The sequence below is a fragment of the Gopherus flavomarginatus genome, chromosome 1 (genome assembly GCF_025201925.1).
Source record: "Gopherus flavomarginatus isolate rGopFla2 chromosome 1, rGopFla2.mat.asm, whole genome shotgun sequence".
In the NCBI taxonomy this organism is placed as follows: domain Eukaryota; kingdom Metazoa; phylum Chordata; order Testudines; family Testudinidae; genus Gopherus; species Gopherus flavomarginatus.
This window is the reverse complement of record NC_066617.1, coordinates 272,368,397-272,490,292: the sequence shown is the minus strand read 5'-3', so window position 1 is coordinate 272,490,292 and position 121,896 is coordinate 272,368,397. Positions and strand designations below refer to the sequence as shown.

Genomic DNA, 121,896 nt, shown 5'->3' with positions numbered 1-121,896 from the left:
TGCAGACCACTGAGTCAGATGGTGGGGAGACACCCTCAGTGAGGTAACGTTTCCTGCTAGTTCCTTCTGTTGCTTATCTCTTCCCTTCACCATCACTTCTGTCCTATTATATTGAGTATAAGCCAGCTGTTTCTCATCCAGAGCCATATTTTCTTCGTTGGGACAGCAGGTTTGGGTTGAGGGTGGCCTCTGATGTCTAAACCTTCTGAAGTGATAGTAGCTTATTCCTAGATGGATGCCATCTCACAACTAACCAATTTACTAAACAAATTGGTTCCACTAGCGGTTTCCTTGGGGAACTGGGAACAACAGGAGTAGCCGAAAAAAGAGGTTTTGGTCTCTAGGAGGCAAAACTGGGGAGATAATCTTTTCTCAACTGGCCCGGCCAATCCCCATGGCAGAAAACAAGAAAGCTAAGGCTGTGGAGCGGGAGCAGGTTAGGAACTGGCACAGTGCCCAGAGCCAGTCTCTGCAGGGAGACAGGGAACATGGAGCTCTTTGCCTGCTCAAAGGGATGTATTATGGTGATTGGCAGAAACTGTGGTGGAGTTTAGCAGGTGTAAGACAGATAGGGAGAGAGAAGCAGGGAACAGGAGCAAGGAAGGAGATACAGCTCTGGCTATGGGGGAAATGTTAAAGGGGTGCACTAAAGGGGTCTGGAACACAGAAGCTGGCTTTTAGAGGTTCACTATATTCTGATGGTGAAGGCATTTTCTGCTCTAGGTTATATGTAGGCTCTAAGCCAGTTAGTACAAAAGGCATATTTTTTAAAGAAGGATTTCCATTAATTCAAATGTTTTAATTTTTGATCTTTTTCATTGTTCACAATCATAGCTGCTGTCAAACAACAGACTCTTTATGAGATTTAAAAAAAAAGAAAGAAAAGAAAAGAAAATTCAAGACCTCCTATGATTTAGAACAATGTATTCAGAAGTTATTTAAAGTATATGTTAGTCATGTCCCTTGAATTCCACAGCACTTCCATGCAAGAACATTGTGCGGCCAATTTTAACATATTTTGCAGCTGGGATAATGTGTTTGGGCCTGCAGTTCTGAACCTGCAAAATACACTTAAGCTGAAAATTTCTCAGAGCCTTGCTGTTCTGCAGAATCTGTCATTGACAAAAAAACAGAAGAGTCAGTCTAAGTACTGCCTGTCCACCTGCCTCTCCAAACTTAATGGATGCAGAAACACATACAAGTGGAACATGTTTGTCCCTCTCTTAGAAGGCTATATTTTCATTAATGCAAACATAACTTTTAATATCTACTTTCACAACATTTTAATCATTATGAATGCACTATGTAGAGAATTTAGCAATGAGAAATGGGAAGTAGACTGTGTGATGTTAAGTCATATAGTTCACCTCTCTGTCAATACATGTTTGTGCTATAGTCTTCCTTAAGTAATGAACTAATGTCAGTGGCTTGATGTATTTTTTTTTAACCTCTGATGTCACAGTGCCCTCAACAATCATCCTTCGAGGTGCATTTCCCCAGGTAAAATAGCTTTTGTTAAAATTCAAGCCCTATTGTTCCCCTCCTGTTTTGAACTGGGAAAATAGCCTGAGCACATGAATTGAAGCAGGGACGGGGGCAGGGTTGCAAAAGGGGAGAGTGTGGCCTCCACAGTATGCTACCCTATCTTCTGACTACATGGAATTCTTTTTGCCAAGGTTCTGGGAGGCTTTAGGTCCACCAGTTTGGAGAGGGCAGGAGCCATCCACGTTCTGCCATATTCTCCTTACAAAACTGTGGGACAAAGCACTGCAGATCAGAATCAGCAGAGGTTTATACTGCTGCTTCTTCCACACTTGGAAACCCACTTACACAGGATATGGGCACATATGGCAGTTGCGGGATCCCTTAGTAGCACAGCGCCTGCAGGAGCCAAGCTGTCCAAAGAAAGGTAGGAACCAGTGGGGACAGGGACCAGGACAGAGGCCTGAGGTCTCTGAGAAGATCATATACATGAGTCGCTCCTACGTGCACTTCTTTCTAAATCCTTGCACTAATTCACAGACATTAAGTCAGAAGAGATCATCATGATCATCTAGTTCAGTGATACTCAGACCTCAGTGGTTCAGGAGCCAAATTAGTGATCAACATTTCCCAAAAAGCCACAGTAGTGTGAGTTCATTGTTACATTTACTGTAGTGCTAGGTAGTCATATTTAAACAGTATGATTGGGAAATATTTAGTTTGTGTTTACAGATATATATACACACACACAGAGCAAAATGATTGACCAAGTATTATTTTATCAACTGCAATTGGTCAATAACATAGTAAAAGCATCCTGATTGGTTAATAGCTTAGAATGGTTAACAATTAGATCACACAATGTTTTAACACCATGTGCTGCAAAGAGCCGCAGGAAACACATTGAAGAGCCACTTGCAATTCGCAAGCCCCAGGCTGAGTATCACTGATCTAGTCTGACCTCCTGCACATCACAGGCCACACAACCTCACCCATCACTCCTGTAATAGACCCCAACCTCTGGCTGAGTTCCTGAAGTCCTCACATCATGATTTAAAGCATATCTCATCTTCCTTTGCTAGTGCGGTTATTGGGAAATACCTTTCACTCTTGGTCATAGCTTGGGTTGCAGTCTGTCCTTAGCCTGTTCTTTGTATGTTCATGCTCTTCGTTTACCCTCTGCCGAAGGGCAAAATATCTAGTGTTGGTAACTAGGCTGAAAGTTTTCATAGTTTTTTCCTCACTGCAACACTCCATCTCTTTTCTTGCTCCTCCGTATTTATCTTGACTGTTGTTTCAGTTTGCAGTGTCTCTGGCTGTTTCTGCCATAGGGCACTCTGCCACAGTGACTACAATCAAATCTCTTGCTTCAGGGCTTCAGCCAGTCGCCTGCAGGGGTAAGGAAGGATTTTTTTCCTCCAGTGCACAATTGGCCAGATGTATTCGGAGGGCAGGGGGGGAGGAGGGATTTCATCTGAAGCATCAGAGACTGGCCACAGCTGGAAACACCACACCAGATGGGGTGGTGTCATGTTCCGGGGTGCAGTTCAGACCAGTGAGAGATTGTGTCACTGCCTGTCCCATATCCCTGAGTGCCTCAAAACACTCTGCTGCTGGAACTCCCTTGTCTGGACACTCCCAGACAGCATACGAGCATGTCTGTGGGTTAATCAGCTCTGACTCCGCACATCTCATTCCAGCAGCCTGCTTGTTACACCAGAGCCACACTCTGGCTTCCTGACAAGATGACCCCCAACAACCCTCCATTCCAAAACCATGTACTCTGCAATGTCCTGCCCTCTCCTGGACCACTCAGTGAGATCCTAAGGTTTGTTTCTTTGCAGATACAATACCCAGCAGCTTGCCACATTAACTGGAGTTAACATTCACTTTAAATCAAACACAGCACTGGGCTGGTTTAGATTAAAAGTAAAACAAGTTCATGAACAAAAGGAGATAGGTTCTGAAGTGAGTTCAAGTATAAAGGATAGGGTCAGACATGGTTAGATGCAAATAAAAGTGAAAAAAACTTTCTAGAGGCCAAGAATGAAAACAAGCTGCAGCCTTTGTTCAAGGTAGTTTCCTTACCAATCTACCTTCCAGCAAGATGACTGACCACCCCCTTGGTCAGACTCTCCCACAAAGTCCAAAGTGCTTGGTTCCTTTGTTGTCTTAAGTGACAAATAACTTGGGTTTCTTTGTCCCTCTCTTTTATAGCCACTGCACCATTGAAATGGATCCTTCTGAAGAGTACCCCCCCAAAGTTCTGAAGAAGGTGACATGGAGTGGTTATCTCCTCCCCTTGATGGTCCAGTTTGCCATCTATGTAAATAGCAATCCCATTGTCTCTTAATGTATGCTGGGAATACCTCAAGGTAGCAGAACCGTATTCCTTTGTTGAGGGTGGGTAGCTTTAGCCCTACCTGCACACACACATTGAAAACATAATTTCCAATAAATTTATGATTTTGACTTTGTCCTCCATGTATACACCACACTACACTATTAATAATCAGTATGGTATTGGCTTTCTATTGATATCTCACATTACACCTTTTAGATACAGGTTATGACCACAGTGAGTTGGGGTACACTGAACTGGTCAGGCCAGCTGAAACTTACAATCAGATATCAGTGAGCTGCTTGCATTGGAATACTGTTAGGTCACATTGGACCAGTGCTCTGCGACGGTATAGAGAATCTTCTTTCTCTGGCTGGTGTGTTCAGTCACATGCTCGAGGTCAAACTGATCACCTAACTGGGTCTGAGAAGGAATTTTCCCCTGGGTCAGACTGGCACAGACCTTGGGATTTTTTCCTTCCTCTGCAGCATGGGGTACGGATTGCCTGCTGGAAGAATCTGGGAAAATCTCACCTAATCAATTCCTTGCCAATCCTGTTCTCAGCCAGTGACATACAACATTTAGTCTCCTGAGTAGTGAAATGCTTTAATTTAACTCAACACAGGGATATCTGAGTGAAATGTAATGGCCTATGATATACAGAAGCTCTGGCAAGATGACCTAATGGTCTCTGCTGGCCTTAAAATACATGAAACTTCATTTGAATTGCTCCATTAGTTTCAGTGCCTCTAGCTGTTGGTCAAGTCCCTGGATCTTTCACTTCAGAAGAGGGGAACTGCTGCGGACTTGATACCAATATGGCCCTTCTGGCTTTTGTTCTGGAAAACAAACATTGAGAAAATTCCACATTGGCTCACCTTGGTTCTTTCATTATCTATTCAATATCCCAGCTGTGTTATTTCTTCATAGGAGTCCCCTCACTTGTTGGGACTTGTCAGTGTCTACAAACTTCAGTCTCTTCCTCCCAGAATTCCCTCTGTTGGCTGATCTTCCCTGTTCTTGGCTCACTGTGTTTCCCAAGTCATAGGTCTGTACGTCTTCTTCAGCTCCACCCACTCATTATTATCAACACTGTCTCACTGCTTCAGCTATTCATTCAGCCTCCACACAGAGCTTTCAGACAAAAACCCTAAGTACTCACAACCCTCCAGTTGTTAAATTTTAGCCATGAAATACATTTCTTTTAAGTGTTAGGAAAAGCTCCAGACTGCTTTTATAACATTTCATCCATTTAGAGCTGTACTTTGTATTTATTTCTAAATAAACCTTAAAGGAAAATAAAGGCTGATTTGTTTTTCTTTTTTGGTGATTAGTACTGCCTCCACCTCTGCTTGTACAGCTATTAAATCTATCCAGGCCATCTTGAAGAGGAATTGCTTTGTATTCCTGTTCCACTGCTGTGCATTTTCCATACAGTGTGTGATCTCCACTTGCACTAGGGCCTTTTTCCAAGCAATGTTTGGGTTCATCATTTATATCCTTGAACTTTTTCAATTACTCAGTTATTTGTTACATTTTGCCTTTCAGTTGGAATATGGTTGAATTCCAGTTTTTCCTCCCTTCACTCCCACCCAAGGCAACCACCTCATTGTAATTGGGTAATAATGGTCTGATATTGGGAGAATCTTTGATTCCTGCTTTCCCCAGCAGATGTTTTGAAATAAAGAAAAAAATCTCTGCGCAGTACCCATGAGTGGAATGCGTAGTCACCTTTTTTCCATGCTATGATGTTAATAAGAACAAACTTTCTTCTTACTGGTTTTAACTTTTTAAGGAACCATTTTTCTTCCTGTAGCTCCCCTCTTTTTTGATCTTCCCATCTCAATGTTCTAAACCAGATTAAACTCTTTAATGGACTGTTTTGGAAAAACACTCTGAAACTTCTCAACTATCCTCAGTGGGGATGCGGGCAGAGGGCATCCCTTCCTTTAGACTCAAATTCATCTCTGCTCATCTTAAGGATTCTTTATTTTCATTACTGTAAATTATTGACATTGTGAATTTGATGCTAAGATTAGAGATCTTGTTGTTTATGCTACACTTGTCCCACATCATTTAAAGCTTCTTGTACTATCATTTATTTTGTGGGGGGGTTTGGTTCTGAACCATTGTCCCACACTTAGGGAGGCAGCATCATTCAGTGGATAGACACAGGATGATAAATCTGAAGACTTGTGTTCTGTTCCCTGCTCTACCACTGACTCGCTTGACCTTGAGTAAATCACTTAACGTTGCCATGCTTCAGTTTCCCCATCTGAAAATGAAGCTAATGAAAGTTAAGGTACTTTTCGGAAGCATTTTGAGCTATACAATAGTTCCAGAGCAATATAAGAGCTGACTACAATCTTTTCTCATTTACTTCCTGGAACACACTTTAAATCAAGGCGAGGCAGATGTGTAAACGAGGGCAGAAATGGACCTTTATTATTTATTTGAACATGACAGGTTGAAGGGTACACACACACACTCATCTTTATACAGCTGACCCACAAATTCCAGAGGCCAGACCCTCGGCTGATATAAACTGATTGTAGATTCACTGAAGACAATAGAGCTATGCCAATTTATACCTTCTGAGGTTCTGGCCCCAGGACTTCCTGTTTGGAGGAAATACTACAACTAAGGATATCTTGGGCCTTTTATTTCCCCCCCCCCAAAAAAAAAAATCACATGGTTAAATATAGATTATTTACCCTTCATTGAATGCATGTGTTTGTGTATAGACACACATGCACAAGGGGAAGCACCAACAATGCTGGGAAGACAAAGACTTGAACTGAGGAGACTGGTCCCAGGCTTAAAGGGAATGCCTGTATATTAAGGACTGTAACCTACCTGCAGTATCTAGTGTGATAAGAAAAATTGCTTGATCCAAATACCGCAGTCTAATAAGGTTTAAGATTGAGATTGTGTTCTTACCTTTTATTTTCTTTGGTAACTGTCTCTGACCTTTTGTGGCAATAATCACTTACAATCTATCTTTCTGTAGTTAATAAACCTGTTTTATATTTTACCTAAAACAGTGGGTTTGTTTACAAAGGTTCGTACATGTCCTCTCTCCATTGAGGGAGGGTCAGAGTAAGTAATGAACTTACACTGGTCAGGCTTCTGACCAGGGCAAGACGTATAGTCTAGGTAGGTGCAGGGCTAGGGAGCTTGGGGGAAGTGGGGCGGAATTGGCTGGTGCCTTTCTCTGTGTGATTTGTGAGCATCTCAGGGAGAAGTCATGCAATCTAGCTGGATGTGGGGCTCCACATGCTGTTGTACTGAGTGATAACACGTGGAGGGGTTTGCTGCTTATCACTAGCAAAACACTGTGAGACACAGCCAAGACTGGAAAGTTAAGTGAGCACAGCAGTACCCAGTCCCAGCTTGTACCCCAGGGATCCTGTCACAAATTGGATTACAGCATCCCATAATCCAGGAAGAGTTGCTAGATAAAGGCTCTGCACCCAGAAAGTGCATAGAAGCCCAGAGCTTGATACAGTGACTGGATTCCATCTAGTTTCAGACTGTCCCCAAGTCTGGTCTGTTATAGCAGCCTGATGAGCATCCACAAGACAGAGGTCCTTCATGGTTGTAACAGTGTGAATCAAAACTATTTAACTGTTTCAGTGCAAGTTTGTATGGAAGGCTTTCAATTTGGAATAAAGTGGCTAAAGATCAATAGGCAAATTGATGCTAGCCACTTTTATTCCAAAAGAAGCATTTCCACAAATAGACTTGTCCTGAAATAACTAAATCAGTTTTAGGAAACAATTGAATTAAGTCCATGCAAGTTTGTCTGTAGACCATGTCTGAGAAATTAGGATAATTGTCTGCTTATTTAGGGGGAAAAAATCTATTTGAAAAGCTAATTTAAACTGTGGTTATTTTAGCTCACCTTCTTCTACTTTCCCCAGAACATAACTACTCCAGTCTTTAAAGATCTCACTGCATTAAAACTAAATGATTAAAAAAAAACTGATTGAAGGAGGGGAAATAGGTGCAGTAACTGTGATCTTCTGTTGGCAATGCTTACAAATCCAATTCTTATTAAATGTACAACACTGCTGCTGATAATCTTGTTCTATAAAATAAAGAGTTAAACATTTCCTTTCAAGTCTGACTCAAAAAAATTAGCAGTGTGACTTGCGGTGAAGACTCAGACTGGCAACCTAACGAAACCAGACTATTCATTGTCTCACTTCCTCATAAATCTTGTGTTGAATTGATTTCTTTTGAACATCCAAAGCAAAAAAGCCATGAAGTCACAAATTAGCCATTTTCAGTTTATTTTGTTATGTATCTTTATATACTTTGAAACTGACTTCTTCAGTCCTGAAGCTGCATCTGAATATCAGACTGTGATGCTGAGCCAGTCAGGGTTTAGCAACCAATAGGCTGCTTGACTTGAAAATAACCCTTAAGGACACATTAGAAAAGTATTGACATGGTAAACAGGGCCATTCCTTATAGAGTTAGCAAAGCCATGTTATGTAAACTAGAATTGTTGAAATGCAGGGCCTGTATTGTTAGAGAATTAGATATAGATACTAACTGTATTTGTCTGTGTTTACCTATACTTTGTTAGAAGTTTAACAATGTGATCTAATTAGCTTGTAGATGCTAAACCTTTGTTCCTGTCTATATTTCGTCACTATATTCTATTGATTCAGAGATCAAAAAGGGATATTTACATTTAAATGGAACTTGTGGTGTAATAATATCATTGTCTTTATTTCTCTTTAAAGTTTGTAGTAAACTACCTATGAATTGTTTGAATGATTGTCGTATGCTAATGAATGGAACTAGTTATCAGTGTATGCCTAGGAAATAGAGATTTATTTCAAAGCAACAATGTACATTACCTATTCTTCATCCAAGGAATGCCTGCTGTGGTTATTTGCTGCGAAGAGGTTTATCATCTGAATGTCAACTATAAAGGATCTTGTGGGTCTGATCTTTACTATCTCAGATCTTCTTAAACTTTGTCAGGGACAGTCTATGTTGCAAGACTGAGGTCTCCAGGTCTATTTTGGATTATCCCTACAAATTCTCATGGAAGAATTTGACCAAACTCTGCACATGGGCTGCTTATTGGACTATAACCTATTGACCTGATTCTACAAGGACTTTTACAAATCAGCAGCCTCGCCATCTCTGCTATGAAACTGACCTAAGAACTTTGTATCTGTATGTGCAATGATAGTTTAACTACAGTATCTCTTTCCTTTCTTTTTCAATAAATATTAGATTTAGTTAATAAGGATTGGATGGAAGCATGTATTTAGGTAAGATCTGAAATATTAATTGTCCTGGTAGGCAATGTGTCTGATCTCTTGTGATTGGTAGAACTTAATATAGGGTGAGTAAGATTTTACGTAACCCTCTCTCTGTTAGACTTGTCTGGGAGCCAAAGGCTGCATTGTTTACAGGGGACTGTATTTCTTGATAGCCAGTAAGGTATTATAGAAGCTGTTTGGTTACTGGCTTGGTGAAATTTAATTACAGAATAAACCACCTGTTTGGGGAATCATCTGCCCTATTTGCAGTTTGCCCTGGTTGAGCAGTCTCAGGATACAGACAGCGAACACAGTCATGCAGATATTTAACCTAACTTCGTTGGTAGATAGATACATATTTCTCAGATCAATTAAATATGGAGTGGAAGCTTTTCATTAAAACTATTAACGACTGAGGGTTCTTTCTTGCGTGTATGAGAAACAAAGCTTTGTTGAAAGCACTACACTATATCAGCAACAGACCCTGAAAAAACACTAAAACAACAAAATCAAGTCACTGCCTAATACACTGTATTTTTATCTTCATTTCACTAGAGCTTTGAGAAATGGCACGATCAAATGTTCCTGTGCAGCTAAAAAAGGGGTAATTTCTTTTTTAAATGTAACCGAGGGCTTCAATTAAATACAATGACCTTATCACCTGACATAGATGGGTATTTGACTGGATCAAGGGTTCATATTTTTTTCAAACCATTCTAGTTATTTGAGCTCTGTGATTCCATCCATTACTTGGATATTCTGTAAAATCAAGAGTGAGCATTAATTAGGTGATAACAGAAAGCTTTCCTGATTTGCAACAGTACTAATCTGGTCACCATGTGAAATAAACGATAGGATTAAATCTGAATCGTTTTTCTGACAAGAACACTAAATTATTGCTGAGGGGAAAGTTTCATGTGCCTGCTACTGCTATTATTCTGCACATATTTCAAATTGTACTTCTTAATAATATACAAAAGTTAAGTACTTATTGAATCAAGATAAATAGTAAAGCAAATGAAGGAGTAAGGATTGTGGTGCAGTGCAAGTCTTTACTGGTGACAGGTTTAAGCATCATTCTAGGGGACCCTTTGAGAAACAGCGAGGAACAAAAGAACTCCTTCCCCCGACGCTAACCCACCCATGGCACACCCACTACGCCTGGAGCATAGAGATCAAAAAGGATATTGAAGAACAGGAGGGAGTCAGAAAGCTGTGAATGATTAAGAGCATGGAAAAACTCCTACATGAAGAGAGACTGAAAAGATGTGGATTGCTTACATGAGACTGGAGATGTATAAGACATAAAAATATGTAAAATTAGGAATAGTATAAACACTTTAACACAATACATACATTGGCTGAAATACAACGCCACTACATGCCACTGCTGGCAAGAGCGTTGCAAGACTCAAAAAGGAATTGGACGTTTTCATGGCTAATAAGAATATCCAAAGTTCTAACCGTTAATGCTAAAAAAGGGTATGGGGTGGGGGGAGGGGGGAGAGAAAAACCTGATGCTCAGGGCTTGCACCAATCTTTAATAGGAGTTAGGAACATTATCCCACATCTGCTTACTTTGTGTGATGTATCTGGTGCTGGCCACTGCTGGAGACAGGTTACTGGACTAGATGAACCATGGGCATGGATATGAAATTGTCATGATAAAATTAGGCAAAATTCACAAGTCACGGGAAAAATGTACAAAATCAGGGTATAGTCATGGCAACAACAAAAATGTGTACCAATTTAACAAAGTTTTACAATGTAAGGCAGAAGCATTGACACTGACCCACAAGATGGATGGCCCACTGAGGTGAGGCAGGGAGTGAAGCTGGGGCTCTCTCCCCAAGCCCCGCCCCTGGAGCTGAAGCCCAAACTCATGGACATCTCTTAAAATCACAGAATCTGTGACCTCATCGTAGCCTTAACCATGGGTCTGATCCAGTCTGGCACTTCCTATGTCCCCTTTTACCATTTAGCTGACTTTTTTTTTCTTCTATCCTAAATTCTCTAAAATTAGGATTTACTAATGAAAAACATCAGATTTAAATTTGCTGATAGATATTTTAGGAAATTTAGAAATAAATAGTTTTACTTTAAGCAAAGTGAGCTTATCTTCAATCTTAAATTATACAACAGAGCTTGCCAAATTAGACAGTAAACCAATAAATGCATGGTCCAGTGATTAAAGTTCATGACATGGAGTTGGGAGATGTGGGTTCTTTTCCTGGCACTGCCATATTGGTCACCGCTCTAACCAGCAAACCATAGAGTCACAATTTTTCTGGCCTATTTCAGCTTTAATTATTCCTTTAATTAAAGTGGAACAACTTCAATAGAAGAGATTGAGGAAGACCCCTATCAGAATATTTCATAGTCCAGTGGTTAGGGCACTCACTAAGAGGTGGCAAATCCCTGTTCAAACTTCTTCTCATCATCAGGCATAGGGAGAACTTAAACTGGGAGTCTTCCACATCCTGGGTGAGTACTGTACCCACTAGGCTAACGGATATAAGGGAGAACATCCTCCTCCCCTGCTTCATGTGTTTAATGTGAACTCACCTGAGGGGCCAATCCAGTAGGTGGCCTCTGAGAACCCCTACCAGCATGCAACCTGGCATGCAATTCAGGCAGTGAATGGTTTATCTTCCCTTGGTTTGTGAATTGCGAATAGAAATGGTAATCTCCCTACAACCCAGACTTAGGTGCCTATTTCTGCGAGAGTGTGGGGCTTAGCATACCCCTTTCTGCTCAGCATCTCCCATGCTCTAGTTTAGGTGGCTCACAGCCTAGTGTGCTGGATTTGCAGATCACATTCATAGGTGCCTCTCTCCCCCTTCATTATATAGGAGCCTAGATGCCTAACTCAAGCTTTCTGGATTGCAGGGTTAGTCCTGTGATTTTTCTGGACACTGTCACACTCAACATCCAAGTCCTTTTGTGGATCTGGACCTTAACCTTTCTGTGCCTCAATCTACCCAACAGTAAAATGGGCATACTTATCTATTGCAAGGGATGTTATGAGGCTTAATTCATTACTGTTTAGAAAGTCCTTTGACATCTGCCTGTGCGAGTGCTAACAATTACATTCCTTCATTGCAAATACGGATCCTGATTCTGCCATTAACCCAGGGTAGATGGACTCTTCTGCATGCATGAAGCCCTGTTTACTTTGAAGGGCCTCTACATAGATGCAAGGGTCTACTCACCCAGAACTCATTGTAGCCTTAGGCAGTAGAAAACAAAGCAGAACCGTGCCCTAACGTGTTCATAAAAACAACTGTCTTGTGCTCTTCCTTTTAAAAAGTGTGAGGGAGAAAAAACCCAGTCATCTCTTCTTCCAGCAGCCAGCACCTTAACCTATGGATTAACCGTTATTTTTTTGGATCTAATGAGAATACCAGTGCATTCAACAAAAGGGTTAGAGCAATAATTAAACACCGTTTCCTCTAACAGTGTGAACTAAAGACCTATCTATGCTTCATAATAAAAAACTGTGCTAGTGCATGGCTCAGGGCAATCCACATTATGACAAATTTGATTGCCAGCAGGGACAGAAAAATACAGTTCAGCTGTGTTTTTCCATCCTCGCTGACTAAAAAAATCTACATTATAACCGGGTGGAAAAAAACAGTTTTCTAGCACAATTCTTGTAAAGTAGATGGCCCTTTATTTTATACAATCTGTTGTACTGGTATTAGAGGGACTCTTTCATCCATAGCTATGCAGTTCTTTGCTTTTATTGTTTTCTGTCACAACCTTAATTTTTAATAGTGTAATTTTTGTTGCACGAACAACAAAGCTTGTATGCAGTATGAGCCCAGAGAAATTGATAAAGACTTTGTATAAGGGGAAGAAAATAAGAACCAGATACATTATCTTAGATGAAGATAGCTTGGTATAATATCTAGCAAGAAACTGTGACATTATGTTGTCAGCAGAAGCTAAAAATCAACATTTGTTGAGAAATTATATCGAATCATAAAACTGTGTGGTTAGCCACAGACTGCAGAAACTGGCTTCTGGCTTGAAGTGTGACACTACAAACATAAACCATAAAAGGGAAGAATAAAATGTGAAACAGACTGTAAAACTGCCCAAAATAAGTCCACACAAAACGTTTTTAGCTGTTTGGAAGCTAGCCAAATCCCAATGAGACGGCACCTGAGGATTAGATATCTTCCAACAAGTTGGAGGGGTTAATAGGGATGCTGTGCTGGGGAAGAAAGAGCCTTTCTGCCTGTATGGATGTGTGACAGAGATTTTTGCCTGAAGTCCTGACTGGTGCCACCTCCTCTCTGCCAAGAAAAGTCTCTTCCCCCCTCACTTTGACTCAAATTTCCCTTGCTGCTGGTTGCCAACTACTCCCTGAGACAAGGAATAAAACGGTGCGAGTAATGTGCATGAGCAGCTGAGTCCGGCAGAACTGGCAGAGAGCCCAAGAGGCTCTATATTTATTTATTTCTATAAAGGGAGAGAGAACAGAGTCCTGCTAGGGTAAGGAGAGGCTGAAGACCTAAGAACAGGTCTACTCTTCATTCCCCAAGTGCAGAACACCAAGGCGAATACTTGTTCTTGCTGAGAAGACATTATGCAAATAACTGAACGCTGCATGGCCAGCAATAAGTTGCTGTAACAACTGTCTTTGTTTCCCTCTCTTCTAGGGTATGCTATATTACATGTCCTCCTTCCATTTGTACTAACAGTGGATTTTTTGAGGGGGCCACATAGGAAAGGGTTTCAGTGCTACTACTTTCCTAACACTTGCTGGTGGGGACTCAGCACTTTTGAAAATGAAGCCATTAAAGTGCAGTCTTTTTGTGCAGCCATATTGCAATGCAAACCCATGGAACACAGTGGCGCTCTGATAGCTGATCTCCATTAGTACATTGGAGCTCCAGCTCAACAGGCCATTGGCAGCAATACCTCATTCAGTCATTCCTGGCATAAAGGCATCAAGGCCGTTTGGAGCCACCCTCAAAATACAAGCCAGATTTGTCTACACTACTCAAAAATCGTTCGGGAAATGATAGCCAAGATTGTTAAGTACAGTTTTAGCACCACAAGTGCTGACACTTGTAGAAGTGCCACTGCCCTTCTCAGTGACTGATTTTTTTTATTTGTTGGTCTCTTCAGACCAGAAACATATTATCTGGCCATCTGTCACACTTAGCGACCTCTCTGCTTATTGCTCCACAATGATGCATGGTCTCCAAATGGGCTGAACTCTGCTTCAAAGGGACAAATCTTTCAGAGCTAGGAGAGTCCTGGCTTGTCTCATGTGAGGTAGCAGAGAACCTCTGAATGCTATCTGAACAGAATTTGGCGTATGAGGTATAAGCCACGCTTTGGTATATGGTTTAGACTACTCAGTTCTGATCTGACTGGAAGCCACGATTTGAGCACTCAGACATCTGCCATGTCCAGTTCCCAGGCAGAAGATGCAATGAACATTCTCATTAGCTAGAGATCATTAGTTGGATATCCTTCTGCCATATGAACATCACTAGATGCCAATGAGCAGTCCTCCTCCTTTTTGAGAGATTGGGGTATGACAACCTCCTAAAAGACAAAATGGGATCCTTGAAGCAAAAAGTTTCAGTTCAAAACTGAAGCCACAGAAGAAAGGTGTGAGGAAAAAAAGAATCAAAGAGCCAAAGCAAAGCACTGAGATGAAGCACCAGACATGTAGACATTGAAAGTACAAGAACACCTGACTACTGAGCAAGGGTTCTCCAAGGTCTCCAGAGACCAGACTCCCTGCTTAGCATCAACCACAAGGCATGGAGGCCTAAAAATAAAATGAACAAGGAAACAAAATTGGATTTGTCTGAAAAGTAGAGACACAAACGGATACTCAAAGCTGACTAAAAGCTAGACAGGATGAAAAGCAGAGCTGCACCTAAAGTGAGTTCATTTGCTGACTGCAGTCAGAAAGGAACTAACCAGAAGACTCTTAAGGGTGAAGTCCCTGAAGGCAACCCAGGGAGGGGAAAGTTTTGGGGGGACTGAAAGTGCTCCAGACATTGAAATTCTGGATGGTGGCAGTGTACCAGATCTAAGCTAGCAATTAAGCTCAAAAGTGTCCATGCAGGTTCCCACATCAGTACCCTAAAGTTCAGAGTGGGGAAGGGACCTTGACATGGTGAGCAGCGGTGAGGGATTTTTTTAGGAACCAAAAGCCAGTAGGATTTTTTTCTCTTCTTTCTAGCTGCTTAGAAAGCAGCCTGAAGGCAGAGGTGTTAAGAGGAGGATTCAAGCTGTGAGCAAGCAGTCAGCAAAAGGAATTTACAAGCTGAATAGTTTTCTTTCTTTCTACCTCTCAGGTATAGCTAGTTAGAAAGTTTCTGTTAACCAAGCAGCCCTGAGCTGAGTGCATCCCAGTTTCAGTGAACTGCAGAGGGGTGTGGCCAGCACAAGAAAGCAGGAAAATGAGTACCAGTGGAGCAACTAACAAACTGGAGCCGGCTAGGCTGGAAACAACAGAGAAAGACAACGAACATAAGAGACAGATGGAACTAAAACAATTAGAAATAGCCAGAGAAGAGGCTGCCCACAAAAGAGCTATGGAGATGAAACAAAAAGAGATGGAGGAGAAGGAAAAAAGGAGAGAGAGAAGAGAAAGCCAAAGAGGCTGACCACCGGAGGGCTATGGAGATCCAGAGGGAGGCCCACAAGCAGGCCCTGGAATTAGCCAGGGCTAAGCAGGAGCCTCAGTATCATCACCTGCCTTGTAGGTGGGGAATTTTCTGGGATGGGAAACAGTACCTGGAGAAGGGTTGTTAGGGTTGACTGGAGCATGCTGCCTAGCCTGTGCTAATTCCAGGTCATGCTTTCTCTCTCGTTCCTTCTCTTCCCTCTCTCTTTCTTTTATCTCCAGCTCTCTCCTGTGGGTAGCCTCTCTTTCTCTTTCTCTCAGCTCCATTTCTTTTTGTTTTATTTCTAGTTCTTGTTGTTTCTTTTCCATGTCTCGCCTGTGGTCTGCGGCTTTGATTTGTTCTTCTGCCTCCAGTTCTGCTCGTTCCTGTTTCAGGGTGTCTTTGGTAGTCATGGTTTCTGCTTTCTTGTGTTGGGGCGCCCTCTGCTGTTTACTGCCTGAAATGCTGCTTCTCTGTTGCCTCCTTAGGGTTGCCTACAAGGCAGGTGATGATACTGAGGCCTTCTTTAAAAATTTCGAAAGGGCTTGCCATGGGTACAGCATCCCTACAGACCAGAACATGATAGAGCTGAAGCCACAGCTCAGTGGACCCTTAGCAGAGGGGCGGCTGAAATGCCTAAGGAACACATGAACGATTATAAACTTTTTCAAACCAAGGCCAGAATCAGAATGGGGCTAACACCTGAGCATGCCCGTCGGTGGTTCAGAGCCCTAAGGTGGAAACCAGATGTGTCATTTACCCGACACGCCTACCAAAATGGAAAGAATTGGGAGGCCTGGATATCAGGAGCAAGTGCTAACTCTCTGGAAGAGTTGTCCTTCCTAATGCAAATGGAGCACTTCCTGAGGAAATAGAAAGGTACATCCTAGATGGGAAGCCCAAAACTGTAACCGAGGCGGGGGAGATTGGAGCCAGATGGGTGGAAGTGGCAGAAAAGAAAAAAAACTACTAGCAAGGGGAGCGAATATGAGAGGGGGCAAACCGAAAATAAACCCTATCACCGGGGGCAACCCAAGAACCCACCTACAACCCAAGGAAAGCCACAGACACCCTATTACCAGTGTCGCCAGCAGCCCACCTCAACCCAGTGACCAGTCAGCTGGGCGATGTTTTAAATGTAATGAACTGGGACATATAAAGGCCAACTGCCCCAAGAACCCCAACCGAGTGCAGTTTTTTACACCACAATCACACCAAAGATCCCCAGGCTCAGATGCCTCTCAAATACCCTCGGAGCGAAGGGAAACCTTGAGAGTGGGTGGAAAGAAGGTTATCGCGTGGAGAGACACGGGGGCACAAGTGTCAGCTATCCACCAATCCTTAGTGGACCCCAAATTCATCAACCCAGAGGCCTAAGTGACAATTCACCCATTCATGTCAAAATCTGTAAACTTGCCTACAGCTGAGTTGCCTGTCCAGTACAAGGGCTGGTCAGGAATGTGGACTTTTGCAGTCTATGACAATTATCCCATCCCCATGTTACTGGGGGAAGACTTGGCCAACCATGTGAAGCTGGCCAAGAGGGTGGGAATGGTCACACGCAGCCAGGTCAAACAAGCTTCCACACCCATCTCTGTTCCTGAGCCGTCCACAAGGGCCCTGTCTGTGTTACCAGAGACCCAGACAGAGGTGGTGGAACCGGATCCCCTGCCAATGACTGCAACAACCATAGTGCATCCAGTCCCAGGACCGGAACTGGAAAAGCAACCAGCACCAGAACCATTACCAGTACTGACTCCAGCGCTTGCAAACCCATCTACAACTCCAACGCCAGAGGGTACCAGCGGGCCTGAACTGGCAGGAGCAGCAGACAACCCTACCTAAGAGGCTCAGCCAGAGCCTGAAATATCACATAGTGAACCAGCGGAAAGCGGTTCACCATCAACGAAAACAACCCCATCACCTACATTGCTTCCAGAGGGACCAAGCCCAAGTCCACAGTCTGAGGAACTGATGTCTCCAGCCTCAAGGGAACAGTTCCAGGCTGAGCAGGAAGCAGATGACAGCCTTCAGAAAGCTTGGGCAGCGGCCCAGAGCACTCCACCGCCTCTCAGCTCTTCTAACCGATCCCAGTTTGTTGTAGAACAAGGACTTTTATACAAGGAGACTCTTTCTGGTGGACACCAGGAAGACTGCGTCCTCAAAGACAGTTGGTAGTTCCAACTAAGTACCGGGTAAAGCTCTTGAGCTTATCCCATGATCATCCCAGTGGTTATTCCGGGGTGAACAGAACCAAGGACCAGTTGGGGAAGTCTTTCCACTGGGAGGGAATGGGCAAGGACGTTGTTAATTATATCCGGTCTTGTGAGGTGTGCCAACGAGTGGGAAAGCCCCAAGACCAGGTCAAAGCCCCTCTCCAGCCACTCCCCATAATTGAGGTCCCATTTCAGCAAGTAGCTGTGGATATTCTGGGTCCTTTCCCAAAAAAGACCCCCAGAGGAAAGCAGTACATAATGACTTTCATGGACTTTGCTACCCGATGGCCGGAAGGAGTAGCTCTAAGCAACACCAGGGCTAAAACTGTGTGCCAGGCCTTAGCAGACATTTTTGCCAGGGTAGGTTGGCCCTCCGACATCCTTACAGATTCGGGAACTAATTTCCTGGCAGGGACCATGAAAAATCTGTGGGAAGCTCATGGGGTGAATCACTTGGTTGCCACCCCTTACCACCATCAAACCAATGGCCTGGTGGAGAGGTTTAATGGAACTTTGGGGGCCATGATACGTAAATTCGTCAATGAACACTCCAATGATTGGGATATAGTGTTGCAGCAGTTGCTTTTTGCCTACAGGGCTGTACCACATCCCAGTTTAGGGTTTTCACCATTTGAACTTGTGTATGGCCACGAGGTTAAGGGGCCATTACAGTTGGTGAAGCAGCAATGGGAGGGGATTACGCCTTCTCCAGGAACTAACATTCTAGACTTTGTAAGCAACCTACAAAGCACCGTCTGATACTCTTTAGTCCTTGCTAAAGAAAACCTAAAGGATGCTCAGGAAGAGCAAAAGGCCTGGTATAATAAACATACAAGAGAGCGTTCCTTCAAAGTAGGGGACCAGGTTATGGTCTTCAAAGAGCAACAGGCCCATAAGATGGAAGCGTCATGGGAAGGGCCATTCACGCTCCAAGAGCACCTGGGAGCTGTTAACTATCTCATAGCATTCCCCACCTCCACCCTAAAGCCTAAAGTGTACCATGTTAATTCTCTAAAGCCCTTTTATTCCAGAGAATTAAAGGTTTGTCAGTTTACAGCCCAGGGAGGAGATAACGCTGAGTGGCCTGAAGGTGTCTACTACGAAGGAAAAAGTGACAGTGGCGTGGAAGAGGTGAACCTCTCCGTGACCCTTGGACATCTGCAGCGACAGCAGATCAAGGAGCTGTGCACTAGCTTCGCCGCAATGTTCTCAGCCACCCCAGGACGGACTGAATGGGCATACCACTCCATGGACACAGGTAATGCTCACCCAATTAGAACCCCACCCTACCGGGTGTCTCCTCATGCCTAAGCTGCTATAGAACGGGAGATCCAAAGCATGCTACAGATGGGTATAATCCACCCCCCTAACAGTGCATGGGCATCTCCCGTGGTTCTAGTTCCCAAACAAGATGGGGAAACATGCTTTTGCATGAACTACCGTAAGCTAAATGCTGTAACTCGTCCCAACAACTATCCAATGCCACGCACCGATGAGCTATTGGAGAAATTGGGACGTGCCCAATTCATCTCTACATTAGACTTAACCAAGGGGTACTGGCAAGTACCGCTAGATGAACCCGCCAAAGAAAGGTCAGCCTTCATCACCCATGCAGGGGTGTATGAATTTAATGTGCTTCCTTTCGGGCTGTGAAATGCACCCGCCACCTTCCAAAGACTTGTAGATGGTCTCCTAGCAGGATTGGGAGAATATGCAGTTGCCTACCTTGATGATGTGGCCATTTTTTCTGATTCATGGGCAGAACACCTGGAGCACCTGGAAAAAGTCTTCAAGCGCGTCAGGCAGGCAGGACTAACTGTTAAGGCTAAAAAGTGTCAAATAGGCCAAAACAGAGTGACTTACCTTGGACACCAGGTGGGTCAAGGAACGATAAATCCCCTGCAGGCCAAGGTGGATGTTATTCAAAAGTGGCCTGTCCCAAAGTCAAAGAAACAGGTCCAATCCTTCTTAGGCTTGGCCGGATATTACAGGCAATTTGTACCATACTACAGCCAAATCGCTGCCCCACTAACAGACCTGACCTGACCAGACACAGCCAAATGCAGTTAAGTGGACTGATGAGCGTCAGAAGGCCTTTAACCAGCTTAAGGTAACACTCATGTCTGACCCTGTGCTAAGGGCCCCAGACTTTGACAAACCATTCCTAGTAACCACAGATGTGTCTGAGCATGGTGTAGGAGCAGTTTTAATGCAGGAAGGACCAGATCACAACTTCCATCCTGTCGTGTTTCTCAGCAAGAAACTGTCTGAGAGGGAAAGCCACTGGTCAATCAGTGAAAAAGAATGCTACACCATTGTGTATGCCCTGGAAAAGCTACGCCTATACGTTTGGGGACGGTGTTTCCAGCTAAAAACCGACCATGCTGTGCTAAAGTGGCTTCATACTGCCAAGGGAAATAACAACAAACTTCTTCGATGGAGTTTAGCACTCCAAGATTTTGATTTCCAAATTCAACACATTTCAGGAGCTTCTAACAAAGTAGCTGATGCCCTCTCCTGTAAAAGTTTCCCAAAATCAACTGGTTAAAAATTGTCCTTAAAATGTGAAAAATCTTGTAGTTTTACATAATTAGTAGTATATGTAAAAGTGCATGTGTTTCATTAATCTGTTTATTCTAAAGTTCTAGGAAGAAATCACCACCAGTGTGGTTCCACACTGTCTGAGATTTGGGGGGCGTGTCATAAGCAAATAGTTAAGGGTTAATGTCTCTTTTACCTGTAAAGGGTTAAGAAGCTCAGTAAACCTGGCAGACACCTCACCAGAGGACCAATGTGGGGGACAAGAGACTTTCAAATCTTGGTGGAAGGAAGTCTTTCGTTTGTGCTCTTTGTTTCTGGGAGTTGTTCGCTCTTGGGACTAAGAGGGACCAGATGTCAAGCCAGGCTCTCAAAATCTTTCTGAATCAGTCTCTCACGTTTCAAACTTGTAAGTAATAGCCAGGCAAGGCGTGTTAGTCTTATTTTTGTTTGCTCAACTTGTAAATGTTCCTTTTTTGCTGAGAGGATTTTACCTGTTTGCTGTAACTTTGAACCTAAGGCTAGAGGGGGTTCCTCTGGGCTATATGAATCTGATTACCCAGTAAAGTATTTTCCATCCTGATTTTACAGAGATGATTTTGACTTTTCTTTCTTTAATTAAAAGCTTTCTTTTTAAGAACCTGATTGATTTTTCCTTATTTTAAGATCCAAGCGGATTGGGTCTGGACTCACCAGGGATTGGTGGGGGGGAAAAGAGGGGGGATGGTTAATTTCTCTTTGTTTTAAGATCCAAGGGGTTTGGATCTGTGTTCACCAGGGAATTGGTGAAGTCTCTCAAGGCAACCCAGGGAGGGGAAAGTTTTGGGGGATACAGAAAGTGCTCCAGACACTGAAATTCTGGATGGTGGCAATGTACCAGATCTAAGCTAGTAATTAAGCTCAAAAGTGTCCATGCAGGTTCCCACATCGGTACCCTAAAGTTCAGAGGGGGGGAAGGAACCTTGACACAAGTATTCTCCCTTTCCAGGTATCTCCTTTATTTGGTCTTCCCTGCTTAGCTCTCTTCCTCCAAATGTGCGCATCTGCTAAATCCCAAGTGCAATTTAGTCCTAAACTGGGATTAGAAACAAAGGCAAAGAAACGCATTTTACACCTACAATCCCAAACCTGCACTTAGCAGCGCAGCCCCACCCCACTACAGGCGGCACAAGCCTGCAAGACCCAGGGCAGGATTGTTGTTGGCAGCTTCCTGTTAAATGACAGGGAACACAGCAGGCGCTGCACTGCGGTGGGTCAATGACTTTGGCTGGCTCTCGCAACCCAGCCCCTGCCTACTCGGGCCGCCTGCAGAGCCCGGGTCACCGCACGCAGCAGCGAACCCTGGAGCCCCGGGGAACGGCTACAGCCGCCACCGGCAAAGCCCCCTCGCGCGCAGAACTGCGCCTGCCGCGCTACCAGCGCCAAGGGGCAGCCACCGCGCCTCGCGCCAGCGAACCGCTCCTGCCCTTCGCCGATTGGCTCACTCAGCCGTGCGCGTGACAAACGCCTGGCCTCCGGTTGGCCGTTGGGGAAGCGCATGACCGAAGGAGGGTTGGAGGCGGGTCGCAGTTTCCTAAGCTACAATGGAAGAGGAGGAAACTGGTGGCGGCAGCCTCATGTGCGCCGCTCCCTTGCCCTGTGATTGGCGGGGCAACTTTGCTCCGGGTCACGTGGCGGCGTGGCTCGCGCTGGCTGGTTGGCGGGTTGTTGCCTTGGCGACAGAGGAATAAGGGGCGGGATCTTCTCGCTGCGCCGCCGCCCGTGAGCGCGCGGCACCACCACCGGCAGCACCGCCCAGGAGAAGCTGTCGCGGCGGGAGCGTCCGCCGCCCGGGCGAGAGCGGGGCGGGGGCAGCGCGGGGGCGCGCCCATGGCGGGGGGGTGAGCGGCTCGCGCTGGCGGCGGCGGCGGCGGGAGGATGCGCGAGTACAAGGTGGTGGTGCTGGGCTCGGGCGGGGTGGGGAAGTCGGCGCTCACGGTGCAGTTCGTCACCGGCACCTTCATCGAGAAGTACGACCCCACCATCGAGGATTTCTACCGCAAGGAGATCGAGGTGGACGCGTCGCCCTCGGTGCTGGAGATCCTGGACACGGCCGGCACCGAGCAGTTCGCCTCCATGCGGGACCTCTACATCAAGAACGGGCAGGGCTTCATCCTGGTCTACAGCCTCGTCAACCAGCAGAGCTTCCAGGACATCCGCCCCATGCGCGACCAGATCATCCGCGTCAAGAGGTGACACCCCCTGCCCCGGGCCCCCGCTCTGCAGCCGCCAGCCCAGCTTCCCTGCCCCACCCAGCCCTCTGCCAGCCTCTCCCTGCCTGGCCCGGCTGCTCCCATCCCGCGCCCCCTGCGGCCCCCCGTGGCCTGGTGGGTCCGGGCTGTTAACCGGTGCCTCGCTCATTAGAAATTGCCGGGCGGGGGGTTTCTCGCCGCTTTTCCCCGTGTCGTGGAAACTCTGGTATCGGGGCCTCCAAACCCAGCCGCTTGCACTGGCCGTGGGCTTGGTCCTGAGGGTGGAGGATGGGAGCAGGGCCGGCAGGAGATGTCTGTACCACAAAGCCCCCAGGAGGGTCAGCAAGTTTGCAATTTTCCTGTCTGAAATGTGCCAGGCTGCTCATCGCAGTGCAGACGAGGGGCTGGCCTTAGTATAACCCTGTGGCTGTGAGGGAGGTAGCTGGTACTTGGATGTCACCCACATCATCCTTTCTTTAAAGTACTTTACTAATCAATTATTTGGCAAAGAGGGATCTTCCGATCTGTGCACGCTACATATTATTTAACTGAATACAAAATTTACCTCAACAGATTACCAGAGATTTTACTTACCTTCCCACACCACTTCAAGATACCAGAGCACAAACCCCTTCTTCAGTACAAAAACTCTGTATTTCTTTAAGGAACGCTGTGATGCTTAGGCCTTATCTACACTTTCATTTCCCTTACATCTCTCCTGGCTGTATTGCCCCTGTTGTAGCTTTTGTCGTAATAGCAGTGCTTGGTGAATTAGGGTATATGGGCCATCTGTTTTTAACTACTATATCGCTGAGTTACAGTCTGAGACTGGTTGGGTGACACTGGTTGAAATATAAGTGACCAGTGTACATTAATGCTACCACTAGTTGAGCTGCACTAATGGCAGTACAACCATCTGAAATATTTGAGATGTCAATGTGGATGAGGACATACCTGTGGCCAAACCATCTTATAGCTGGGTTTATTCCTGCCTGTGTAAATGAAAGTAATTTTCTAAGAACCATGTTTAAGCCTAAGTATCAACCAAGGTTAAATCATGGTTCTCCAACATGGACATTTGTTCTCTCTCTCTCTCTCTCTCTCTCTCTCTCTCTCTCTTATTTATATATATATATATATTATTATATATAGTTTTAATATATATATATGAGAGAGAGAAGAAAACTATATAATAGGGCTGCAACTGTATTTCCACCTTCCTTAATGTAGTCAGGGCTTAGCAACAACATTTAATCATGTAAGTGTGTTCATTACATTATACGTGCAAGCTGTCATTTGAGTTTCTAAGGTAGAGGTAAATATTATAATGGGTGACGGGAAATATATTTTGGGGGAAAAAAAATTCTCATTTCAGTCAAGATTTCTAAGTTCCTAGGTAGTAATTCCCTGTACATGTGCTTTATAACTTGTCATAAAAGATTATTTTCTCTTCATTTCATTTGATATAGTAGGGAAGTTTAAAGATTGAGGGTGGAATTTTTATATGAATCAAAGTGATTGAAGAGCACAAGCCCTATTGAAAGTCAGTTAAACTTTATCTGCCTTATGCCAGTCGTTGTTTCCCCACTTAAGGATTTTTTTTAATTTAAATAATTAGCTATTATGAGCTCTCATGTTTATTAAACTCCTATCAGATTTGCTTAGCTAATCAGTCAAAAACTGATCTTACCGTCAGAAATTCAGTTGGGATTGGAAAATTTAACTGACACTTTTTCAGTTTACATTATAATCCGTAACAGAGGTTCTGCAATCAGACCTAAATGTACAATTTGTAGATAGCTAAAGCAGAATAGAACCAGCTTGAACTTCCTTAGTTGACTTCAGTCAGCACTGCTACCAGTAGATCGACACATGCCTCTCCCTTTTTTTTTTTTCTGTTGCCGTCTACATTTGTAATAGATGCACTGTGGGATAGTGGTATGAGCAAGATGTCATAATACTACAGTGCTTTACAGATATTAAAACTAATGCAGGTTTGCAGCTGCTAGTGGAAATACTTTGCCAATCTTTCAACTTTAAACGGGGGCTTGATCTGTGCCTAATAAGGGGGGACACCAACTTTAAATAAAGGCATTTTGTTAAAATATGCTAGCTAAAAGTCATTTGGGGTACTACTGTACTGACTATTAGTCTTGGGGGTACTACTGTACTGACTATTAGTCTTGATGCCACCTTATGCAGTTTTAAGTTACTTTTTTAAATTTTTCATTTAAGTATTTTAACCCTTTTAGGTTTAGTAATCTTAAGTATAGACTTGTAACCATAGTAAGTTTAAAAAAAAAAGTCATTAAATTGAATGTTGAAAGTGACATAAACTAAACCAAAAAAAGACACTGGAATAAGAGTTTACACACAGAGATTATAGTGATATAATTATACCGGTACAGTTGTGGTGGTGAATTTCCCCATGTACACAAGCCTATAAACTCAGTCCTGTTTACATGGGTTAGGGTTTTACGTCCTGACACTGCAAACACTTATACACGTGCTAAATGATGGGGAAACTTTGTGTGTGCAAGAAATATTAGACTTTGTGTGGACACAGCTTCCAGTGGCCCTTGATGGATTCTGTGTTAGTGGGCAAAGAGAAGCAAATACTACCTTTTTGCCATTGAGTAGGAGATACAAAAAAGTTAAGAATGCTTACATTAAATTATACTATTGCACTGAGAATTTTTTCCCACAAAATGAGTGGACAACTGTGGAAACATAATTAACTGTGTGTTGTTTACATTATGTAAATAATCCACTTAATTTCAGAAGGAGCTGGATTGTTGTCTGAAGAAATTTACTTGTTTGGACAAGGCTAAGCTGCTATACCAGTGCTACCAAGAGTCAGGAGTGAGGTAAAAGCACAGCAGTTTTCAATGAAACAAAGATTGAAAGTGACACACCCCAATAGGTTTTTAAGAAAATAAACTAGGGTAACAAAAAAGAACTAGTGAGTGCACAAGCCAAGAAATGTTCCTTTTGTTGAGCGGGATTAGATAAATTCTAACATTAGTAGGTAAAATATTGCATGATTCAAAAGCATTTACAGAGAAAGTGTTAAAATGCAGCTCCCACAGTTTATATATGTTCCTATGCTGCAGTGTGTACCCGTGTTCTGTCTAGAATATGTCCACATACATGCTAGCCAAGCCAGCCTCTGAGTGTCCACAGTGCACAGACTCTCATAACCCTTGCCTTAAAGCCATGTTCACACAGACGCTGCAGTTATGTGGGTTTGATGCTATGGTTTTTGGACACGTATCCCAGATTTCTTAATGCCTCGCTATTTGGAGCTACTCTGGGAATCAGAGTGTGATATATTTTCTGTCCTTCCTGGGCCTCTGTGCAGAAGTGATTTTAACCCATCAGCTTACTTGGTTGAAGCACTTCCAACTCTGCACGCTTCTCAATTCTGTCTGTTCCAGCTGAGCCCATGTCATGGATCCAGTCAGGTTTTAAATCATGATTTAAATCACTAGTCAGGAAGACTCGATGTAATCAAGGATTTTTACATAAAAGTGCATTCTTTTTGGTTGTTATAACCTTAATACATATTCTTCAACTCAGAGATAGATGGAGGTTTCATTTTTAGAAGATACCCACTATACATTTTTAAACTGATTTATTTTGAAAACTTTTCAGATTAGTTTTACAGCGATATCAGAAATTGAATGATTGTTTGGTTATTTCATTTACCAAAGGTAATTGAAGCAGATAGTTCACCTCCCAGTGACCGACTTCATAAATATCTTCAATTCAACAGGTTTATTATTATTTGGAGGATTTTCTTACCATGCTGTATTAGGAAAAGAACATCACCAGACATTTATTTAAACTAAAACAACACTGTTATGTATTCTGGATTTTTTTTTCAACAGCAAACATATAATATTTTTTAATTTAGCTAAACATTCAAGTTTTTTAAAATCAAGTTTGTTTTTGTTAAAATTGTTTTTAACTAAAATAGTTTAAATGAAATATTTAAAAAAATTAATCAACTACGTCAGCCAAGTCAACACGAGAAACTTAAAATATTGGCTTCTGCAGCTAACTCAGTCATCTTCACCTTCGTTTTCCTGTTTGTTCATAATCTGGAAAAGAAAAACAAGCTTTCGTGCTTTTTCAGGTCCCAAACGATTTCTCAATTTCGAATGAATTAGTCCAAAGGAAGAAAATATTCTTTCTACACTGGCAGAAGAAGCTACTGCTGTTAAAAGTGAGATTATCACTTCAACATTCTCTCAAACCAAGTGCTTAAGTGACTTCCACCAGTTCGCTGGTGTGACTTTCTTTAAAACACCATCAGCAAACATATATTTCTGGTTCACCCTTAGCTCTGAAGTTTATTATAGTTGGCATTATGGAGGGATGATTGCTGGATGTCCATGTCATAGCCAAACTCCTGTTCTTCAGCAGTTAAGGTTTGACCCTGGTACTGAGTATTGAGAATATTTTCAAGAAATGAGCTGGAGATAGTGCTTGTCACATTGGTTTTTTAATGCTTGTAATTTAACTCTGGAATTGCTCTTTTTAAGATCTGACTCAGTTCCTTTCAAATTTCAACAGAGTCAGCAATAAAATAGCTATTTCCCTTCATTTTGTTCACAGCTACAGAAATAGGCTTCAAGGTACTTAGCATGTGTTCAACATTTCTCTTAAGCTGAATGTTGAGAACTTTGGCAGTGACAGTGCCATCTATTTTGTTCACGAACATCTGCTCTGTTGGGTAGACTGTATCCTGGTCTTAATTACTGAACCATGTATGGGTTCTCAGTCATATGGAAAGGAGAGTTCGTTGCATAAACAAGCTGGGCATTTTTAATCAATTACTACTTTTTGTAATCTGCTGGTTCTTATCACAAACTTATCTACGGTTGTTTCTAGATGATGGAGATTTTTTTTTCTTTTTGCCATAGAAAGTGATGGTGATCTTGAAGGTGGATAGTCTTCAGAATCCTGCATGTTGAGGATAGATTCTCTTAAACAAAATAAATCAATGCAGTTATTTAATTATTACCATACTACTCATTTTGTATTACACATTGCATTCGCTGACACTCAATACTACTTTAAAGGTGAAATTGTAAAAGGAAGATCTGCCTATTTCAGCTATTTATTTTTATCACAACTACATCTAAAATGATAGTACCATAGAGTAACAACTATATTTTTTGCTCAAACATGAGAATTCAAGAATAGTCCATAAGGAAGACAGGCAGTCCTTAGGAAAGAAGCATGAAATAAAAAAGTTTACCAACCTGCCTGAAGATCCTGCATGTTCAGACATGTTCCTTTCATCATCTTCAATGCAGCTTCCTCCTGAGAAGGAACACTTCTCATGATGTTTCATTCGGGCAACCAGACCTTTCATTTCTTTGTTGCACTCTTTGCATTTTGCACGCATGCCTGTCTTACCCTACGTAGAGAAACTTCACTAAATATTCCCAAAGTGGGTCTCTCTTACAGCCTGCTACCATTATAGGTTTTCACTTCTAGTGAAAGAATGGTATTGTAGATCTCAAATCAATGAAGGCTACACTCAGACCCAAGACTTCTGGAATATGCTGCTCTCAAACAGTTTCACTTTTGTTTCTACTGCCTGTCCCTCTCTTCTCACATTTATCTCCAGACTTCTTCTGCTTGTCCAGATCTATTCCGCCCCCAATGATCTTCTGTTCATTGAATTTAACTTTGCACTTTTAGAGAGAGGTGAGGGACTGACTCTGCATACACAAATTTGCAGAGGGACAATAGGGTTGAGGTCTGTTATTTCTCACCTCTATATATTTATTTTAAAGTTATTTTGTTGTTAACAAGCATGTTATCTCTGGAGACACAAATCCACAGTTTGAGAACTGCAAAACTAAGCATCTCTGATGGTATCTTCTGGACTGAGCACTGAATCCCATTGGGTAGAGAGAAAGATTAACCTAAATAATCTATACAGTAGCCTCTGGAACCACATAAGATTGGGTCCCTAATCCATGAACTATTGGAACTCATTTACAAAACTTTTCTTAAACATTCCTTGAATATATTGTCTCATACTATAGAATTAGAATCTTTATAATCTGTATTCCATGGTACATTATAGCTCAAAGATATCTCATCTTTATCTTTAGATAAGGTTTTTCCTCAAAAAGCATTTAATCAAAAAAAATCAGATTGTTTTATTTTAATTTTTTTTTAAATCATTGATTTATTTATTTTAATCCACCTGGGAGCCAGTGTTGGTGGAAGAGCTGCCCCTACTTGTGGCTGAACTGTCCATGCAGTAGGGAAGAGGTTCTACCAAATGCTGGATGGAATTTCAGCAGCAGTTTCTGAATGGTGGAGGACACAGTACATGGAAGGGAACTCATTCAAGGCAGTCTGGAGACACCTGTCCCTTGCTGCAGTTGCTGCAGGTTCCTCATGTGTTGACTGATCCTGTTGTACAAGACAGTTAGCATAGCATGATTGGATCACATTGTTATGCAGACCTGAGACAACCACCAGTGGCTTCAGAACTTTTGCATGTGGAAGCAGACCTTCTTAGAACCATATAGGGAGCTTTCCCTGACCCTTTGGTGCCAGGACATGCAAATGAGGGAGGCCATACCTGGGACTTCATCCCTGTTCAGAAGCATGTTGTGCAAGGCTGTGCGCTCTGCCCTGTGGTTGGAGCAGTGATGAGCACTCACTCAAACTCCTTATAATAAGGACAGATAGCGGGTGAGTTGCTGGACTTGCAGGCATCATCCTTAGTGTTGCGCTAGAGGGTCTTAAGGTGTTTTGATGCACTCCCTCCAGTGTACACCAGTCCAGTTGATCTCTCTCCTCCACCAGCTTCTCAGAGATCTCAAGGAATTGTGGATATTGGGTGCCTCTCCCAAAATCATGCTCCTTCCTGTAATAAAATGTTAACAGGAACCCTGGCGTGCACCTCTAGTTAACGAGCAATACACTGAATATGCATCTTGTAATGCTGTTTGACAGAGCTGTGTGGAAAATAGAACAGCCTATGTTTAAATTAAGCGTTAAATGCAGAGCAGGGATATATTGGCTGGCAGGTAGCTTTCGGTGCAGAGGGGTGAGTGGGAAGTGAGTAGATCGGACTGGGGCAAAGGAGTTGAGTGGGAAGTGAGCAGGTAGAAGGACTGGAACAAACAGGCTCCAGGAATTGTGAGGCAATGTGGAAGTGATACTTAACCACATGCTCTTTTGCAATTATATTGTCTTAAATTTCTCTGGGCTTGTCTAGACACACAAATTGCACTGGTTTAACTAAATTGTTTTTTACAATATTTCAGTTAAATCGTGCAAATCCAATGTGGACACTCAAATAAGTTTACCCCTGGCTTATGCAGACTGACTTAAAACAACATAAGTCAGATCCACACCAATTTAAAAGTGATGTAAATTCCTAATAAGGGCAGTTTACCTCAAATCAGTTATTTAAACGATTTCGCTAAACCAGTGCAACTTTTGTGTGAAGACATGGCCTCAATCAGTTCAGTTGTCTTAATAATTGGAGGAAGTTCAAGTTAAAATATTACCAGCTAATATGATTTTAAATGTGTAATTGTGTACCTTAAAGACATGCTCACAGAACTGGTTACATGGTGGTATAGTATGTTGTGATAAAAGATGAACTGGTTAACTTCTCCATGGAGCCAAAAGGGGTATGGCATAATATAGACTAAAGATGTGCTGAATTGCCTTGGTATGAATAGTAATTCATGCAGGGACTGTATCAATCTATTTCAGATTTCTGGAATGAAATCTGTACTCTAGGAACTGTATCCATAGTGCTGGAACTGAATTATACTGCTATGAGAGAAAGCATGTCAACGGAGGGTTGTCCTTCTGCAAAGTTTTTATTAACCACTTGGGAGATGTTTTACTAACTTGAAGTACGTTAAGCTTTGTTCAGAGATGACTAAGATAACACACGACTCTCTGGATATGTCTGCACTACAGTTGGGAGTGAACCTCCCTGCCTGGATGGTCAGACTCATGCTAGGTGGGCTTGAGCAAGTGTGCTAGAAGTAGTGTGGATATTACAAATCTGACAGAGAGACAGACTAGCCACCCACGCTCAGACATGGGGCATCAGGTGTGCTTGAGAACCCCAGTCACTACCCGAGCTGCAATGTCTGAGTTGCTATTTTTCATATGCCAGCTCGAGCCCTTCTAGGGTGAGTGAGTCTGCCTGGGCTAGGAGGCTCACTCTGAGCTGCAGTGTATGCATAGCTCCTACTACTTTAGACAAGAAGCTCTTAGTTTTCTGCCAAGGCATAAAAACCAAATGATATGCCTCCAGACTCCTGTGTGGGTGTTGGTGGAGAGCAAAACTTCTGCAAGCTTGAATGACTCTTAAACCATTATTTTTAATTTTTTTTTCTTTCAGATTTTTGGTGTCTTAAAGCTAGTGTCATTGCAAAGGGGCTGATACTTTTTAAAAAAAAAAAGGAGGGGGGCAAAAGCAACCCCTGAAATGCAGTACTTTCTCTCTATAGCATCTAGTTCTGCAATCCAGTGAGTGGCAACCAAGTTCCCAGGGGTGGACATGGTAACGCAGTCTTGCATATATTTGTGAGGGAATCTGTGTAAATACTCTTAGGAGCCGAGATACTTCCCTCTCCTTTTTTGGTAGATGTCATCTCCATGTTGAAAAGAACCTGAATACTCTTATTCTAAATAGTTCTAATTTAATGATATGACACTGAAGTTCCTAAATTATAATCTTTTATAAGACAGGTGTTGCCGCTAAGTAGGTTTTGAATTAATGGTCGGGTCTGTGCTTAAAGATTGTAAAAGTGTAATTTTAATGAGCTAGAGAAAATCCTATTACAACAGTTTAAAATGAGTTTTGTAGTGGGAGTGACTTTTTCAGTGTGTATAACTTGGTTAAAGGAGCATGAGAACATTTTCACTTTGAAGTTTGAGACGGTCTTACAATACAGTCTGCTGGCCTTTCATGTAATTGCTTTTTAAACAAGCTTAAGCATTTGAATATTTGTTTCTGGAGAACACTTTTTTCTATTTTGCTTATTAATCAATATTTTTCCTTTAGTTTATCCCAATTTATTCAAGCCATAAAATAATAAAGATGAAAATAGTTGTTAACTAAAGCTCAATGCTTAAATTAATTCTGTTAAATCTGGTCAGTTCACACCAGTGTGTAGAAGGGACTCCTGTCTGGGAGTGTGTGAGCCACTTGCACACACTAGTGCAACCAGGGACAGATACTGGTGAGTCTGAGCAAGTCTCTGTACCTCAGCCTCCCACCTATTGTCAGAACTTTCTCCGTGACTCTCATCAGTATTGTACAAAATACAACACACACCTCTTATCTGAAACAAGTTTTGTTCAAGACATAAGACAACACTATCTAGTTTTGAGATGCTCAACTACATGCTCCACTGTCATTCTGCAACTATGGAGAAAATAGTTAAACAGTTCCCTTCTTCATCCTGTAAATAGCTTCATTAGCTGGGGAAGCAGAGGATAAGCTGGGTCTTCAAGGATGATCAGAGGAATCTCTACACAATTGATGTCCACAGTGATCCTGGGGGCAAACACCATTATTCATTAAGGTAAGCAGGTGTGAATTCCAAACGATCCAGGCATGGTGGACCTTTCCAGATCACCTGGCATTTGTATTTGTAAACCTACCTCAGTGGTCAACCAGACCGAGGAGCACCTGTTTATAAACTCCAAGGCCTGATGAGAGAGGCAACTGATAGGTGCACATGGGTTCCATCAGTTGCCCAGTACCGTTCAGGAGCCCCCTACATCCCATGCCATCAATAATCTGAGCATTACTAAGCTTTAGAACCCAGTTCACTGTTACCTTGGTTCACTTTCACCAGTATGGCAGCACAGAGCTGCATGACAGTGGCCCGCACAGTAAATCTCTGCATACTGAATTGGTTGTCGATGGGCTGGTAACAGTTGTGGGTGGTCAGCTTCCAGATAGCAATGATGAACTGCTTCTTAGTGGTTATGGGACATTGCGTGCTGGTTGCTGTCACTGCAGTAACAGGATCAGTTCAGCACAAATATCAAAGAAAGATGCCTTTGCCATCCTGAAAGTGTCTCGCAACTGCTGATCTGTGCAGATCTGCAGAACAGTCCTCTTGCATCAATCAGTTCTGGTTTCCTGAGCCCAGAAACAATTCTGCATTGTGTGAACCTGCTTCAAGAAGATCTCACAGAGTAACCATTCTTTGATGGTGGTGTCCTCATTCATCTGCTGCTGGAGAAGCCACTGTTGTAGCCACATCTGCTTGGTGCTGCAGCAGTCAGTCTGAAACAGAAGCCACTCAATGCTGAGAGCTCTTATCAAGCACAAATAGCCTGTACAGCTGTAGCTGCTAGCATGGGATGCGTAGCAGTCTTGCACCGATATTGGCCGATAGCAGTTCAAAAATGGTTGCTAGCCCATCCAGAAACAGAGGAAGGATGGGATAGAGAAGGAGTGGAATCATGGGATCTTTGGGTGTTTGACACCCTTCCCCCTCCAATCCTGAAATTCCCAGGCTTCTGCTATGCATTCCCACAGTACTCCATTGAGAAAAATCCCAGAATGCACATAGCAGAGCAAAGGACCATGGAATACCTGCCTGATACACTGAATGTTTAGTGCACTCCAAGCTCCCACTGTATATACACAGTGATGCAAGTGGAAAGAGGATATTGTTGTCCAATCTGCATGCTCTTAATGTGGTTTACATACTGCATATCAACTCAGTGTGAGCTAAGGCTCCCATTTAGACAAGCCCTGAGTGACTTGGTATAGGTCACATGAAGGCTGGGACAAAGCAGGGAATCAAACCTAGATCTCCATGTCCCCAGTTAATACCCTATTAATAGGACCACTCTTCTTCTCCTGTGGGTTCTGTGCTCTAGTGAGGTTATGGGCTAACATTTGAGCCTAAGTGAGAGTGATTATAAAAATTAAAAGGAATTTGAAAAATGTACTTATGAGACTTTTTGAAAAATGTAACTAAAAAACAAAAATGCTGAATTTTTAGGTGGTATGCAGCTTGTAAATTTGGTAGGCAACGACTAGCTTTGCAGCTGTCCTGATTGTGCAATCAACTAAGTGCACAAAACTGTATTAATGTGACATTAAGATTGCCCAGTTAACATTTTTAAATGTTTGCATTGTTTCCTGATCTTTAAAACCTAATTTTTAAACCTGGGTCCCAAAGTTAGGCATTTTAATGAGCAGCTTAATTTTTCAGAGGTGCTGAGCCTTCCTGTTTTCAGCAGCATTTATTGGTGTTCAGCAACTCCAGAAATCAAGCTACTTCTTTAGGTGCCTGATTCTAGACACCCAAGTTTAAAATTTTTGGCCAAACATTCTATAGCAATAAAACCACAGTGCGCGCACAACTTCTGTTCATGCTTTTCTTTGTAAATGTGTTTAATAGACTTCTTGTAAAATATATATAAGTAAAGTATATTCCGTATGAAGAGTGGCTAAATTTTATGGTGCTATAAAAACCTTTGCTTTTGTGTTTCCTCCCTTTAAGTCTGCAACCCTAGTGTTGCACTGAAAGCAGATTTGTGGATCTCACTGAAGGAAATTCAAGTGAAACCGAAGGTTTGCCTTGAGTTCTAAATGTGGTGAGGTCTGTGGTCATTGTTTCTTGAGAGTTCTCTAGTATCTAGGTACAATTTATTTAAAAACTTCTGTATGTCACTCACTGGTCAACAGTTTCATGGTTCCAGTGGAACCTAGCTGTCATAGGAGGTCATGGTTGCAGAAGGAGAGGGATCTCTCAAGAATGAGGGCCAGGCCCATGGAGGGTTTTGAATATCTAAATCAAGATCTTGAATGAGATTTAGTGGAGAGAAATTGCAAAGATCAGAATGCTGCATTTATGTGTTCACAGTGACCCTTGTTGCTAAACAATTAGACTGTATCTTTTGGAGCTGTTCCAGAGTGTATAACTTTATTTTTAAATTAGATGAAATAGCCAAGTCTAAAGGTCACGAATGCATGCATTACAGGGGCCAGGACTGAGTCAGGGAAAGGTGTAGTCTTGAAGATGGAACAGGAGTACTTGATGGTCCTTGGTATCATGAATATGGATGCATTTCTCCTGTCTGTAGACAGGCTGAGTTCATCCTCAAGAGCTAAAAGTATTCTCTGCATCGTGGCCTACCCTGAAGCCTGACTGAAAGGGATCTTGAATACTGGCAACTAAAACATGACATTGGGGATAGTGTAGTTTTTTGGTGGTTTGCTAGCTTGCTGAGAAAAGACCTGCAACCTCACTAGGATTGAGCAATGATTTAGTGTTGGCTAGACCATTGAATGTTAGAGTAGCTATTGGACTCCTTATCAAAGGAGGTGCTAGCAATTCATTAGTAAGTGTCCAGGTATTCCCTGCTCTCTTACTATCTAAGACGGACAGTGGTTAGTCTCTTGTGGTGACTCTAATTCCAGTCAGTGCTTCTATGACTGTATGAACAAGGTTGCATTTTTGGAAGGAAGGTGGTGTTTCTGGTTCTGTGCTTGGCTTGTTTTTGGTAGCACATGAGGTCATCCCAGATGTGGGTGATTTTCTCAAAAATGAGAAATTTTAGGGAGGTGAGTCCAGTCCTGAGGTAACTGGAAATAGTCTCATATTATGCAGTTCATAGTCTTTGAAAGTTCTGTAAAGAGTAACTTTACTACGTTTTACTACTGAAGACATGTATGAGCTCTTTGCTGCCATTGCACAATGGCATAAGTTTGTAGTAATTCCTTGTTCAAGGCTGTGTATCGAATCCTGTCCTCCACCAGGGCCATTTGAATGTTTTTCCTTTCCATATTTTCTGTTGTAGACTGTTCAAAAACATGATGACTTAAGAGTGCTTATAGCAGCAGTTGGGGAGTGACTGTAATGCATCACTAACTTTTCTGTTCCATTGCCTCTTGGTTGGAAGAGTTCCTATAGAGTTTACTTTCCATGCCTGGGCACTGTATTTATTATGCGCTTGCCAACAGTGTGCATACAAAATTGCAGCTAGTTCTGCCATTGCTTGGCCCAGCAACCCAACTGAAAACAAAAATATATTGGCTATAATCAATCCTGATTTAGTATGAAATAAATAAAACTGAATTTGTCCTATATTTAATTTAGGACCACACACAATTAGGTGGCTGTATATGCTTACTCTTCAAAAAAGATTTGTAGTAGTCTGTCATAGTTCTTGAAGTAACTGCACCTCTGACCCCCTCATAGCCTCCTTGAGGGAGCCCCACATAGGTTTCTGGCAGGTCCTGCGATCCTTTCTGTCCAGACTTAGGCTGGACTTCACAGTAGTTATTTCAGCAAGTCTGACCTCCGCTTAGCACCTGCTGTCCTATTTTCTGCAGAGCAGTGACAGGTTTAACCAGTGATGAGCCAGCTTGCATAAAGCAAAGTACTATTTATTCAGAATAAAATCATTACGAAGAACATATCTGAAAACAATAAACAGCTGACTTTGCAGGTCAAGTGTGGTGGTGATCCATCTTCCAGATGGGAACCTTGGCAGGCTCCAAAGTACTTCAGGGCCTTTTCATAAGTTCATGTCAGTTTGTGGATTGGGTGAGGGTGACTTACGACAGAGTTGTCACTTTATATAGTTTTTGTTTACTAGGCCTCTTGAACCAGGTCAAACCAGTTTATGCACTTCCCAGGAGAGGGAGAGAAACTTCTCTAGACTTGTAAAAGCAGCAAAGAATCCTGTGGCACCTTATAGACTAACAGATGTTTTGGAGCATGAGCTTTTGTGGGTGTATACCCACTTCGTCAGATGCATCGAAGTGGGTATTCACCCACGAAAGCTCATGCTCCAAAACGTCTGTTAGTCTATAAGGTGCCACAGGATTCTTTACTGCTTTTACAGATCCAGACTGACACGGCTACCCTTCTGATACTTCTCTAGACTTGTTACTTTCCTTCAGGATTTATTAATTATCTCCCAGTGACTTTAGTTCATAGAATCATAGATTTTTAAGGTCAGAAGGAACTATTATGATCGTCTAGTCTGACATCCTGCACAACGCAGGCCGCAGAATCTCACCCACCCACTCCTGTATCAAACTCCTAACCTAAGTCTGAGCTATTGAAGTCCTCAAATTGTGGTTTAAAGACTTCAAGGTGCAGAGAATCCTCCAGCAAGTGACCCGTGACCCATGCCCCATGCTGAAGAGGAAGGTGAAAAGCCCCCAGGGCCTCTGCCAATCTGTCCCAGAGGAAAATTCCTTCCCGACCCCAGATATGGTGATCAGCTAAACCCTGAGCATGTGGGCAAGACTCACCAGCCAGACACCCAGGAAAGAATTCTCTGTAGTAACTCAGATCCCACTCCATCTAACATCTCATCACAGGCCATTGGGCATATTTACCACTAATAGTCAAAGACCAATTAATTGCCAAAATTAGGCTATCCCATCATACCATCCCTTCCATAAATTTATCAAGCTTAGTCTTGAAGCCAGATATGTCTTTTGCCCCCACTGTTCCCCTTGGAAAGGTGTTCCAGAACATCACTCCTCTGATGGTTAGAAACCTTCATCTAATTTCAAGTCTGAACTTCCTGATGGCCAGTTTATCTCCATTTGTTCTTGTGTCCACATTGGTACTGAGCTTAAATAATTCCTCTCCCTCCCTGGTATTTATTCCTCTGATATATTTATAGAGAGCAATCATATCTCTCTCCTCAGCCTTCTTTTGGTTAGGCTGAACAAGCCAAGCACTTTGAGTCTCCTTTCATAAGACAGGTTTTCCATTCCTCGGATAATCCTAGTAGCCCTTCTCTATACCTGTTCCAGTTTGAATTCATCCTTCTTAAACATGGGAGACCAGAACTGCAAACAGTATTCAAGATGAGGTCTCACCAGTGTCTTGTATAACGGTACTAACACCTCCTTATCTCTACTGTAAATACCTCGCCTGATGACCACATTAGCTTTTTTCATGACTGTATCACGTTGACGGCTCATAGTCATCTTGTGATCAGCCAATACACCGAGGTCATTCTCCTCTGTTACTTCCAACTGATGCATCCCCAGCTTATAACAAAAATTCTTATTAGTGCCTAAATGCATGACCTTGCACTTTTCACTATTAAATTTCATCGTATGACACTTACTCCAGTTTAGAAGGTCATCCAGATCTTCCTGTATGATACCCCAGTCCTTCTCTGTATTGACAATACCTCCCAGCTTTGTGTCATCCACAAACTTTATTAGCACATTCCCACTTTCTTTGCCAAGGTCAATAATAAAAAAATTAAATAATCTGAAATAATTCCTGCAGGAATCCTGTAGTTTCCCCATTGAGTCAATACAGTGACTAGCCTATAACATTTATCACTTATAAAATTGCTACAATAGTCTGAATATTCCATGTCTGTAGCATCTCTTGGTCTGTTCTTACAAGAGCGTGGTCTGTTCGTCACTTAATATATGTATAGTGCTTTTATTCTTTAGATTGCTTTGCAGATGTTAAATATTCAACATCCTGTGAAGCAGGTAAGTACTATTAGCCTCTCTTTACAGATGGGTAAACTGAGGCCCATAGAGAATATGACGTTCCTAAGGCTGCATAAGGAATTCATTTTAGAGCCTGGATTAAAATGCAAGGAATGTTTTTTGGTTCCCAATCCCTCGCTTAGAGAATGCTTCATTCTCTAGAGCAGGGGACTAGGAATCAGAACTCCAGAATTATCTTCGTAATTCTGCCATTGAGTTGCTATGGGACTCTGGGTAAGCAACTTAACCACTCCAGGCCTTGTTTTACTCCTGTGGGAATTCTGCACCAAAAAATTAAAAATTCTGCTCACAATATTTTATAATTCTGCATATTTTATTTGTCAAAATAACACAATATAATAATTCCAGTTTCAGTTCTTTTGGTAATGTGTGTAAACTACAATACAATAGATGGAGAATGGCAGTGGGGAGCGTTGGAGGAAATCTCCAAACCTTGATTGTGTAATAGTAATGTAGCTATGTTTTATCCTTTATTTCTAGTTATTAGTCAACAAATACAGGCAGCCATATGCTAAATATTGCATTATAGGCAAATAACAAGCAAGTGAGGGCTAGGAAATCAAACTCACAATTTATATTGGCTACTGACTATCTCCAGAAACGTCAGTAGCACACAGTTCATGGAGCACGTTTTGATAGGAAATTTTTTTAGTCCAAAAATTTAGACCAGTTCTCACTAAGGTACCATGCTCAAATAAATTGGTTAGTCTCTAAAGTGCCACAAGTACTTCTGTTCTTTTTGCTGATACCGACTAACACAGCTGCTACTCTGAAACCTGTCATAAGGTACCATAAGCATTTATAACGCCATACTGTCATTTACAATAAAGCTCCTTTACAGTTACACCACTCTAGCAGTGTAAAGGAGCTTTAAAACTTTTATACATGTTTTATTCTCCTGGGGGAGTTGTCTAAGAATGGGAACAATTCACTAACAATGAAAACAACTAAGCAGGCAGGCTGCTACATTGTGCTCTGTCTGAGGGGCAGAGCCTGCCTCACGCCAAACACCTCGAAGCCCTGTCCCTCCATGTTTGGCATGCCACAATAGCGAGCCAGAGGGACCGTCAGTCTCTCTCTCTCTTGCTTGCATGCCAAGCCCCACATGGCTGGTGTTGATTGATATCTTCCCATGCATGCATGCTCACCCTCCTCTCCCCCTGCACAAGTGGAGAGGGGCAAGTGACTGCTTTTGGGGGTTCCCTTTGCTTCCCCTCAGAAGTCATTTTTCCTTGGGAAAGCAAAGAAATCTGTGAACAACATGAATTCTGCGCCCACACAGTGGCGCAGAATTCTCCCACAACTATATTTTACCTACCTATAGAATGACTTTAAAAATTCCTGTATTACACCCATATGAGGATTGCTTAATGAAGTGTTGCTCCATTTTTATGCAATCTAACAGCTTCCAGGACTGTTGAAAATTAAATGCATGTGATTGGTAAACTGGAATGAATTACTAGCATCACAATGTCTTTTTACAAGTGTTCTTTTTTTAGTTACTTTAGAGCTAGAATAACTTCTGTGGTTTGGGCAACTAAGACACTTAAAAGCTATGCAGGAATCTAGGTGTTTTAAAATGTGGAGACATCTTCAGTTGGTATAAATCTGTATAGCTAAGTGGAAGATAATGGAACTGCGCTTTTTTTTATACATGATGAGGATCTAGCTCTCAGTGTTAAAATTGTGACGCTAACAAAATATAGAAAATTTTAAGTTGAGGGAAAATGTTTTTTCCTTGCCTAAGCTTCCCAAAGTGATAGAAGCAGGGATGCATTCTGCTAGTTAATAGATTCCAAAACCAGAAGAGCCAATTGTGTTCAGCATCCACTCTGACCTCCTGTCCAGCACAAGCCATAGAATTTCCCAAAAATAATTCTTAGAGCATATCTTTTTTAGAAAAATATCCAATCTTGATTTAAAAATTGCCAGTGTTGAAGAATCTACCATGAGCCATGGTAAATTGTTCCAGTGATTTAATTACTCTCACTGTTAAAAATATATACCTTATTTTTGGTCTAAACTCATTTGAAGAATTCTGTGGGACAAATAGTCTAGCGCACACAGTGTTCTCTACCTTGAGGATTTTACGTTTTAAAACCTTCCACAGAATGCTAGAAATGGATGTAAGGAAAATCTTGCTGGGTTTAAAAGTAGAGTATCTTGCTTTTCTGGAGTCTACCATCATATTCAAGCTATGGCAAAGTTCCTGTCTTGACAGGCTAAATTACTAAATTGCATTCTAAGTGGCATAATTTATAATGAACTACTCTGTGTTTCCTTATAGACTAACAGACGTTTTGGAGCATGAGCTTTCATAGGTGAATACCCACTTCGTCAGATCCAGACTAACACAGCTACCCCTCTGATACTCTGTGTTTGGCTTTGGCAATCTGAAGTTACCATTTGATCACTTAAGATATCGTATCATGTAATCTAGTTTACTTAGCTAGGCTTTGATAGGATTCTTGCCACTAAAGTTGCAGAAGTCTAAAATGGAGATAAATACTTTCTCTAACCAAGATCTATCTGCAGACCTCATTTATAGTATCACTGTCTCTAATATCTGTAGTCCTTTACAGCTCCTGAGTACAGGGAACTCATAGTAACAGGAGGAAAGAATAAACTTTAGAGTCTGAAATAACAAGCTAAAGAAGGGTTACAAGTACAAAACTTTTCTGATTATCATGAACACTACAGTCATTGATGTAAAAGTGGTATTTGAATGATTGTTTATGAATAATGATACAGGGCACCACCAGACATTAAATAACCATAAATTTACCATTTGGCCATTGGATTTAAAGAAAATATTCAGTTGCTTTAAGTGTGCCTAAATAATAAGCAGTTGACTACATCCAGCAGAGTAGCATACATTCATAAGCATATGATCAGTTACTCGCAATGTGCCAGAGAATAGTCCTCTCATCCTGCTTTGCTCCGGCATGATGAGACCAGATTTGATAAAGAACCTTCAGACTCATGGCTCTCTTTATACCTTTCAGCTAAACTATTAGCTCTAGCAAAAACCTAGCCTGAAGCATTTTATCCTTGATATTTTCCTTCCCTCAAGACCATCTTTTCTTTTTTTCTCTCCCTCCGCCCTTGCTTATCAGCAGAACAGTGGAAAGGTTTGTGCTTCTTTCATTTGACAGTTTTTCTTTGCCTTGTTACCACAGTCCTGTATTTTATCGGTTACTTTTAAACCATCCATCCTTCCCACACTACTTCTGATCTTAGCTTTTTCTCACAGTCTTACTTTATTTGCTAATTAGGGCTTTTGCCTACTGACTAGCAAATATCTTATTTTCTTAAGCCAACTGAAGCTAACTTTAGTGTGTGTTTTTTTTTTTTTTTTTTTTAGTTTCATAACTATCCCTACAGGGGATTAATTTCCGTGGATCCAGGATTTAGCACTTAATAAAAGGGCAGATCCCACACTGAACCAGGGCTGGGGAACAGAACAATACAGTAGAACTTCAGAGTTATGAACCCCAGAGTTATGAGCTGACCAGTCAACCACACACCTCATTTGAAACTGGAAGTATGCAATCAGGCAGCATCAGAGACCAAAAAGAGGGGGCAAAGTACAGTATTGTGTTAAATGTAAACTACTAAAACAAAAATTAAAAAAAAAAATTTTTGTCAAAGTAAGGAAACTGTTTTGTGCTTGTTTCATTTAAATTAAGATGGTTAAAAGCAGCATTTTTCTTCTGCATAGTAAAGTTTCAAAGCTATATTAAGTCAATGTTCAGTTGGGAACTTTTGAAAGAACAACCATAACGTTTTGTTCAGAGTTATGAACAACCTTCATTCCTGAGGTGTTTGTAACTCTGAGGTTCTATTGTACTGGGCTAGGGAGGGCATGTTCCTAGTGAAGGAATAGTTTTAAAATGACACTTCTAGCTGAGGAAAAGGGGGTAGCGAGTTGTATGTGGCACTAGGAATTAAGGCTGATGCTGAGAGGTATGTCAGGAGTGACAATGGTTTTGTGAAGACTGCTCTAGTACCATAGACTTGGATTGCCCTCACAGCCAATCCACTATGCTCTTTAGGAGCCGAAAGCCCTAAAAGAGATTGATTGAGCAGGACTAAGGGTACGGTTGCAGCTGCCCAGGTCAGCTGGCTCGGTCTGTCAGAGCTTGGGCTGCGGGGTGTAAAATTGCTGTGTAGACATCTGGCTTGGGCTGGAGCCTAGGCTGTGGGATGGGACCCTGTGAGCATGAATCCTATAAGCCCAAGTCAGCTGACCTGGGCTCTGAGACTTGGTGCTATGGGCTTTTTATTACCGTGTAGACATCCCCAGAAACTGTTGACCCTTCTCTCATGAGGTATGCACACTATCAGTTTTCCTCCTAGGTGAAGGATTCAGTATGTCTTTGCACTCCATGATGTACCGGACACATCCTTTGTCTTTATTCGTGAACAGGACATCCCCATCCTGTTTTTCTTCCTGTAAATTTCCTCCCTTGTAGTTTTTCTCAATCTCTCCATTGCAGTTGGCCCAGTATTCAAATAGGCATACAGTGCAAGGCATACAATACACAAATTGCCAGACAGGGAGATAGGTGTCATTTACCTCCTGCTTGAAAGGAACATCTCTGAGGTATGTCATCTCCTGGCAACCTGCCTGAAGAACATAATTTCCAGTATAGATACATATCTCCTTAAATATGATCTGTACACGCATTTCACAATGATTGACAACCACAGGAATGCTTACTCCCGGGGGAGACCTCACATGCTGCACTTTGAACTATTATGCAACTATCCAAGCAGGGGATCCCTGTGCACCCCGTGTCCTCTGCCAAGTGGCATCAAGGGGGTCACAGAGCTTAACTCCCATCAGTGATAATGTAGGGCTCTATACTTTCCTAGATCAGATTAAACTTCTATGCAGAAATTTTTCTGCATAGCTAGTTGGATGCGTTTGGTTCTGTTTTGAATCATAAGACTGGAAGGGACCTCGAGAGGTCATCTAGTCCTTTTTTTGAAATATGGACAAAAACGAATTCTAGAAAAGCTGAAAGATTTGTCTGCAGTGAATGATAAAACATAAAATTGAGTCAACTCTGTAACAGTTTTTTTGTGATTGATTAGTATTGGGTATTTTCAGAATTTTAAAAAAAATTCTCTTTATTATCAGGCTTCCTGTGTGTCACTCTTATCTCCTGTGAAGAAATTTCATTTCATGTCATCTTTTGACAAGCCAGTTACAACTGTGACCCAAAGACTGAAAAGTAGCTGGATAAAAATGGATTCAGTCACTGGCCAGTGTTTTCTATCTTTGGATGTACCTTTTAGGTTCGGGGGAGAAAAACATAGGCAAGCAGCAGCCATCACCAATTTGGTCAATTTAATGGACCCTCTCTATACACACACCTGATAAATTATTTGAAATCTTATATCTACTTTTAAGATGAGGTAGAATGTGAAGCTGTCAGGTGGTACCGGTACCATTACCATAGCAATGAGGGATAAACTGATACAATCCACATATTAAAGTGACCACTTTGAAATATTTGCATTCATTTCTCTGGAAATAATAGAGAGCCATTAAATTAAGGCACAGAATTGGATTTTTTGTAACATCAAAGCATCAGTACAACAATCTATTGAGTAAAACAAATCTGATAATTTGTACAGGTATCATTGAAATGTAATACCAGTAGTGACATTTCTAGTCAATATCATTATCCTCTTGTTCATCATTATGGCCTCTGTCAATAGTGCATGAGTTACCACAGACTTGATTGCCTTGGCAGCAGAATTAAGTGCAGGGACGTTTGTTCTCACTACAGGCATAATTGATTTTCTCAAGTTCTTCTTGATGGTGAGTCAGTTCTGGATGTGTTCTAGGTTTTTTCAAATGCTGCATAAGACACTTTGATTGCACAGGGAGAGTAGTGACTTTTTTCTTTCCAATTTGTCAGTGATTATTTCTTGTGATGCTGGACTATCTGCAGACTGTGATGGAGTGGTAGTTCAAACCATTGAATGGAAGGTATTCTTTCCTTCATTTTTTGCAGCACTAGTGATGAATTTCTTCAGCTCATCATAATTGTTGCAGAATCCATGAAGGTGTGGTACGTCAATTAAACTGTGAGATCCAGATTCACGGTGTAGCAAGGTATATATGCAGTGGTGTGATAATTTTGGGACTGTTAAATATTGTGCACTCCACAATTGGGAGGCACCTTCTTTGAATGTCTTCTAAAGGATGATACTCGTTGCTGACTGAAGTAGATGCCTCTTTATTAACCAAAAGACCAACTGAGGCAGAAAAGTAACTGACCTCTGTAAAGTTCAATACCTGGCTTTGGATAATATTCTGACGCTCTCCTTTGTCTATTTCAGACCAAAGGATTGAAGTGCCATTACTCAAAACTACTTGTTCATTTCAAAGCTGTTTATCAGGCTCACTTGCCAGAAGAACATCGACAAAACGTTTGGATGACTTAAGTTCCTGCTTCTGATTACTCTCAGCTTGGATAACATCAGCTAATTTTATTGTTCTTCATAGAACAATGGTAGAATTGCCTTGTCCTTGCTGTGCATGTAATGGAATTGCAGAACCATATTTTTTTTTTAATCTTGGCTGTAATTTGCTACTGGAATTCTTGCAGTTTCTACATCTGAGGGATATAGGGTTTTATATCTTTGTAGAAGGTTGGACACAAGAAAAGCCTTCTTGTTATACATAAGATCATTGTCTCTTCAGTCAGCTGATAAAATGCAGTGTCATAAGGTGACTGTATTGTTGCATTGTAACTAGATGGTTTTGCCTTAAGATTTCATTTTACTCAAGTAGGAGGAAAGGCATGTTGAGTGATAAACTGCATCCTTTGCAATGAAGTCTTTCATAGATATTCTGCACAACATGTCCTGTCAATTTCTCTGAAGAGCCAACTCCCTTAAATTGGTGCTCTCCCAAATGTTTCCCTTTTATGAAGTTTGTCTCCTTTTGCGTGTCTTTTCTCAAGCAGACAATGCAAATGGACCAGTTCCTAGAGGACATGCATGCTATAGATGCAGGTGAACATGATGCTCTCTGATCAGTTTAAGAGTTTGTGTTCTTTCCTGGGTTCTCAACAACTCTGACATGTGCCAAATTCTACTTGCTTGTGCATTTTTGAAAGTAGCCCCTGTGACAGAGTATTGGTGGCACATCTAAACTAGAAAATTAATCCAGTGGCCACTAGTACACTTCATCTCTCCTTGTACCTGCTGCCAGCATCACAGAAATCTCTCCAGCACTGGTGGCTGTTGTCATTTTTTTGCATTCTTTTGATTTTCATGACTGCATTTTTCAAAACTTGTTGAGTCTTTTTTTTTTTTCTCTTTGTAAGCTTTAAGGGGCTCGTATCCTCTGTTTTCATACACTCTTTCCTGTGGAGGTAAAATTCCCACAGAATATTGTTAGCATTACCACTGCCACTACCACCATTTTTCATCTTGTGCAAGTATACAGACTTGTGCTAAATTAGATCTCTGTTAGTATCAAACTTGACAGTTTTGTTTAGTGAGCATTTCGATTGAAGCCCACTGTATATTGTCCTCTCTAATACTAATACTGATCTGTGCATAAGTGTCACTGAATTAAAAAGCTAGTTTCTGGAATATTTCAAAGGCTAGTACTGCATGCATGGGTACGGCTATGATTTAGTCATGAGTATTCTTAGTAAAAGTCATGGACAGATCACGGGAAATAAACAGAAATTCACAGCCTGTCCATGACTAAGGCTGCGACTTACTCATGGAGTCCGTGACTTCCGAAGACCTTCATGACTTCATCCCCTGCTGGCTGGGAGCTGCAGCATCCCCTGCCGGCTGGGAGCTGCAGGGTACCCAGAGCTCCCCTGCCACTTCTGGCCATAATGGCTGGCAAGGGGGATCTGCTGCCACAGGTGGCAAGGGGGGATCCCTGCCGCTGCCTGCCCCCTTGGGCAGCTTGGGAGACCTGCGCCACTTCCTGCCCCCGTGGGCGGCTTGGGGGACCCTGACAGCTCCCAGCCACAGCCGGGGGAATGGGACCTTGGAGCTCCCAGTGCTTCCCGCCCCCTCCCCCAGCTGCCAAGGCTACCCATTTTGTCATGGGTATTTTTAGTAAAAGGACAGGTCACGAGGCTTCCATGAATTTTTTTCATTATTGCCTGTGACCTGTCTGACTCTTTCTAAAAATACCTGTGACAAAAACAGCCCTATCCATGACTTATACTGTAAATACCCTTGTCTAAAGCTTGGAGGGGCGCTGCTGGGGGGCAGGCTAGCGGCACCAGCTGCCACCGCTGGGATCACTGCTCAGGCGGTCTCTGGGGCCTGCCACACCAGTCGCTGCTCTGGCGGGCCATTGGGCCACTCCAGTGGCCAGCCAGTGTCTGGTCCCAGGGCCACCGAAGCTGCTTGGGCAGCCTTGGGGTCAGCCACACTGGTCGCTGCAGAAGTCACGGAAAGTCAAAGAATCGATGACTTCCGCAACCTCCGTGACAGACTACGCATGGGCAATTACAAACTCAGACGTTCTACCAGGCAGGCTAGGTGCTATGTTGTAATCTTTTGTACATAGAGATAAAGAAGCATTACATTAGGAATTCACATATATTTATATCTAACTATTATGTGGTACAAACTATGGGCATACAATCTACTGCCACTCTTGCACAATCTTCAGTGTGAGACTGATCTGGTCAGGAAATTTCAGTTGAAAATACAGAAAACTATTATAACAATTTCTGAGATATAGTAATAAAAAATAAGACTATGCAATGTGACAACATTTCATGCAAGTATTTGTAAAATGTTGATATTTGGCATTTTTTGCCACATGCTAAACAGATTCATTTCTGGAAAAAAAAAATATTGCCCATGTAAAACCAATAAAAATCTTTTAAGATATTATTGTTTGGTAGCTGTGACCAACAAACACCGTTACGGTGTTGAAATTAAATTAAAGAGCGAAAACTGTAGTCATAGTCATGTTTGTGTTTCTGGAACTGTGCAAAAAAAGACGTGAAACAATGACTGTCACCTACAGGCATCAAGTATCAGAGAGGTAGCCATGTTAGTCTGGATCTGTAAATAGCGACAGAGTCCTGTGGCACCTTATAGACTAACAGAAGTATTGGAGCATAAGCTTTTGTGGGTGAAGTGGTAGTCACGAAAGCTTATGCTCCAATACTTCTGTTAGTCTATAAGGTACCACAAGACTCTTTGTCGCTACCTACAGGCATGTGGCACCACTTGGCTGCACCATCTCATACTTCATCTAAATTTACACATCCACATCATTTGAAAGCTTATTTCATGTATGATGGGTACATGAAACTCCAAAAATCAGGGCCCTTCTTGGAGAATTGCTGCACCCCTAATAAGCTAACATCTCTGACATTCATACATTTTATACAACATTTTTCATCTGGAAGGATCCTAAAATGACTTTAAAATTCAGTGAACTGGTATTTAAACTATAAACTGAGATCACTTCATGCAAAACTGAAATGCAGTCATGTGAGGTAACAACTGTGCAACAGTGCACAGACATGTTACCCAGCAATGAAGGACAGGAAGTCAAAAACACTTCTTTCATTTGGAACTACAGAAGGAATTTATGTAGAACTTAATTGCCCAAGCTGGAATTCTGTAATGTGTTACTTCCTAATACATGTTCATTTGATTTGTAGCACAAAGCGATATCTATAGAACAGATTAGTTCAGTGTTTTGCTGTCTTAGATGTGTGGGAATGTAACTGGACAGGAGTAAAAGTCCACATAGGGTGAAAATTGAATTAGTATCAATGTCTCTGTTAATTTGGCTACAAAGAGCCTGATCATGTAACATCTGTAGGAGTTGTCAGTACCTCTCAAGATCAAGGTAGAGAGTACACCCATTTTGAGACAAGCTTTAGCATATTGTTCTGCAAAGACTTCACCATGTACACAGTCCTTCTGTAAAATCCTTGGTCCTAAAGTTAATCTAGTAAAGCAAGGCTCTATCTTTGTGCCTTTATCACGTTGTTGTATGGTTAATGTTTGCCCTAAAATATGCATTTCAGTGCATCGTCGTTATAGCGGGAACTGGAAGCAACACCTATATTAATGCTTCTCTAACAGTTTCCATTGTAAAAAATTCTTGCAACCTTCAACCCCTCAAATATTTGCCTCAGGCCTTAGAAATTTGACAGGGGAAAAAGACTGTGTGCCTCTTGCTTCTCCCATCAAACTAGTTTCAATTTTTGGCTGAGTTATAAAATACGGAAAATCACCATTTCCCATCACTGGCTTGGGTCACACTGAATCATTTGGTAACATGCCAAAATCTGAATAGTCTAAGGTTGAACCCCCTGCTGTAGCCGCAGCATGCACAGTACTGGAGACCCTTGGGAGCAGATAGAGCCTGCCTGCTACTAGAGCTGCTGTGGTGGAGATGGGGAGAGTTTGGCCAGGCTCAGCCCTCAGTCTTGGCTTAAGCAAACCCATCCACCTGCCAGGAACACCACATAGGGCAGGAGCCCCTGACCCACAAGAGGGTGTGGAAGAGAGCCAGACTAGGCTCCTCCTAATCACCCCCAGACACAGCATACGGTTCTAGATGTCCATTCTTCTCTTGAGGCAGGAACACCCTCTCCTCTTCCCAGTCTTGAAGAAAACACATGCATCTCTGGGAAAGGAGAACCAAATTGTGCTACCTCTGACCATGTCCTGGGCCCAGGACATGGCCAAACCTTTTAGTTGCACATAATACAGTTGTTCCCTTTTTTTTAGTATGTCACTTCACAGTTTGAAAAAAAACAAATTGTTACACTGAAAAACGGTCCTCAAAAGTTAAGTAATGCAAGAATTTACTTTGCATCGGCAACCTGAATTCATCCCCATGGTGCCTATGCATTATGATAGACTCTTATCACAAGATCGCACTGTTTCTGCAGGACTCAACCTTGTTCCGATTACGTGATGGGCTGTGCTCAGGGATTTGTGTAGTGAATAGGGCTGATATCTGTAAGATCTCCGTTATATGCTATAGAGTCTAGTAATTGGAAGATATGTAATGAATGAAGCTGGGGAATGTAGGAAGTTAAAGGATGGCCTAGTTAAGGCAGGTGAATACAACACAAGAGAACTAGATTCTGTTCCTACCTTTGTTACAGGGTTTGCCTGTTGCTGAGCAAATCAATTAAACCAGACTTTTCACAGCCACCAGTTGTGTTCCTTTTCTCAGCCCCCATGAGGCCCCAGCTGTCTTGACTTTCAGAAGTGCCGGGCACTCATAATTATGTCATTGGGAGCTGTAGATGCTCAATACCTCTGGCAGTAAGGCAGTGTCATCTGATGAATGAGTGCAGGGTTGGGAATCAGGATGTTCTTTGTCTAATTCTGGCTCTCAGTGAATCATTGTATGGCCTCAGGTAAATTGCTCTGAATGTGTTTCCTCATCGGCCATGTCTACATCTAAAATTTTGCAGCGCTGGTTGTTACAGTTGTATTAGTACAGCTGTATAGGGCGAGCGCTGCAGAGTGGCCACACTTGCAGCAACCAGCGCTGCAAGTGGTGTTAGATGTGGCCACACTGCAGCGCTGTTGGGCGGCTTCAAGGGGGGTTCGGGGAACGCGAGAGCAAACCGGGAAAGGAGACCAGCTTCCCCGCGGTTTGCTCTCGCATTCCCCGAACCACCCTGCAAACCGCAGGGAAGGAGACCTGCTTGCTCGGGGGTTCGGGGAACGCGAGAGCAAACCGGGAAAGGAGACCAGCTTCGCCGCGGTTTGCTCTCGCGTTCCCCGAACCACCCTGCAAACCGCAGGGAAGGAGACCTGCTTGCTCGGGGGTTCGGGGAACAAGAGAGCAAACCGGGAAAGGAGACCAGCTTGATTACCAGAGGCTTCCTCAGGTATGCTGGGATACCTGCTTATTCCACGGAGGTCAAGAAAAGCGCTGGTAAGTGTCTATACTTGATTACCAGCGCTGGATCACCAGCGCTGGATCCTCTACACCCGAGACAAAACGGGAGTACGGCCAGCGCTGCAAACAGGGAGTTGCAGCGCTGGTGGTGCCCTGCAGATGTGTACACCTCCTAAGTTGCAGCGCTGTAACTCCCTCACCAGCGCTGCAACTTTCTGATTTAGACAAGCCCATCTATAAAATGAGGCTAATACTCATTACCCAAGGAGTTGTGAAGATAAATTCTCTTATGTTTATGAGGCAACTAAACATAACAAAAAATGACACACAAATGGGTAATGCTGTATTCAGAGCAGGGTTTGGGTGCTGTACAGCAAGTAAACCATGGGCCCCACATTGAATTATGAGGGTGAAAAACACTGAATAGCTGTCTTTCATTGAGCACCATCCATCCAGTCCACTGAGTGTGGTACAGGTCCTGTGGGAAAAATAATTTGCAATTGTGTAGTTAAAGACTGTATCACAATGCATTCACGCCAGGGGGCCGAATTTAAAGTAGCCTGTGCAACCTTATTCTTGCACTTCCTAACATTTGAGTGTTTGACTTTGCAGCTTAAGTAACTCTTTCACAGTGTGTTCTTGTTTTGTCTGAATTTGGGTGACTAGCTTGAGTCTGCTCTGGAACTGTAATGTTCACACTACTATTTTTAGCATACTAGGCCTGAACTCAGCTAGTCTGAATCTGCCTTCCTGGACTCGGAGGCTTGCTCCCAGCTGCAGTGTAGACATAAATTCATTAAAACTGGAGGGAGGCTCAAACTTCCAGCCAATCCCAAATGCTAATCTGGATTGTGTTGGAGTGGGAAGAAATTTTGTTCCACACCGAAAGAGCTAGGGTTGTAAGTGTTCCTCACTGGAGAGAAAATTTAAGAGGAAGACGCATTCATTAGAAAACTCTAAAGGGGGGTGCTGTGACAAACTAGAATGAGAAAAAAGCAAAAGCTTGCATTGCGTTTTGAACTATAAAGTAGGTTTTGATGAATGACAGAATTATTTCTCATGTTATGCACTGTGTGTATGTGAGAAAAATCATCTGTTTTAAGGAATCTTAATTCTTTTTGTTTTAAATTATAGGTATGAGAAGGTGCCAGTAATTTTGGTTGGTAATAAAGTGGACCTGGAAAGTGAGAGGGAAGTATCTTCAAATGAAGGCAGAGCACTGGCTGAAGAATGGGGTTGTCCTTTTATGGAGACCTCTGCTAAAAGTAAAACAATGGTGGATGAGCTCTTTGCAGAAATCGTTAGACAAATGAACTATGCAGCTCAGCCAGACAAAGATGATCCATGCTGTTCTGCATGTAATATTCAATAGCATTAAAAGTGACCTAACCTGGACCTAATTTGCAGAATTTTTGTAAAGTGGAAAAACTGTCTGCCTCAATTACTGGTTTGTAGGTCACTTGGAATAACTCATAAGTGAAGTAACAACTTTAAGTCAGAGCTGAGCATTGAAAGTCAATCACGGTCTCTGAACACAATGGGGTTAAACAACTACACTTTCTCACCCAGTACCCCCTTGTGCACGTACAATTTCATCATACAGTTGATCTACAGGGTGATCTCAGTTGAACTATGTGTTTGCATTATGTCGGACAGCAGCAGCTATTTCATAAATTAGAAAACTCCTGGTGATGAAAATTGAAACCGCTAGAGAAGACCTGTGAAGATGATGTGCAATTAGCGTATCCTATACTGATGAACACAAAAGGAGAGGAAAGCCTTTCAGTTTCGATATACTGCATTTCAGGAGATGTACTTTTGGTTGTGGCCAAGTTTACACAAACAAGTATGCTAATTTCATCTGAACTTCTGATAGTTTTACAGGCCGATATGATCTGCAAGACCTATATAATTCTTTTTTTCCAAAATTGATGCAATTTCTACACTTTATCTCATCTTGTGAAATAGAAAGCGCTGCATCAGTACTTGAAAGAAGAGAGAGAAGATCTGAAAAACTAATAGTTAGTGAAAAAACACGATATGGCATTGGAATGTTTTAAATCTTCCACTTTGCTGCTCAAAAATGGAGGATCACTTCAGGTTTTGGTCAGACAAAAAGCCGAACAAACCCTCTGTTTACAAAGCAGGAAACATCTTTATCATTTTACTGAACCAGGAGGAAGCAACTGTGATGAAAAAAATCGCTTAGCCTTACTAACAAGGAACACTTTAATAGATTAGCTAGTACCATCTTGTAAGGAAAACAAAGCCATGTTGCATCCAGATGTTCCCTTTTGCAGAAACCTCATGGGACAGTATGAATATCCTGCATTTTTAAGTTTGCTAAAGAAGATAATTTCTTTCTTGCCTTTAAGGGCTAGGTTTTTTGGTGTGATCCCTAACTAACCTTTGGAAATCAAGTTTGCTATTTCATAGCTTTAATGTTGGCAACTTTATTAATTGAATAACCATGTGAAATCATTTTGGCTCACAGGAGGAATATAGGTTATGGTTCTTCAGGTGAGAAAGGAAAAAGCTTTTGTGTAATTTCCTGACACACTATTCAGAGATTGCCCTGATTATTAGGGTATCAAGTAGTGGGAGCAAATATTTTGTTTTGCAAGGGTGCTGGATCTCTGACATTCTAGTTTTCCTAGCAGTGAAGTATTTATCATTTGCATGACTAATGGCACAGAAATATCTATTCTGAAGTCTTACAATCAAGTATAGAAAAGTTTTCAATCAAAATGTCTAAGTTTTATATGTTGGAGTGATTGTCTTGAGCTGGACCTTTATAGATAAAATTTGGTCATCAAAATGCAGTATCACTGAGCCTATGGTCTAAATACCATCATGCTCTTATTAGTTTCTCAGTCTTGTGCAGTAACAGTGTAGTTCCTTGTGTGTAAATGAATGAAAACGGGTGCATGTGTTCCGGGGTGTGTGTGTGTATCCCTTAGAAATGCTGTAATTGGAGTTTGGTTCTGACAGATTTATTTCTGTCAGCAGAACTGCTTTAAAAATGCTCTTAACCTTTGAAATGAGAAACTAAAGTATAAAACAGCTTCACAAAGTTTCTTATATAATATAGTAATATTATTAATCTTCTTCAGTGGGTGACAGCTAACGGAAACATTAGTGATGGAAGAGAACTGGCCACCACTGCCCTTTAGTCCTTGAAAAGCTTTTCAAGGAAATAAGGATGTTAAGTCTGATAAATGTGAGGCACTACTATTCAGATTTTTCTAAATCCTTGTAATGTAGATTTTTCCTACCAGCTAATTGCTACAATCTTGGATGTTGTTGCACCTATTTCACCTAATATTAACCATGTGTGTGTGCTGAAGTAAAAATTGAGACTTAACTCAATGGTATCTTCACTTCCTAAAATACCGAAATGGAGGAGGGGTCTAATGAAACCATACAATCTATTAATAAAATAGGCAGCTTGTCAATTTGAGACCTACTGCCTGAGTGCTCAAAAACATCAAATTTGGTATCAGTTTAAAGTTTGGAGTGCATGTTGAGCAGTATTGTATACAAAATGCAAAGATCTTACATAAAGAATTGCTGTGTGACCAATAAAGTGGTATAAATAATATGTATGAAGAGCCTAAGTTGAAGTGTGTAACATAAAACAGATGGGCTTTTAATTTAGGAAAAAGTGCACAAGTAAAATTCTAAACAGAAAATTGTAATAAAAAAGATACTTCCAAGACATGTTTTTCTTACCATTTTACATTTGTAATGACTAAGCAACACGCACATCAACACACAACATTCCGGGGGTATGGTGGGGGTAATGTAAATGCTCTTCTCTTTATTGTGTAATTCTAAGGAGATAGTTGTGCACTATTTGTGTTTCCACTGATATGAATATAGTGGAGCTTGAATCAGTGACAGTTGCATTTGGCTAAGATATTTTTGAAAGCTTAAGGATAGCAAGAGGATAGTTAAATGAGCCACATTCGAGATAGGTGGCCACCTGGAGAAAGTCAGTGGTCTTGGGTCACCTCTTACTTTGTACCCTGATCAGACTACCAATTATATAGTATGTGAGTTTTTTATAACATGCCTTAAAATATTATGGTTTGATCCAAAGACCCATGCTTTCTTTTGCTGTTCTTGTAGAGTTTTGTACTTTTCTACAAAGACAGCATTTTTTAAGTTTTATTGATTTTTTTTTTTAAAGTTGCAACTTTCATTCTTTTTGGCTGTGATAATGATAGTAACTGTTTTCTCCCATTTTTAAAAAGTAGGTAAAATAAATAAACCAGCATCAAATCAAAAGTATTACACATGGGGGTTTTTATTAGAGCATCAAAAGCAGTTTTTGATGACTTTCTCTTCTATTCTGGCCAACAAGTAACTAGCCTCTCTCTAACCCCAGTGCTACCGTTGCCATCACTTTTCTGTGGGAAAACTACTGGTATTTGCTTTTGTGTATAAAGAATATTGCCTAAAGATGTCAGCCATTTGGTTGGGGGTGGGTTGTGCATGTTTGGTTTTCTTTTTACCAGTGTAGAATCAAAATACTGGTTAGGCTTTAATGGTGAAACTCCGCGACAAAGCAAATGTTTGACAACAGTAGGAGGCTTTTATCTGCATTGTTGTGCATCAGGTCTCAAGAATGATTGCAGTGGGTTTTGGAACTAGGCTTAACTATTGATTTGGAGTTTCCCAGAGGTGAATAAATATATTTCACAGTTAATTGTTGAGCTCTAGTACAACTGGCAACCTATAGATGGAGCAACAATTTGTTTTGTAACAATGTCAGTTGTTAAACCTTGATGTTTCAAATAAAAACAAGAATTGTACATAGAACTCAATGCAAACTCAGCAGTTGTATTTGGAGTTAAATTATTTTAACAAATAAATTTATTTAATGAAACCTGCCTTGGATTTCCTTGTATCATACAGTTTGGTTTTGTCAAATAGCTCATCCAAAGCTAATTAGAACTGCTTACTTGTAAACAGCACTAAACAGACCTATTTAGAGTTGAGGAGACGCTCTCCTGTTGAAATGTTCTGTTGATATAAATTGAATGGATGCAAGCAAATACTGGTGTTTTCCATTTTCACATAAACTGTAGCCTCACATACACTGCTACTGGATAAAATATTAAGAGAAAGTGTGCTACAGGAAAAGACTAGTGAATTGGAAGCTTATTACTGTACATCTCATTCTGAAAGGTTGAATAAAGATTGCTATAAAGTGTACTAAAATGATGTAATGAGCTGAACTTGGTCAACCATGAAGATGTAATATCCAGTAATACAGTTACTTTTATTGTATTAAAATTGCAGTGCGTTAACATAAGGATTGATCATCATGTCAACTGTCCTGTTGATGACTGGGCTTTTATTTTGTTTGTGTTTTTACTCTTACATTGCTCTACAGAATACATTGTGTTAGCAAGAATAGCTATATTTGAACAATCATGATGCTAATGTTAACAGGATAGTTCTAGATAATGTTGATTAGCAGTTGCATCTTGGTGCTACTGACATGACTATAATGTATTATTGTGTCTGAACTTCATGGGTATCTGGGGTGCGTGTGTGTTTTGTTTACAGGTCGTGGGTTTTAAGGTGCCAGAAGTTGGAGGCTGGTACTCTGTAAGAACTCTTTATTCTGTGGACAACACTGTGAAGATTGACAAATTATGTTAATTTACACAGCCTTCAGCTGCTCTAGTCACTGATAACTGGCCCATTCATTCAGTAAACCAATTTCCAGTGCATCTTTGGCTAAAACTGGACAACTGCTGGCAACATTCCATTAAATTAGTAGAATCCTTGGGTGGGAGGGGGGTTGTATAAGAGAATAGCCCATGCGGGTTACTGATATTTATTGCACTATTCTAAATAGCTAAAAAACACAGCATGCTGTGGAATGCGGGAACACTTGTTTAGGTTATGATATATGACTTTTAAAAAAAAGGAAACAAAGGAAAAATTCTTATGGTTGCAATGTTCTGCTGGTTCCTTCTGGGAAAACTTTACACTGTTTTTCAATTTTAAAAATATCTGTCACATTTTCTGTTTTCCAGAGATTCTCACTGGGCAAGCACTTGACTTCCATCACTTAGGTCAGGTAGTGATAGCTTGCTCATCTTCAGAGTGCTGAACTATTCTAAAAATGGCCCATGGGAACATCTCTCCTATCCTTTAGGTGCTGTGCTGCTTTGTGTCCTCTCTCTAGTATAAGATCAGTCCCTTTCTGACTACATGTAAAGGAGAAATTCCCACAGTACTAACAGGGCTTTGTGGGCTGCGTGGCTCTCACTGACACCCTAGAACAGGGGTCGGCAACCTCTGGCACGCAGCTTGCCAGGGTAAGCACTCTGGCAGGCCAGGCCAGTTTGTTTACCTGCTGTGTTCACAAGTTCGGCCCATCGTGGCTCCCACTGGGGGCGGCGAGAAGCGGCGTGGGCTGAGGGGTGTGCTAGCTGTGGCTTCCCACTGCTCCTAAGGCCTGGAGCGGCGAACCGCTGCCCTAGAACATAGTAATACCTTGCTATCCCTCTTTGCAACTTCTTTGAGTCTGTTTTAATAAACATACTATTTACATTTCTTATGAGAGGCTTCATTGTATTATACATCCAAGGCAGTAACTGCTCTGGGAGGAAATGAATTTGCAGATGCGTTGAGTTGTTGGGCTCTCTAGCCCCTGTTGTCCATGCTGATATCATGTGATACCTTATGTTGTCAACACATCTGGACTTTGAGCCTCATTGCTCCTCAGCTGAGCTTCTCCTTTGGTTCTGCATGCCTTTGGTGCCACAGTTGTTTTTCTTTTCTTCCTGGAATTGAGGAATGAAGTCACCACTGGCAGCTTCAAGAAGTGCCAAGATTGTAGTTTTCTTTTCTTTTTGTTTCATCTCTGTTTTCATCACTATGGTCTGAATATCTTTCAAGTACAGTTGACTCTGAAAAGTGGCTGCATAATAATTTTATTCAATAGGCCTGTTGCCTGTCTATTCAGAATTATACCTGTATGTATTTTGCTTGATTTTTACTGCTGTTAGTCCTGCAGAACCAGCATAGCTCAGAAATAAGAGCTGGGTTCTATTCTGGCTTAATGTCGCAAGCCTGAGCCAGACAGAACCCAGCTTGACATTGAGTTGTGAAGATGTGTTTGTGGATATGACAGTTATGAAAAAATATTCTCTACATGTAAACTGACTATACTGTGAAACACTGAACCCTAATCCCACTTTAACAAAGCAGACCTCTTAAGCAGAGGCCTCCTTGCTTTGTCTTAAAACTGAACTAAAGAATTGGATTAGTTCTCTGTCTGCCCCAGCTGTTGCGTTGGGGAAAGTGAAGAGCACAGAGCAAACCCCAAAGCATTGGGTCTGCACCTGTGTGGCATCCTGAAAGACCATCTGTCCTCAGCACAGACTTAGAAGTGACATGCTTGGCCTGCAGCAGAAAGGGATCAGGCGTTGCCAAAATTAGTGATGAGCAAGAGAACAGAGGCTGAGCCCTTGTAAAGAAGAATCCCAGCTTTCATATGTGTGTAGAATGTACAGATATGTAAATGTAAACTAATTGCAAAGTTCAAACAGGAGATTCAGCTGGGCTCCACTTCTGCAGCAAGCAGAGGGAACCTGAAGGTGCTTCCATCTCATCTGCCCTTCTGCTCTCATTATGTGAAATGAAATATTTTTGCTCAACCTCCTCACAGTCCTTAGGCTGGCTGTGCATATTGATGTTACCCATGAATAGAAGTTGTCAAATTCTGTAATTCCCCCTGCATGCACACTCCTTAAAAAAACCCACATGCTAAGGTTGGCTTTATTTATTGCCATTTTAGACTTCTCCAAGTGTCTGCTATAGCCACAACTATGGTAACTATTGCAAGGAAAGTTGTCTTCCTGCATTTCCTCACTGGTATGCACATGGGACACACTATATACTCCTCTAGCATCATCTGCTTTAGCAGCCCATGAGATGTGGCCAAAATGCTGTTGCACTGAAAAAGAATCCTCTAGCCACTGCAGTCTGCCCCTCTTTCTGCTTGTGTCTAACTGCCCAGCCTTTGAGTCAGAAAAGCTGGTGCTGGAGAAAGTGTGGTGCTCTATTCCCTAAATACCAGTATGGCAGATGACTCTTCCACCCCTCACACCAGCTAAGGGGAGGGATACCTGCAGATCTCAATAATGGTTAGGAATAAAATACATTGGAAATTTCTTTTGGATATTATTGCAAGTTAATAGCAGATCCATAGTTAAGGTTGAAACTAGCTGCATGTTAAAAGTCCTTTTTTTTTTTTTTTTTTTTTTTTTTTTTTTTTTTTTTTTTTTTTTTTATAAACCTCTCCCCTTCCCCAACACAGCTGCTCCAAAAAGAAACCACTCTTCCTGGAAGTGCTAAGCACTCACCTTTTGAAAATCAGGTGACAAATTCAGGACACAAATTGAGCACCTCAAATTGCTAGCCACTAGGGCTGTGGATTAATCGTAGTTAACTCACTCAAAAAAAAATTAATTGTGATTTAATCCCAGTTTTAATCACACTGTTAAGCAATAGAATACCAAGTGAAATTTATTCACTATTTTTTGATGTTGTTCTACATTTTCAAATATATTGACAAGATGTTTTGTTCCACTCAAAATGAAATATTTCATTTAGTTTTCATTTTTTTAAATCTTTTGATTTTTAGTTAAATCTAGCTACATTTTGAAACAAAAAGTTGAAAACTTTTCTCTTGAAAATGTCCAAAGTCATGTTTCAAATCTTTTGAAATTTTTTTCCATTTTTTTAAGGCAAAACTATTTAGCTGAATTTGCAGACAGTGTTGGTTGACTCAAAACTGCATTTTTTATTCTTTTTGTATTTGGCAAATAAACTACTCACTGAAAATTTTTTACCTAGTTCTAGTTAGGAGGACTCTGAGGCATCTTTCTAATTCTCTTACACTCAATCACCCTTTAAGAGAATAGCCTTCCCTCAGGACACTCAACAGAATTAGTTGTGGACCTTTGTAACTAGTCAAAACAGCCCATAGGTAACAAGGCCTTGAGGGAAAATAAACTGGAAAAAAAAATATTTTAAAGCCGCCTCTTGCTAGTACACTGCATTAATATCATGCTTTCAGGCAAAAAATCTCTAAACATTTGATAAAGTGGGTAAATATTATTTTTCCCCATTTTACAGATGTGGAAACTGAATCACAGAAATATGGTTATTTCCCCAAAGTTGCATGCAAATTTAGTGGCAAAATGGAGAACCAAATCTAGGTCTTCTGACTCCTAGCACCCTCCTCTAATCACCAGACTGCTATTGCCCTATTACAATAACAAAAAATGAGGAAAGCTTTCCTTAAATCTTAGGAACCAAAGAAACGTGAAAAACCGATGTCCTGTCTAGTGGTTCTAAGATCTATTAGTGTGGGAAAAATAAGCACCAGTGGAGATGATAAGGAAGAATGTTATAAACTGCCCTTTTGTATTTGTTTGCTATAATACACTTGTGACCTAAACTATTTTTTTCTTGTTTACAAATTTTTATGAACGAAAAAGCAGCTTTCACAAATCTTGTACTTAAAAACAAAGGGTCTAGAGCTACACAGAAATTCTATGGCAATTAATTTGGCGTTTGTGGAGAAAAATGCAGAAAGTATTTTAAGTGGCCAAATGGGGAATCTCTGGGAAAGAGGCCATTTGCATAGAGCCAGCTACTGTGGTTCCAGGAAAACAGGAAGGTCAGGCTTAATAAATTTGCAAGAATTATTCTAGAAAAGTGCTATTGTGAGAGGCAAGGGGAATGCTGTGGAAATAATCCATGTGTTAAATGGTACTCTCCTCCTACCAATGGTAATGAATCAATTATATATAATACTGCTTGTGGGAGAGGGATTTTTTTCCCTCTGGTTGGTAAATATGACCTAGAAAAGCAAGCAGGTACCAAGTTTCTCTTTCTATATAATCCTTTTTACAGTTTGGATTTATGAGCTCTGAACAGTAATTTTTCCTAATCGATGAAAGGGTGATTGGAAAAAAAATAATCAAACATGAACCGTCGTTTTGTGAATGCAACAATTGAGGTTACATACACAGAGGGAAGGTATCCAGCCTGACAAGCATAGTGAACAAATGAAGAGAACCAACTAGGCACTTTACAGATTTTTGTCCACAGAGACAGATCCTCTTCAGGCCATTAAAAAGTTACACTATAAGTACAATGCACTCTGAGTTCAACAGTACAGAGAGTACCATGTATGCTAGGGGTAGGCAACCTACGGCCCGTGTGCCAAAGGCGGCACGTGAGCTGATTTTCAGTGGTACTCACACTGGCTGGGTCCTGGCCACCGGTCCAGGGGGCTCTTCATTTTAATTTAATTTTAAATGAAGCATCTTAAACATTTTGAAAACCTTATTTACTTTACGTATAATAATAGTTTAGTTATATATTATAGACTTTTAGAAAGAGACCTTCTAAAAACATTAAAATGTATTACTGGCGCGCAGAACCTTAAATTAGCGTGAATAAATGAAGTCTTGGCACCCCACTTCTGAAAGGTTGCTGACCCCTGATATATGCTGTAGGACTGAGAACTATAAATTAATGTAAAATCTAGAAGAAACTTGCGAGAGAGCCAGGTCTATAATTACTTTATTGATAGAGAAATTTCGATGGGAGGCTTACAGCACAGACCAGCCAGTTTGTGAGCTTGCTCTTCAGAAACAACAGCGCCAAAAATAAATATATATATATATATACTAATCCCAAACCACGCTCTAAATATGAAAGGTAAGGAAATAATCTAAATCCTGATTCGCACTATCAAAATTGCCTGATTCTTGAGAGTTTTTACAAGTGGTTCTTGAGAACTGTTTCAAGTGTATAGCTTTACTGATGTGCATGGATAGGAAAGTGCTGCTTATGGGTGCTGAAAATTGTTTTCGAAAAGCTTTTCTGTGCTGCTGCCAGCTGGCACATGCTAGTGAAATCATCTTAACTGAAATGGAACCAGTTCTCAAAATTTCAGGATTGGGGGTCTTTGGTCAGGAGCTACAGGTTTAAATAGAAAGTCAGAGTTTCCAGTACTGCATTAAGGCTTTGATCTCATCAGACCTTTCCATGCAGGTTCTTTAAATGGCTTACTTTTCTTAAGGTTGTTATTCTCCATCCACCATTTGAAGGAATCCATTTAATATAAGTGAAAAAACAGCCGGCTGTGAAAAGAGAAATAATTTCAGCAAACTTCTCATGCTTTCAACACAAAAAAAAGTTGTGGGTCACATACAGGGCTTTGTCATGAATAAAGGGAAGTTTTTATATTCATTACAGCTTTCGAAAGTGGCTCTCCTGGGACTTTCCAAAAGTTAAGATTAGTCTTCAGGAATCCTCAACCAGAATAACTTCCTTCCAATTGTTTTGATCAGAGTTACATTTTCCCACACTTTTGTTAACAGTTAAATTGGAAATGCTGGACATGAAAATATATTTCTGCTGCTTGCATAAATTTCAATTCTACAACTTGTAGATCTTTATTTTATGTTAATGTGAGGGCTCACAAAAGGCACAGAATTAATTGGTACTGGAGACTAATATCTGCTTAGTGATAGAATGAGCATATCAATTTACTGTAACTGTTCAAACTAAAGGTAGTATGTGGTAAGGATAATATTTGTGTTTTCAGGTTGAGGGTGTTATCTGGTCAGTTTGTGTCACATGCACGTACATCTCTTTTTCATAGAATCATAGAAAGGTAGGGCTTGCAGGAACCTCAAAAGGTCAAGTTCAGCCCCCTGCACTGGGTAGGACCAAGTAAACCTAGACCATCCCTAGCAGCTGTTTGTCCAACTTGCTCTTAAAAACCTTCAATTACAGGGATTCCGCAGCCTCTCTTGGAAGCCTGTTCCAGAGGCTTATAGTTGGCAAGTTTTTCCTAATATCTAATTTAAATCTCCCTTGCTGCAGATTAAGCCCATTACTTCTTGTTCTGCCTTCAGTGGACATGGAGAACAATTAAACCCCCTTGTCTTTGTAACAGACCGTAACATATTTGCAGAATGTTATCAAGTTTCCCCCCTCAGTTGTTTTTTCTGAAGACTAAACGTGCCCAGGTTTTTTAACCTTTCTTCATAGGTCAGGTTTTCTAAACTTCTATCATTTTTGTGCTCACCTCTGGATTGTCTCCAATTTATCCACATCTTTCCTCAAATGTGGCACCCCCAGAATCAGGGCTGCCTACCCTGACGCCTCAGCACACCACGTCCAGGAGCGGCCCTGGACAGAGCTAAAGCGGCGCGGCGCAGCTCCCCTGGGGCCTGAGCTCCTCCCTGCTCAGAGCCACATGGTAAGCTAGTGGGGCTGCGAGCTGCGGCTGAAGCTCAGGTACTGTGGAGCCAGGCTGCTACAGCGCTGTCCAGGGCCGCTTCTGGGCATGGCGCACTGGGGCTCCGGGAGAGTGAGGAGGTGGGAGAAAGCAGCATGGTAAGCTCGTCTGAGCCAGACCCCCCCCCCCGCCCTGACCCCCCCCAGCTCTGAGCCCAGCCCGAGCTGGACCCCCCCCCCCCACAGCTCTGATCCCAAGCTCCGAGCCCAGCCCCTCTGAGCTGGGCACCTCCCAACCCCATCCCCCCGCATCCCTGACCTCCAGCTCCGAGCCCAGCCCCTCTGAGTTGGGAACCCCCTGACCCCATCCCCCCCACAGCCCTGACCCCTAGCTCTGAGCACAGCCCCTCTGAGCAGGGCACCCCCCAACCCCATCCCCCCACAACCCTGACCCCCAGCTCTAAGCACAGCCCCTCTGAGCCAGGCACCCCCTGACCCAATCCCCCCATAGCTCTGAACCCAGCCCGCGTGAACTAGGCACCCCCCAACCCAGAGCCCAGCTCCCCACCCAGCCCAGGGCAACAGCAGCACCACCCCCAGGCAGCGACAGCCCATTATGTAATTGCAAATGTATAAATACCATTAAAGCATTTAGTGTTTTTAAATAATGTATTTTGTGTGTTTTCAAATTATTAAAAATTAATTTTTGAAGTTATTTCACTGGTTATTTTTTAAATTTCCAAATACATGTTACTATAGTATTGCAACTTTTTTTAATGGAAGGGGCCCCCAAAATTGCTTTGCCCCAGGCCCCCTGAATCCTCTGGGTGGCCCTGCCCGGAATTGGACACACTGCTCCAGCTGAAGCCTCATCTGTAGTGAGCAGAATGGGACAGTTACGTCCTGTGTCTTACATATGACACTCCTGTGAATACAAGTGAGCATATTAGCAGCCTTTTTTGTAAGTGCATCTTATTGTTTGTTTGTGATTCACTGTAACTCCCAAATCCTTTTCAGCAGTATTGCCACCTAGCGAAGTTGTAGCTGTGCATTTAATTTTTTTCATTCCTAAGAGTAGTACGTTACATTTATTTTTATTGCATTTCATCTTGTTGAATTCAGACCAATTTTCCAATTGTGAAGGTCATTTTGAATTCTAATCTTGTCCTCCAAAGTGCTTGTAACTCCTCCCAGGTTGGTGTCAGGTGCAAATTTTATAATCATGCTCTTCACTCCATTATCCAAGTCACTAATCAAAATATTGAATGGTATTACACCCAAGACTGACCCCTGCAGGACCCCACTAGATATACCCTCCGGGTTTGACAGTAAACTATTCTGAGTATGGGCTTTCAACATGTTGTGCACCCATCTTATAGTAATATCATCTAGACCACATTTCCCTAGTTTGTTCATGGGAATGTCATGTGAGACTGTATCAAAAGCCTTACTAAAATCAAGATATATCACAACTGCTGTTTTTCTTCTATCCACTAGGCCAGTAATACTGTCAAAGAAGGAAATTTAGGTTTGTTTGGCATTGTTCGTTTTTAACAAATCCTTGTTGACTATTCCTTATAACCCTATTATCTTCTAGGTGCTTACAAATTGATTGTTTAATAATTTGTTCCTGTATCTTTCCAGGCACTGAAATTAGGCTGATTGGTCTATAATTCCCTCTATCCTCTTTGTTCCCCTTTTTAAAGATAGGTACTATGTTTCTCCATCTCCAGTCCTCCTCCAAACCTCACCCATCCTTCATGATTTCTCAAACATAATTGCTCATTGTTCCAAGATTGCTTCAGCTAGTTTTTTAAGAATCCTAGGATGAATTTCGTCAGGCCCTGCCTATGTGAATTCATCTAACTTGTCTAAATATTCTTTAATCTGTCATTTCCCTATTTTAGCTTGCATTCCTTTCATCTTGTTGTTAATATTAATTGTGTTGACCATCTGGTCACTATCAGTCTTTCTAGTGAAGACTGAAACAAAATAGGCATTAAAACCTCAAACAGCTTGATTTCATCAGGTATTAGTGCTCCTTCTCCACTAAGTAGCAGACCTACACTTTCCTTCATCTTTCTCTTGCTCCTAATGTATTTAAAGAACATTCTTTTATTGCCTTTTATGTCCCTTGCTAGCTATAACTCATTTTGTGCCTTAGCATTTCTGATTTTTTTTGCTACATGCTTGTGCTATTTCTTTGTACTCCTTTGCAATGTGTCCATGTTTCCACTTTTTGTAGGATTCCTTTCTGATTTCTCAGGTCTCTTTCCTTTTAGTGAAGAGATATCTTACCTCTTTTTAGCTGAGAGATTATACGTAATCTCCTCCTATAAAATGGGCAGAGCCAGGGCTCACCAAGCAGAGCTCAGGTACTGATGGACAGAAATTGGAAGCAGGCAGAAACTTGGCTCTAGCCATAAGTATCTGGCTATATGCTCAGCCGTGCTCCAGTCAATAGAGAATTCCTGAAAATGGACTGTGGTAGCTTGGCTTTGTATTTGCTTCCCTCTCCCCCTTTTAACCTTTTTTTAAATTGAGACACTTTTTTTATAAGCCTTTAGTGAAAGAGAGCCCATCCTTTCACAATTCCACTTAGATTTGTGATGAATAACAGTTCAGGTGACTTCCGCAGTGGCACAATATGCTGTCTTATTTCTCTCATGTGAATGTTTTGTGCTAGTGTATGAATACTTGTTAAAAGTTTGCTGTGACGGCTGCTTGTGGTAATTGAGATTCATGTCACCTTTAAGCTGTGTTGATTGATTGGATACGCGATTACAGGGCATATCACCTATTCTGTTGTTGCATGTAGCATTTAGAATTAACTTAACCTGTGCAAATACTTGTAGTCATTCATTTAAAATACTTTCCATGAATATTCTATAATCATTTAAAAATCATTGTTTCTGTGAACTGCCCTGCTAGTAACCTTTTTGTCTAGAATATTTTCTATATAGGAAATGCTATTCTATATGGGTTCTTATACTGCCAACGTCACCATACCATCTGAGTGCCTTCTAGTAGTGCATTGAGTGATCTGTTACATGGAGTATGCTAAGGAGTCATGAACTCAATCAAGCAAACACATTTAAAATTACTACCAACTATTACTAGATAACTGTCGCGCTATTTCCCCAAGCTGTAGTTGTGGTCAACAACAGTAATATTCTGAAAATGTGAATGAATGCATGTACCTGAGATGCTTATTTTTCACACTACAGAAACCTGTTGATGAGAAATCTGATTCCTGACCAAAAAAACCCCTGGGGAATTGGACTAAATGATCTGCTGTGGCCTCTTTGACTCTAACAATTCTATGACTGTCACCACAACAAAAAAACAAAGCAAAAAACACCAGGCAAAAAATCTAGTTAGCACTGTCAAATAAAAATCTGAGACACACGGTGGGTGAGGTAATATCTTTTATTGCAGCATCTTCTGTTGGTGAAAGAGGGAAGCTTTCTAGATCCACAGAGCTCTTCTCTCTTGTATCCTGAGGTCACCATGGCTACAACAGCACTGCAATAAATAAAAAAAATTAAATAAAATGTCTGCAGCAGGCAAAAGATAATTCTGATTATCAACTAAAACAGGCAGGAGAGATGCTGAAAACAAAGTAGAAAAAGCAGAAAGTTGTTAATGGAGTGAGCAGTTATTCCAAACTTAGATCAGTGATTAGTATGCTCATTAGTGATCTGAGAAAGGGAAAAACAGGGTTATCAGCAGGTTTTGTTACCATACTATCTATTTTGTCAATACGGGGGGAGATTGTGACTAGCAGCTACTCATAAAGGTTCATGTGTGGTAAATGGAGAAGTTTTGGGAATATTCATTTATTTTCATTCAAGGTAAGGCAGAAGGAATGGGTTTGTTCAGGCTGACCCTCTCTAACCTCCTGATATTTTTTCCCTCCCACTCTCACTCAAGAGCACTGCTCTCCCATGGCTTTGTCTTTTCTTACAGCCCCCGTCCTACTTCCTCTCAGCTCTTCCTTAGCCACTTATCCTCTATCTTCTCTTCTCCCTCCTCTCCATCTAAATTCTTTACAAATTCCCCTAGATACCCTTCATCCTGAACTCCTCACCCAACCCATACCCCTATGTCTTAGTAGCCACTGTGTTGTATGCACAGTGAGATGGATCCTCCAGTGAGCACTTATGGCTAACCTGCTTACATGTATTTCTTAGAACATAACATGATTTAATAACCCTATAAAAAGGTGAAAACATCTCACTTAAAGTTGAAATGCTTGTAATCTTCCTCTAGGAAATCCAGCTTACGGAGAGTGAGGCTGAAAAGCTTTACAGTTTTTAGTAATTACTCAGCCAAATCTAAGGGATGTCAATGCTGTTCAGTAAAAAACTGACCACTCAAATCTTATCAATTGATAAAAACACCCAAGGAAGACTCCTAATGGTACAGTTCATATCTCTGATGTACATACATGCTTTTTAGCCTGTTTGCCCCCAGTAAAGATGATCCCTCCTTTTTCAATCAATTATTTTCAAGCTTGATTCCTCCCTAGAAAATTTGATTATAACAGGGGACATAAACAAAGTGTTAGACCCACTTTTAGATCGATTGAGAACACGCCAGCATTCCCAGTCCTCTACTAGGCAGATCATTATTGGCCAGATGCAGGAAGTGGATTTAGAGGACATATGGAGGCTGCAGTACCCTACAGCTAGAAACTATTCCTTTGTCTTAGCCCCACATACTCCCAGATCGATTATTTTTTGGTATCTGGTGGCTTGGAGAGCTCTGTTATTAAAAGTGATTATGATCTCTGATCAGGCATCTCTGGTATCGCAGTGCTCTTATCCTAAAAATCTAGGCACTACCAGAAGATGGAGGTTAAACTCCTCTTTACTACTAGACATGCAATTAAAAAAGTTAGTGGAGGAAGAAATACAAAATTATCTTTGACACCAAAGATAATCCTTTGATCTCCTGAGTACCTTGTGGGAAACTTTCAAGGAGTACTTAAGGGGCAGGATAGTCTACTTCCCCCATAAAAAAGAGAGTCAGGTAGGCTGAGCTGATGAATTTAAGGGGAAGGCTCAAGCAGGCAGATGTCAATTATGCCGATTCCCTGACTTTGGATATACGCCACAAAGTGACCTATCTCAGATATAAAATTTATAAATTAACCTCATCTCAGGCTGAATTTGCTTTGTTTAGACTAAAACAAACACACTGAAAATCCGGTAATAAAACTAAGAAGCTATTAACACATAGACTTCAAGTGAATTCATTAAAAGCTAAAATCCCCTCAGTTTGCTTAAGTCAGGGCCAGATACTTGCTGAAAAAAGTGTCAATGAACAAGACATGCCTCCTCCATGATCAATTACTTGAGGAATATGCCCCAAATCTGCAACTCTCCCAGCTAACAGAAGTACAACAAATTTGACTGGATTCCCCATTAGGTGCCTCTGAAATTATGGCTGCCGTAAGCAACGTGAAGTCAGGTAAGGCCCCAGCCTACGCGGCTTTCCAGATGAACTTTGTACCTAATTCAAAGACTGGCCAAAGTATACACTGCCTTCTTCAATGAATGAAGCCCAAACTCAGTCATGCATAAATCTGACAAAGGTGCCCAAGAAAGTGTGAGCTATCAACCAATATCTTTAATCCATTCTGATACTGAAATATTGTCTAAAATCCTAGCTGGGCAATTAGAAAAAGCAATGCGGCTCAGGTAGGTGACATGAGTTGGGTGACACGGATCAATTTATCAGTGTGCTGTCCTGCTAACAAAACCGATGGCGGTATTGTCTCTGGATGTGGAAAAGGCCTTTTGACAGATTTAATTGGAGGCATTTATTCTCCATTCTACAAAAATTTGGATTTAGTCCGTTTTTCATTTCCTGTATTAGACTTTTGTACTCTAATCCTAGCACCTGGTGGTGTAACTAGGGCTGTCAGGCTATTAAAAAATTAATCTTGAATAATCGTGCAGTTAATTGCGTTAAACAATAATGGAATAGCATTTATTTACATATTTTTTGATGTTATCTACATTTTCAAATATATTGATTTCAATTACAACACAGAATACAAACTGTACAGTGCTCACTTTATATTTATATTTATTACAAATATTTGCACTGTAAAAAAAAATATATTTTTCAATTCAACTCATACGAGTACTTTAGTGCAATCTCTTTACCTTGAAAGTTTAACTTACAACTGTAGAATTATGTACAAAAAATAACTGCATTGAAAAATAAAACAATGTAAAACTTTAGAGCCTACATGTCCACTTAGTCCTACTTCAGCCAATTGCTCAGACAACCAAATTTGGTTGTAATTTACAGGAGATAATGCCCACTTCTTATTTACAGTATCACCGGAAAGTGAGAACAGGCATTCGCATGACAAAGTTGTAGCTGGCGTCATATGTCCCTTCATCTTAACCACCATTCTATAGGACATGCGCCCATGCTGATGATGGGCTCTGCTTGATAACAATCCAAAGAAGCGCGGACTGATGCATATTTATTTTCATAATCTGAGTCAGATGCCACCAGCAGAAGGTTGAGTTTCTTTTTTGGTGATTCGGGTTCTATAGTTTCCGCATTGGAGTGTTGCTCTTTTAAGATTTCTGAAAGCATGCTCCACACCTCATCCCTCTCAAATTTTGGATGGCACTTCAGATTCTTAAACTTTGGGTCTAATGCTGTAGCTATCATTAGAAATCTCACATTGGTACCTTCTTTGTGTTTTGTCAAATTTGCAATGAAAGTGTTCTTAAAATGAACATGTGCTGGGTCATCATCCAAGACAGCTATAACATGAAATATATGGCAGAATGTAGGTAAAAGAGAGCTGAAGACACACAGTTCTTCGAGTGATTGCTCATATCTATTCCAGTTAGGTGTGTGCGCGCCGTGTGCACGTTCGTTGGAAGACTTTTTTACCCTAGCAACACTCGGTAGGTCGGCTGGGCACCCCCTGGAGTGGTGCCGCTATGGCACCGGATATATACCCCAGCCGACCCAGCCACTCTTCAGTTCCTTCTTACCGCCCGTGTCGGGCGTTGGAACAATGGAGTGCGGCTTAGCTGACCTCCATTCCCCTAGCTACTCGTCGTTTCTCGTTCGTTATCATGTATATAGTTATAATTCTTTTATATATATAGAGAGAGAGAGAGTTATATGTTTCTTCCTTAATAGCATAGTTAGTTTAGTACTAGTTAGTGGGGTTCGGAGTAGCCCCTTCCCCGCACCCGGTACCAGAGCCCATGCCTGGCTCACTGGGTTTCAAACCGTGCTCGGCCTGCCACAGGCTGATGCCGACAGGAGATTCAGTCACAAATTTAATTAACACATTATTTTTTAACAAGCCTCATCAGCATGGAAGCATGTCCTCTGGAATGGTGGCTGAAGCATGAAGGGTCATATGGATGTTTAGCATATCTGGCACATAAATACCTTGCAACACTGGCTACAAAAGTGCCATGTGAACACCTGTTCTCATTTTCAGGTGACATTGTAAATAATAAGCAGGCAGCAGCATCTTCTGTAAATGTAAATGAAGTTGTTTGTCTTAGCTGAACAAGAAGTAGGACTGAGTGGACTTGTAGGCTCTAAATTTTTACAGAGTTTTGGTTTTGAATGCAGTTATGTAACAAAAAAAATCTGCATTTGTAAGTTACACTTTCTGGATAATGAAATTGCACTACAGGACTTGTATGAGTTGAATTGAAAAATACTATTTCTTTTGTGTATCATTTTTACAGTGCAAATATTTTTAATAAAAATCATATAAAGTGAGCACTGTACACTTTGTATTCTGTGTTGTAATAGAAATCAATATATCTGAAAATGTAGAAAAACATCCAAAAATATTTAATAAATTTCATTTGGTATTCCATTATTTAGCAGTATGATTAATTGCAATTAATTTTTTAATTGCAATTCTTTTTTTTAGTTAATCGCATGAGTTAACTGCAATTGACAGTCCTAGTTGTAACCTATAATTACGTCTCCCCTCCTTTCAATCTCCATCTCAGTACTTATTCTAAGCTTTCCCCCCCCTCCTATTTGAGTTGTCCATTGAGCTGCTAGCAATACAAATTAGAGCACACTGGGGTATCTAGAACATAAAAATAGGCCCTGAAAAGATAAAATGTGCTTAAAATGTGCTTATATGTTGATCTACTTTTATTCATCACCAACTTCCTCCAGCACATCACCAACATATTAGAACCATTGCATTATTTGGAAAAATCTCATGTTACAAAATTTATTGGCACAAATCAGAGAGTCTCAGTATCTCTCAAGGGGGTTCTTAATGTCACCCTCTTAAATAATACCTTTTATAGGCAGTAGGTCAGGTACTTATGTACTTTAATAGGCAGCAGGTCAGGTACAGCAGGTCAAGTACTCTTTCCTAGGAATATAAAAGAAATAGCATTAATTTAAATCCTCAGTTCACATAGCTTTGGATTTACATGGATGGCAGACCCTCCTTCTATCCCTTTGGGGCAGAGATAATATATTAAACATGAATGTCCTCCTAAAGCTTCTATTTGTCCTTAGCTCCTTGCCAGTTTATATTCCCCCTTCTGTTTTATGGTTGTTGTTTTTTCTCAGAATGAACTGCATTTTCCAAACCTTCTTGTGGGCAACAAGCCCAGATTATCCTTTGAAAAAAAAAAATGCAGCTGCCTATCAAATTAGGAGGCTTTGGTCTACCCAACTTCAGGCACTGCTATAAATCCTCAGGCTTGAGTCAAGAATCACAATGGTTGACCCCTGATAGGATTTCCAGTCTTTCTGTACATGGAGGAAGGCTTTGTAGCCTCACTATCACTAGAATCAGTCCTAAACTCAGATTTCTACAATTTCTCTAAGGAGAAATTGGTCACAATTTTGACCTCGAGGAAAGCCTGGTATTTGGTTGCTTCTAAATGTCTTCCCTTCAGAGTCTTCTCTTTGGACTAACTCCAAAATTTTAATTGCTCCTAAACCCAGTCTGTGGTCTGAATGGACTAAAAAAAAAGAGAGGGGGGAATTTTTGAACATGAACTACATGATTGAAAATGATTCCTTCATGCCCTTCCCTGTCTGGAGGGGGAATTCCAACTGGATCCAAAGAAGGAAAAGCAATACCTTCAATTTAAACATGCTCTGCAATGCAATTTAATCCAGATGCCTTTGCATCACTGCCTCCCCTTCTCCACAGGCTTGGGTCTTTCTGAAAAAGCTACACTGTCGCCCTGGGGTCTTGGCTAGTCTGTATTCCTACCTATCATTGAAATTGGCAATCAGCAGTGACAATGTTAAAAAGAAATGACAAAATGAGCTTTCATTTTCCCTTATCAGCATTCTGTAGAATCAGATTTGTTCCAATGGGCAGCATTGTTCATAAATTTGGGGTTTGGAGGAGGCACTGGACTCCCTGAGGACTTTTGAGATCAGGAGGATTCAGGTCTGACAAATGCTGGTGCTGCAAGACAGCAGGCCTAGCATATACCATGTGCTTTGGGATTGCCCTGTGCCCTGTCTTTTCTGGACAGAGGTAAATATTTGGGCCAATTTATTTTTCTCCACCAAAGCAGAGCTTCAGCCAGGCCACACCTTCCTAAATCTACCTAATCCACCTTGGAAATGGAAATCCTTTGAAAACCTGTGGTTGAGTAGAGCTTTGATCATAGTCAAATGACTAATTCTACAACGATGGAAGTCCCAAATGTGCCCAACAATCAAAAAGTGGTGCTCTAAATTGGGGAGCTTGGCGGCAATGTTTTGCAACAGAAACAAACAAGACACATTTATAGATAGATGGTCCCCATCTTTGGAAGTATCAGACTAATCAGTTAAATTTCCCCATTGGATAACCTAGTTTGCAGTGTGTGTTCCTGTCCAAGACCCTGCACTCCTCCCATCTTCTCAACCCTTCCTTTCCCCCCACCCTACCATCCTTTCCTACCATTTTTACTAAACATTCAGGCTTTTCTTTGGTTCTCTTTTCATTCTTACCACTCCTTTTTCTCTCTGCTTCTCCCTTTTTCTGAAAGGGAATAATTCTGGAGATTAGTTTCTGATCTCATTTCAAAGAACCCCAAACTGAGGCTGAATAACAAAATGACCATTATTATTACATACCTGTACAGAAAGGTATCTTTAACTGTCAAAACTTATCTTTGTTATATTATTTTTTGCCCTTAATAATGAGGGAGTTTCTGTTGTGAAATCAGATATTGTCTCTATTCCAGCTTAGATCTCTTTCTTCTTTTTGGTATTTATGTTAGCTGTATTAATGTAAAAATAAAGAATAAATAAAAAAGACAGCTATATAATCTAGAGAAGATAGAACAGGTGCACTTATTTATTCTCATTATAGACGAACTAAATAATCAGAGGCACCATATTTATAATGAATACAAGGCAATACTTTTACACAACTCACAGTTAACCTTTGGAACTCATTGCCATGTGATAGAGGCCAAGGGATAGATCCACAAAGGGGGTCGTAGGTAGGCTCAGTAGTGTAACTGTAGGTGCCCTGCCACCCTGTGGAAGCCTCAACCCTAACTTTGATGCCCAGGCTCCCTATACAATGTATGGAGCAAGCGCTGTACTTAAGAATGGGATTCACAGAAGCCAACACACTGAGTGGGGAGCCACCAAAATTAGCCAGTAGAGAATGATTAGAAAAAGGGTGGGGTTTAAGCCCCACCTCTCAAAGGGAAATAAGTACTTAAGACTGAGTCAGTAGGAGCTGCCTACCTTTGCTTGGGCTTCACAGCCATGAACCCTTTCCTGGAGTTAGGTGCAAAAAACACTGGTGCTGCAGTCTCCTAGCCCAGCATTTAGAGCACTCACCCAGGATGTGGGAGACCTGGGTTCAAATCCCAGTTCTTCTTGATTCAGAACAGAGACTTGCTCTTGGCTCTTCTGCTTGCCAGGTGAGTGCTCTGACCACTGGGCTGTACAGTGTTCTTGATGGTGCTCTCTCATGTTGAAGATGTTCCACTTTGTATGAAATATCTAAGTACTCAACAGAGCAGGAACTGGAACCTGGGTCTCCCAAGAGAGTGTGCTAACCACTGAAATATAGTCATTCTTACTAGCTCTGGCTCAATTAATATTTAAGTATGATAGGATCAGGAAAAAGATACAACTGTCAACCAGTTATTCCACAATTGTCCACTACAGTGTTTCTTGCAGCATCTTCTGAAATAGCTGATACCAGCTAGTGCTAAAAACAGGATAGCAGACCAGGTGGACCCCAGATCTGATCCCCAAATATATGTCTATGTAGAGTTAGAGTGGAATCCATTTTATATATTGCTGCCAGGACTAGCAGAGCTGACTCTTATATCTACCTTCTGTCTTACAATACTACATATTTAGTCAAACTGGAGAAGATGGGGAGTAATATGAGAAGCAGAAGGTGGGTCAGGAACTGGTCAAAGGGGAAACTTCAATGGGTCATACTGTAGAGTGAAATATCAGGTTGGAGGATGACACAAGGTTGGGAGGTATTGCCTTTATGGAGGAGGACTATAATATCTTACAAGAAGATTTGGCTGACCTTGAAAACTGAAGTAATAGAAATGGGATGAAATTTAATAATGCAAAGTCCAGGGTCAGGCAGTTAAGGACTAACAAACTGGGGACTTATCAGTTGGAAGCAACAAAGGAGGAGAAAGACTTGGGTGTATTGGTTGATCCCAGGATGACAATGAGCCATCAATGTGATGCAGCCGTGAAAAAGGCAAATGCAATCCTAGGATTAATTAGTAGCAGTAGAGATAGGGTTACCATTATACAAGGCACTGGTGAGCCCTCACCTGGAATACTGTGTGCAATTCGGTCTTCTATCTTTAGAAAGATTAATTCAGACTGGAACAAGTGCAGAGAAGGGCTACTGGGATCATCAGAGGCATGGAGAACTTACCTTACATAAAGAGACTTAAGGAGTGTGTCTTGTGTAGCCTAAGAAAACAAAGGCCGGGGGAGGATATGATTGCTTCCTATAAATACATCAGAGGGTTAAACACCAGGGAGGGAAGAGTCATTTAAGGTAAGGACCAATGGTGGCACAAGAACAAATGGTTATAAATTGGCCATCAACTCGTTTAGGTTTGAAATTAGACAAAGGTTTCTAACTATCACAGGAGTGAAGTTTTGGCCTTGCAAGGGGAATGGTGGGAGCAAAAAACACTACTCTATTTCAAGACTGAGCTTGGTAAGTGTATGGAGGGGATGGTATGATGAGGTTGCCTATAATGGCATATGGCCCGTCTATGACTGTTATTAGCAAATACCTTCAACAGCTGGAGATGGGACACTAGATGGAGAGGGCTCTGAGTTACTACAGAGAATTCCTTTCCAGGTGTCTGGCTGGTGCATCTTCCCAACATACGCAGGTCTACCTGGCCACCATATTTGAGGTCAGGAAGGAATTTTCCCCAAGGTCAGATTGGACAAGACCCTGGAGAGGTTTTTGCCTTCTGCTGCAGTGTGGGGCATGGCTCACTTGCTGGTTTGAACTAGAGTAAATGGTGGCTTCTCTGTAACTTGAAGTTTTTAAAGATTTGAGGCCATCAGTAATTCAGCCAGTGATTATGGCCTATTACAGGAGTGGGTGTGTGAGGCTCTGTGGCCTGCAGGATGCAGGAAGTCAGGTGATGACCATGATGGTTCCTTCTGGCTTTAAAGTCTATGAGTTCAGCTATTATCTGAAAATAACAGTGTTCAGTAAGTATGTGAGGGCTAACGTCTTGCTGGAAAATACTATATAAAAGCTAGGTAATTTGGATATTTTAGAAAGTCCATGAGCTCAGTTCAAAGATGGCAAGCTTGAGGGGGCTGACTGGTTCAAGGGGAATGATCAATGCCTTGAATTTGGTCTGCTGATTAGTTATTATTTGGCAACCCACGTAAAATCAATTGGATAAAATTCTGTCCAGTTCCCCCTGGATAGCTATCTTTATCACAGGAGCCACAAACTCATTGCTAATCTCTGTAGAGAAGCCAAATAGTGAATGGACAAGAGTAATGTATACCTGTTAGAGTGAAAAGTTCATTCCTCCAGATCAAGTTTGTGGCATATTTACTGAATACTTCTATTTGTTCTATACTCAGGGCCGGTGCAACCATTTAGGCAACCTAGGTGGTCGCCTAGGGCGCTAGGATTTGGGGGACGCCATTTTGTTCGGCAGCGACCGCGGCGGCCGGATCTTCAGCCGCCCCGGTCACCGCTGGCATTTAGGAGGAGGGAGCTGGGGCAGGGGAGCACGGGGAGGGCCGCCTGCAGCAAATGGGGGGGGCAGCACACAGGGGAACTCCCCACCCCAGCTCACCCCTGCCCCACCTCCTCCCCGAGCATGCCATGGCTGCTTCACTTCTTCTGCCTCCCAGGCTTGCGGCGCCTAAGCTGATTGGCGCCGCAAGCCTGGGAGGCGGGAGAAGTGAAGCAGCGACAGCGTGCTCAGGGAGGAGGTGGGGCAAGGGTAAGCTGCTTCACTTCTCCTGCCTCCCAGGCATGTGACGCCAATCAGCGTAGGTGCCGCAAGCCTGGGAGCAGGAGAAGTGAAGCAGCAATGGTGTGCTTGGGGTGCTCATGCTCAGAGCAGAGGTGAGCCGGGATGGGGGGGGGGGTGCCTCAGGGCGGAGGGTGGGGGATGGGGATCTGCTGCAGGGGGCGAGCCTCAGAGCGGAGGGGGAGCTGCTGCGAGGGGGGCACCTCAGGGCGGAGGGAGGGAGCTGCTGCGGGGGGGGTGTGCCTCAGGGTGGGGGCTCGGGAACGGGGAAGGGTACAAGGTGGAAGTTTTGCCTAGGGTGCGAAACATCCTTGCACCAGCCCTGTCTATACTGGTCCTGTATATGAACAGAAGCCTTGGATTCCCAGGACTATCAAGTTAATACTTCTCTAATAATTCATTCAAATCACTAATTGTTTTATACAGTTGAGTCAGATGTCTTTAATACAGTATGTTTCTATACATTCCTTATGCTGGACTTCTCTTTATGCATTGGCTGGCAATTGCAGGCTATAAAGTACCACAATGAAAGCTCTGGCATTTTTTTTTATTAAATGTTTAGTTTAAATGTTTTTGGGGAGAATGGAATTATGGAGTGTGGAACACATAACAGAAAAAAGCCATTGAAAAAATGGTGACAATGTTAACTTACAGAAGATGACAAAGAAATTACTTACAGTTTAATAAAAGAAAATGCCACTTCATTTGAACCATGGAAAGAATCTCTCAATAGGTTATGGTATGCTGAAAATTTGACAGGTTTTTCCTGAGGACAGATGCTCTGCTTCTGCACTGAGGTCAATGGGAGATGTACAAAGGGAGAAAGCACTAGAGGGAGAAAGTAACCTAAAAAAATACATTTAAGCATCGTATAGACTTCCTGATAGCAAATTCCATAAATCAAATCTGAAACAGCCTCCAAATGCATCTGCTTTTTAAAAAACAGCCTCATAGTGTAGAGGCAATCTGCCTGACTGGTGCTAGTAACACGTGCTGAATACAAAAGGCAAGACTGACCTGGAAATGACCAGAAAGGGCCTGTTTCCACCATCCCATGATCTTGCCCTTAACAGCAAATAAAGAACATTTTCACTGGCTTGTTACTTCTTGCTGTCACCACCCAGTACTGGAGTAGATTCTCTAAGTCAATGGATACATACTGTGATTCAAAACACATTATTTCTGAAATATCTAGCAAGCACTGAATAAACATGATCCTTGGTAAAAGTGAGATGAGGACTCAAAGTTCCTGCTGGGAGAGGGTGCTGAACAATTTTGCTGAGTCATGTAGGCCCTGATTCTAGCACCCTGACTCACAACTGTGTCGTGCCTTACCCTATGTAGCCCAATGTATTTCAGTGGGAGTTGGGTCCAGCAACAGCATACGGTGCTTCTCAGTGTGAATCAGGGTGGCAGAGCCAGGCCATCTGTTGGAGGGCCCATTGAAACTGAGTTGCAGAATGAGGGCTTGGCTACACTGGAGAGTTGCAGCACTGGTGGTGGGTTTACAGCGCTGCAACTTAGTAACTGTCCACACCTGCAAGGCACATCCAGCGCTGCAACTCCCTGGCTGCAGGGCTGGCTGTACACCTGGTCTGCTTGGGGTGTAACGATTGCAGCGCTGGTGATGCAGCGCTGCTCATCAAGTGTGGCCACCAAAAGCGCTGTTATTGGCCTCCAGGGTATTAGGAGGTATCCCAGAATGCCTGCTCACAACAAACCAGAAGAATGGCTGAACTCCGAGCTCCCCCGAGCTGCTTATCTAAAAAACAAACACAGCTTCTGTTTGCTTGATCGAGCGGAGGCAGGCAGAGGAATTGCTTTGGAAGGTTCATAGCTGTTTGCTTGAACAGAGAAGTCACGTGGCGAGGGGGGGAAGTCCGTGTTGAGCAGCTGCTTATGTGGTCTGAAGGCTATTTAGGAGTGCATAATTTGCTTTTAGTGAATAAGAGAGGGGTGGGGGAAGGGCTCGAAACTTTTAAATTGATTGCAGGTTGGTGATGTGTATGTTCCAGTTCTTAGAACTTGCAAGGCAGGGAGCTGACAGATCCAAAAATCCACTCTCTCTCTCTTCCCCACGTTCCCCCTCACCACCCTCTTTTGAAAAGCACGTTGCAGCCACTTGAATGCTGGGATAGCTACCCACAATGCACCACTCCCAACAGCGCTGCAAATGCTGCAAATGTGGCCACACTGCAGCTCTGGTAGCTGTCAGTGTGGCCACACTGCAGCGCTTTCCCTACACAGCTGTACGAAGACAGCTGTAACTCCCAGCCCTGTACAACTGTAAGTGTAGCCATACTGTCAGATCCTTGGTAAGTATAGCTGGGGGAGAGGCAAATACCCGTAGACCAGGGGTTCTCAAATTTCATTGCACTGCGACTCCCTTCTGACAACACAAATTAGTACATGACCCCAGGAGGGGGGATCAAAGCCTGAGCCCTGCTGCCCTGAGTGGCAGGGCCAAAGTCAAAGCCCAAGCCCCACTGCCTGGGGTAGGGGGGCCAAAGCCCCAAAGACTTCAGCCCCAGACAGAGGGCCTGTAACCTGAGCCCCACTGCACACGGCCTAAGCCCTCAGGCTTCGGCTTTGGCCCTGGGCAGTGGGGCTCGGGCTTTAACCCCGGACCCAGACCCCAGCACGTCTAAGTCAGCCCTGGTGACCCCATTAAAATGGGGTCCCGACCCACTTTGGCTCCCAACCACAGTTTGAGAAGCACTGCTGTAGACAGACATCTATACTTCTGTTTTGGCAGAAACTGAAAGCTTTGGTGAATGTCTAACATCTCTAATTGAACTACCACCATTCCAAGGGAAATTCACTTGGAAGATATTTTGGGAGGTTTATATTAGGCAAGTGTACAACTTCTGACTATTGGCTGCTACAGGCACAAATGTGATGCAGCCCAGAGGGTGAATCAGAGTCTGATGCTGACTTCATTTTGACCAACAAGCTGTATCGGTGATTCAGTACACTCTACGGAGCACCAATGGTCGGCCAAGCTTAAAGGGGCACCAGCAACTCAAATTAATTAATTTAAAAATGTGTATGTAGAATCTTTGTCCTGGGCCCCAGCTCTCCCTTTTTTAAAATAAAATGTTATTATTTCACAGACATAGTGAAACATATAGCAAGTATCTAGAACCTTAGCACATAAAGCATTGAGCCGAAGATATAGCAGGACAGCGTCATAATGAGACTAAATTTTCAGAACTGAAATTTGTTTTTTTTAACTCCCCCACCATCTTCCACTTTTAAATCTAAAATAAATGCTACATTAAAAACTCACTCACCACGTGACATTAAAAAGGGTTACAGTGGCTGTCATAAACAGATAGCTAAGGGTTAATGTCTCTTTCACCTGAAGCACCTGACCAGAGGACCAATCAGAAAACCGGATTTTTTCAACTCTGGGTGGAGGGAAGTTTGTGTCTGAGTCTTTTGTCTGTCTGCCTGCTTTCTCTGAGCTTTGGAGAAGTAGTTTCTACTTTCTAGTTTTCTGTTTCTAAGTGTAAGGACAAAGAGATCAGATAGTAAGTTATATGGTTTCTTTTCTTTGGTATTTGCATGAATATAAGTGCTGGAGTGCTTTGATTTGTATTCTTTTTGAATAAGGCTGTTTATTCAATATTTCTTTTAAGCAATTGACCCTGTATTGTATCATCTTAATACAGAGAGACCATTTGTATGTATTTTTCTTTCTTTTTATATAAAGCTTTTTTTTAAGACCTGTTGGAGTTTTTTCTTTACTTCAGGGAAATTGAGTCTGTACTCACCAGGGAATTGGTGGGAGGAAAAAATCAGGGGAGATCTGTGTGTTGAATTTGCTAGCCTGATTTTGCATTCCCTCTGGGGGAATAGGAAAGTGCTTTTGGTTTCCAGGATTGGGAACGGAGAGGGGGAGTCACTCTGTGTAGTTTCACAGAGCTTGTGTCTGTGTATCTCTCCAGGAGCACCTGGAGGGGGGAAGGGAAAAAGGATTATTTCCCTTTGTTGTGAGACTCAAGGGATTTGGGTCTTGGGGTCCCCAGGGAAGGTTTTTCAGAGGGACCAGAGTGCCCCAAAACACTCTAATTTTTTGGGTGGTGGCAGCAAGTACCAGGTCCAAGCTGGTAACTAAGCTTGGAGGTTTTCATGCTAACCCCCATATTTTGGACGCTAAGGTCCAAATCTGGGACTAAGGTTATGACAGTGGCATTCATGCACTTCTGGTGCATTGCATTAGGCCTCTGTGTGAAACCGATGAAAGTTGAGTTATTGACCAAATAAGGAGTCCTGCAGAACTGATTTACTGAATTTATTGATAATGAACAAGACAAGGTTTACCACACAGGCTCTGACCCCCTGATCTACAAGTTTAGTAAAAAGGTTTATGGAGAGGCCACTGACTATAATGTTTAAATGGCTTGTTTAGCACCTTTCAAGAACAGTTAATTAACTTTGAATCAAAAATAAAAATACATTAGAACTTCTGATGTTCAGGCATGACTGGGCAAATTAGCCAATGTTAAGATAATTCGTATTTAAAAACAAAATCTAATTCTAGTTCTTTTACCTCTAATTCCAGCCACTTGTGTTTGATTTGGCCTGTCTGAATAGACAAAACCAGTTATTTTGGTAAATGAATTTTGCAACGGTCAGAACTTTCGTTCCATGGAAAAAAGTGTGAGTGGCAGCACCCGCAGAATCCTCATCCCCTTTTTTGTTACAACATCCATGTTTGTTTTCACTTCCCCCTTTGTTAACACTTTAGACAACTAAAATGAAGCCTTAACCATAGAGCCAGCCTTTGTACCAGTAATGACACAAATTACATTGTTCTCAAAGGCCTGGAACACCCAGCTATTAAATCTAACTACATGAGCTTGGCAAATCTTTTCATAAGCAAGACAGCTGTTTCCTTGTTACTCTCCTGCCTCTCCTCCTCTTTCTTGTTTGTGTGGTGTACATGCACATAACTAAGGTGATATAATACACCTAAACATTCCTATCTAAAGTATCCGGCACAGGTGCTGGAATAATTTGTATAGTTGGGGGTGCTGAGAGCCATTGAACCGAACTACAAACCTTGTATATAATGGAAAACACTTCAAGCCAGCGGGTGCGGCAGCACCCCCCCACACACCCCGTACCCATAGTTCTAGCACCTTTGGTGTCTGGGTTGGGGAGGTATTGAATTATTTATTTATTTATTTATTTGCTTTAAATACACTGCAATGAAATTGGAGAGTGACCCAAACCCCCAAACTTCAAGCCCTGTAAGCTCTATGGATGTCGCAGTCAGACTCCTCTTGTTAAAATCCCAGCTCTGAATAACCATAAACACAGGTGTGTGTTGCAATTGAAATCTGGATCTGAAGTTTGTAACTCAAGGCCTTCCCATATCCAGTGACTCAGGCTTCCGGTGTCTTCTTGTTCAAAACCCTCTTAACGATTCATTTCTTCCCTCAGGCTCACTTCAGTTTCTGTTGCAGTAACAGAAAATAACTCATCATGGGAAAAGCATCATTGTTCATATTTAAGGCCACTGCAGAAAGCATATAAAAAAATCATAAACAAAAACAGCTACCGGGCTCTCCTCACTCCCTCCTTGTGTGGCTGAGTAAATGTCTTCTCCAGTGTGCCAGAGTAAACCAGGAGCAAAGCCAGGGAAGTAAATGGAGTTTACTCTGGCATAAAACTGGTATGGCAAGAGAAGTACATCCATTATAGCTAAGTTCTGTACTAGTTTACCCTCTTGCACAGGGAAAATAAAACTGGCAGAAGTGGGGGGCAGCGAACACTGAGGTCCAATTTTCCCCTGATAAATTATTGTCTATTACTACTAGAATAACTCCAATGAAAAGGACAGATCTTAAGACGGTTTTGTTAAACGATAAACCAAAGTTAAACAGGTTAATTTTTTTAAAGATTCAGATGAACCAGTGTATTTAATTTCTGATGGCAAATAAAAGTTTAGAATGGTAAAGTCTTGGTAACGTTTGTGTTAAACATACCTCCTGGGTCTGCAATATGGACAGATAAGGCTGGTTTTAACTCTTCTTCCAGAAGAAATTAGCAAAAGTATTCACTTGCGGTTCAAAAGGGGAGGGGAGAGGGGAGAGTTGTTGTGACTGGTTAGGAAGCTGGGCCTTGAGACAAAGACTTCAGTGAAATGGTAATAAGGAAGGGACAGCAATGCCTTTCTGAGTTACCTGGGGCTCAGGGATGAATAGATGAGTCAGCCTGCTACTACAAATGGAAGATGAGTCAGGATCATAAAATTACAAAGTATCCTGAATAAAAAAAATGCTTCTGTGAAAGAAAGGAAATCATGAGTAATTTACAGCCACTGTGTCCTCAGCTCAACTTTTTGTGTCTACCTGTGTGTACTGTAGCAGCATGTATGGCTTGTACTGCTGTTCTGAAATCCCCAATCTTCTGCCTGTCTGGGTCTGATGCAATCACCTTGATAGGAGCGGAAGGGAAATGGAGGGTCACACAGAGCCCCCAGCATGGTCGGGGTAGGAGTGAATTGGGGACTCTGGTATGGCAGAGAGGAGCACACCTGTCATCTTTGACCAGGGCTGAGGCTGATGGCTGCCATTAACATCTTCCAGCGTAACAACACAAGCTGAACTATTGGCATAGTGTTTTTCTGTCACAACATTTTCACATCATCATCCCAATTAATTTTACTCTTCTCCGGCTCTCCTTGGAGCATTCCTGTCCCTTCCTGACTTCTCTTCAACCAACCAGGAGGGGTAAGTTTCAGTGGGCTCCTGACGAGTGTCTGTTGTGTCTTTGCAGTCTGTTAGCTGGGGAAGATTTTGCCTTTTCTGCTAAAATGGGGATATCATTACTGTAACAGCTCTTCTAACCTCAGCTACAGGCTCAGTTTGTGGGACCAGCCAAGCTGTGACTCTCCACGCTGGATACCTTCTCAGACAGGCCTTAAACCTGAAAAGCAATGTGCACTGTAACAGTTGGACAACACACAGTGCTTGGCCTCCATGAGCGACAGAGTGTGTGAATCTCTTGTTTATTAACTCGACTAAATAACTAAGCAAAAGAATGAAATATGTATAAATAAATCAAATTAGAAGTAAGTGCAGTATTATGGCATCCCCAAATTAATGTAATTATTGAGGTGACTAAATCGCATCAATAAACCAATAGTTCCTTTTAAGCGCCATGAAATAGTTAGGGAAGGCAGCAGTCTTGTTTAGCTATTAGCCCTTAACAGTAACAGGACATTATCAGTCTCAATGCTGATTGCTATGCTTAGGTTCCAGCCAAATAGCTGTTATAGTGAGCATCAAATTACTCCCGAGTTGAAATGAATGTGGAGACTATATCTCTGGTGCCAATTAAGGCAGCTTGCCCAAATGATTGGTGATTACGTATTAGCCAATCTCCTTTCTCCACACCAACATAATCATCATAGAGTTGCAATGAAGCATTCCAATACAATGCAAGATAATTTACATTTAATATTAAAATGTCAAATGTAGGTGAAAATAACATCATTGCCCAGATTAAACATACAACTCCTAAACCATGAAATGTGTGTGACGGCTATTGGCCAGCAGGCTGTTTAACTAGGGCTGTTTTAGGTAGGTGAGAAACTATCACAGCTGTGCCATTCTCAAGTACATTCTGTGGGCTCTGGCCCCACGCCCTCCTGTGCGTGCTCACACATGCTCACCTGGTGGAGTTAAAAACAAGTGCAAAAATGTTGAGCTAGAGATGTCCTGTCACTAATAAAGTTTAGAATACAAAACCAAAACGTTGATACTTGTGCAGGGTGATTGTTGCAACTCTCTTGTGGCTTCAGTCAGCTTCAGGAAGCTGGTACATGGTTGAAAAGGTCAGCAGTGGTCTTGTTGGCCCTGAGGTTCCTCACTGACAGATTTGCCAGCTGGCTAGAGATTATTTGGAGATGTTGAATCTAGATTTTGTATGTTGCTGAGCTCGTACCCTGCAGTGGCCAGTCAGGAGGGTGGAGGAAGCACAGGCCTCTTTGGCAGGCATAGTGCCATTGCCTAGCCAGAGACCAGCAACTATGTCAGCAGCTTTTGCAGGCAAACAAACCAGCTGCAAGTTCTCTTCTTTTCATTCAGTCTTTGAAGATGGTGACCTGGCTGGTTCTTCCCCTTGGAACTTTCTCAAGAAGCTTTGAGATGAATCAGAATGGGGCACTCGTCTTCTGAGGTCATTGGTATCACCAAACGAGGGTCCATGTACGTCATCTTTATACAAACAAAGAACATCCCTAGCTTTCTAAGCTTCAGGCTTGGAAAGCCCCTGGATCCAAAAATATACCCAGTCAGTGAGTCAGCAGGACGGCAGGTCTTTTGAGACATTTGAAGTTATGGGTCAGTCCACAGGTATAATTTCAACCAGCCTAAAAAGTGCTGACTCAACAATAATTTGAAAAATGCAGAGCTACCAAAAAGTTGGCACTGAAGGCATAGGAAAACACCAATGATACAGTCTCGGCCATATTCCTGTTCTACAGGCAGACACTTATCATTTCCCTTTTATTTTCTGGTACTCAACAGATCATCTTTGAACAGTATTATTCACACAAAAACCTATTGAAAGGTTACAGTTTAACGCTGTCAGAGTAAAAAGCCCTTTCCTCCTAAAAATAGCAATTTGGGGGTTCGATTTATATGTGTGCCTGTCTGCTTCACACAATCTTTATCGAAAACATCCTTGCCTATTGAGGACTCCCCTCCCTCCCACACACAGGTGACTTGCTGAAGTAGTTCTCTGCCTTTGGCCACCTGAGTGACATAAAGGGAGCTGACTAGGGCAGAGAATATGTCCCAAAGTATTGCTTATGGCCCTGCAACCTTTTTGAACTAGCTTGTTCAGCAGAGACTGCTCAAGACAATCTGCTGCCCTAGGCAAAACTTCAGAGTACCGCCTTCCCGCCTACGCTGCCTGCCTGCCTCAACCCTGCAGCTCAGCCACTGCAGTCTCCCTGCCCACTGCAGATTAACAAATTTCATTGCAACATTGCCCTGGAAGAGAGAGGTATATAATGGAACCCCTTACCCCACTCAAGAGCCCGCTGGAATCTGAGGCAATTCATTATCAATCCAGCCTGCACGTCCAAACAGGGAAGAGCCTCTCCTGTGCTCTGAAGTGTATAGCCCAGCCTACCACCATGAGAGTACGTAATTCTGAGTAGAGGTATATTACATAATTTCTCAACAGGGCGCATGCTGCGGGCTCCTCCCAATTAGACCAATCACCGCCTGCACAGGAGCGCAGGCCAGGGAGTCAGTCAGCTCCACTCTCAGCTCTGCCCAGGGCTGGAGCTAGGACTGAGAAGGGCCCAGAGAGAGTAGAATTTGGGGTTTCTCCCAAATGATAGTGGAGCTGAAGACTGAGTTAGACTGACCCCCTTACGGCCTGCTCCCGGGACCAGTTCACCAATGGGGATCTCGCACGTTCCACCAACCCCCTCAATCCTCCCGTTTCCCCTGGCAAACCTTAATCTTTCCTTTACAGCTCATCAGATGGGCTGCTGAGTCTATGGGACTTTTTACTCGTAGGGGAATTCTGTGCCACTGTATGATGCAGAATTTTGCAAAAATTAATATGTGTGCAGAATTTCCTTTCCCCCACAGATGTAGGCTGCAGTGCTCCTGGCCACCACTGGGGCTGCTGGACCCAGCAGAGTCCAGCACGCATATAGAAGACAATGGCTGGGGGCGAGAGGGAGCTAAAGGGTTCCCTGCAGCTGCCATTCCCCACACGCCCTGAGGGAAGAAGGCAATAGCACGCAGGAAACTCCATACAAGGCCAGGACCCAGCATCAGGCTGTTTTCTCCCTCTGGATCCCTGGGCGCTGAGGGCTAGGGGTTCAGGTGTATTGGTGGGGGTATAACTGGTGGTTGGGGGGAAAGGGAGCAAAGAAACAGGAACTGGGTTGTGATAGGGGTTTCTTGAACGCTCTGCTCCTGGGGGAAAATTTGTATGTGTCTGTTTGTTACAGACATAGTTGTGACAGGTATTTTGAAATAAATTGCCAAAATAACTGAAACTGGTAATATTATTGTGACAAATAAAATTTCCAGAATTTTTATTTTTTGGCACAGAATTTTCCCAGGAGTAAGTTTTGCCCTGACCTTGATTTCTGGCTGTGGTACACCCCCTCTGTATTGGGAGAGGGGTCCTGGAGACCGATTGTGCCTGCCAACCACCCACCCCAGCCAGCTCAGCTGGGCTCCAGCTCAGTATGGGGCTCAGGGCAGAAGCAGAGCAATGCTCAGCACATTACTGGCATTTACACAGACTGTGCTCACAGGCTTAGGTGCCTGACAGCTTTATATTTCAGCTTGCTCCACTGGCAGCCTGTGCTCTGCATGCTGGGAATATCTGCCTGCCTGGTTTACAGCATATTCATTTCCAGGAGACATGATGTGCTGCCCGGGGCCCTTCGCCACTGCACCATGGGAGAGCACCAGTCACCAGGGATGAATGGGAAAGCAAGGAACAGCTGCAGGGAGAGGGGAAGCAGAGAGCATGGTGGGGAGGGGGGAAGGGGTGGAGGTGACAGGGAAGGAAGAGAGCTATGGAGAAGCCACAGGGGGAAAAGAATTGGTGGGGAGGTTGAAGAGGGAGCTGGGATTGGCTGAGGGCTCAGGTTGCACAGTTGCTCTGAACTGTGACATATATGGTGGCAGCATGCCTGTGCTCTGTGACAGGGTGAATGGCCATAAGTGCCAACAGCAGTGAAAACAAGTACTGTACCTGGCGAAAACAAAAACAGATTCTCCTAGTCTTTTTGGGAAATGGAACAGCGAAAAGAGAGATGGGGAAATGAATGATGAACAGCTGAAAAAAACTTGGCTGGTTGAGCTATGTAAAGAAAGGCAGCTCAACACGGAGACCCAGACAAGGCTGAAGCTAATTGACTTGGTGTATTCTGACAATCAGAAGAGACATGATGGTCCAGATTTGCAGAGAACATCCTGCTAGCAGAGGGTCCATCAGGCAGGGGATATCTTGGAGCCATCTTCCTGAAGGGAATCACGGAAGAGGCTGACTGAGGCAGCAACCATGTTCTGTCCAGACTAAATGCATCACTGCAACAGGGATCATGGACAGATTCACAGGTGGACCAAGAAAGTATAGCACTGGAGAAGGGCATAGAGCATCTGGAACCCCAGCACAGCACCAGCATGAGGAGACCAGCCTCAGTACAAGTGAGAAAAGAACAAGAACTAGCACCAGCATCAGGAGAGAAATTAAAGGACAAAGCGTGTCAATAGCAGTTCAAGATGGAGAGACTGCATCAGCCGAACTGTAGGCTGGTAGATGAAACTGGACCCCAGATACCTGTCCTGGGGAGTGGCAGAGACTCCAAGTGTTATCCTTGTTGTGTGAATCAAGGGCAGCAGAACTGTACTTGTTACCCCCTGATTGTGGAACTCACCCTCATCTAAACAGCACTCACTAGCAGGGGACCTGGGTTCCAAAGCCCAGTGAGTTGAGAGGGGGAGGGGATAGGTACTTGTACCTGGTGGTATGGGCCCTGCCTAAGGGCATTAGATGCTATTTGACCTATCTTCTCTCTATTGTGTAATAAAAGAACTGATTAACACCAGTGTTCCCTCTAATTTTTCCCACAATGTGCAGAATGCACATTATATCACCTCCATATTGGTGCACATAACAAAATTCATGTGATGGGGATGGGGCTGAGGGGTTTGGAGTGTGGGATGGGGCTCATGGCTGAGACAGTGGGTTGGGGCATGGCAGGTGAGGGATCTAGATGTCAGTGCAGTCTGCCCCAGGGCTACAGCGTGGAGTGAGGATTCCCCCGAGCTCTCTCTTCCCGCAGCAGCACCTGGGCTGGGGCCATGGGATAGGTGCCTCTCCACCAGCTGCGTCAGGTCCAAGCTGAGGCTAGGTTGGGGCCATGGGATAGGCGCCTCTCCCCTGGCCGTGGCAGGTCCAGGCCGGGGCTGGGTTGGGGCTGGGGAGGGACACCTCTCCCCTGGCAGTGGCAGCTTTGAGGCTGGGCTGGGGCCGGCAGGGAGAGGTGCCTCTCCCCAGCCACGGCAGGTCCAGGGCTGGCCTGGGCTGGAGCCGGAGGAGGGGTGCTTTTCCCGCTAGCCGTGGCAGGTCCAGGGCTGGGCTGGGTTTGACGGGAAGAAATGCCTTTCCTTACCACAGCAGGGCTGGGGCTGAGTGCCTCTCTTCCACTCGCAGCAGGTCCAGGGCTGGGCTGGGCTAGGTCTGAGGGAGTGGCCCCTCTCCCTGCTGCAGCAGGTCCAGGGCTGGGCTGGGTTGGGGCCAGGGGTGGGGTGCCTCTCCCCCCAGCTGGGGCAGATCCGGGGCTGGGGGAGAAGCATCTTTCCTCAACACAGACCTGAGCGCCTGCGTGGTGCTTAATAGTCTGCTGTATGGCCGCACAGCTTAGAGGGAACTTAGCTTAAGACTCTATTGAGAGTCTTGTTATGCACCACAGAGCTGAAGTCACTGACACCTAGGTGTGACTGGGATCCCAGTGGGGGCCAGCTGAGGTCACTCAAATAGGGTGAACTGCAAAGAATGAGGCAGACAATCCCCAAAGATGGTGGATATTTCAATACTTAGATTTACCAAGTCAGCACAAAACAGCTTCTTTATTACCTCACTGGTTGCCCAGAAGCAAACAACACAGATCCCTTAAAGTAACCCAGCCTCCATCCAGGTACCCAAGTCAAATATGATGAAGATTTCTGAAAATCTTATTTCATCATAGAAAAGAAAAGGTTCTACCAATCCCAAAGGATCAGACACATTATTTCCGTTAATGAATATGCCAGATCTTATCCAAATATATACTTACAGCCAATTCTTATGAACTAAACTAAAATGTATTAAAAAAAGAAAATAGAGAGAGTATGGTTAAAAGATCGGTATACAAACAGATGTGAGTTCAATTCTTGAGATTCAGATACATAGCAAAGTTGGTGAACTTTGTAGTTCCAAAGAGCTATTTTAGAATTTAGTCCATAGGTTATAGTCCAATGTCCAATATCATATTCAGGGTGTTTCCAGCTGAACTGGGCCCTTAATCTTTCCACTCAAACTTCCCCTGATGAAGCTTAAGCAGATCTGAGATAAAAAGGATTGGTACCCCAGGATCTCTTATACAATTTCAAGCCTTCTTTGGCAAGTTGGATTCCCTTAGGGAACAATCGGTAATTAGGGATACTTTGAAATGGGTCCATCACTGGTACTTAGCTATATGAATTATCGTTAGGCAATTGCCTGTTCCTCCACCATTCACAGATGACTTATTATACATTTCAGAGAGATGAATACAGCGATATTCTGTGTGTACAATTCATTTAAATGCTAGGATGTTCTTTTGATCTCTGAATTATCAGAATGCCGCATAGACAGGGATTGTTGATTACATTATTGACCACAACTCATATACATATTTAAATACAGAAAGAACAAATATTATCTCCCCATAGACCTGTAAGGGTTGAATTTGATTGAATTTCATTCATCCTGCAGGATGTTTAACCCTTTCTGGTCATGCATCACATTAGGTCTAAGTATTAGACCTGCTTTGGGACAGTGTCTCTGATGCTTTGGGACAGTGTGAACCAGCAGTGAGGCTCCCTCATTAACAGCTGAAATCACTGAGAGGTGTGTTAAATGGTGGGGCCTGAAGACATTAAAGGGACTTTTGGTTGCTGGACTTAAGAACCTAAGGGAAAAGGACACTGTCCAATTACTCAGGGTGGAGGGGAAGAGGGACGGGTCTTTTGCTCATGGTTTATGTTTATGAACCCTGTTTACGGCATTTTCCTGAATTAACACCAGGTCACTTCCCTCCTTTTATTAAATATTTCTTTGCTACACTCAGACTCTGGGCTTGCAAGAGGGGAAGTATTGCCTCCTGGAGGTGCCCAGGGATGGTATGTGATTGTCCCAGGTCAATGGATCGATGCTCAAACCAGTTTTGTAGCATCTTGTTGAAAAGGAACCCCTAGATACTGAGCCTGGCCTTTGTTGCTGCCAAATCCTACTGGCAGAAGAGTTACTCACATTAGCAGCTCTTGCAGTGACATAGAGAACAGAGCAGCTTTGGGAAGGGTTTGCAATGCCTCATGGGGCAATTACAGTGTAACATTATGCAGTTTTCTGAATCCCCTTATTCCATGGGCATCCTACTAGATTGCCAGCTGCTTTTCAACTGAAATGGGTGAAGGGGAGGAGGAAAGAGTGTGTGACAAGGAGCGTGTGGGGGGAGGAGAGGCAGAATGTGTTTTGGGGGTGAGTGAATATATCGGCATGCTGTCTCGTAAATTGAGCCAGCTGCCGAAAACAACCAGTGCATAGCTCAGCAGCTAAATTCCCTCTAAGCTGTGTGGCCGCGCAGCAGCTTATTAAGATCTGTGCAGGTGCCCTGGGCTGCGGTGGGGAGAGATGCCTCTCCCCCAGTCCCAGACCTGCTGCAGCACCCGGCCCTGACCCAGCCCAGCCCCCACACTCCATTTCACTTGTGGCTCCTCTCCGGACCCTCCCCCACATTCGTATGGGACCGCCTGGCCCAGAGTTTCTCTCCATGCCTCCTCCCTCGGTTCTCTCAGCCAGTCAGCTGAGGTGGTGGTAGTGGTGGTGGGGGCGCAGAAAGGAGCCCACATCTACTGCCGCTCCTCTGGGCCACCAGTGAGGGATGGTCTGTCGCTTTGGGCTCTCCCAGGGTCTGGAGACTGAATAAGAGGACCGCCACTCGCAGCCTGGACTGCAGATGGAACTGCCACTGCCCGGGGAGAGGCACCCCAACCCAGCCCCCCTGGATCTGCAGCGGATGTGGGGGAGAGGCAACCCTCCCCTGGCCCCAACCCAGCCCAGGCCCTCCAGACCTGCCAAAGATGGGAAAAAGGTACCTATCCCGTGGCTCCAGCCCTGGAGCTGCCGTGACAGGGAGACGTGCCTCTCCCCACCCCCAGACCAGGTGCTGCTGTGGGGAGAGAGAGCTCTGGAGAGTCCTCTCTCCCCACTGATCCCTGGGCAGCCTGCACTCCAATCCCCTCACCCTAGCCGGTGCCCCCAGCTGGAGTCCTCACCCTCTTGTCTCCCAACCCCCTGCCCCAGCCCCCTCCTGCGCTCCAAAGCCCTCATTCCCAGCCCCACCCTAGAGCCCACACCACCATCTGGAGCCCTCACCCCCTCTTTCACCCAACCCTCTGCCTCAGCCCCTCGTCCTTGGCCCCACCCTAGAGCCCACATCCCCAGCTGCAGCCATCACCCCCCTGCACCCCAACCTTCTGCCTCAGCCCTGAGCCCCCTCCCACACTGCAAACCCCTCAGCCCCACCCCTGTCACATGAATTTTGTTTTATGTGCACCAATGTGGAGGTGATGTGTGACACATCACCTCCATATTGGTGCACGTAAAATTACTTCCACATGTGTGGGAAAAATTAGAGGAAACACTGCTCAGTCAGTCTCTCTCTCACTCACACTCACACACAGACACACATCCACACCTGCCTGCCTCTGTGTTCCTAGCGTGGGAGAGAACAGGAACATTCCGCTAATGATTTGCTCTTTGTTGCCCGAGCAGAGCAGCATGCTCAGCTGTCAGAATGGAGCTTTGAAAGGGGAGGGGATCATGTCTGCAGGGCAGCTGAGTTCAAAACAGTGAACAGAATGGTCACTACGGGCATTGTGGGATACTGGGGGAGGCCAGTTCTGACAATATAACAAATGGCAGCATCTACAATGACACTTTGTAAGGGTGAGGGATAGCTCAGTGGTTTGACCATTGGCCTGCTAAACCCAGAGTTCAGCCCTTGAGGGGGCCATTTAGGGATCTGGGGCAAATCAGTACTTGGTCCTGCTAGTGAAGGCAGGGGGCTGGACTCAATGACCTTTCAAGGTTCCTTCCCAGTCTAGGAGATTGAATATCTCCATTATTTTATCTTTGCCACAAAACGCTTTACACTTCTCATTGAGGTGGTTTTATTTTGTCATTGAAACCAAAGAGTTTTGTCACCAGAAGTAGCATTCCACCATGTACACCTCCACTGTTTTGTTGCTGTAATGGGGTGGGACTCACAATTGCGGTGCCTCCTGCTGGCTGTCCTGGTAATTAGCTCTCAGCCCTTCCAGTCCGCCTTCAGCTAATGGTGTCACGCCTGCCATCGCCACTCTTTAGACCTGCATCACTCCCCCAACCGCAGTGTCCTCTTCTGGGCACAGCCCTCCAGCTTTTAACCCCTCCAGCCACTCCGCTTTTAACCCCTTCTTCTCCCTGTATGGGGCAGCCGCCTCACCACAGTTCCCAAAAGCTGCCTTTTAGCAACAAAACTCTGCAGTGTAGACAAGGCCTAAATACTTTTGAAATGGGGTGCACCCTTGTTGGAGTTGGAGGGAGGTGATATCTGGTAAACATGTTAGCATGCGTGTAGGCTCTTAAATATGTTTTCTCTGTAGGGCTTTCGCTGTAGAAAAATGTGGTTGCTCAGAAAGAGCTTTGTATTAATTTGTAACTGCGGGCAATTACATTGTTCATAGTCGTTGAAGAGAAAGCAAAGCATGGATGCTAGCCTATTTTGGCTGTCTGGCTTGCTGGGAATACCACAGTGCAGGCAGGGAACTGTGAAGCCTGGGGAAACCCAGGATATATTATATGCAGGTCTTTCCCTGAAAGAGGTGAAGGCTGAGGAGCTGGATGCCTAGAACTGATGCCCTTGAGGGACCATGGAGGGAAATTACAAATGTAGTACATCTATGTCACAGTTCAGGGAACTGCACCTGTATTTACACACATTAGAGAGAAAACATATTAAAAAAATAAAAGAACCTAGTCAGATGCTAACAAGCTTACCAGAGCTCATCCCCCAGCTCCAACAAGGACTCTGGTAGGTGTCAGTCCGTCAAACCCACCAAGAGGTTTTCCCATGGTTACAAGTTCATAACAGCTTTAGCTTAGAACAAGCACAACTGTGAATAGTTCAGTTTTTCCTTTATACCACTTGAGTGTTTGGTCTTCAGATTCCAGGAACAGGTGATCAGCAAACAATGGTCTTCTCCTCAGAGTGTAGCTTCCAAAAGCTGGGCTTTTGCGTAACTGTAGGTAGGAAATTTTCATTCACCTCTCCCTAGATATGTTCAGGCAAACCACCAGACACTATGTTTTCCCTGAAGGTCCATTCTTGTCTGGCACCCAGTTCAGTGTAGTACTTTGAAGTTCATAACACTTCCCAGGGTTCCCATCCCATCTCCCCACTAGCGAAGTTATATAAAATCCTGGCCCACAATAATACATAAGTTTTGCATATTTAATACAAAGGACTCCAAAGGTACTTAAACTTAATAAGGTTTTTTTCCAAGGATATTGCAGGAAATTGCCATATCTCTCACACGTGGGGCGAGAGTCCCTGGCCCCGCCCAGCAGGCCCTGTCTCATGCAGCAATCAATGCAATATGTCTATAATTGCTCTAGGTTTGTCGTGTTTGGTATCATTGTGTCCATGGGAGAAAGGGCTTCCAAGTGATACTCATCTCAACCTATTTCTGACATTGTTTTCTCAAAATTTCCAACAACTGGAGGCCTGAGAACTGGGGGCGGGGCAGCGACTGGCCCTACCACACCACAGAGGGTGACACCACTAACATTCTGATTCAGTAGATTTTTATGAATCAAAGGGCGTCTCCCTAACCTTTCTATCATTAACTTGCCCAGGAATGACACATGGAATGACTCCCAGACAGTACAAGTCATATGATACAGTTAATGTCTGCTCAACAACCTGTAACTTCCCTGGGGGATTAATCAGCCAGTCCTATCAGCTGTTTAGAAACATAATTGGACACATGCTGATCAAGCAGAGAATATTGATTTATCAAAGTATTGGTGCTGTCAGTCTTTATGGAAAATATTCCAGCTTCTTTCATCTTTATTAGTGGTGAGTATATAGCATCCATCATACTAAGACTTCAGATGCATCTACTGCTATGCAGCTGTTACCATGTCTTTGTCACATATATGTTTATGCAATTGCCTATTATCTTTTAAGTGACTAGCCAGACTTTTAAGGGAACAGTTATGCTCAATGTGCACACCCCTAACTCTCACTGTGCATATCCGAGCTGGGGTTTGCACCATGACACAAAACTGTATGTTTGTTGTATTCAATCAGCCATTCCCTTGCTTTGTCAAGTGGGTAAATAGCACTCAGTGCCGATTTGAATAGCAGCCTCCAAGTAAGTCGTTAGTGTTTCTGCATTCTTTGACCATTTTAAAAGTAAGAAAGTGATTCAGTCATTACTGAAAGAGTTTGTTCTGCTGATATTGAGCTAGGATTGTCTTATATTCCCATGTTCTACCTAATACGGTGGCCAAATTCTCTGCTGGTACAAACCAATGCAGCTCCATTAAAGTTATACAATAAGTAATATTATTAAATCGAAGGAACTGTACCACACATGGCAATTGAAATCAGTGGAGCTGCACCAAATTACACAGACAGAGGATTTGGCCTCCAGACTGTATATATAATATTGACTAGAATGGAGGCTTGTCAAAGCAAACCAATGCTGCAAGAACTGAGAAAATGGCTTTGAACATTATAGGCTGGATGTTATTTTTTCCAAAGAGACAATAATTTTCCTTGTAAATTAAAATCCAGTCTCAGTGGGCTAGATTCTAATTTCAATTACCCTGCTGCCTAAAGGAGAGTCTGTCCAACTCCAGGGACCAGGATGAATCCTACAACCAGCTCACGGGTGAGCTGTCAACAGTGTGGCCGGAACTATTTTTACAGTGGGGGTGCTGAAGGTGGAAACCGTGTGTCTGGGTTATTATTACTACTTCAAGCCAGGAGGTGAGGCAGCACCCCTACTTCCAGCATCTATGCCTTTCAGTGGGCTAAGCAGGGAACGAGTAGCATCTCCTTAGAAGCAAAGTGCAGGGTGCAGCTCAGCTGAATCTTTGGTCTCCAGCTGCCCAGATTTGCCCTGGAGACAGGGCAGGAAACCACCATGGGATAGGTGTTTCTCAGTCATCTTCAGACATGGCAACACAGGCCAGGAAACTTTCCTTCCTCATCCCTTCTCTGCCTTTAGTACCTACTTTCCTCCTTCTGCCTTCCCAGGTCCACCCATGGGTAGAGTTCTGGGACAAAGAGGAAGACAACCCCTCCACATGGAGCATCAGGGAAATTTGATCTCCTGGACTTGCCCCTGGGACAGGCCATTCCCCATCCATTATAACTTGGGGGCCATCCAAATGTGCACTTTTGGCTATGTCCCTGTTCTTCTGAGCCCTATCAAAGCTACAGTTCTAGTAGAAGCAGCCAATGTGGCTTTTAAGAGAAACTTAAGTGAAAATGTTTCTCAGTTTTTTCAGTTTCTATTCCCTACATTCATTCTGAAATTTTGTTTCTGTTCAAAATGCTTTTGGGTGAACCTCCTGGTGCCCCTGGACTATATTAAACATTTTTAATTTTCATTCCATTTTGGTTGTATTGTTTTCCAGAAGGTTTATTTTTCCTACAGTCCAACTGAAAAGCTTGAAAGGTAACAAAAGAGCAAGGAAATATTCCCCAAATGGAGCATTCAGTCAACGTTACAAATATGGTGTCTTTTGGCAAGAAATGGGCTGCACCTTCAGTTACTCTACTGAGGCCTGTTTTAGTCACATGGCAGAAAAAAAACTATTGACCTGCTAGAAGGGAGATTGCACAGAACTACTTTAGATTGCAAGACCTTGTCTCAGAACAACTATAATTTGTTTTACACTCCACCGCATTTATATTAGTGCTGTGCTGAAGTCCAAACTCACCAGAAATCCAGTGGGTTCAGGAATTGTTAAATGTTATGACCTCAATCCCGCAATGACTTACACCCATGCTTATATTTATGTGCTGAATAATCCTAATGACTTCAGTGGGACTACTCGCAGTATGTAAAATTAAGCATGGGCATAACTATTCGTAGGATCAAAGTTTAAAGGACACCTCTATCCCGATATAACGCCACTCGATACAACATGAATTCGAATAAAACTTGGTAAAACAGCACTCCGGGGGGGGGCGGGGCTGCGCGCTCCGGCAGATCAGATCCAGTCCAATATAACGTGGTTTCTCCTATAACGCGGTAAGATTTTTTGGCTCCCGAGGACAGCGTTATATCGAGGTAGAGGTGTATCTTTGGTCCAAAGCTGTGGAGAAAGGTGACAAAAGATACAGCAATAAAAGCATAGATAACAAACACTAATTTACGGAGTGTTTCCAAGAACTGCAGAATATTGAGAGATGCCAGGAGGAAGTGAAGTGACATCAACTCATTAGAAGAAGTAGCATTAAAAGAAGGAAAATACAGTGGTTTTTGAGCAGTTTCAAAACGAAGAGTCAGGAAAATAAAAGATGGAATGGAAGAGAGTTCCAAAGAACTAGAACTAGAAGAGAATAGGAACAATATTTAGAAACATTGGTAAAAGAACACGTCACATTCAGAAGGTTGTGAGATGATGATCAAAGGACATGAACAGAAAAGGAGTGGGTAGATAAAGACATAAAGGTAGGAAAGGTCAGTTAGGGATACCAATTTAAATGTGTGAGTGAGAATTTTAAAGCACTACTCTTGGACTGGTAGCTGAGCTGTGAGGTGAAGGAAAAAGAGGGAAGAGATGTAAGTAGAGAAACAAAACAGAAATTGAGCATGGTGCATAGCATTGATCTAGTTGGAAAGGCTGAAAAGAGGGTTGTGGAGCCCAGCACAGGTAGCATTCCTGAAATTTAGGAGCAAGATCACAAGTGAATCTGAATTTTTGCTGTGGGTATCACGCATGCTAGCCAATCTCCCAAACGCCCAGTACAGCCCATAACCTTCCACAGAGCTGGCCTGTGGACAACATTGTTCCTCACCATTCCCAGGAGCCAAGATCTCCAACAGTAATTTCATTCTTGGAGCTTGGGGAAGGGGGCCAGGGACTGACCCACTTGCTGCATCCTGGGGTCTCACTCCTGCACTGTGCCAACAGATAGGGCCACTGTCCTCTAAGCCTTCAAACCGTGGCCTAGGAAGATAGAAGGCACCTGTCCTTCCCTACAGACAACAGGGCAAGAGAAAACACTCCTGCTGCAGCTGAGGATGCCCTAAGGCTTGGTCTACATTACAGAGTTAGGTTGATGTAAGGCAGTTTACGTCAACCCTACTCAGTAAGAGTCTACATACAATGTTGCTCCAGCCGATGTAAGTCGCTCACTACACCCACCTAACAACTCCACCTCCGTGAGATGCGTAGGACTTAGGTAGATGTAGTTAGGTTGATGCAGTGGCTGTGTAGACACTGCATTGCTTACATCATCTGTTGCTATCTTTGGCAGCCCCAGCTGTCAACCCCACCACCTTGCGTCTGGCCACCGGAGCCCCAACACCCCAGGCTAACTGTCATAGCCTCGCCATCATGGGCTGACAGCAAGGTTCCAGTGGTAATCCCAGGCAGTGGGATTCCAGTGGTCAGTGTGGACATGAACAGCCTATTTAATTACTGTGGTGGCTGTAGGTCAACCTAACTTAAGGTGCCTTAATTTTGTAGTGTAGACATACCCTAAGAGGGAGGGATATAGTAATGTCTAAAAGGTTAGTGTGGTATGTAGGGAACCCACTGGGGTTTTACAGAACCCAGACACCTAAGCAAACCTGCAGGAGTTGGCCAGGGTTATCTATGAGAATAGACTTTGCATGCTAAGGACTGAGTAGCCTGCAGAAACAGCAACCCTGCCAAAGTAGCTCACCTCCACTTTATAGAATGTAAAACAGAAATAATTTCTCTCAGTTAATTCTTGCAATTTTCATGTATTTGAAAAGGACAGGAAAATAAGGAGAATTAAATAGATTTTCACAACTTCCCAGCAAGGGCTGGTCAATGGGATTCCCAGGGACAGCACAAGCACATGACCACCAGCTACCAGCCAATGTGAGCTTTTCTAGGAGCAGACACACATGAGTGCTCATACTAACCCAAGAAATAGAAATAGTCTGGGATCATAGAAATCTAGGGCTGGAAGGAACCTTGGTAAATCATCTAATCCTGTCCACTCTATGGATCAGCATTCACGTTGCACTCCCTGTCAGTACCTCATCCAAGCTGGGGAAACTAATGATTCAACCAGCTGACCAAATTTGGTGATGAATCCTGCTCACGTGCCACCTGAAGCACATCGTGCATACGCTAAGAAGATCCAATTCCCTGCACCGAGGCAGGACTAAGTATTCTCTAGAACAGGGATAAGGAACTTTTGGTATGCAGCCCGTCAGAGAAATCTGCTGGCGGGCTTGAACAGTTTGTTTACCTGCAGTGTCTGCAGGTTTGGCTGATTGCGGCTCCCACTGGCCACAGTTCGCCATTCCAGCACAATGGGGGCTGCGGGAAGCAGCGCAGGCCGAGAGATGTCAACCCTAGAACTTCATCAAACTTTTGAACAAAACATTTAACATAGCTAGGTTGACTTCCCCAAAAGTAATCAAGCACCATCTAGACCCATTAGGTGTTGTTAAAGGCCAAGAAGGGGCAATTTAAAAGCTACAGAATGAGTTTACTCCTATTAGCAACCTATTTGCATATGATGGACTGGAGCTCGTTAATATCATGACAAAAGCAGTCTTCAGTGATGTCAGTCAAATGGATATGTTGGGTCATGACAGTGTATGAAACCTTCAAAACCCTAAGAAATATCCAAGTCTCTGTCAGTCTATTGGCTCCAGTCAAGAAGAATAGACTAAAGCTGTGCTTGAATGCAAAGAGTGAAGGTGGCAGGGACTATTACAGAGCTAATCGCAGATAGGTCATTGTTTTATCAGCTCCTGGTCATGTCCAGATCTCAGCATGTTGTTGAGCTACGTGAGATTTTAGGAAACTATGAGTTCTTTGCAGTACCAAAATTGATGGTTGAATGAGATAGAACAAGGTATATGTGCCAGACAAAAAGCAAACTAATGAACATCGTGCATGGTCTTCCTAAACCCACACCTACTGACAACATGACTGGTATCTTAGACCAGCATAGCAATCATACCTGGTATGGCTGAGGTACGAGATCTTGACAAACCAGAAACTGTTAACACTTGACAAGATTGGCCTGAACACTTCATTATGAGGCTACAGAGAAAATACTGGACCTATGATGAAATCCACCTTATGTTTGATATGCATGCAAAGGAATCCACTAAAAATATTTCCGGAAAGAAGAGAGTCTATGGTGCTGCACCTCTCTGATACAAAACCATTGACTCTACAAACATCTCCAATGTCACAATGAAGAAGCTAATGCCTCTTATTTGTATGAGGGAAGAGTTAACTGAATAACTTTCAGGAAAAATGCTCCAGCATGAGAAGAATTGCTCAAAGAATTTCATTGTTGCATGGCATTACGAAGCTACTGCCTCACGCTGTTCAGTGGGGTTTCTTTGTAGTTCCTATGAAGACGCTGGCATGCAAGATAATTGTAGTGTCATTGTAGTGGGGCAGCTGCCCTTTTCCAGCAGAATGGGGGTTAAAGGCAGCCCTGGAGAGGTTTGTGGCTGGGATAAAAGGAATGAAAGCAGCTGAGGGAGGCTGGCGAGGTCGGTAGCCCCAGGTGGGGCTGGCTTAATCAGGCCACAGCTGGCCCGGATAAAAGAGCTGTGGGGCCAGAAGACAGGAAAGTCTCACTCTAGTCCTGGAGTGGGAAGGGCTAGCTGCCTGGCAGCAGGGTACCTGAAGTTGACCAGTGTTGGGGAAGGGCATAAGGAACTGGGGAGCTCCAGTCTGGTAAACCCCCAGACTTCAGGCCTTGGTGAAGGTCTACAAAGGTACTGGAGCTACAGAGGTGCAGGCAGAGGCAGCTGGTCCTAACCCCTTGCCAATGATGAGTGGCCATTACAGACTGCAGTCTGCCCCAGTGAACGGGGGCTAAATGATGACTGGCGGTAGCTACTGAGGCAGGGTGGGTTTAGAGGGTTGGGGGTTCTCCTGGGAGGGGAAACCCAGAGTAAGGGGGTTTTGCTGGGGGCAGAACCCTGAGAAAAGGGGCACTGCGGTTTGGGAGGGACACAGGGCCAAAGGCGGGAGGGACACTGGCCAGAAGGAAGCACTCTGGAGCTGGAATTGAGCTAATTCCCAAGATGACCAGAAGGAGGTGCCATGCCAGTGAGTCTCAGCCTTGTTACAGTTATCAAAGCCACAGAGATTGGTGCTACTAAGCTCCAGATTTTTGCACAAGGCACAGATGTTCTAGTGATCACTATGAGATGCTATCCAAGACTTGCTCAAGAGTCTGTTTCTGTGCCAGCTGCTGGGAAACAGAATTGCTGTATATCCCTCAGACAGATATTCCTGTCACTAGGACCATTAAGAGCCAGTACATTGCCAGGTTTCCTTGCCCTGCCAGGACATGACACCATGGGAAGGCTGGCTAAAAAGACTAAATTATCTTACTTCAAGGCATTTGATTCATCCTCCAAAGACTGTCCTTGCCCTGAAGATGCTCAGAATGGCTGACGCAGTCACTGTGGTCATAAATGCACTGTAGATGTTCATATGCGGAGTTTACCCTTTGGAGACCAACATTATGACATTTGCAGAGCTACATTTGTGAATATTTTCCAGAAAGCAGCTTAATGGAGGAAAATACCTGCTATGAAAAGGGCAAATTATCAAGCAATGGAATGGCTCTGGGATGACTGAGCAGATCCAAAACTACCTCCCCTACTGGGCATGGGTGGATCTTAGAGGATGGACTGATCACACCAGTCATGTGTGAAATACCAGCCACTCCTGACTCAATCCTTCTGCTAATCAAATGCTCATATACAAAGACCATCCCACAAATGTTTGGCCTACCTAGTACAAAGCTGTGCGAGTGTGGCACAGATGAGGATCAGCGTGACAACATGTCTAACAGTGATGCCCTAGAAGGAGATGACACTGGCGATGACTTTGATGAATAAATGTTTTCAGTCCTGCAAGTTGAGGGTAACTTCCCTAGGATTACCAAAGATCAATGTTGTGGGATATTTTATTTTGTTTTTTATGTAAGCAATGCATCCCTGTGTTAAAGTATAACTTTAAAAAATGTTGGTTTTTTAAAATTTTTTTTGACTATATATCTACATAATTGATCTAGCTTTGTCATGTTTGGTACTATTGCGTTCGTGTGAGAAAGAGCTTTCAAATTATACCCAACTGGACCAATTTCTGATATACTGTATTATCAACATTGTCACCAACTGGAGGACCTGGAGCTGGGAGCCAGCCACACAGCAGAGTGTGACAATTGAAATTATGATTATGTAGATTTTTATGAATCGTTAACTTGCTCATGGAATGAGATTTACTGCAATATGCTCCTGTTTCTGTCCAGGAACATTCTGCAGCAAGAGAAATGAATGCCGCTGCTTGCACTGCTCCTGGGAAGCCTGTTGCTATGCCTTATTAGTCCTCCCCGCTATGCGTATGTGTGCTGCCACTCACGTTACCCATTGCTAGGCAATGCAAGCACTTCTCAATGTCAGATGGCATGATTCTGATTTCATTTGTGTGAAAATTAATATCCATGAATCTATTTCACACAGAAATAAAACAATTACTTCCTATAGAAGCTTCTTCTGTAAGAATCTCCCTCTGAATATATGCACTTGTGGGATGCACCCTGACACTGCAGAACTACAGGAGCCTTCTGGAAAGCTTGCGATCATTAGGACACCAGGAACACCATCTCATGATAGCGACTGTTCAGAACTCAGATTATAAAAGGGTCGTGTAGCTCTAACCGCCTTAATTCCTTCTACAAAAGCCAAGAGCCCAGGAACAGCACACTAAGGATTGCAGAACTGCTCTCTCAAACCAAGCATCAACTCCATATACTAAGATAAGAGAGTAGTGCGGAGTAAATCTGCGATGAGAACTCCACGTAGCAGACCTGCAGGTTTCTAGGATGGAAACTTTCAGAATGCAAGCCAGTGATGCTGCCTTAGCACTGGTAGAGTGAGTTTTAAGTTCCTGAAGTACTGACACAGTAGCTAACATATCCCATAACACATCTCAATGTACAGCCTAATCCACTTGGACAAGCACTGAGCGAAAATGGCATTCTCATTACACTGATCCCCAAAGACTTCCAAATTTAGGTGGCTTATTAGCCCTCTTTTCTTAAAACCTGCTTTTCCCAGCCGAGGATGATATTTTGGGAAAAACATGCGGAGAACTCTCATACTACTTTTGATTTAAACTTGAGATAAGGCCACAGGACAACTTTGCTCCTGTAAAATCCAGTGAAAGGATTCAGTCTTCTTGCAGGTATAACTGTAATTTAAAATGCTGCCTTTACTAAGAGATGGAAATGAGCACTGTCCTAAGGGATCAGCCAGTGAGGCCATCAGCCTTGTCAATAGGCGATTACGATTCTGTGGTATTGGACTGTGATACTGTATGACTGAAATATGACCATGTATATCACTGATATTGCCGCTATTAGACAACTGAAACAAATCTTGGGCAAAGTATGTCATGTAAGGTGTCAATGGAAAAGTTATGATTTGCTAAATAAGATTACAGGTCTGTCGCATCTTACGCTGGGGTTAGGTTCCTCAGTCAACACGTAAAGTGAAAATCGCATATAGTCAAAATGACCCTTGAAAATCCCTTAAATTACCCATAAAGTACAATTTTGTGTATACAACCCTGTACAGTACTATGTATTGTATACAGTTATATACAGTACAGTATAAAATAAAGACTACATATGCAAAATACAATTTTACAGAATTTTTAATAACATAACAGAGAGACTGAAGAATTAAAGAATAAAAAATGAAAACCGTACAGTAAAGTACTGTAAACCTGAACAGTCATCAGTCATCCTGGATATTTTTGCTAGTCTTGTACTGTATAAACTCCAATAATTAGTCTTCCTCTTCCCCTGATAACTCTATAATTGAGTCGTCAGGGCTTGATGTCGATCCAGGAGACGATGGGCCAAGCTTGGGTGACGGAGAGTGATTCGTAGATGAAGTGATTGGTTCTGGTTCAGCTCGAGAAGTTGATTGTGTAGGCTCTGCTTCTGCTGGTTGTTTTTCTTTAAAAACATGGTGATGGTCAACTGTCACTGTTGTCTCTTGAGCTCCTCAAACATTTCTTGGTACAGTCTCAAATCATCCGTAATACTATGTGTGATTTTGAGGCTTCATTCCATAGAAGGATCATATTCAGAAATTAAATCATTCAAGTGTTTCGCTGCTTGGAACACTTCAGAAAATTATGAAGATTCCAAGTTGCTGGCTCTTCCTGTTCATCATCATCTTCGTCTTCTGTAGACGATTTTATCAGTTCCTCTAACTCTTCGTTAGTCGTTATTTCTCTATGGCCCTCAATTAATTCCTCAATTTCTTCCTCGAGGATGTCAATGAAGCCATCACCACCCACTTGCCTGGCCACCTGAACAATGAGTTTCACTTCTTTGTCAATGGTTGGGAAACCCTTAAAACCATTCACACAATCTTCCCATAGTTTTCGCCAACATGCATTGACTGTTTCAGGCTTGATTGCATCCATTGCCTGTCTAATATAAGTGATGCAGTTGGCAATGTTGAAGGACTTCCAACACTCCACCACATTAACATTGCGATCAGCATCCACAGCGGTAAGGAACCATGAGAATGTAAGCCTCGTGTATGTGGCCTTGAAACAGCTAATGACGCCTTGGTCAAGAGGTTGGAGGATGGAGGTGGTATTGGAGGGGAGAAAAATGACTTCAACATTGTTATGCGCAAACCGGAGTGCCACAGCGTGTCCAGGAGCATTGTCTATGATCAGCAACACTTTAAAGTCAAGTCCTTTCTCTTCAAGGTACCGCTTGTCCTCCAGAATGAAACACTTATGGAACCAATCCAGAAATAATGCTGCCATCACCCAAGCCTTTTTATTTGATTGCCTGAACACAGACAGAAGATTTTTTTCTTGTTTTTAGGGCACGGGGATTTGCAGCCCTGTAGAGCAAGCCCGGCTTTATTAAATGTCCAGCCACATTGCCACAAAGCAACACAGTCACATGGTCTTTAGCTGCTTTGAAGCCAGGGCTTGTCTTTCTGATTTTGAAATGTAAATGTAAACACAAGAGGTAGTGAATACAAAATAGAGGGAGAGAGGAATGCCCACTGGTAAGAGCATTGCTCTGGGACTCCAGAGACCCTGCTTCACCTTTAAATTTTACTTGCTAATGGATTGGTGGCAGCATGATTATTGGGTAAGATCTGAGTTATATATTGACCTGGCTATGTGGCTGATCTCTTGAGATCAGAAGACCCCTTTGTTTGATGAAACTGGATTTTAGTAACTACTCATGATAGTCTAGTGTCTGAGTGGTGAAATAAGAGCTGAAATGCCTAACAGGACTGCACTTTTGACTTCTTGTTAACCAGTGTAGTGAGACAGATGTTTACTTTTCTTATTGGCTTGGTATAATCTAATGACAATAACCACCAGCATGGGGTGAGTCTGCCCTACTTCTCAGCAGTTAGTCCTGAATCTCATATTCTCAGCTGTGACCCACTGAGGCAAGGTGGCAGGAACCAGTGGGGAATTTTCAGCACACATCATTATTGCTTGAGCAACTCCCTTAGCTGGCAGCGGTAGAACGCTGCTATCTTCCATGCACTGACCACTAGAGGGAGTATTGACACATTTCACCAGCTTGTCACTTATTCTTCCCATCCTGATAAGGGAATGTCATCTCTGGTCTTCAAGAGTTCCAGACTACTTGGATGCTAATTTTGTCACAACCCCCACAGAGATCATCGGCTGTATTTTAACTTGTTACCTTCAGCATCAGTGCACAGACCTCTTCTACTTGAACAAAAGTAATTCTGTTTAGCTAGAAAGCTGCTATCCTTTAGAAGGGCTAGCCATTAAAGGGGGACGCAACATTCATATTAAGTATGTTACATCCACAAAAGATTGCTCAGAGTTGAGCACAAAATTCTTCTAATAGCTGGCTGTCAGTGAAAATTTCAATGTGGCTTTTCATTTATTTTTCAAGCTTCACTGGTTGAGTTTTATCCCACTAATAAAGTCACATGTTAATTCTTTAAGATTTCTGATTAACTGAATCTACTCCATGTGTGCAGAGGAACCAGGAGAAGCTACTTTGGTTTAATTTCTCAATCCAGTGTGGGAGTTGAGCAGGTATGCTAGCTGATGGTAGCAGGTCATCAGTATTGTTCTTTTCCTAATGAAAAGAAAGCCAGGTAAGGGGTTTGTGGGGAGAGTTAAGCCTTGGCTACACTGGCACTTTAAAGCGCTGCAACTTTCTCGCTCAGGGATGTGAAAAAAAACACACCCCTGAGCGCAGCAAGTTACAGCGCTGCAAAGCGCCAGGGTAAACAGTGCCCCAGCACTGGGAGCGCGGCTCCCAGCACTGCAAGCTAATCCCCATGGGGAGGTGGAGTACCTGCAGCGCTGGGAGAGCTCTCTGTGGCACTGCGACCACACTCGCACCTCAAAGTGCTGCCGCAGGAGCGCTCTCATGGCAGCACTTTGGAGTTTTGGGTGTAGCCAAGCCCTATATCTACATAGACTTTATGAGAGCAGGGGTGGGGTGGAGAGGAAAATCAATGGCAGTGGGACCACTATAGACTTGGGCCTTGGCTACACTTACAGCTGTACAGCGCTGGGAGTTACAGCTGTCTTCGTGCAGCTATGTAGGGAAAGCGCTGCAGTGTGGCCACACTGATAGCTACCAGCACTGCAGTGTGGCCACATTTGCAGCATTTGCAGAGCTGTTCGGAGTGGTGCATTATGGACAGCTATCCCACAGAGCACCTCGTCCCATTTTGGCACCGTGAGTTGTGGGAAGGGGGCAGAGGGTGAGGGTCATTCTGCTTCCTGTCCAAAAGCCCCATGATGCATCGCTTCATATCCCAGCAATCCCTGTTTTTTCATCCACGTTTGGCGCCATCTTGACTCTCTCAATGGTTTCTGTGCAGCGTGATTTCTGTGGGAAATGGAGCCCAAACTGTTGAGGAGTATGCTGATGAGTCTCGCCAGCACATCACGTTTGGCAGTTGAGCTATTCCTTAAGATCCAAAGTGATGAGGAGTCCGACAATGATTGCGAGTCACCTGACACGTACGACACTAAATTGCTTGTGGCAGTAAAGGAAATGCTCAGCACCATGGAACACTGCTTTTGGGCTCGGGAAAGAAGCACTGAGTGGTGGGATCACATCGTCATGGAAGTCTGGGATGACAATCAGTGGCTGCAGAACTTTTGGCTGAGAAAAGCCACTTTCATGGGACTGTGTGCTGAGCTCGCCCCCAACGTGCGGCGCAAGGACACGAGATTGAGAGCTGCCCTGCCAGTGGAGAAGTGGGTGGCTATTGCAATCTGGAAGCTGGCAACTCCAGACAGCTACCAATCGGTCGCAAACCAGTTTGGAGTGGGAAAGTTGACCGTTGGAATAGGTTTGATGCAAGTTTGCAGGGCCATTAATCACATCCTGCTAAAAAGAACCATAACTCTGGGGAACATGCAGGACATTGTGGATGGCTTTGCACAAATGGGTTTCCCTAACTGTGGAGGGGCGATAGATGGGACATATATTCCTATTCTGGCACCACCCCACCTAGCATCCGAGTACGTTAATCAGAAGGGGTATTTCTCTATGGTTCTCCAGGAGCTTGTGGATCACCGTGGGTGTTTCATTGACATTAACACAGGCTGGCCCGGAAGGGTGCATGATGCACGCATCTTTCGGAACACTGGCCTGTTCAGGAAGCTGCAGGCAGGGACTTTTTTCCCAGACCGGAAGATGGCAGTAGGGGACGTTGAAATGCCCATTGTGATCCTTGGAGACCCCGCTTACCCGTTAATGCCTTGGCTCATGAAACTGTATACAGGGAAGCTTGATAGGAGCAAGGAACGGTTCAACTACAGGCTAAGCCGGTGCCGAATGACTGTGGAGTGTGCTTTTGGCCGTTTAAAGGGGCACTGGAGATTTCTGTATGGAAAGCTAGACTTGGGGGAAAGCAGCATCCCTGCGGTTATATCCGCGTGCTGTACCCTCCATAATATTTGTGAAGGGAAGGGTGAAACATTCAGTTAGGCATGGACCTCTGAGGTTCAACACCTGGAGGCTGAATTTGCACAGCCAGAGAGCAGGGCTACTAGAGAGGCCCAGCACAGGGCTTCAAGGATTAGGGATGCCTTGAGGGAGGAATTTGAGGCTGAAAACCAATAGTAATGTTTGGTGCCTTGCACAGGAGTGAAGTGCAGTGGTTACAATGTTAGTAGGAATCTGTTTTTCCTAAGCTGATTTGCAGTGTCTGTTTCTTTCCTGGGCTAAGGTATCTTCTTACTTTCTGCAATAATAAAGACTGTTTCAAAGCCAAGAATTCATTTATTGAAAAGAAAATAACTTTATTGACAGACACACAACATTTAGGGAACCCAAAAAGGCAGCGGGGTGCAGTAGGGAACTGTACATTCACAGGTTTGAATATGTCATGTCTGGAATGCTGTGCAATGACTGCTGCATTTCAGGTTGCCTGTACTGCATGGTGATGGGTTTTGAGTGCAGAGGGTAAGGGTCGGAGTTCTCAGGGCCTGTCGGTGAACGTACAGGTGTTGGAGGCAGCTGGCAGTGGTAAGAACCTGGATGCTGGGGAATGGGGTTTTGAGCTGACATTGGGGCACAAGTGAAAGAGCTTTGGGAAGGGGGGGGCTGGCACGGTAGTGATTGCCTGCATGGCTACGAGCGCCTGGATAGAGTCCGCTTGGCGCTCCAGGATACTTATCAGCTGCTTTGTGCTTTTCTTCCTGGACGCTGCGTTTCTCTGGCGGATCCTGCTTTCCCTTTCCCTCCAGTCCTGCAGTTTTTGATTCTCTCTGGCAGAGTGATCCATAACTGCTTGCAGCAGGTCGTCTTTGCTTTTTCACGGCTTCTTCCGGAGGTTTTGGAGTCTTTCAGCTGTTAATAACACGGACATCCGAGAAGTCAAGGCTGCTTGTAGAAAGGCAAAAAAGGCAACAGTTAACAGAGGCAGCGTTGTTTATATCTCAGACAGTTATTCCCACACAGTGAAGGAGTTTACAGTCTTCACAATAGCATAATTTTCCCATGCCAAACAGAGCGCACAAAACCCACAGGAGTCCCAAAATGGTCTGTAAGGGGGACTGATTGCTTCTGGGCTGTACTGGGGTTTCTGTGCTTTGGGGAAAGCAAACAGCTGCAGGGGGCACCTACACTGAACAGTCTCCCAACATTTTCCACAGGAGTTGATCCTGCAAGATATCTCGCTGCTGCGGGTCACCTGGGAAGAGCAGGAGGGTCTTCTACAGCAATGCAGATTCTGCCCTGGTCCCTATGCAGCTTGCCTGTGTGGAGCAATGGTCCCCCCACCCCTCGCAGCACAGTGGCATGGATGCTTTAGCCTGACTGGGACAAGGACCACAGTGGCTCTCCCAATAAACTTGCACAAGCACATTGCCTACGCTCTGGCTGAAACTTTTGAAGAGATTACCAAGGTCGATTACCGTGACTTGATAGACCACATCAATGGGCTATTCCATATCTCGGGATGCATGCATGCAGCCCTAACCCTTCCTCCTCTCCCGAAACATTTCCATCCTGAAAATACAAGCCGCTTATCAGAAACGCGCTCCGCTGCTTGTCCTTCACCAAGTACCGGCTGCTGCAACTGGCTACCTTCCTCCTGGCTTGAGAAGAGCTCTTGGCTGCATGCTTCCTGGGACTCTGGGGTGTCTCCCCCCACCCCAGTACCCTCACTATCGGTTTCCTCCTCCCCCCTTTTTCTCCTCCCCGCCCCGCTCTGAAGTGTCTATCGTGGTCCTCGGATTGGCGATGGGGTCACCCCCAAGTATCGCGTCCAAGCTCTTTGTAAAAACGGCAGGTCGTGGGGGCAGCACCAGAGCAGCGGTTTCCCTCACGGGCTTTGCAATAGGCACTCCACAGCTCCTTCACTTTAACCCTGCACTGCAGTGTGTCCCAGTCGTGGCCACTTTCCAGCATAGCTCTTGATATCTGCCCATAGGTATCCTAATTCCTACAGCTGGAGCGCAGCTGGGACTGCACAGCTTCCTCCCCCCAAACACTGATGAGGTCCAGCAACTCGCCATTGCTCCATGCTGGGGCTCGTTTGCCGCGTAGAGGCATGGTCACCTGGAAAGATTCACTGATTGCACTCCACACCTGGCTGAGCAAACAGGAAGGGGATTTTTAAAATTCCCGGGACATTTAAAGGGCAGGTCACCTGAGGCCAGGGCAGTAGTGTTCGAACTGATGAGCAGAGTGGCTGAACAGGCATTCTGGGATACTTCCGAATACCTCTGGAGGCCAATAACAACGCTTTTGGTGGCCACACTGGCAGAGCAGAGCTGCATCACCAGAGCTGCAGTTGTTATTCCCCAGGCAGAGGTAGAGTACAACCAGCGCTGTATCCAGGGAAATACAGCACAGGATGTGCCTTGCAAGTGTAGACGGTGTGTGAGTTGCAGCGCTGTAAAGCCACCACCAGCACTGCAACTCTCCACTGTAGCCAAGCGCTTGCGTAGTTCAGATAAGTGTGCAGGCTTCTGAAAGCTTGTCTGAAACCTCTAGAATTTCCATATTCTTATTTGAATGATTATCTTCCCTTTGAGGAAACTGGTTGGTTTACTGGCTGTTTTTTGATGTATAAGAAGGTTGGTTTATACGTAGTTCTTGCTATGGCAATGCTGAGGTTTTCTTTTTTTTCATTTTACTTTTGTGGCTCTAGAAACAGGGCAAGAATTATTTCAGTTTGGACGTTGCAGCTAGGCAAGGCAAATCTGGAAGGTGTCAAACTGTTTTCAAAAACCTCTTCGCATTGTAACAACTTCATTTTTCAGTTGTGCCTTTATATATAATTTTATTGTTATACATCTGGTTTGTCACTTTGTTTTCTAGTACATTATGACATTCTGCTGTGGAATGGCCAGCTTTGCTGCTGCTGTATCTTCCTCGGGAGTTAACAAGTGCCTTTGTCTGTACGGCTGGTGCACCTTTCCACTGTTTTGTTACATTTTTACCATCCACAGTTCTCTGTGTTTTTGCTGTAGTGCACCTTCTGCACCAGTGAGATTCAGTGATGTGTTAGATCCAGATTGAAAGCGCTGGGAAAGGATTGTGGTTGGGGGACCAGTCAGAGATCTATCTCACTTTTCTTGCTTTCTCTCTCAGAGCCTAGATTTATTAACCTTCTTGATGTCATGAAAAGCGTCTCTTTTCTCTCCAGTGTCTGGATACAGGGCAAGTTGAATTTCTTTCAATAGGGCTGTTGAGGCTACCCAATGTGAGAGATAGGATATGCAGATCTAGAGGAATTATGACTGATGGGAATAAATTCTGCAATATATGGCACTTTATGTCAACGTGGTGTTGGTTATATATTTTTTAAATACAATAAAAAGTGCCCAGACTTATTTTGTTCAGTGCTTTTCTTTGTTGTGTATAAAGTAAGCATTTAAAAATACTAATGACAAGACACTGTGCTGTGGTCCTAAGTACAACTGTACTAGGGCCTAACGTTGGAGCCAAGCTTTAGTAGTTTCACATAATAGAATGTGGTGGACGAAATAGACACAGTTGTTTGTTTTGTTGGGGCTTTTTGTGAATAATACATTGTTGAAGATGTTTTGTTTTGGGGTTTTTTGGATTAAAGAAATCATTGTTATGCCATGGCAACCAGAACTCAGGGGTAGCTTACTGCAAGCTGGTCTGACAAAAATATCGCTGAAACCAGCCAGATTGATTAAACGTCCTAAAAATAAACATGATAGTTGTTAGCATAGCATGTTGCACATATTCTACAATTTAGAAACATGAATCATTTCAGTTATGGCTGTTTGTCAAATTTATTGACTCTAAGAGAAGAGCTGAAAAAAGTCTGATGCTGGCGAAATGATTAATACAGTTCACGGGTTTGCAAAACTACTCAACTTGTTTGTTTAAAAACACAAATATTTAAAATTCAAATTTTAAATATAAAGGAATTAGTTCTTATCTGAAAGAAGCGATAAAATCTCATAATGGTAAATGCCCAAACAGTTACAAATACTGAGCTGAAGTTCGCAATAAAGCAACTGAACATAAAGCACTGAATGGAGACCACCTCATTTACAAGCTATTTCCTAGGGCTACACACACCTTAGGCAGAACTCTGTAACTTGAATGGGACTCCATGGAGGTGCAGAGATGTGCCCATGTGAAGCCAGTTGCAGGATCCAGCCTTTCCTTTCTTCCTTCTGGCAAGTGTTAATTATTCTCCTCGCTGACAGCAGCAGCACAGGAGAGGTGTTGCTCGAGCAGCCTTACAGGCAACTTACTTCCTACTAAAGTATTTAAATACAGTGAGCCAGATTTTAGGTGCACTGGAAGATACCAACTCAACTGAACCCCACAGAGCTACGTGGGATTTCCAGTAGAATAACTGAGACAGGAACACCAACTAACTAATCTGTTTTGTCCACAGTGTCTCTGGCAGTGTCTAGAAGCAAGGTGCAAGAAACTACACACAATAGAGTAGACAATCATGGAATAATCTTGTCAATAGGGATAGTTTCTTCCTTAACCTATAAGCATGTGGACCATGTCCTGAAGCATGAGGACTTGTATCCCTTCTTACATTAGATAGGATAGAAACAATATAACTGTCCATATACATGTCTGTTCCTTTTCTGAATCCTGCTTCACTTATGTCTTGTGGCAGTGAGTTCCACAAGGTAATTATTCATTGTGTAAAAATATCTTGATGCTAAACTTGTTGCCTTTCAGCTCCATTGAATGTTCCCTTGTTCCTGTTTTTATGACAGGGTGAATAGAAGCATCCAGTTGACCTTCTCCGTCCAGTTTACATGCTTATACACCTTCTATTGTGTCTCTCATTCTTCAAAGTATTTTGTTTTTCACAACATGCCTGTGACAGGGAAGTACTACTACAGATGGGAAACTGAGACCCAGAGAGACTATATCTACACTTTGAGCTGCAGGTGCAATATTATGCTTGAGGAAACAGACAGGTATTCACATGCTCAAAATAGTAGTGTAGCAACAAACAGCAGGATAGGTTAGATGCCTCAAGTACAATCCCATCTGAAACTATAGGTACATATTCAGATGGCTAAGCCATCATGCTGCCATGTCTCTTCCAGCTGGAATTTATATTTCCAGCATACAGTCTCAGTGCTTTTCCCTGGGAAGGCTGTTGCAGAGCAAGAACTTGAAGCAGGATCTCTGGAGTCCCAGAGCAATGCTCTAACCATTGGACCTTCCTCTCTGCTTCTATTTTGTATTCATTACCTCTCGTGTTTTCAGTTATTATTTTCTCTAAACTAAGCAGTCTCAATCTTAATTTCTCTAAATAGAGAAGTTTCTTGGTACCCTTTAACCACTTTCTTCACCCACTTCTGAATCATTTTTCTTTCTGATGTTGGGTGAACAGAACTCGATAGAGTATTCCAAGAAAGATTTATATAATGACTATATAATATTGTCAGTATTTTCTATCCCAAGCTTTATACGTATTAACTGTGATTTGTCTTGTGACTTCCACTGCACCCAGAGAGAGGTTTTCATTGAGCTGTCCATGAAGACCCCCTGGTCTCTATATTGAGGGGTTAAAGTTAATTTAGAGCCCAACAATAGGTATGAATGGTTCAATTTTTTTCTTTCCCTTGCTTTGGTCAGCAGTGAAACTCATCTGCTATCAGCATGGCCACCTCTTAACTAACCCTGTCAGTTTTCTGTGCCAGCAGTCTGGTTCCACTCTTGATAGAGCCCATCCCTTTTGGTTTAGGTTCTTTCTTTCTCCAAAACATTCCCTGGTTTCTAATAAACTTAAATCCCTCCTTTTTTCTTCTCTCATCTTCTCATCCATGTTTTGGGACCATAAAAGTCTTCCCTTCTAGCTGGACCTGGCCGTGGAAATGGATGCATTTCAGAGAAAGCTACACTAAAGGACCTTAGACTTAAATATTCTTTCCTAGTAACTTCAGACATAATCTATAAAATGTTTAGATCTACCTAAATGCTATTTGCTAAATACCTAATTTGATTAATATTGCCAAGAGTCGTAGAATATTTTATTCTACAAGTTTTTTCTGTACTTAACCAGTTTTGTAGCAGGCCAAATAAGTCATTAAATATATTATTTGATTTAATAATGGCAAGATTCTTTGAATAATTTATTCACTTAACATTTTTTAGTATTTGGCCAGCACTAATACATTTTAAATCAGTGGTTCTCAAACTAGGGCCGCAGCTTGTTCAGGGAAAGCCCTTGGCAGGCCGGGCCGGTTTGTTTACCTGCCGCATCTGCAGGTTTGGCCAATCGCAGCTCCCACTAGCTGCAGTTTGCCATTCCAGGTCAATGGGGGCTGCAGGAAGGGCGTCCAGCATGTCCTTCGGCCCGCGCCACTTCCTGCATCCCCCATTGGCCTGGGTTGGCCGAACCTGTGCACACGGCAGGTAAACAAACCAGCCCAGGCCACCAGGGACTTTCCCTGAACAACCAGCGGCCCTAGTTTGAGAACCACTGTTTTAAATTACATGCACAACACAGCTTGAATGATGAGGTGATACTTTAAAGTCACCTAAAATCTAGTTAACATGGAATGAAAACCTGCCATAACATTTTTTTAAATAAAAAAAAAAATAATCCCAAAACAAGGTTCTTCTCAGATAGGCAAAGGGGTTGAGCATGTCTCCTCCAGAATAGGCCTTGAACATGGGAGCAATGTACTTCTTATATCTTCCTGGTCTTACTCTTTATGCACAAGAAGTGTGAGAAATGTGTACTGATTTGGTTCATCCTTGTTCTTACTTATCTGTAGTTGGTGAATTGCTTTTATGGAGTCTGATGCCAAAAAGCACTGCTAATGAGTTACCAGATTATAAACTCTCTTCCACTGAGTAAACACTTACAAAAGCTGAAAAAAATTATGAGGAACACTAGGATTGAAGAAACATAAGTTAATGCAAAAACTCCGTAAACACCTAGATTTATTATAACAAATGTCTTTGCTGCTTGAAAATGTGCTCGGCACTTTAGGCCGTGGACTGTGTCCTTTTATAAAGAGGTTACAAGCTAAGGGTCTGATCCTGTAACTGGCTTCAGGTGAGTTGCTCCCTACATCTGCATGGAGTTGGTTACAGCCCAATCCTGAAAACACTGCACTTCCAGAAATAGCCCCTGACATCAGTGGGACTTCTGATGGTAATATCTGAAGGATAAGGCCCTAAATTTAGACATGCTTTGAGAGTGGGTAACGAACAGTAGCCTGAATGGCACAAGGGTTACTAAAATAACTAATTATCCACTTTAATCATGTGCATTTCTTGATGGTAAAATCATGGGAGGAGGTAATTATTAATAGGTTGACTCACTACTTGAGGGCATCACAGACAGAAGTTTGGAACTATTTGGACTGGAGTCTGAATTAACTTAAAAACATGTCCACAAAAATAGAGACTTCAGCTGGAAACACAGAAAATAGTCTCTGCCTCCTAAACTTGTCTAGACCTTGTGTAGCAATGATGCAAAATAAGTAGTGTGCTCCTCTATGCGGTGCTATAGGTAAAGCCAGTACATTAGAAAACAAAGTTAAAATTGTGATGATACTGTTCCGCTCACAGGTAAAAACAAAACCCTTCCTTAGAATACTGTGTTGAGTTTTGTTCCCCACTTAGTAACAAACAGCACTGCAGCACTTTACAAAGCTGTAGAGTGAAGCAGCAAGGTGACTTCAAGGACTGTTTGATCTGTAGTATGCAGAAACTAAAACACCTCAGCCTACAGAATATTTCACTCATAAGGTAAAGATTCTAGTACATCTTCGGTTATCTAGCCTATACAGCCAGTCAAGACTCGAGAGAAAAGTAATTGAAACAAACAGAATATCTTAAGTGTGTAAATGATATGGTAAATTGGTATAACCAGTGCTGGGGGAATAACTGTGATAAGCAAAATGCAATGCTGTCTGAGATTGTCATTTCTATTCAGGAAAAAACTATTCTAATTATAACATGGCCACATTTTAAAGTGTTTCATCAAGTATTTTCAAATCCATGAGTATAAGGGCACAGTTTGACAGGCTTATCGTTATACATTTACAAATTTTGACAATCCTGTTAAGTCAGGACATATTCTTCTCACCTCCTGTGATTGGCACCACTGTAAATAGCTTGTTGCTCTAGATTAATCTCCTTGTCTGCAAAACATATTGATCCTCCTACCTACATTCAGGCAACCAGTACTGTGTCCTGGATTCATTTTAGTATGCAGAACATCCTGTGACAGACTGTCAAAATCTCCATAGCTCTCTACACATATATGTAACTGCAGCACTAGAGTATATGCACTTCTTGAATTTAAAGGAGTCACATGGGCACTAAGGGCTTAATCCTGTGAAGTGCTGAACACCCTTCACTCCTGTGGCAGTTAAGGGTGCCCAGCATCTTGCAGGATTCTGTCCTTATTAATTACTATGTCCTAATAGAGTTGTAAAAGCAAAATAAGTTAATGTGTAAATGTATAATTTGTGTATAAAATACACCTCTTGAACAACTCAGTACTTTTTGCTTTGTACTATATAGAAAAAAATATTGGGCATAATAAAATGGATGTTCACATAATTTTAACATTCATTTTTTAAAGATAGAAATGCATATTAACTATTTGACTTGATAAATTCTAATCACCTTTCATGCTTAATGTATATAACAGCAGCGCTCAAGGCTTTAGCAGCTTTGAGATCTTGGATGGAAGGGACTACAAGTGCAAAGTTTTATTAAAAAAGTAAAGCATCAGTTTGTAAATGCCTTACAGTTTCATACTAGTCTCTCCTAGAGATTCCTTGCTGGTAGGCATGAATGTACAATACAAGATATATTTGAAATGGAAAATGTCATCAAGGTCACCATTTTCAAATCTCCTCCTGTTTTCCATTGGAAAAGGAACTTTTTTTTTTATTTCCTAAAACCTTAAAGCAATCTCTTTTTTTAAAAAATGAGCAACTACATGGCAGAGTGAACAAATTAAAATGTCATTATACTATATATTTCAACCTGGAAAATGCAGTAATCACTTTCTCCACCATTGAAAAGCAGCCACCAGTGGGGTGCCACTGTTTAAACGTGTGAAAGTAGCGTAACAGACATCTAGGGCAGGAAATGAAGAATACTATCCCATAACCAGAACATAGTTACTGATGTTGGGATTTGGCTGGGAGACCAGCACTAACATTCTATGTAGCAAAAAGTGCCATATGTTCTTTTTAATCACAAGCAGTCAAGATCTCAGCTTTGTACTTCTCTCTAACAGGAAATGGGACACCTGCAGTAGCAGAGAGTAGAGCTGGGTGGGAAACAGTCCTTCCATCCTGCAAATATTTTTCAAGATTTCTGTTGTCTTACCTCCTGAGAGAGGCAGTCTCTCTCACAGAATATTTAATTATTTCTACAAGATGGGACAGCTTCCCCAAGAGAGACAGAGAAACCTGTCGCGGGTTCACAGGGTCTGGTCTACACCTGGGCCTCTAATCTGTCTCCTGGGAGTACCACTTTTTGTGCTGCACCCTAAGGATCCCCACTATTCCACAGAGGCAGACCTGTGGCCTTTATGGCTTTTAGCTGGGCCTTCAGGCTCTAGCAATCCTTGCATCTTTCCATGGATCCCTCATCAAGTCTAGTGGAGCCAGACTCCTGCAGGAAAGGTTTTGGAGTGGAGTTTCCCCACCCCTTCAGGACACAGTGATCTCAGACACCAAGCTGCCTTTTCAAAACAAGGTAAAAATATAGTAGGCACTTGGCATGCTGAATCTGAAAGTCTTTGGCTTAGAATGAGAGAGACAGGCTAGGATATGGTTCCTGCTGATGGTGAAGCCATGGCTTCCGTTCTCTGCTTCCCCGGAGTCTAGCCTCATCTTTTCCATTGCCTTTGTGTCTCAGTCCCTAGAGAGCCCCGCTGTGTCTGTGTACCCTGCTCTTCTTCACACAGACACAGGATACCTTGAGTCTTTGTTTTTCTTACTCAGCTGCTTCTTCAGCAAGGTGTTTATCTTCAGTCATTAGGGCTTCCATTGTCTCTGTAGGGCCTTCCATTCAAATGAGTTGATTCCAACCCAGGCACTCATATTGGCTCTCTCTCAGATATGTAGGCTGATCTCCGATGTTCCAGGGAGAAAATCAATGATTTACACACATATACACCCAACGGGTAGTGATGCCAAGTAGATAGGTTCAGAGTGATACAGATATTACAAAAAATTCCCACATTCATCACAAGCCACCCCAGAATAGCCATTAGCCTGGTGGTTGTGGAACTCACCTGAGAAGTAGGAGACCCACTGTCAAGTCCCTGCTCTGAATCAGACAACATCTGTCTCTTATTCAACCGGAAATTCCATGTGGACTTGGTAAATCTCCCCAACAACAGTTTTATCAAAACTGATATTCCCATGGAGGGTTTTTTGTTTTGACAATTTGGCATTTTTCTGACCAAAAAAAGCGTTTTCACAAAAAAAAATATTGAGCATCTTATGTAAAAAGCCCCTTTGCAACATGCTGGGGGTTAACTCTGAGTCAGAGCAAAGTTCTGCAACATACTATGGGTTTTCCTTTGAGTATCTAAGTGTGGATCAGGTCCAGTGCTCGTTATCTCGGGCTGTGATCTAATCAGATATCACCCCATGTTGCTTTGTCTGTGAACTTTGTGTTCTGAGATGTATTACAATCTCACTTAGGATCTCAGTAGAATTTTTAGTGATCTGTAGGTAAGTCCCTCTTGCACAACGCTTATCAGTATCACCATGTTTAATATTGTGTTACTGTCTGACAAAAGATCAGGTTGCACTTGTTATAAATGTTTTGCTATGTACTCATGGTTCCTTGATATTTTGTTTTTGTTTTTAATTGAATTACCTTTTAGCATAACACAGGCGGTACTTGTTCTGCTCTACTTGGTACTGGTGAGGCCTCAGCTGAAGAACTGTGTGCTAGCAGTGGGCACCATGCTTTAAGAAAGATATGGGACAAACTGGAGATAGTCCAGAAGAGGGAAACAAAAGCTGTAAAAGGTTTAGAACACCTGAGCTCTGAGGAAAGGTTAAAAAAAAAACTGGGCATGTTTAGTCTTGAGAAAAGAAGACTGAGGAGAGACCTGACAACAATCTTCAAATATATTAAGGGCTGTTATAAAGAGGATTGTGATCAGTTGTTCTCCATGTCCACTGATGGTAGAACAAGAAGTAATGGACTTAATCTTCAGCAAAGATTTTAGGTTAGATATTAGGAAACTTTCTAACTATAAGGATAATTAAGTACTGGAAAAGGCTTCCAAGGGAGGTTGTGGAATCCCTATTTGAGGTTTTTAAGTATAGGTTAGACAAACACCTGTCAGGGATGGCCTGGTATATTTGGTCCTGCCTCAGCTCAGGGGCCTGGATTAGATGACCCTCCAGGTCCCTTCAGTTGTATGGTAATATTTAGCTATGACTTTACAACAAGTAGCTAACTTGACATCAGAATCCAAGGTGGGGTTTTTTGTTTTGTTTTTTTAACAAAGCCAACTCTCTGTTACCTTGTGTCTTTGGCATAATTGCCAAAATCACAAAATACCTGCACATGCTGAATCACATTCACTAACTATAGAATTTAGTAGGCAGAAGGAGAGAACATGACATCCTGTCATCAAGAAAATTATCCCCCAAATTTTTCTTGAGCTATACCAATGTGAGCATAATCTCCCGGGTGCATGCTCGTTTCCTTACAAAAGGTCTGAAAGAGATGGAGTGAAGAGAAAATCAAAAGGCTAGTATTTACCAGTCTGTCTTCCAGGTACTCAACAGAATTATGATCTTCTAGCCTGAAATATAAAGTTGCTCAGAGACAGACCACTGATGGTAATTAACAACTACACTTTGCAGGCTTTCAGTCTAATGAATACACAAATGAAAAATCAATGGAGGAGGCTTCCAAAAAAAGAACACAGCAACAGTCTTAATGATATTCAGGCTGGCTAAAATACAGTTTCTAACCTACTAGAAATCTCTTCTGTTGAACTGGGCCCCTGTCATAAACAGATAGCTAAGGGTTAATGTCTCTTTCACCTGTAAAGGGTTAACAAACAGTGACCTGCAACACCTGACCAGAGGACCAATCAGGAGACAAGATACTTTCAAACCTCGGTGGAGGGAAACCTTTGTGTTTTTGGGTTTGGCTTTGTTCTCTCTGGGACCTGGACGGGACTAGAGGTGCAACCAGGTTTCTGCCAATCTCCCTGCTACAGTCTCTTATCTATTCAGAATAGTGAGTAAGTACAAAGGCGGTTATAGTCTTTTAACTTGTTTTTCTTTATTTGTAGATGTGTACTTGCTGGAAGTAGCTTAAATTGTGTTTCTGCTGGAGAAAGCTTCTTTCTATTGTCTATAAGCTAAAAAACCCATATATTTACCAACTTGATTACAGAGACAATTTTTACGTTTTTCCTTCTTTATTAAAGTTTTCCTTTTTTTTTTTTTTAGAGTCTAATTGATTTTTTGGTTATCTTTTGTAAGACTCCAGGGAAGGGAGTCTGCACTCACCAGGGAATTGGTGGGAGAAAGGAAAGGGAGGAGGGAAGAAAAACCTGCTCTCTGTGTTTATCTCTGTATCTCTCTCCGGGGAGAAGGGAGGGGGAAGGTAACATTCCTCTCGGGGTGGGTCTCCTAGTGTATCCAGGGCAGGAAAGAGCTGGGAGGAAGAAAGGGGGGGGAAGGGAAATGGTTTATTCCTCTTTGTGGTGAGACTCAAGGAATCTGGGTCTTGGGGGTCCCCAGGGAAGGGTTTGGGGGGACCAGAGGGTATCAGGCCCTGGAATTCCTGATTGGTGGCAGCGCTACAGAATCTAAGCTGATAATTAAGCTTAGAGGACTTTAGGCTAGTACCCATAACCTGGACGCTAAAGTCCAGAATTGGGAATTATACTATGACAGCCCCTGTTGCTGGCAGTGCTATAAGACCACATTCTACTATTCATTTATACTACTTTATTATACAGTTTATCATCTGAGGAAGTCATTAATCCTTTTTTAATAAGACAAAGTATATTGATTTTTAATTTGAAAAACATTAAAATAGCTATATCTCCAAAGCTTTTAGTTCAAAAAGATAAGAAATCAAATCCTTCAATGCAGAAAAATTTTCCGCATCATTTGAGGAGATTTGGAAAATCTCCTCAAAATGAAGCAGATGTTGTAAATAACTCTTTAAAGGGGGTGGATTAAGCTCTGTACACCACCAGGCTTAGCTGAAGCTGCAATTCAACATTATAAATTGCCAACTTCATCTCCCTTTAGCTGAAGAAATACAGTATACTTTTTAAGAACAGGAGTACTTGTGGCACCTTAGAGACTAACAAATTTATGTCAGCATAAGCTTTCGTGGGCTACAGCTCACTTCTTCAGATGCACAGAATGGAATACACAGACAGGAGATATACATATTGTCCTTGTTACAAAAAGTTTCTGCAATCTCAGTAGGATATAACAATGGATAGTCACATCCTGAGGGGACCAGAGACACAAGACTTCACTAAGTGTCTAACATCCCATGATGTGATTACCTTTTGGCAATCATGCACCATATATTGCCTAAGCTGACGGTTCTGTGTTAAAGTAGATCTGTACACTGCTAAAACTGTTGTGACTTCTTTACAGTGTCTGATAGCAGCAGAATTTGATCTTGTATAGCAATTAAGTTCAAAGGTCCAGAATCTTGTGAATTACACTGATCAAACACCTCTGCAACCAAGGACTTGCATTGGTGTGTAACTGGAAAGCTTAGCCCAAGGTACCTAAGAGGTCTTCTGCCAAGTGATAACTTAGCTGCCCATGGTACAATGGCAACTACAGCTGCCACTACGTACTCAGCAACAGCTCACATGTCTCGCCTTCCCAGTAACAAAGAAGGGTTTGGAATTTGGATGATCTGGGAGGGAGAGAAATTATTAGATACAGACTCAAGCCTTTGTGAACATATTTTTATTTACATTATTCACATGGTGCCTGACTTCACTCTGCCCAGGATGGATTAACAGCAGCAAAGCTGACATTTCCCAGGAGTACCTCCACTTTAAGAACTCTGCCAAAAGCAGCTGTGTTTGAACAACTTCAGCCAGGTCTCTTTTACTATTTTAAAGACTGTCTCAGTGGGCAAGTGGAAGTGCCCAGAGAACCTCCTAGTCTGATGATTGGCTCCCCAGTGGTGGGAACACCCCAAGAATTGTCAAAGGATCAATGGGGCATGATTGACTGTGGGCTATCCCCTGGCAGGAACCTTGGATGTAATTTGACTAAAGTTGAGGCCTGGTTAAAACCCATACCCTGTGTCCTTGCCTCCTTCCGAGCACAGCAAGGTGATCCAACAGACTTCTGCTTACCTAAACTGTTGGGCAAAAGTCAAAAAAAATTTGTAAAGGGAAATCATGCCTCACCAATCTACTAGAATTCTTTGAGGAGATCAACAAGCATGTGGACAAGAGTGATCCAACAGATTTAGTGTACTTAGATTTTCAGAAAGCCTTTGACAAGGTCACTCACCAAAGGCTGTAAAGCAAAGTAAGCTGACAGGATAAAAGGAAAGGTCCTCTCATAGATCAGTAACTGTTTAAAATATAGGAAACAAAGGGTAGAATGAATGGCCAGTTTTCAGAATGGGGAGAGGCAGATAGTGGTATCCCCCAGAGATCTGTACTGGGACCAATACTGTTCAACATATTCATAAATGATCTGGAAAAATGGGTAAAAAATGAGGTTGCAAAATTTGCAGATGATACAAAACTACTCAAGATAGTTAAGTCCAAAGCAGGCTCCGAAGAGTTACGAAGGGATCTCACAAAACTTGGTGTCTGGACAACAAAATGGCAAGG

The 121,896-nt window shown here is 42.8% G+C and overlaps 1 protein-coding gene across 3 annotated transcripts; it reads left to right on the top strand.

Moving 5' to 3' along the window:
* The first annotated feature begins 22,389 nt into the window (after positions 1-22,389).
* RAP2A (RAP2A, member of RAS oncogene family) lies at positions 22,390-55,056 on the top strand. 3 transcript variants are annotated; one of them, XM_050951925.1, is made up of 3 exons: positions 22,390-22,734; positions 44,302-44,402; positions 44,630-45,246. In XM_050951925.1, exons 1-2 carry the CDS (start codon positions 22,421-22,423, stop codon positions 44,369-44,371), a joined length of 384 nt encoding a protein of 127 aa, XP_050807882.1. In that variant the 5' UTR covers positions 22,390-22,420; the 3' UTR covers positions 44,372-44,402; positions 44,630-45,246. The 3 variants fall into 3 exon arrangements, with proteins under 3 accessions (XP_050807882.1, XP_050807876.1, XP_050807892.1); XM_050951919.1 differs by lacking the exons at positions 44,302-44,402; positions 44,630-45,246 and adding an exon at positions 51,300-55,056; XM_050951935.1 differs by lacking the exon at positions 44,302-44,402.
* Positions 55,057-121,896: the final 66,840 nt, after the last annotated feature.

Bases quoted from the DNA above. Each gene is read 5' to 3' on its own strand.
- RAP2A (XM_050951919.1), top strand. From the start codon at position 22,421: ATGCGCGAGTACAAGGTGGTGGTGCTGGGCTCGGGCGGGGTGGGGAAG. The intron at 22,735-51,299 runs GTGACACCCCCT...TTTAAATTATAG, and splicing joins CAGATCATCCGCGTCAAGAG to GTATGAGAAGGTGCCAGTAA.